General features: G+C 41.3%; 3 protein-coding genes across 7 annotated transcripts; 1 reads left to right on the forward strand and 2 right to left on the reverse strand.

The window, feature by feature from the left end:
- Positions 1 to 6,703: 6,703 nt before the first annotated feature.
- efhd2 (EF-hand domain family, member D2) lies at positions 6,704 to 25,358 on the reverse strand. Its single transcript, XM_035159158.2, has 4 exons — positions 24,893 to 25,358; positions 12,160 to 12,307; positions 11,932 to 12,066; positions 6,704 to 10,597 (listed from the first exon to the last, which is right to left on the reverse strand). Exons 1-4 carry the CDS (start codon positions 25,177 to 25,179, stop codon positions 10,466 to 10,468), a joined length of 702 nt encoding a protein of 233 aa, XP_035015049.1. The 5' UTR covers positions 25,180 to 25,358; the 3' UTR covers positions 6,704 to 10,465.
- Positions 25,359 to 27,727: 2,369 nt separating this feature from the next.
- Positions 27,728 to 55,104, forward strand: mthfr (methylenetetrahydrofolate reductase (NAD(P)H)). Of its 4 annotated transcripts, XM_035158236.2 has the most exons (13): positions 27,728 to 28,069; positions 29,662 to 29,678; positions 31,428 to 31,689; positions 32,047 to 32,285; positions 34,157 to 34,267; positions 34,355 to 34,548; positions 36,698 to 36,948; positions 39,249 to 39,383; positions 39,578 to 39,758; positions 49,571 to 49,753; positions 51,573 to 51,674; positions 51,757 to 51,876; positions 52,178 to 55,104. In XM_035158236.2, the coding sequence occupies exons 3-13, from the start codon at positions 31,442 to 31,444 to the stop codon at positions 52,391 to 52,393; spliced, it is 1,980 nt and encodes a 659-aa protein (XP_035014127.1). In that variant the 5' UTR covers positions 27,728 to 28,069; positions 29,662 to 29,678; positions 31,428 to 31,441; the 3' UTR covers positions 52,394 to 55,104. The 4 variants fall into 4 exon arrangements, with proteins under 4 accessions (XP_035014127.1, XP_035014125.1, XP_035014126.1 ...); XM_035158234.2 differs by lacking the exon at positions 29,662 to 29,678; XM_035158235.2 differs by lacking the exons at positions 27,728 to 28,069; positions 29,662 to 29,678 and adding an exon at positions 28,094 to 28,268.
- A 15,060-nt stretch (positions 55,105 to 70,164) lies between these two features.
- Positions 70,165 to 97,574, reverse strand: LOC118111052 (solute carrier family 2, facilitated glucose transporter member 1). Of its 2 annotated transcripts, XM_035159332.2 has the most exons (10): positions 97,344 to 97,574; positions 94,583 to 94,675; positions 80,379 to 80,539; positions 80,052 to 80,292; positions 74,069 to 74,231; positions 73,125 to 73,312; positions 71,028 to 71,132; positions 70,841 to 70,942; positions 70,551 to 70,754; positions 70,165 to 70,397 (listed from the first exon to the last, which is right to left on the reverse strand). In XM_035159332.2, exons 1-10 carry the CDS (start codon positions 97,359 to 97,361, stop codon positions 70,191 to 70,193), a joined length of 1,482 nt encoding a protein of 493 aa, XP_035015223.1. In that variant the 5' UTR covers positions 97,362 to 97,574; the 3' UTR covers positions 70,165 to 70,190. The 2 variants fall into 2 exon arrangements, with proteins under 2 accessions (XP_035015223.1, XP_035015224.1); XM_035159333.2 differs by lacking the exons at positions 94,583 to 94,675; positions 97,344 to 97,574 and having other exon boundaries at positions 80,052 to 80,288; positions 80,379 to 80,508.
- Positions 97,575 to 103,340: the final 5,766 nt, after the last annotated feature.

The following is a 103,340-nucleotide window of genomic DNA, read 5'->3' on the forward strand; positions in this document are numbered from 1 at the left end:
TAGGTTTGTTGATGGCTACTCTTTTTAATCTATATTTAGCTTTGATCAAGACTAGAAAAGCACTTTATAAATACAGACCACTTACCACACAGACCAGATAATCAGATCCTACATGTGGATAAGGTTAAGGTTAAGGTTACTTTATTTGTACCCGTAGGTAGATTTGTTTTGCAGCAATAAAAAGAGAAGGCATCCATCCAAAACAGTACAAAATTATAAACACACAGACAGAAGACGAGACCACAAAAACCATGACAAAAAGTGCTCAAATGCATTGCTATCAATAGAAAACTGGATAGGGGCAAATTTGGCTATAACCCATTCAAGTGAACAATTGCAGATGGAACAAAACTATTTCTGTAGCATTTTGTTTTACTCCTTGGGACTGTAAACCTTCGACCAGAGGGTAGAAGTTGAAATTCCCCATGTAGAGGATGCGTGTCATCATTGGTAATGGAGCTGACTATCCTCTGTAGCTGTCTGGTGTACAGGGACTATAGGCTTATCTGAGGCTCACCAATCAGCCGACTGGACCATTTCACTATCTGACTCAGTCTGTTTCTGTCCTTTAAAGACAGGGTATCAAACCATGACACCAAAGAAAAAGATTAAACCGACTCAATAAAAGCATGATAAAATAGTGTCAGCATGGTTTTGTCAATATTAAAATAGGACATTTTCCTTAAACAGTACAAACGCTGGTGACCCTTTTTGCACAAAGCTTCACTGTTTGCTTCAAAGGTCAGTTTGGAGTCAACAATAGTCCCAAGGTATTTATACGATTAAACACATTCCACAGTTTGACCTTTGATAAAAGTGTCTTTGTGTTTTCGAGCAAGTTTTCTGTCGATGACCATATCCTTGGTTTTTGAAATGTTAAGTTGGAGGAATGACTCCTCGCACCACTTAACAAAGTGCTCAACAACAAGTCCATGTCTGTTTTCATTTGCCTGAAGCAGGCTCACAATCACTGAGTCATCTGTGGACTTTAAAATGATCCTCTAAAAGAGCTCTGACACATATTTGTATAAAGGATAAAAGACAAAGGAGAGAGTACACACCCTTGTGGTGAGCCAGTGGAAAATCTAAAATCCAGGCCACAAGATTAAAACTGAGGTTAAAATCTTCTAAAAACCTACGGGTTAAAATGTGAGGTTGAATTGAGTTAAAAGCAGATGAGAAATCAATAAATAAAAGCTGAGCATCACAGCCCTTTCCTTCTAAGTGTTTAAAAAGCAAATTGAGCAGAGTGAGTGAGGCATCCTCCACTCCTCTGTGAGGCCTGTAGGCAAACTGCAGCGGGTCATGGGCGTGCTCAGTTTGTCTTAAAATTGACAGAACTATTGTTTCAAAAATTTTCATTAAAATAGAAGTTAAGGCCACAGGTCTGAAATCATTAAGGGTACTTGGAGTGTGTATTTTAGGTACAGGGACCATGACGGCATCTTTACAGACTGTGGGAACATTCTGTGTTTCTAAAGATTTATTAAAAATATATTTAAAAAGAATATGCAGAATCTGTAGGTGAGGACCAGACAAGACAAGATTTGGTTACTGATTCTAGTTCACGTTTGAGCAGGCTTTGGTTGCCTGCAGAGCCAAAGACTCGGAACACATTGAACGAATTGCTTTTTAATTTAATAGCTGTTAAAGTTTCAGTGTGTAATTGTTTGGTGAAGGGAATCTTGAATATAAAATAATCCAAGTAATGTTTTTACTGTGTGTTTCAACGAAATTGTTCGAATTGTTGTTTTGTTGACCCTAGAATGGGCCCTTTATATTTAAATACTTACAGGGAGCGGGTCCTCTCCATTAGCCCAGTCTGGAGAAACGAAACAAGTTTTTATGACAACTGAAGGCTACCACAGGTTCTCTTTCATGTTTAGAAGGGGAGGGTGAAGTGAGGGGCATTCAGCTGCAATATGCAACTTCACCACTAGATGTCACTAAATTCTACACACTGAACCTTTAATAAACAGTAGCCAAAACATCACCTGGACTTAAAACACCTTCAAAAAATGTCACTGTTTGTGTTTTGTGTGGAGAAATGTTCCCCTCATGTGGACTCATTGGACTGTAAACAGTGTACAGTGAATGGGAGACAGCTTATTGGGCCAGATATACCAAAAATATTGGTCGCTGCCCCCAGAGGCTAATTCAACATTCTGACATTGTTATGGTAAAGTAACAGTATAAATCAAATAATAATAGAAAAATTGACACTGGAACTATTAAAGTGAAAGGAAACTTGAACTGAAGAACTTTGTGTGAATGTGTGACTTCTGACTTTAGTCCTGAGTGGTGTGGCTGTACCCGACCAACTCTGTCATCTGGACCCAGTGCCTCTTCCACAGCCTCCAGTGTGTCCTTATCTCTGACACAGAAGTTGTGCTCAAAGGCGCAAGAAGCCACAACCTCCACTGAAAAGCAGGGAGCACATACAGAGCCTTGAAAAATATTGATCGCCAACATGTCTGCAGAATGCCCAACACCCTTTCATTTGCAGAACAGGCCTTTGCACATTGCCTATTGAACCTCACTGCACCTGCACTTCTCATTGGCTCCCTGTAAGGTGTGATGAGTGTGTTTGGTCTTGAAATACTGCAGTTTTCTATCATCCCCGAGACTATAAGAGCCTTCAGGTGGGTACAGTCGGTGGAACTATTTTTAAGAACTCTGGCATCATGAACTAATCCTATGTCTTTAACAAATGTCCAGAAACTACACTGATGGTAATAGGCTGCTTTCATCTGAACAGAATAAAAGTGAGCACTAAGCAGCTGCACTCAGGGTAATGACTCTTACATGAAAGCCATCTCTCCACCCTGGTCGATGTTGCAGATCCAGCTAGACTCTCAAAAAGCCTGCAAAAAGTCTTGTAGCTCAACAGGGGGTGGAAAGTAGAGGGCGCTGAATTAAGACTGATTGTTTGCGGCCCTGTGGACGATATAGTTCACTGTGGAATGTGGGATGTGAAACACTGAAGATGACACAGTAAGAAGATGCAAAAAAAGTAGAACCTCTCGGCCATGAACAAAACCATGGTCAAATGGAGAGGAGAGAATGTGAATGAGAATGGAAACTGTGGCACAGGAGAGGAGGAAGTCAGGTCATGGCCAAAACAGGAACTTGGTAAGTCAGTACACAAAACTGAGATGGTTGGTGTGGAGGTGAGGGGGCTGGGAGAGCACCTTCACCTGCACCACAGAGGATCAATCAGCACAGGTGAGAGCTGATTGATCCTCATGCTTAAAAGGCAGCGTCTGAGCTGCCTCAGGGGGCAGAACACTCAGGAACTCAGACACGCGGGACACTGGCAGACTCATGAAGAGACCAGAAAGGATGGACTGTGATCAAATAAAAGATGCTAAAACCTGAATGGTTTGTCTCTGGCTGTGTGTGGGAGAGTCCCGTGGCATGGTCTACTGCCACACTGGTGCCCAACGTCGGGCTCCACGCAGCCAGAGACGCAGACCGGCAGGCGGAACTGGCGCTGGTACAGATGGTGGAGGACCTTGTGGCCGCGTACCGGGAGCAGAGAGCGGAGAACAGACGGGGGCACTCCCTCGTCGGCGGAGAGGCCGACGCCTGCAGGCCCTGCCGCCCCTGTTCCTGGTCCCTCGTTGGCAGAGAGGTCGATACCTGCAGGCCCTGCAGCCCTTGTTCCTGGTCCCTCGGGACACCTTAGAGATACATTATCTGATGATATAGCTGCGCTAGACAATATTGCCCTTGTTTCCAATGAAACAGTCAGGAACTTGGGAGTGATCTTCGATCCCGATTTGTCCTTTAATTCTCACTTAAAACAAATCTCTTCTTTCACTTGCGTAACATCTAAAAAATCTGACATGTCCTTTCTCAAAAAGATGCAGAAAAACTAGTCCATGCCTTTGTTACATCCAGACTTGATTATTGTAATTCCTTATTATCAGGCTCCAGCAGTAGGTCGTTAAAGACTCTGCAGCTTGTCCAAAATGCTGCAGCACGTGTCCCGACAAGAACCAAGAAAAGAGACCACATTTCTCACATTAGCTTCACTACACTGGCTTCCAGTTCACTCTAGAATTTAAAATTCTCCTCCTCACCTTCAAGGCCTTTAATAATATGGCACCATTATACCTCAAAGAGCTGTTAGTACCTTATCAACCCACTAGAGCACTGCGCTCCCAGAATTCAGGCTTACTTGTCGTCCCTAAAGTCTCTAAAAGTAGAGTAGGAGCCAGAGCTTTCAGCTATCAAGCTCCTCTCCTGTGGAATCATCTCCCACTTTCAGTTAGGGAGGCAGACACCATCTGTACGTTTAAGAGTAGGATTAAAACCTTCCTTTACGATAAAGCTTATAGTTAGAGCCGGTCCAGGCTTGTCTTAGACCTGCTCTTAGTTAGGCTGCTATAGGTCTAGAAGGTCGGGGGACACATGACACACAGAGCTTCTCTTCCCAGCTTCTCCTTCCTCATCTCCCTCCTTATCACATCAAAGTGGCTGCTGGCTGCTGACCATGGACTATGATTACAACAAGACTGCTTGATATTTAATATGTGTCCTAAGATACTCGACCACCATACCATACCAAAATTCGAGCAGCGCCGGCTGGGAGGCTTCTTCTTCTTCTTCTTATTATTATTATTGTTATTGGCGATTGGCATCCAGCCTATGGTGCATTACTGGCACCTAGTGGCTGGGAAGTGTTAACATCAATCAAGCTAAATAATACAGGCTGCGTGACGGCAAAACCTTTGCCTGTGTGCCAATGATTATGGTGCCTTAGTTTGCTGACCCCTGAAGTAGAGCAGCCAAGCTTTTCAATTTCCATTGAATGAATGGCAAATGTCATTGTGCTACACCATTATTGCCATAGTACGGAGGGAAAGCAGGAAAACATCTCCTGAGCATTTACCTGGTCATTTGATTCACCTGCATTAGCATGGATGTTATTTGGATATTATAGGTTTGTCACTTTACTAACCGTAAGAAATAGCATTGGTTTATTTAAGATCTCAACAATGTCACAATGACTGACATCCCCTGCAAAACATTTTATTGCGTCTATTTACATTGACGACTACTGATGACGTCTCAGGTTCCCGCGACGACTACTGATGACGTAACATTTTCTCGCGAGGACTCCTGATGTCATAACGGCTTCTTGAAGTGCTGTCCCAATTCGTAGGGGAAGATTTCAACCAGCCCTAGAAAACATAGGGGTAGGGAGAAGGGGTGAAATTGGACTACGTTTCTTTACTGGTGGGAGTTACTGATATTAATGTTGTGGGTGTGTTACCAGGGGGATAACCAGACAGAGTTTTATACTTTTATCCTTCACTTTAAGTAGGTATATCCTATGGAATTAAATATTTATTTGGAATGGGGGATAGATGGGGTACAGATTTACCTTGTGACACCGCCCCTCCCTCCCTTCCTTCCCTCTCTCCCTCTGAGACTCGGAAGAGTCAGCTCACACCAAAGTGACACATTAAACGTTACGCGGTGCACACTCTCCTTGAAAGGAAGGATAAGGGAAGTTTAAAACTATGTCTGGTTGGTTAAGTTGATCCCTGCCACTAACACACCCAGTACATCTCAATCTCTCCGTTTCCAGATGCGCCATCCTGTCACCTAGATACCAAATGCACACAGTAAAATAGGTCCATATGTTTTTAACTGAAAAATTGCAGGATGTCAACAAACATCTAACGGCTCACCCAGACAGCATAATGATCGCAGCAGGGGACTTCATCTCAAACTGGTCAAATGCCCAAACGTCATAAAAATGAGTTTTCTAACCAGGGAAGATAACAGTAACAATCATACAGCAACGAAAAGATACATACCTCATCACTATGCATCCTACAAACAGCTGTGTCTTTTTTTCACTACTTCCAAAACAAATGCACATGCTGGCTTGACAGAGGACAGGAGACAGTGGGAACCCTACCACTATGTCCACAGAGGCGCCAAAATCAACTAAAATGAAAAGTTCCTTGTAGGTGCTTTAAACCTAAACCTATCTATGAAAGATAGATAGGTTTTATTTATCACGTACGTGATTATACATGGTAGTGTGCAGTGAAATGTGTTAGTGCCTGCATCCACTTTTGAAAATAGTAAAATTAAAATGACACAATATAAAAATAGCACACAATAGTATTACAAGGTAAAATATAAAAATACTATAATATATACATGTAAAGTGAGGAACTGTGGAAGTATGTATGTGTTCAGAGTCCGGTTTAACGCTCAGAGTTGAGAAAAAGCTACTATAAAGAAAAGGTTTGGAGCAGGTATGACAGCAGCCAACCTCACCAGCGCCATCTTTTTTAGTTACCAAGCTTTTCTAACTCTGAAGATTCACGGCCAAAGTTTAAGATCACCAACAAATTCAATAATAAATGGTCTGTATATAGCGTTTTTCTAGTCTTAATGACCACTCAGAGCACTTCACAGTACAGTTTTCACCCATCCACCTACTCAAACATTCATACAGTGCATCTATACGTAGCACTTTATCATAAATCAGACATACATTGCCTGCACAGCTGTCAGTTTTGGGTTCAGCATCTTGCCCAAAGACATGGCTCTGGGAGACAGGGATCGAGCCGCCAACCTTCAGGTTAGTGGACGACCAATTCTACTTTAAAAAACAAACAAACCGTTATGTGTGTCATGTTTTCTCTTTGATGCTGTTTACAATAACACACTGATAAAACACACTAGACATTTTATTGAAAGTAAAACATAAGCTGCATTAGAACATATTCTCTTTTGTTATTAGTAAACAAGACAGTACAACTTTACAAACTAACAAAAACAAGGAAGGAAAGTGGAAATTAAATCAAACCATAGCAGGGAAAGCGATTGTACATGTTTAAAAAAAAAGTATCCGTGATAATGTTATACAGCCCAGAGACTACTCAGACCTGCCAGCTCACTTTTGAAGTTGTCTTATTCAGCACAGTTCACAGTCGACTTTCCAGCAGTGAGCTGGGAGGGCACTGCAACAACATGAGTGTACATTTATAGTGAAGTCCTTAACTTTTATAGCAACTCTCAGACCAAGTGGAAACATGCAAGAACTGCAGCAGAAAATTGTATCCATGACATGAATGGTAGGATGGGATGTGTACCAACAGGATCACCACTAAATACTGCCAACAGCTTTCTAAACATAGAAAGATAAAATATTTCATCATTGTCATTTAATTTGATTTCCATTCACATTTTTGCTGCTGTAGTGTGAAAAGACCCATTACAGTAGTTTAAACATTTGGCACTTTCCTGGACATAACAGAATGAAAGGTTTGGAGAATTCAGTAGATGACACAGTGTGTGTACTCAACTCCAACTCATTGTTCTCTATCAGTAATAAGGGAATGTTCAGTGGAATGAAATAAAAAAAAAATAATGATTTTGTTCCCTCTGAAACCACCACTACTAATACAGTGTGGGCTGGACAATATCAATAAGGAAATGAATCAATAAAATATTTGCATATTTAAACATTGCTTTTCTTTTAACACCAAAAACAACAAAATGGAAATGATGATCTCTTTTGAAAATTTGGGAATATCACAACAAAAAACATCAATATAGTAACCCATCTATTACAGCTAACAATGTCTTGTTATAACAGGAGATAGCTTTGGGGACAGATAAAAAACAAAAACAATGAGCCTTACTATAGAAATAATAAAAACCAGGAGATACATATGACAGATCTGACAATACCCACAGTTACAACTACTCATTGACTGTCCTCCACTTTGTTGAGCAAAACAGCACCACATTTGAGTTTTCAAAGTATTTTTCATACAGTGGAGAAAAATCTGATATGCTTTTGATGTATTAAGAACATTTCAGCCACAATGTGCTGAGAAATCCTGCCATGCATCAACAGACTATCAATAACTACACTAAAGGCTCTTGCATATTATTTGATGTAGTACTAACCAAACATGTGTCCCCAATACATTTACGTGGCTCAAAAGCAAAAATAACGAATCTCTTCTATAAAAGATTTGAAATCCCTCTATGCCATCATACAAAAATTAGAGATCTCAGATTTAGATTATATTATGGGATAATCCTGAAGATCATGTAAAAAGTATCAACTACCCATTAAATACACTGTGCCTTTGTTTTATAAATCATTTGAAATACATGAAGGGATTGGTCATAACGGTTGGATACAGCATTCATAAGAATATATATTTCTGATACATAAGGTGCCACTGTGTAATAATATGGAAAGTGTATCACACTGAAGCTTTATATTTAGTCGCTTGGACTCACTGGTGGATACAACGTTTTGATCAGTTCATTACAATTCGTCACTAAAAATCAATACTATATGCTATAAATACAAAACTAGTGACAGGAAATGACCCTTGCATGTACAGTATGGGTGCACTGGTCCATTAACGTAACTAACAAGAAGCTAATTCAGTTAAAGCCACAAACAAAACACTGTTTATGTTTAAAATACTAAAAACATCATGAGTCTGATCTGTGTGACCTGTTCATTTGTTGATTTGTTCTCATAGTCTGTATACTTAAAATAGATTTTTTGAAAATGTGTACCAACTAGTGGCCAACAGGTGTAATTATACCATTTATTTGTTAAAGATGAGAGTATGTTAAAACATCCCATACTATTCCCTGATTATCTTACAAATAAATGGCAACGTATTATCTGACTATATAGAGTACCAGTTATTTTACTGATTAGCTCGGGGTTGCGGTCTGTGCATCTATGAGCCCTATCCGCCACACGATCTTCAGGATTAACACCATGTTTTAAAGACAGGGACATTTAATCTTGGATTAAATTTAACATTTACATCAAGTTTAATCCAAAATTCTTGATAAAGACACTTACATCAAATGATCAAGTAAGTGCAAAATGCGCAACTTTGTTTGATAAAATTATTTACCTGATTACAAAAAATACACTAGGGTTTCACATAGTAAGGGCAACAGAAAAGGGGCTGATTAGGAAAAGGCTGGTTTCAACTGACGGTCGAGGATTTCACATTAGTTATGATTTTACAATGAGAATGTAAAACAGTGTAAGTGGCACTAGTCTAACTGCTATAATGGCACATGTGATATTGTCTGTTAAACCTCCAGGTTAATTAGGTGAGAGAACGTAGAGTGGGAGCAGTTTTCAAAAAAATCAAACGCCTGGGACTTCTTTTCAAAGTTTGGATCATTCCTTTCAGTTATGGAAACATTTTACTCAAGCTGCTTTCAGGAATGCACTGAACTCGGTAGACCACCTCATGTGGTTGAAGTGAACTCCAAATTAAAGCAATACAGCGCAGTCAATACATCCCCTAATGTCAGCAATGAAGTTGGTGAATAAAATGACACAGCTGAAAGGAATAATGACCAAAACTAGGAGAGACAAGGAACCACGAAAAAGAACCGTATTATAAGCCGGCTGTACTTCGCAGGTTTCATGCAAATCTTGATGCTCAAGAATGTCCATCACCAACTACCATCCTCAAACCACAACAACAAAAATCGAATCAATACCCACCATCCGCATTGTACAAAAATACAGAGCTGACACTAAAACTGCAGAGCTCAGCTATTTCTTCAACATGTGACACTAATTCAATTGTGTGGCAAGCTGATTATGAGACTGTAAAGTGTCACTGTGGACTTAGTATGAAATTTTTAATGAGTAAAGTTAATCAAATATAGTTTAAGCAAGCTGACACTGTAGTCAAGACAGTGTATTAAGTGCATTCATCACCACTCTATGCAAATACTAGGAATGAGACACAGAGTCATTTCAACTACAGTTTAGGATTAATCTAAGAGCTATCTGTCCAAACACAGCAGGTAGTGGGAGCTGTGTTGGTGTGTGCTTGTCGTAACAGGTACAGTGGAGACTGTCAAACTAGTACAGGCTGATTTGAGCAACAGTTTGAAGGTTTATTAGATGCCAACGCACTGCACACCCGTTTACAACTCTATGAGACCAGATTTTAATACCCTGGAAAGTAATCATTTGTTTTGTTTTGCCGAAGCCCTCTTGGTCAGCAGCCCCAAAGTGCCAGCACAGTGCGCCACAGTAGATATTTGGGTAAAAATAGATTCTCTGAAATTGCGGACGCTATGCCTAATGACAAGATACTGTGAGAACCATTCATTTAGATCAGCAAAGACTACTCTACTGACAATCCTGCACTAAACTTTTATCAATATTAGAAGGCGTGACCGAGCTAGAGAGTTAAATATACAGATGAATCATTGCTTTTCTATATATTATCTGCATAAGCATAGACAGTGGTGATTTTTTCATTGTGTACCTAGTCCATTGGATTTGACTATTGATAAACATGTATGAGACTTTGAGCTGACTCAGGACTACCACTGTCTAACATACATGGGGCATTAAAAAACACTCATTGACTTTGTGCAGCACAGAGTGAAAGGTCCTGAGATGAGAGAAGGGTGATCAATTGAAGGCTGACTGTAGGTCTTTGAAAGCTGCTCGTCTTTGTTTCTGCTCCTCAGCCTGCTTCTTCTTATCCTCCTGCTCCTGGCGAATCTCTGCCTCAAACCGGCTGGACTCATTGATGGCCTGGACCTGTTCAACAGAAAGACACATAGTGGTCAAGTATAGAAGTGCAGCAAGGAGGGTGGAAGTAATGAGTTATATTTACTCTCGTAAACAAAGTACTTGTACATGGACTGGATTGGTGATATTTCGCAGTGATTCTATATACCAACTCACTCTTTATATACCACAGGACAAAGTTCATGCACACCTGACAATGGATGTTCATAAATAAATCATGTAACCATTAACTGACAATAAGATTTTTGACTGATTAATACTTTCGGTTAAACTGTTAATAAACATTTTTTCTATATTTTAAACAGACGCATCTCACAAAGCTGGCAGATCTAGAGAGGAACCATCTCTGCATTCGGTTATAGTTGTTATTCTCCACCACGGGTCTCACAGTTTATAGGCGGTGTACAGGACTAACTGAGGCAGGCCTGCTCTGTTTAAAAGGGTTGATTATTCTGATTGCCCACTGAACATGCACACAGTTTACTCGCGTGGACAACTACAGCAGATGTTATGCTGAGGTCGGCAAAGGACAGAAAGTACTTCATGGAGGCTTTGACCGACGCAACACAGATTTCTCAGGGCGTTGCTGATGGTCAGTCTGACTTTGAGAGACAACGTTCTCATATCATTTTAAAGCTCTTTGCATGATTAAAGCTCTTTACATGATGCTATCCCTAATATACACAAAATAACAGCATTATGACCATTATCACATCAAAAACTCATGACAAGGCACATGCAAAATACTAATGTACTTTATTGATGGGGACCCAATTATTACTATGAGCATTTCTGTTGATGCCACACAGAATTTCCATCCTGCACAAAATTTGACCAATACATCAGTCAAGATGTTTTTTTCTGATTGGAAAACATTGAAATGAAATGATGATAAAAATGTGTCACTCGTTCATCAGGGTCATTTATTCTCTCTTGTTTTTGACAGTCGTATTCCTCCTTTTGCCTTTAAAAGTAGTTTGAAAGAATTATTTTGAAACAACTGACCTTTCGTCCTTTATAATCATATTCAGTGTCTGTATAAAAGACAGCATGACCTGGGTTTGTCTACATTGTAGATCACTGGATTTGGAAATGGTTGTTATAGACTCACATCTGTGTCACTACAATTTGAAATGTGACTGTGCTGGTATTGTGGGTGGGTGGGTGGGTGGGTGGTGATGCTGCTGGAATGGTGGTGGGAATGTTCAACCCTCTCTCAAATTCCAGTGGCTGGCTTGTCTCAAAGTAACTGATTGTTTGTATGTGTAGTTTTGAATATTTTGTGTATTGACTGTAATGAAACTTTATCTGTGTTCATTTATAACATTTTGGAGTCAACTTACTTTAGCTTCAAAGAAGGTCTTGGCTCCTTTGACCCCCTCTGTAGAGACATCGATTTCAGAGAGGCGAGCAAGGACACAGAGGCCACTGTCCTCTGACAGCTCTCCTGCTGCTGCCTTCCTGAAAATCAGCAGGAACTAAAGACGACAGGAAAAGCAGAGGAACACGGTTGTAAGAAAGAAGGAATATCACATCATCTCACTAATTTGAATCTGGTTTTCTCTTTTCACCTCTCTGAAGCTGAGTTTGTTGTCCAGGTCCTCGTCCACCTCCTTGATCATATTCTTCAAGCCAATGTGTGTCTGTGGAGCACCAAGCTTCTCCATCATCAACTTCAGCTCCATGAGGTCAATGTAGTTGTCTTTCCCAGAATCATACCTTGACAGAATCAAATATGAAAAATGCTTTGTTACAGCTTGGCAACAGATCTGAAAGAAGATTCACATCCTATCAACACATACTGAGCCACTTCTGAGCCGTGCAGCTGGTCGATTTTAACAGGTTTGCTAGATGTGTGTAGTCCCAGTTTCCCAATTCTGTCCCACCTCAATATTTGTATTCTGAGACCCCACTAAAGCAGCTTTGCATGCCTCACAGTTTTAAAAAGTCCTTATTTATTTCTAACTGCCTATTGCAGCTGCTCAGTTGAGCCTCCCATTGAAATGGGCACTATAAGCTCAAGCCTAATTAAAAAGTAATTTCCTTCTGACTGAATAAACGTCCGGTAAACCTGCTGAGGGGCAGCATGCAATTGTCAAAAGAATAAAATCATGCAGTTATTGAGTTTCGGACATACTCTTGTCAACCTGTGCTCCCACAAACTAGATGAACTTCCACCTGAGTACAACAATGGTTACCTCTCGCCAGTCTGTGTGTTTACTATCTTATATATGTATTTTCCAAAGGGACTTCTGGGGCAAATAAAGCAAGACAAGGTCCAATTTCACATGAAGGCAGATGTTCAGAGTTGCTGACTGGGCTGGTACACAAAGATATGAAAACGGGTAGTGTTACGTGGTGCTCAGGCACGTACTGATTATATTATTTGCCCACCAGCCACACCGTCTGTATCATTTGTATAGACCTAAACAGAGTTTACGCTAAGTACTTCTTAACGCCTCTGTTTCAGGATCAGGACAGACACACATTAGGCCCAGCTGCCTTGTACCGTGCTGAAGTATCCTTTCAGTGTCCTCCCGCCACACTCCCCTGCACTCACATTGAACTTTATAAATAAACACCAACAGTAATTAAAGTTTACTTTGTGTTTATTTGATTGGGCGCCAAAACATATTTCCCATAAACACACAACACAAAAATAGGGTGCATGTGCGCAATTCACTTGCCACACACACACACAAACGATATACAAAAGCCAGGACATCAGGGTTAAAGTGACTGCAAATATCCGGATTCATGATACGACATCATCAATTACTAACTACATAAACGTGATTGCCAGTTTGTGTCTGAAGAGCAACAGAGATGCACAGGTGCCAAAAGAAAACCTTGGGGAAACACTGACAAAACTTGGTTGATCAGTGGTAGCACCCACATCAAATATTATCTACACTTAGTCTGTCGCTGCTGTAATTGAAGGCAAATTAAAGTGTCTGCTCTGAGCAGCAGCAGATTCACATCACAGAGTAACAGAGTCGTATCACATGCTGAGAGAGCTGATGAGGATTTGGTGTTAAAACATTATTAAAACTCGGGTTGGGCGATATGGAAAAAAAATCTTATCACGATCATTTTATCACATCAGTGGATATCGAGATATCAATCAATCAAATTTTATTTGTATAGCCCATATTCACAAATCACAATTTGTCTCATAGGGCTTTAACAAGGTGTGGCATCCTCTGCCCTTAACCTTCAACAAGAAACCTTTCAACAGGGTAAAAAGAACGTAGAAACCTCAGAGAGAGCCACATGTGAGGGATCCCTCTCCCAGGACGGACAGAAGTGCAATAGATGTCACGTGTAATGGAGAACATCAGCAAGATAAGGGTATTTGCAGCATTGATTAGAATAAATACTTTGTAGCATAATGGAAGGTAAATTAATTGATGGATTATTGTCAGTATCTGAGGATAGATATTGTATATCAAGCAGTCTTATTGTAGTCATAGTCCATGGTTACACGATACAGGATTCGCCATTATGATCACGATCTCTGTTACGCGATCCACCATCATAATCAACAATGTGGCCGCAGCCGCGGCCCTGGATCTGCGGACGATAAGGCAAAGGGACTCCGGGGAAGAAGTCAAGTCAGTAACATGTATTGATGAGATATTCATTTCTTTGATGTGATAAGGGGGAGAAGAGGAAGGAGAAGCTGGGAAGAGAACCTCCGTGTGTCATGTGTCCCCCGATATTCTAGACCTATAGCAGCATAACTAAGAGCAGGTCTAAGACAAGCCTGGACCGGCTCCAACTATAAGCTTTATCGTAAAGGAAGGTTTTAAGCCTACTCTTAAACGTACAGATGGTGTCTGCCTCCCGAACTGAAAGTGGGAGATGATTCCACAGGAGAGGAGCTTGATAGCTGAAAGCTCTGGCTCCTACTCTACTTTCAGAGACTTTAGGGACGACAAGTAAGCCTGAATTCTGGGAGCGCAGTGCTCTAGTGGGTTGATAAGGTAGTATCAGCTCTTTAAGGTATAAAGGTGCCATATTATTAAGGGCCTTGAAGGTGAGGAGGAGAATTTTAAATTCTATTCTAGATTGAACCGGAAGCCAGTGTAGTGAAGCTAATACTGGAGAAATGTGGTCTCTTTTCTTGGTTCTTGTCAGGACACGTGCTGCAGCATTTTGGACAAGCTGCAGAGTCTTTAACGACTTACTGCTGGAGCCTGATAATAATGAATTACAATAATCAAGTCTGGATGGAACAAAGGCGTGGACTAGTTTTTCTGCATCTTTTAGAGAAAGGACATGTCTGATTTTTTAGATGTAATGCAAATGAAAGAAATGTTTCATTGGAAGCAAGGGCAATGTCGTCTAGCGCAGCTATATCATTAGATAATTTATCTCTAAGGTGTTTAGGGCCAAGTATTAGAACCTCTGTTTTATCTGAGTTTAATAAGAGAAAATTGCGGGTCATCCAGGTTTTTATGTCCTTGAAACATGCTGGGAGTTTAGTTAATTGATTACATTGTTCAGGTTTTAAAGTATAACTGTGTGTCATCCGCATAGCAGTGGAAATTTACCAAGTGTGTCCTGATAATGTTTCCTAGTGGAAGCATATATAATGAGAATAAAATTGGGCCGAGCACAGAGCCCTGTGGAACACCGTGGTTAACTTTGGTGCGCACAGATGACTCATCATTAATTTGCACGAATTGGAATCTATCTGAAAAATAGGATTTAAACCAGTTTAGGGCGGTTCCTTTAATGCTAATTAACTGTTCTAGCCTCTGTAATAAAATTTGATGGTCTATTGCAGGGGTATTCAACTAAAATTTAAAGAGGTCCGGTTAGAGAAAATTTCTTGAAGCAAAGGTCCGGAAGATCATAATGTCTAACTATTTAGTGTGATATATATTTAAGTAGCCTAGTAGTTGTATCAACATCTGCATGTACTAAATACCTGACTGTCAAATCAAATGAATTCAGTACGTTCGCAAAAACGTTTTGACAATATTTATTGTCACGTAACATAGAACTGAACATATATGTATGATTGCAGATATGTATAATGTTCTCTCATTAACTAAATAAAAGTAGGGCTACATTTCAAAATAAGAGAAAATAAATAAAATGTGAAAATTGTGCATGTTCAAATAAAGGGCTTAACTTCAGAAAAATAAAAGGGAGCAAAAGCTTGAATTTCCCTTTTTCTGTTTCACATCTTGACTGAAAAGTCTCAACACATCTTAACAATTGAACAGTTTTAGAATCACTTTCTTCCCCTCTTATATCCCACTCCCCCACTTTGTTCGTCTGTTTCTCTCCCTTTCTCCGTCTCACTCCTCTGTTTCTCTCCCTTTCTCCGTCTCACTCCTGTTTCTCTCCCTTTCTCCGTCTCACTCCTCTGTTTCTCTCCCTTTCTCCGTCTCACTCCTGTTTCTCTCCCTTTCTCCGTCTCACTCCTCTGTATCTCTCCCTTTGTTTTCTCTACCAAAGAAAATGATCGCTATCTTTCTTTTTCTTTCTACCATCTTTTCATGTGTAACTTGCCTCTAACTCTCTCATCTGTCTGCACTGTAGAGTTGCAATGTTTGCCTGGAATGCACAGACTTGATTGGCTGAGTAGTATCACGTGGGATGGCTTAACTCGCATGCAATTGGTCTGTGCGTTTCCTCATCCGCTAAACCACTACCGTAAAGCCTACAAAAGCTGCGCCGGTTACAAATAGAAGCGCCCCGTCAGGTTTTAAATCATAACCTTCTGTTTTGGCTGTAGGTCAGGGTCCGTACGGGACGGCTTCTGGGTCCGGACCCGGACCGCGGTCCGCCTGTTAGTGACCTCTGGTCTATTGTGTCGAATGCTGCACTAAGATCTAACAGAACGAGGACAGACACAAACCCCTGATCTGAAGATATTAGAAGGTCATTAGTGACTTTTGCCAAGGCTGTCTCCGTGCTGTGATTAGCTCTAAACCAAGACTGAAAGTCTTCATATACAGTATATATTACTTGATTGTATAATCATCCTGTGCGAGTGCACTTTACTTATAACGTTTCATACAAACCACTACAGTGAAAAGGTGTATATAATGTACATACTCAGCATTTCTTTTTTTTTTTTAATTCTATTGCCTTTTTATATTTCTTTATTCTCTTGTCTACCTCATCCTGACGTGCCTGCTGCTGTGACAACTGAATTTCCCCGGTGTGTGGATCAATAAAGTTTTATCTTATCTAAAATCAGCACCACTGCACTGAGGCACATTACTCCGCTGGTCAACAAGTGACTCTGCTCCTGTGATGTTTTCTAATCATCACACGTAGAACTGATCTTTATAAAAAGTTTCCTAATAAATTGTGACTACAGGAGTAATGTTAGACATGGCCACTGGAAGGGCAAAGGCATTGACCCACCTATTAAAGCTGGTAAGGAGACAGAGCCACAGAAATTTGTCTCCATCCCTACCCAGGTGGGAGAATATATGTCTAAATAATGGTGTGTCCAATATGACACACAATGCAGATTAGATGCCCAGTAATAAAGTCGGAAATTTGGGAGGACGGGACGAGTTCTATCGACATGTCTTATATTTCTATCGAGGAAAAGTTATATTGCGATAATTATCGATATTGTTTAATCGCCCAGCCCTTATTAAAACATTGGAAATTTGAGTGAGAGAATGAGAGAGAGCAATAAAAAGAGACAGAGGGAGAAAGAGAGGTACAGAGCGCTGTAGATTTAATGATGTGTGATAGAGAAAGTGCTGCTCATAGATGCACTGTTTAAATATGTGAGTAAATGGGTGAATGGCGAAACTGTACTTTAAGTTGTGATTTGAGTGCTCATCAACACTAGAAAAGATATATATAAGTACAGACCATTTACTATTTACAATAAAGCAGTACAAACACTTCTTAATGATATTATTATTATGAGAAGCGGACTATCACAGTCTGGGTATTTAAACACTGTACACAACTTAAAGTGCAGCAGTAGAGTTAAGCTGCTCACACAGTGATATCTCACGTTACAGATCTCACTCAGTAAATGCTGTACAGACAAGGATTCAACATACCAGTTTTCTATGGTAAAATATCTGGGTAATCGGTTTATTACTCAGTGGAACATCTTGGCATCCGTAGTGTGCATCATCAAAAAGAGAAAAGTTTGACTGAACTAAAATCCGTTTTTTAATCTAGAATAAAGGTTTAAATTGTATTATTTATTCTGTCCATTAACTAATTTATAGTTAATTTAGTTAATTTCATGAGATCAAATCATATTGGTCTTTGTGACTGGCGAAGATTAAATGGGCATTACACTGCAGTCAACAGAAGCAGTCTAATTATCAATCCATTTATTGATTGGTTGCACAGCTCGTTCCTTGCCCACACTCTAAAAAGTGATTCAGGGGACCTGTTAGCACCACTTAATTAAATGCATGGCTGCAAAACAAAAATGTATTGATTTAAATAAACTCTCTAAGTTGCAAACATTATTTTGTTGAGTTATGATGCAATTATATTGTTGATAATTACATCAACTTAATATTGTTTGTAATTCCAGATCAAATTTCTGCATTAATTGATTAGAAATTAAATTTAAGTTGCAGTAACTTTATAAAATTGGCCAGACAACTTACATTTTCTCCAACTTAGTTTAGGATTTTAAGTCCCCTAAACATGCCAGGGCGGGGACTTCCAGTTTGCAATGGACTAGAGAAGATACATGGTAAACCGTGGTCCCGGACCTATCGCAATTTACCCACAGAATAACTCGAAACCTCAACATTTATCAGTGAAAAGGATAAATGCGTGGGAGAAGAAACACCAGGAGCCAAAAGAGAAGAAGAAATGCCAACACCTAAAGATAAAAGCGTTTTGAAGGAGAAAGCTAATAGCATTGTGGCAGATCAAGCTAGCAGTCAAAGCCAGAGCAGCCCCGGATTGAGCATGAACTCCGAGGACATTATTCGGGCTATACAGGAGGAAAATAAGATGAGAACATTCAAGGCAAGTATCATTTCATTTACAAGTAAATTCTAAAAAACTATGTATTTAGGCATTTGTATTAATTGTATTGGATTTATAACGTTGGAGAAAAAGAGAGCGAAACTCTTATGTGAAGTGACAAAAATGGGGAAAATCCCAAGTTGTTGCCAAGAAAATGGCCACAACGTTCTCTCTTTGTAGGAAAGAAATCATTTATGAGGCCCATGCAATCAAAGACTTTATGGAACGATGCCCTTTTTTTGTAATATAAGTCTATGTATTTTTAATTTAAAACAGTGATATTGGTTGTTTGTTAGCCAATTTATAATTTTTTTATTGATTTCCCGATATCTTTAGGCAGCCATTGGTTAAATGTTCTAATGGAAATCAGTGTGAAGTTACTTAAACATGCTTCAGATAGTTAATCCATCACAGTCCACATTAGGGTCACTATCTTTCAACTGTTGTGCATTCAAAGAGCAAAGAGAGAACACATTTAATGAAAGAATGTAAAATTCCTTCAACCAATAAAAATTTTACATTTTAAGTTATACTATTAAAAGGTATATTTCTAGTCTATTACAACTTGGGTTGAAGTCCATTTCTTTAAAGGGATAGGTCACACAGAAATTCAAATTCAGTCATTATCTACTCACCACTTTGCTGATGGAGGGGTGGGTGAAGTGTTTGAGTCCACCAAACATTTTTGTTTCAGGGGTAAACATTGTTGGAACCAAATCAAATACAATTGAAGTAAATGGTGATTCATTTTTCAGATGTAAAAAAAACATCAGAAAACAAAACATAAAATGCCTCCTTTCTGCTCCTGTGGTGTCATCCAAATGTCCGCAAGCCCCGACATTCATATACGACCTGAAACGGCGCCATTTACACCATGTTTTAGCCTAAATTTCCTGTGATATCCTCCTCTGGAGCCGCATTAACGTTCTCACGCACACACACTGCACACCAGCTCTCGTCCAAGGGCACGCATGGGGTCCGCGTTAGGATCGCTATATCCGCTAGCATCGCGTCTTCCAGTTGGGGACTTTTATTCTTAAAACATGGTGTAAATTATGCCATTTTGAGTCGAATATGAATGTCGGGGCTTGGAGCTTGGATGACACGAGCAGTATGGAGGCATGTTATTTTTTTTTCTGTTTTATTATGTTTGAAAATTTTCTTCAATTGTGTCGGATATGAATGCAACACTGTTTACCCCTGAGACTCCAAAAGTGTTTTGTGGACTCTTACACTTCACCGCCCCTCCATCGGCACAGTGGTGAGTAGATACTACCCCTTTAAGTGGGCCAATTTGGTCATATAACATGCTGTCTAAATTTGGTGATAACAGAAAAAAAATAAGCATCTGTTATCTTACCATGATACAATATTTTTTCTCAAGTTTATTGATGCAATCTATTTAGGCCATTTGAATTATTGGGTATGTGTGTTTGTAAAAGGGTTAAAATAGAATAAATAATGTCTCTATTGATCAACTGACTGAATTCACTAAGAGTGACAGTGTAAAAAGTCTGCAGTAATCATCCAGTTCATTATCTTGAAAATGCTAATGTTTCTTTTCATTTGCTTTCCAGTACACCAAAGAGTTTGTGGCAAGCCTTGGTAGGCATGTGATGAAGTTTGCCATCATCGATGATCAGCAGTACAGATCTCACCACAAGACAGCAACCGTCCTGGTTGAGGAAACCAAAGGAACTTAATCTATATTCTTTGTGTCTCAGAAACTGTTCCTTGATCTCGATGGACTGAAACCAGTGCCAAAGTACCAAATCTCAAAACACTATTTTGATATTTTGAGTTGACTTTTACATTTACATATGTTCAGAGTTTAGTACATAACTGCAGGTCAAAAAAGTTAATTGCAAAACAATTTCGTTGTGAATTAATTGATTTCTTCAAAGCTACAAGATCAAATACTGTTAAAAAGCTAAAAACTACTGAAGAAAGTCTAATTTGAGCAAATAGAATTTTTAAATGGTTGTTAACTTAAAAACTTGTGTTCATAACTATTAAAATTAAGAAAAAAAGACTTTAAAAATACTTTCAATAATGTGGAAAAAGTAGTTGGAACAACTTAATTTGAAGCAGTATTCAACTTAAACGTTTGTGTTTATTGTAACAATTCTTAAGTAGAAATTCAAAATACCTTTCATTGCAGAGGAAAAGCTAATCGACCTAACTCAATGTTGGCTGTTGGTTGGAGGTAATTTCTTAATAAGTTGCCATGACTCAAAAAACATCCACGCAAACTGTTGCGTTGATTTTCTTTGTTGAGACAAGGCATTAGTTTTTAGAGTGCATTGTACTCAAAAAAGATCCCATGGAGAAAAACTGTCTTTTCAATTGTGAAATACTTTAATTTACAAGTTAATTGCTCAAATCATACAAGTCTGTTTGGGATTTCTGTACAGAAAGTATGTGCAACTAAGCTGTGCATTTAAAATGCCTGGACAAGCCCGGACGTGAGAGGAACCTGAAAAATCTGGGCAGAGCATCTCAGAGAAACAGCCAAAATTCATGGACATAGAAAAACCAAACCTCAGAGTTAAGTTTCCTCTCATGAACACTAAAAGAAAGAACAGAATGAACAGAAGGCTCTGTCACAGAAAGATATTACCACGTGTAGTTTAGTTGCCGGAAATAACTTAAATATCTGTGCAGATATCGCAACATAACATTGAACGGCATGTCGAGGCATGCAGGAAAAACACTAGAGGCTCATCTGAGTTACAGCGCTATGACTGGGAGAGTTAAAGTTTAGCAAACATAAAAATCCATCCAACTTGTATGGTTGTTTGCCAAATGCAACTTTACTGTAATAGCTGCGGTGCCAGTGACTTAAAATGGGACCCCTATGTAATGTTTGATATTGTTTGAGTGCAGCTGTAGCTTATGGTTTAATTAGCTAGCTAAATCAAAAACTATAAATGCATAGATTGGCAGTAAATGATACATTTTACCATACAGGTTGGCTTGTTAAAATGTGCTTATCCATCGGGTCGGCTTGCTTAAAAGCTCAGGTATCTTTTTTTCTCTTCAAATTAGCCTCTGTCCCTGTTCACCCTGGTGTGAGGAGGTTAATGCCAATAAGTGTCAATGTATTCACACTGGCAGAAAAGGGAAAAATTCCAAAGGAAAAGCAAGATTATTTCCACAGGGCAATTTCAAACTTTGTTTAGGTTTGCTGCCTTTTGCCTGGAGGTTCCATGGTGGAGGCAAGTATGCTATAAAGGGTGTTGTTGCAACTTAAAGGTCGTGGACCATTATAGCATAGGTAATATTTGAGCCTTAATATCCTGAATGCAGATGTGAAGCAAAAAAATAAATGAAATTTAAAATCACAGAAGCAATCTATTCTGCAAACAGAGTTGCCATTACATGTGATGCCTGGACGTCGAGAGCAACCCAATCATATGAAACTCTCACATGCCACCATATTTATCCAGACTGGGAAATGGTCTCACGTGTCCTGCAGACCAGAGCTATGTTTAAAAGCCACACCGGGTGAAATATTGCAGATTTGCTACGGGACATGCTGGATGAATCGGAGCTTGTTGACAAGGATCCTGCGTTGGTGACAGATAATGCCTCCAATATGACAATCGTGGCACAGCTGGCGAAGTTAGTGCATGTGAAATGCTTTGCTCAGAGTTTGAATTTGGTCAAACAACATGCACTCAAGACCCCCACTGTTTACTCTACTGGGAAGAATTCACAGCATCGTGGCATATTTTAGGAAAAGCACAATTGCTAGCCATGCCCTGATTGAAAAGCAGAAGCCACTTAATCTTCCCGAGCACAAGCTCGTGACAGATGTAGCTACGAGATGGAACAGCGCCTGGGATATTTTGGAGCGCTTCTTATAGCAGCAGCCCGCAACTTGTACGCCACTTTCAGGCCCCGTTTTGTGCATACGCAACGGTTATAAATGATGCCCCTGGCCTGTGCTTAAGATGTGGCTAAAGCCCTGCAGCCGCTAAAAGTTGCAACACTCGTAATGTCAGAAGAAAAGACCCCTACGCTGTCTGTTATAGCACCGCTGCATGCCCAGTTGTGGCCAAGCAACAGACTCTGCAGTTACAAGGGACATTAAAAAACACCGTATCTGGGGGATCTTGGGAACAGTTATGTGACTGACAGATTCTTTCTGTGCATGGCCTCCGCACTATATCCAGCTTTAAAGTGATGCCCTTTTTGGAAGAAGACAAAAGACAGGACACCTATACCACCATGGAAGCTGAGGCAGCGCAGATTTCTCAGGTGAGGGTTATGCACCTGTACCGAACGAATACAGCGAGTCCATTTGCGGTACGTTTGTGTGCGTCTCAAATCACGAGGGACAACTTAAGCAAAGGACCAGATGTGCTGTCAGCTCATGGTCATAGTGACCGCAGACAAACAGGAGTGTTCCCTCATAATTTAAGTCAGCTGTGTGGGAACACTTCAGTAGTGCAGTCAACTATATTGATGACGGGCAAAGACAAGCGGATCGTACAAAAGCCATATGTCGACATCTATCGGATACGTAGATGGTAGCATATCGAACATGCCGACTCGTTTGAAACATCAGTGATGTCCTATTAGCATTAGTGGGACAAGGAAAAAACGAGTTCCGTGCAAACCGTGCAAAACCAGCTCCCCATGGCAAATAATTCAGACCTGTCAAATCAATAACAAACGTCCTTGGTGTTTTTTGGTTATTTTACCTTGTAAAAATTACTTGGGTAAGAAAGACACAGCCACAGTAAACTAGGGTTGAATAAAAGTAAATTAAAAAAATTAGTTTAATGTTTTCTGTTCCTTGTCTCTACTGTACTGAATACGTACCGAACCGTGACCTCAAAACCGAGGTACATACCAAACTGGGATTTTTGTGTAACGTTACAGCCCTACTTTTGAATGATACCCAGCCCTACTAACCTCATATATTGTAGAAGAAGAGTTAAAAGATGAAGTGGTTGGCAAAGGTTTAATCATCTTCATCTTTTACAGCACCTTCCAGCAACACAGCCTGATTTCTGCTACAAGGCTTTGTGCATTTCCGGTCATTCATTTTAGGCTTAAAACATGGTAAAAATGACCTCGTTTCGAGTCGAACTTGAATGTCGGAGTTTACTGACAATTGGATAACACCACACGAGCAGTTTGAGGCATGTTATGTTTTTTCTGTTGTTTTATTACGTCTGAAGCTTTGGTCACTAGTTTGGTCACAAGTGTTTTGTGGACTCAAACACTTCACCCACCCCTCCATCGGCATAGCGTTGAGTAGATAATGACCGCATTTTCATTTCTGGGTGAACTATCATTTTAATGTCCTTGTCTTCTATGTGTATGGCACAGCTTTTTAATCCAATGATATTTGTTATATTTTAGTTTATTTCATTTTAGCATCTTTTGCACGTACGAAGCGTCATCAACCCCACTTTCCAGCTTTCTAACTAAAACTTAGGTCCTACATATACAGCAATAGAGAAAATGAGACTCAGTATTACAACACAAATGTGGGGAATTCGATCTTCCCTTGACTTTACTCTATGTACATTCATCCTCGGTTAGAGAGGCCCCCAAAAAACTAAACATTATATATATTAAGTGAAAAAGAATAACACTAAATTAACAAAATAGACCTAAAACCATAAACATGTCCAAGTGAAGAACGTACTGTGTGTGCCACATGACTATCTTGGTCCAATCATGATCAAATGATCAGGCTTTTTGTAAAAAATGTGGCATTAATTCTCTCTCATTCATTTAAAAAGTGTTAAATGTAAAGTGTTATTACATTTTTGCATCACTTGTCATAAAAACTAGACTAACACTTAAACTGGAAATGTAATACATCACTCTTCCCTTTTTAATACAGAAAGAGGGTTACTGAAGAAGTCAATTCATCACATTTGTTAATCTATTTATCACATCAGTTCCTGGATTGAGAAATGTCATTTCCTCATCAGTGACTGCAGTGAGGTCCCCACCCTGCAAATACTCTACATTTTCAATTGGATCTATTACCTTAGATGACTCAACATATGATGAGTTAGTGAGCTCAGAGTACTGTCTTTATGTTAACTCACTGATCCTTATTTTCAGATGTGCACTTAGTGTTATTCTATTGTTGATATAAAGACAATATGAGTGTTTCATTCAGCTGTGACCTACATAAGCGATGTGCCAACTGGACTTCCTTATATGTGCAATCTCATCGTGACTTCCCTCACTGAATCATGTCATATCACATGGGACCAGTGGCCCGGAGGCATGGTTAACACATGTTAAACATATGTGACATGTTGAGAATTCCGTGACACTCACATTTTGAACATTTTCTCCATGTCCTTGATCTGCTTTCGGGAGAATTCCTTGAACTCGGTGTAGGGGTTGAAGACCTTCATGCTGGGCTGACAGTGCTCCCCCTGCCCCTCGTTCAGCTCTCCTCTCCGGGACAGTTTGGCGCCCAGCTCCGAATCTGCGTTGGCGGTGCTCGGCTTCTCCTCGGAGCCGTTCTGGTGTCCGGGCGGGTCCAGGGCCACAGGGTCCTCGGCTCCCTCTTCTATCTGAAGTCGTCGGCTGAGCTTCGACGACAGCTCGTCTGTGGCCATTTTCAGACTGCGGTGTGGCTCAGTGACTAGAGAGGGGGAAGAAAGCTGCGAGACTCTCTAACAGCTTTAAAATGGTGTTTGGGGAAAACGTCGCGCTGCTCTCAAACAGTGTGCGTGCTTCTGCTGCGTTCAGGGATCATCAACACAGCTCAGGCTCCAGGATGTTGTGTCACTGCTCATCAGCTACGTCGCTTTGCGTGGCCGTGTCACGCACACGCCACACCTTTTAAAGAGACACCGCACTGACTGAGGTTTCCCTCCAGTCAATCAAAAAGTCCTGAAAGTCTTCATGAAAACTCTTGTTAACAAGACAATGCAGCTTTATTTACGTATTAATGTACAGAGATATTAGTACAACACAGACTAAATTGAAAGAAAACTACTCTAAAACCAGAAAGCAAAGTTTAAACCGCACAATAAAATAAATACAAAATAAAATAAAAAGCAAAATAAATTGTTAAAAAGAGTAGAATAAAAGAGGTACATCTAAAAAAAGAAAAAAACAAGTTGAAGGAGAAAAAGAATACTATTAAAATAGATAGAACTGTGTAATGATAATACTTATAATAATCTTTATTTGTAAAGCACCTTTCATACAATAGAAATGCAGCTCAAATTGCTTTACATACAATATAGATGGAAATAAAAAACATGTTAAAATGTAGAAATATCATATAAAAACCTACTAAGAAACGCAGATTCACTATTTAGGCAAAGACATTCAAAACAATGCCCGCATCCCAGATTCAGCAGGAAATTCTCACGATGATGAGGTCAGCAAAATACTACCCCATAATTTTAGATTGTACTCCCGATTTGAGTTGAACAGAACAGATGGGCGTGATTGTACGCTTTGTTACATAACAGGGAGGAACTGTAGAGATCAGAGAGCATTTCCTGGAATTCACAGAGATAACTGAGGTTCTTATTAAGAAACTTAGGGAGCTGGATATTGACATTATGGATATGAGAGGTCAAGGTTATGACAAAAGATCAAATATGAGAGGCAAGCCTTTAAGTGACACTAGATGAGATAGTCGGTAGATGCGCTCAAACCCATCCGACAGCAGTTAGGGGATGTATATGATGCCCTGCTGTCAATGGCACAAGATGAAAGTCTAACTGGCGTTTGTGGAGCTAAAACTAGATGTGAAGCCAGAGGCATAGCAGCTCAAATTAAAAACTACCCATTCCTGTCATCCATCATAACGTGGTATGACATTTTAATTGAGACAAACATAACCAGCAAAACACTACAGACAAAGAGTCTTGACGTATCTCATGCAGTGGCACAGCTGAACGTGACGAAAAAATTCCTGCTGGACTATCGCACATCGCATACCGGTCTCCCAGCTGAGGGCCACAGCGCTGCTCACGTTCCCTTGTCAGCCTTGCAGAGATCTTCTACAGGGGGATGCCTGGCTCTTTACAGACACTGGAGTCCTTTTTCACAGCACATCTCAGTGTGTTCTCTGGGTGAATTGGATGATGACAAGCCTTGTTTAGTTTTTCTGTTTTGATGGTGCACAGAATCCACAATGTGGTTGATGTTTGGGGACCATGAGTGTGAGATTTTCACCGCAAGTTAGCAACCACTTAGGGTGTGTTTTCTTCCTCTACTTCTTTTATTACCCGGATCCTGATATTCCACCGACGTTTGTACATTCCAGGTCTAGGACCCGTTCCCTTAGCTCAGTGTTGTCTTTCATTAATGCCACCACTTCTCCCAATGTGATTAGACCTTCATGATGGACGACAGTAAAAGTGTCTGAATCTGAATCACGTGTTATTTGTTTAGGGTTAAAAGACCATTCCGCTGTATTGCATTGATAGCAAAATTAACGTTAGCTAGTTGAAGTATGAGTAGGTATCTTTGATAGTAAAGGCATTTGAAACAGTTTGTTATCTCTTAGTTTATGATAATCATTTGTGCACAAGTTTAATGAAACCGTAGCGCCATGCAAAGTCTAGGTATGTTTACTTGATGACCATGATGTTAAGTCTATTATTATTATATTACCTTTCCCGCAGATGATCAAAAATTAAGCTCTATCCAGGACAGAAGAATAAGTTATTTTTTTGGTGCTGTATTAGTATTAGAGGGAAAAGTTAAGTTTGTAAAAATGATCTCCAAATGTTCAGTTTGAACAATTATGCTCTGCTTTTTTAAAGATGCATATTGGATCGGAAACCAGTGTTGTATTTACCATTTTTTCTTCAATTCTTGTATTTTTGTATCTTTGTTCATGTGTGTTTGTTCTTGTTTACAATTTAATGTGAAAAATATATATAAATCTTGAATTTGCCCCCGGAGTTGTTCTTTTAACTTGCTTCTCTCCAATCTTTAAAATATCTGGTTGAGATCTAGTGACTGCAAAGGCAATAGGATATGATTCCATCTTTATTTTACTTAATGATGAACTTATTGATTTCACAAATGATCAACTTGCAACTCTCAGCGACAAAGACAGTGTTCATTTGGGTGAAATAAACCTTTAAAACGACATGTCATCCACCTCGCTAGGTGGCGGTGTTGTCAAAAACCAAGGGTCCTGGAACGGTGGTTCTGAAACTGCAGCCTCCGGTTCTGCAGGAATCTAATATTGATACTGTACTCATAATGCATTTAAAATTCGTTGTTTGTTTTCGGGGATCGTAGAGATGTCACATCCTGTCTGCAGGCAGGACAGTGATTCTGCAGCACGTGTCTTCAGACCATAGACTGTATCAGACAGTGACAGAAATGATCGATAAAGTCTGATCCGCTTCGACTTTTACCATAAAGGTGTGAATACGGGTGCACTCCAGGATTCGGGGGGGCTGGTTTGACTACGGGCATCCAAACAGCGCTGGCCGCAGTGGTAAACCACAACATCGTCGTCCGAAGGAGGTGGGAGAACCATTGTTTGCTTTATTTTGCTACGGGATGGACATGGGTTACATCCAGATATAGTGTGGTTCTGTCTCTGTGTTTTCATTGAGTCATCACTTGGCTAACATCGCTCGTGTAGCTAGCTGAGCTCAACATGAGGTAGCAGGCGCTAAACACACGTTTGCTGTCCGACTTTGAACGAACATGTGTGTACAAGGTAGATTTAACTCTTTAATTTTATGAGATCTATTTTTGAAGCTTTGCTGTAACAGGACGGACCACGTGGCTTCAACGGTATTCTGATGCATTGTGTACAGAAGCAGGTGTTCCAGTTTAACTGGTGATCATGGCAACTTGTGATATGTTGTCTTTATTTCAGATGTTGCTGGTCGGTTGCAGACTCGGTCGCAGATTCGTCATTTTCACAAAGCGCCTGTGTGAAGTGCGGTGATCTACTGAAGGTGTCGTTCGAATAAACATAAGACAAAAACCCTTGACGAGTTAATGTGTCCGTGTCAGCATCACGTTGAGACAATATAAATCATATGGGTGAAAAAAATGGTGTGAAAGGCTTGATCGGGATTCGAGACTACGAGCCGAAGACTTGTTAGCTTCTGACCGGATGACGATCAGACTACGCCACCGTGCCGCTGAGAGAATTGGTGCGCGTCACCAGAATGAATCATGTTTTTACTCTGTCAGCTGTATAACACCAGATGTGGTTTTGTGTGTGTGTGTGTTATCTGGTGAGAGTCCGAACACAGAATAAATGCTCTAGACTTAATAACAGGCTTCACAAACTGATGACCATTAATCACAGTAGACACAGGGAGTTATGAAGAATACACACGCGTGGCCAGCTCCACGCAAAGAGCTTTCGTTTGACGCTGGTGATCACTTCAATGCGTGCACACCAAACTGCCTGTATAGCTTGGTGTGTATTCTTCATAACTCCCTGTGTCTCCTATGAACGATGAGCATCACTTTGTAAAGCCTGTTATTAAGTCTGCAGCATTTATTCTGTGTTCGGACTCTCACCAGATAACACACACATAAAACCACATCTGGTGTTATACAGCTGACAGAGTAAACAACTCTTCATTCAAGGTGTAGCGTAACGTTCACCTTTTCGGTGGCGTACTCTGATCGTCATCCGTCCGGAAGCCAATACGGCATCGGCTCGTTTTCTCGAATCCCGAATAAGATTTTTACACTATTTTTTTTTCACCCATATGATTTATCTTGTTGTCTCAACGTGATGCTGACACGGACACATTACATTAACTCGTGATGGGTTTTTGTCTGATGTTTATTTGAACGACACCTTCAGTAGATCACCGCACTTCACACACAGGCGTTTTGTGAAAATGACGAATCTGCGACCGAGTCTGCAAGCGACCAGCAACATTTGGAATAAACATATCACAAGTTGCCATGATCACCAGTTAAACTGGAACACCGGTAAGGATCTCTAAAGCATACGTGTTCGTGCTGAGGGTTGTGGTCAACATGAGATGTAACCGTGTATTTGTTTTTATACCACTAATACCTCAAAGTATTCACTGAGCAGAGTCTGATTTATTTATTGTCTTCATCTCTTTCCTATGGAGGACGAAACATGACTTAAGTATCAATAATTTAATAAATCAATGTATAAATGCATAAGTAAATAAATAAATGTTGAAATAAATACAGAAATAAATGTCTTACATTTATTTCCACATTTATTTATTTCTGTATTTCTGTGTCCATATGTAAATGAGGTAAAAGGTCCAAACCGCAGTCTCGAGCAAGATTGTCAACTGAGCGATCCAGACAGATGCAATCTATTCCTAGCCAGTCATCAAAATGTGTGTGCGCGCTCCTAGACAGCGCGCGCACACACAGGCCCCAGGGCTCCGCCGTGATTCTGCGTGCTGGATGCATGCGAATGGAAGGATGAGGAGGAAACGAGGGTTCAGTGTTGTCTTATCAGCTAATATAGATCTATTGATCTGTGATCTTTGTGCTGAACTGAGTCCAGCATCACACAGATCGACCGACGGAACCGAACCATCCCAGTACAAACACGAGCATATAATAATAATTCTGTTAAATTCTATAGATTGAGGACATCACCGCTGTCTCTGAATTTAATAATCCTGCAGTTTTGGATGATTAAAATACAAACATGAGATACAACAAGTTCCCTCAAATTCTGAGAGGATTTTTATTTATTTTTTGCCTCCAACTTTGAATTGGATCTTTTTTTATTTCAGGCTCCATTCTTTCTATCTAACTCACTCTCACACATTATATTATCCGCAGCAGAGTATCAGTGTATTTTCTTTATTAGTGACATCACTGCTGTCCCATAAAATCGCTCTTCACCTCCACCTTGGCTCTGTCATGACTCACCGTGGAAACCCATTGGTCAGCAGCATAATTTAATATTCAAGAGGTGCTTTGCATTGACCATTTATGGTTGAAAGGGGGCGTGTATAGGGCGGAGTATGATGCAGATCCAAGTACGAACGTTTCCAGGTGGACTGTGATTTATAAAGCGCCTGGTTTTATAAATCTGAATTTTTATTTTTGCATAAGCCATTTCCGGCTTTTGTGCGCACATACACTTTTAGTATGAATCTCACGCACTGTTTTATAAATGAGACCCCTGAGCTCGTTCTCCTGAAGCAGCTGGTCAGTGACTTTGTAGAAGAACAGTGAAACACAGAGTTTCTCTGGTCTCAGCTGCTCAGTGATCAGAGCAGAAGCTGCAGTTGGTTTGTACCGAGCTCGAGTTTCTATGTCCTCCTCCACTCTGACCTGCTCTCACTATAACTAATAAATACTCATCACTAGTTATCAGGACCTGATCAGCACATGAAGTAACTTAGTGTTTGTTTGATTCACTCCAGAGTTTATGAAGCTGCATTTAAACATCATGAAAAATGACTCGTCAACATTTTGTGCTCAGTACAACATGAGACAAGACGCTCAGTCAGGACTTGTCACCTAAATCATCCCAACAAAAAATTAACTCTGATCGTGAACTAGTTAATTTTCATCTGCATGAACTGAACTTTGAACTAGTTCATTTTAGTGTGAACTGGCACAACACTGAAAACAGCTAGTGTACAACAGTCAGCATTGAAAGGCTGAAGTAGTAGAACTGGATCATCACACTCCTGTGACCAATCCTGCATGAGACTGAGGTTAGGACCACCCTCATTAGCATACGGACACAAATACAGAAATAAATAAATGTGGATATAAATTTAAGACCTTTATTCATTTATTTCAATATGTATTTCTTTCCTTATTTATTTATGCATTTATTTATTTATGCATTTATTTATTTATACTTAATTAATGTTTCATCCTCCATACTTTTCAGTATAATTTACCATCATGGTGAACAAGGATCAGCAAGTGGACGTTACTCTGCAGCCATGTAAGAGCGACTCTAGCGGAGCCAGCATCAGCAGCGGGGAGAGCTCCAAGGAGAGTTCCCGGTGCTCCACGCCGCTGCTGGACGCAGACCGGTCGGTCAGGCTGCGGGACAAGATGCGGAGGAGGATGGAGTCCGGAGACCACTGGTTCTCACTGGAATTCTTTCCTCCTCGCACAGCCAGTGGGGCCGTTAACCTCATCTCAAGGCATGTGAGATCAAGCTGGAATGAATATAGCATTTTATATAATAAAGATGAAGTGATTAGACTCATCAAAGCCCAAAAACAAAGACACAAATGTGTTCAAAGAATTTAGTGAAAAAATCTACTTGTTAGTAACTTGTTAATATCTGCTCTAACAGAACAAACTGTCAATTTCAGCTGTAGCCTACAAGAGGTTCTTTGTTATCAGTGCAGTAAAACAGCTCAATTTGCACATTTTGATTTAGCCAAAGTTCTCAAGCTCTATTGTTAATGATCACAACATTTTTACTAATCCTTCAGGAATTGAGTATTGTAACCAAATAGCTGGACCAAATCTTTAGTCATGTCACTGTATTTCAGATTTGACCGAATGGGTTCTGGTGGCCCCCTGTTCATCGACATTACCTGGCACCCAGCAGGGGATCCAGGCTCAGACAAGGAAACCTCATCCATGATGATTGCTAGCACAGCCGTCAACTACTGTGGCCTGGAGAGCATCCTCCACCTGACTTGCTGCAATCAGACCAAAGAGAAGATTACTGGTTACCTGGCCAAAGCTAAGCACTTGGGCCTCAAGAACATCATGGCACTCAGAGGAGGTAGGAGAGATGACATTTGTATACCTTTTTATATAAAAGGACTGTCTCCTTCTCTCTTTAGTGTTTCAAAGTGGTTAGGAAAATAGCATTTATTGGATGTAACTCTAGTTCTATGAGTATGTGCTTCTGTCCTGTGATGTTCAACCTCAGCACCTGAGGCAGACCTTTGCCGTCACTGACCAGTCAGAGGGTAGCAACGATAATGCAGTCCCCTTTAAAACACTGTGGCTGTATGCTTGTGATCCAAAACCATCTGAAATGCTCTCAGCACCAGCAAGTTTGATGAATGATGATTATTATAATGATGATGAATTGCTACTGACCACATACTGCCCGTCATTGCTGGGTAAGTTTTCAAATATACACTGCTCAAAAACATTAAGGGAACACTTAAATCACATCAGATCTTGATGAGCGAGTTATTCAAGTTGAAAATCTTTACTGATGTACATTGTATAATTTCTTGAGAATAAAATGACGTCACAACAGTCAATGGAAACCAAAATCATCAACCCATTTAGGGCTGCATTCAAAATCCGGTCCTACTGCTGGGTTGATGACCTTCTACGGCCCTGTCCAGCTCTCCCCCTGCCACGGCTGATCTTCTGGTATCTCCTCCATGCTTTTGAGATTGTGCTGGGAGACACAGTAAACCTTCTTGTCACCGCACATATGGATGTGCCTTCCTGGAGGAGCTGGACTACATGTGCAACCTGATTGGGCTGCAGGTACCGCCTCATGCTACCAGTAGTGACAAGGACACTAGCAGAACATAAAACTAGAGAAGAATCAGTCAGGAAGGATAAGGAGAGAGCAACTGTCTGTGGACACCACATGCAAAACCATTATCTTTTGGGGGGGTTGTCTGGCTTTTGCCTCTCCGTGCATGAAAGTTGTCACCTTCATTTGCACCAAAGCAGGTGAAATTGATTCACAATCACTTCTGCCTCCTAAATGAACAGATTGATATCTCGAGTTTAACTAGCTTGCTGTTATACTGTGACGATTAAGTGTTCCCTTCATTTTTTGGAGCAGTGTATACAATCATAGATACTGCACCTGTTGACTTGGTTGAAAAATACTCTGCAACAGAGTATTAAATACAATTTTAAATAAATTGATTGCAACAGAAAATCATCATGGCTTTCAAAGGCTGTCACTGTCAGAGTGGCTTGTGTTGGCCCTTAGGCAAGACCGTGAATGCTACCTGATTACCTTCATGAGTGAAAGGATGACTAGGAGAGTCATACCGGCTTTGACGTTAATAAGTTGGGTCAACAAGGTCTGCGTTAGTGGTCGTTAAGTAGCTTTTTCAAGCTAACTGAGAAACAACTACTAGCTCAGTGTTCTAATGTCTGCAAAAACAAGCTGCTATCATAGCTAGAGGTTGATGAGGTTCAACAAAGATTCTACAGCAAGGGGAGTTAGGACGACCGATCAGAGAGAAGATAACATCATAATCCCAACACCCTGAAATAGATGTCTAGCCCCAATTATTGCTGCTGTTTTATGTGCAATAATTAAATGTTCACCACTCAAGCACCTTATTGATATTACCAGTGTTTACTGTTACTCTGTGCAATAATCCAACCACTGTGAGATGAAGTGCAATTTTTCAGACTTTCAATAAAAAAAAAAAAATGTATACCTTAGTTTGTCTTTAGGTCTGTTTTTGTTGTATTAAGTTACTTGCCATTTATATTTTCACATGGAGCTGGGAGAAACGCAATTTCGTTCTGCTGTTCACTTATTGTTTCATGGTCTGAATGACAAAGTTCACTTTGACTTAGTATGTGGTGTGTGTGTATGCATGTATTTGTCTTTTGTTTTTTACTAATTTTAAGATTTTTACTTTCATGATATCTCCACAGACCCAGTGGGAGCAGACTGGGAAGAAGAGGAGGAAGGCTTCAACTATGCCATCGACCTTGTTAAACATATCCGTTCAGAGTTTGATGACTACTTTGACATTTGTGTTGCTGGTATGTTTTCAGCCTTGTGATTAATTGTAGATACTAAAAAGTGGTATTGTGCAGTGATTTTATATTTAAATATGCTGCTATGTCCAGGCTACCCCACAGGCCACCCTGAAGCAGAGAGCTATGAGGAGGATCTTAGACACCTTAAAGAGAAGGTGGATGCTGGAGCAGACTTTGTAATCACTCAGTTGTTCTTCAGGGCAGACACTTTCCTCAAGTTTCTGGATGACTGCAGAGCAATTGGTATCATGTGTCCCATCCTACCTGGAATCTTCCCCATTCAGGTATCTCACTGCTGCTTCCAGGAACCAGAATACTGTTATCATCATCATGTGAAACAGGTCTATCACAGTTAAATTGAGAAATTCAAGCATGTCCTGTTAAACTAAAGATACTTTAGCAATTTCTCTAACTCTAGTCCTTTTTATAGTTTTGGCCACAATAAGAGGTGGTCTGGGATGCATTGAGTCTGGTTCTAGAGGTTTCTTGCAGTTAATGAGGGAGTTTTTTTCTCTCCACAGTCACAAAGGGCTTGCTCATTGTGGAAACTGTTGGGTTTCTCTATAATTTTTAATGTCCCGACCTTACTTTCTAAAGATCCATGAAATAAGGTATACTATGATCTAGCACTATACAAATAGAATAGAAGTCTGAACTGAACTGAAGTCCTCTCATATGCTTCTGTTTCACAATGAAGGCATTTTTGCTCTTCTCAGTGCCCATTCATTGATTTGTTTGTGGCCACTGCCAAAAAGACTGACATTTTACCTCTGTTGTAATGACATGCATGGAACAAATTATGGTGAGCGGGCTGCAATCTTGGGTAGGCCCACGATTGACCCATGCCTATTTGCATATAGACACCACAAAGGCACTGATGCTGCAATTGATTCTTGTGATTGCCATGTGAAGATGCATTCAGCATGCTATCATGTGCACCAGGTTCACAGAGGGGAGAGATGTGCATGCTGGGATCTTTGCTTGTTACAGGAACGAATGAAGCAAATCTAATATTTACTGATACACCAAATTCTGCCAGCCTGCCGAGGAGTTCAAACTTGATCAATGTTTTGATGGGCCACTGGTCCATCCATGTGGCAGGACTTGTCGCACTGCTGATGGCCAGTTCGACTATGACACATTAGTCAATATGTTTAAAAGAGAGAGAGGGAGATGCAAACTGCTTTACAATCAAATAATGGGACAAAGTCTTTTATGTAAGATCAGGATTTTTGGGGCTGATTGCCGCTCTTTTTAAGTAGTATCAGCCATTGCTGATCATGGGGTCTATGGCCCTGTTTATGCCTGATTAACATGCGTCTTGGGTGATCTAAGTGACCACTTATAATCGGATATCTCATTTCCTTCTCATCTCAGTTGAAACACTACAAGGCTGAAACATACTCAGAATTTTGTCAGTAAATGTCCATTACTGTCAAGTTGTTACTTTTTTTCAATTGAGTGCCACATTAAACTCCTGTATCAGCCCGTGTCCCATTTTTCATCTGGGCTGTCAGCAGCTGCAGGAGTGACGCTGTGCAGGATGTTTTAACTGAACTAAATGAGCAGGACACACTTATTTTCTAACTTTCTCTGACTGGAAATCGGATGTTTTCACATCACAGATAGATGACAAAGAAAGGCATTAATATTGTTCACACCATGCAGCATCTGTCCTGCCTTTTTACACAAAGAAAGAAATAACTTCATGTATAACGTTTGCCGAATTTACAAGAAGGCTCAAATAATTAAGAATTAGTCGTAAACAGCATTTTCGAAAGTTTCTCTTCACTCAACAACTCTAAAAAGTGCACGATTGTAAAAAGAGTCTGGTGTTATTGTGGAACACATACTGCTGCTTAAACATGTCAGACACCTGGTGAAACTGCTAGACCAGCGGAGCCCATGATGCAGTTTTCATTGTCATGTTTAATAGATACTGCGCATGTGCAATTCTCAGAAAAGATGAGAAGAGAAGCAAGATGCCTCACTTGTTAGCTATTTCCACCATCAGCTCCAGTAAAAAACATAAAAGGAGTCATCAAATAAATACCTAAGTAAGAATACAAAATTATTTTCTGAAAAAAAGGATGAGTGAGCCATCTCAATTCCTTATCATCTCTGTTAAGGGTTGCGCTTACTACCAAAGTGGTATCAAACGGAGCATCCTTACTTTTATTTTATCATGAGAAATGTAAAAAATTCAGGATCATTATGAAACTGTAGTGTGACAAATTAGACTATACCTAACAATCAAGGTATTTAATGGAAAACCCTTTCCCTCCAGGGCTGCATTGATGGACTGAAGCCAAATCTTTATTTTCAGCCAACCTGTGTATCTCTGTGTCTCTCATTAAGCAATTTATTATCTCTATTATAAAATTCTATTGAACAGTTCAGGATAAAGATGGATTTTAACCTGCTTTTCCCTAGGGTTACCAGTCCCTGCGTCAGCTGGTCAAGCTGTCAAAACTTGAGGTACCAGAGGAGATCACCAAGGTCATCGAGCCCATCAAAGACAATGATGCTGCTATACGTAACTATGGAATCCAACAGGCCATTGAGATGTGCCGTGTGCTGCTGGACAGTGGCAAGGTACCAGGCCTTCATTTCTACACACTGAATCGAGAGGTCGCCACCATGGAGGTGCTCCGACAGCTGGGCCTGTGGATAGAAGACCCAAGGTCAGTTATCCCCGTGCCTGCTTACAGAATGTTGGTCATTTTATCCGAAGTCAGTAGTCATGGATTTTTAGGCAAGAAATAGTTACTTCTTTTACTTCAGTTAACAAGTTAGTCAACTAGTAATGCATTCAGAGAGATGCTACATCTGCGCATGCAGTCATAAATATTCAACATGTAAAAATAATTAAAATGCTGAAGAATCAATATTGTGTAATTGCTAGAATGACAAAATTATTAAAACTTGACAATTATGAGTGATGCAGGCCAGCAAAATAATACAATGATAATGCCACTGTAACGTGAGATTGCAATACCTGGTGTGTAGTCTATTTTATTAGGTGGGTTTATGTGGTGTAGCAATCAAAGCTTTCAAGCTTTTTATTTATTTTAATGGCTAATTATAGCTCCATTAGGCTGATCTTAAAATAGATCTTTAGTTGAATGATCTGATATTGATTAGTAAAATGAAGAGATAGAATATATACATGGGTGTCCTCAATGCTCACATAAGAATGACGCCGACATTTTAGTGAGTTGTGCTGCTTCTCTCATCTCCTCTGTGTCAGGGAGCAAGGCGGAGTTTACACTCACACACATATGCCAGCCCCATCCAAACACTCACACATAGAGAAACAGAGAGTGAACCAGCCGGAGATGAAGTGAAAACAATATGAGTTTAAGATAATAGAGAAGAGCCCATTATCGCAAATAAGGCGGTATGTTGAATTTGTTTAAAAATATTGGCAACAAAAAGTGGTAATTCATTGTTTCCACTACGGCGCACCGGTCCAAAATTATTACTGTTGCTGCTACAGAATCAGGATCAGCAGTTGGTTTGTACCATGCAGTAGGCTCCTGTCTGTGTGCGCTTCCTCCACACTCCTTCCTCCCTCTGGCCTGCGCTCACTTTTCACATTAACGATAAACACCAACACTGATCAGAAGTTATAAGGACCCGTACAGTTCTTAAGGTTTACTTTGTGTTCGTTTGATTCGCTCAAAAATTTATGAGGCACACTTTTAAACACATTGGGAAAAAAGTCCAACATTTTCTGTGCACTCAGCTCATCTGCCAGACACAACATGACACGCACACAGCCAGGAAATTGGGGTTAAAGTGACCAGAACTACCTGGAATCATATTTCGACACCATCGATTAGTAAATGTGATTATCATTTTTCTATCTTTGTACAGCAACAGAAACAAGCAGACACATACACACAATCTTAGAGGAAAACGCTGGAATCCTAACCTATTACAATACAAACCCTAAAGCTTATCTAAAGTAAAACCACCCCTATGTTTTGCCACATATATGCTGCAAAAAATATTTTTTATTCAAGACCAATTTTTGTAAACAGTCCATTTCATTCGTGTGTGTGTGTGTGTGTGTGTGTGTGTGTGTGTGTGTGTGTGTGTGTGTGTGTGTGTGTGTGTGTGTGTGTGTGTGTGTGTGTGTGTGTGTGTGTGTGTGTGTGTGTGTGTGTGTGTGTGTGTGTGTGTGTGTGTGGTTTATTTTATTTGTTTTTTAGGATTAGGAGTGAAAATTCATTGCTATTTGAAAGGGTGTACTTGCATTATTATGCTATTGTTATATCAGAGGTATAAAATGGTTTCAAAATTATGACAATATAATTTATAGCAGTCATTTCTGTGACAAAATATGAATAAGAAAAACATGTCATTGTGACAGGCTAATTTGTTGAAATGTTGTCAGGTGTAGCATCATTGAGTGTATTTCTTGTTAGTTTCCCATGATTATATACAAATGAAACATAAACACTTAAAAATACATTTTAGCAGCACTCCTCTGGACAGTATATCCGTTCCACACAATTTTTGTTAGAAGTTACATGGTATGTGATTATTCATTGTAATGGGTTTTCGTCTGAAAAAACAAGTATATTAGTAACATTACTTTCTAATTCAAGTCTACATAATTATATTTTATATTTGTAGAGATTTGTTACAACCTTTTTACTTTTGTTTTTCTTTTGTTACTGTATTTTAATTTTATTTAATTTGTTTGCACTTTTCTTTTATATCCTATTCTTGTTTTTAAGCGTTTGTATTTGCTATAGCTGCAATTAATTAACACCTAAGCGCAAATTCATAATTTTGCTGTATGCTGTTAAATATGCAAATTCAGTTACATTTGTAAGTTAACCAGGACCACCAGCATTAAGATTTGTGAAGCCACGCATCTTAAAAACAGTCAAAGGAGGTTGAGTTTGTTTTGTGGAAAGGGTCCCTGCTCACTGTTCGGCTGAAATTGTAAATCTGAATTTCTCCCCACCAGGCGGCCTCTTCCCTGGGCAGTAAGTGCCCATCCCAAACGGAAAGTAGAAGATGTTAGACCTATCTTCTGGGCCTCCAGACCCAAGAGCTACATCTACAGAACCCAGGACTGGGATGAGTTCCCCAACGGCAGATGGCAAGCTTGAATACCCATTAACTTAACAAATGACAAAACAATGGCATCTTCCTTACTTATGGATTTGAATTATTTGATAAATGTAGAATTAATTACAATTTTACCCTTCTGATTTTGAATAATAGAGTAATGTGAATTGGTGTTCAAGCATTTTTGTACAATGGTAAAGCAAATAACAGTGTTGATGTCTTTAGGGGAAACTCCTCATCTCCAGCTTTTGGCGAGTTAAATGACTACTACCTGTTCTACTTGAAGAGCAAGTCATCTAAAGATGCGCTGTTGCACATGTGGGGTGAGGAGCTGATGAATGAAGAGAGTGTCTATGAGGTCTTCACCTGCTACATCACAGCCCAGCCAAATCGCAGTGGACATAAGGTAGATGGGATGGAACAGTGAATACTTTTTCTACAATGTTGATCACAATTCTACAAAATTCCTAAGATAAGACTTTAGGTAGTGTGTTTCTCTTGTGTGTTATTCTCTTGTTCACAAACAGCCCTCAGTTTGGTTTAGCAATCACATCTCTTTTCTCTACTGCTCAACACAAGAGCACCTCAGGTCTGTGTGATCAGCCCAATCCTGGTCATGCAGTACATTAAGTTTTTTTTCACAGCTATTGTTCTTGTGTCTAGGTGTTATGTTGCATTAAGAAATAGGTATATAATAGTAGTGAGACATAATGTGGCTTGTGTCTTCATCACCCACTTTCCAAGACTGACGCATGCATGGGAGAGTCCGATATAACACTAACCAGCAGTTAGTGCTGTGCAGTGAGTAACTCCCTTGCACCCTAACAGACAACCTACAAATGCTAACACCCATGGTGAGAAGTATTCAGCTGCAACATGCAACTTCACCTCTGGATGTCACTAAATTCTACACACTGAACTTTTTAAGGTCGGCCCATCATGATAACAAATTTTGTAGGATGATATATTGTCCCAGAATGTTTTTTTGATAAATATTATTGTCGTCATTTTGAAACTATTTCATACCAATGAAATAATGATATATTAGAGCATAATCCTTTCAAAGTGCTGTTTTATTCAGGGTTGTCATGTCGTCCATGTAGGCCCTAATTCAACCCCCGACTTTTGTCGCTCACGACCTCCTACCTATTTTGAAGCTCTGATAATCACCTCCATCGAGGTGATTATCATGGTGAACACTAGTGGGGAGAAAATGGAGCCATCCATGATGCCCGCTTCGAGACACTATGACGCTGCCATATGGTTGTAAAATCTGGTGTGGTGAAGCAGAATTGCAGATCTTTGAAGTAGGCTTTAATCAAATTTGTGATGGGCTCTGGTACTTTGAAGAAGTCAAAAGCAGCCCAGAGGACACTATGTGGTACTGACCTAAATGCATTCCTGAGATTAAGGAAGATGACATGTAGATCTCTCTTCTCACTCGTGGCTGATTGGATTTGGTGCCAGATCATGCTAGTGTGTTCTAAACATCCAGAGAACCCTGGAATTCCTGCTTTTTGGACCGATGTATCCACCTGCTTGTTTTTTTACTAGATAGCTTGTCAGCCTTTGGGCTATGACGCTAAAGAAGATCTTGCCTTCTACATTGAGGAGACTGATGGGCCAAAATTTGCAAATTTTTGAGGATTCCTCTTTCTCCCAGAATAAAACTAACCAAAACAATAAATAAAATTGACTCTCTGGGTCTGTTAACAAAAATTTCTCTTGAATAAATATTAAACATTTGGCATAGGATATACACTCACCGGCCACTTTATTAGGCACACCTGTTCAATTGCTTGTTAACACAAATAGCTAATCAGCCAATCACATGGCAGCAACTCAATGCATTTAGGCATCTAGACGTGGTGAAGACGACTTGAAGTTCAAACCGAGGATCAGAATGGGGAAGAAAGGGGATTTAGGTGTATTTAGTTATTAATTGATGGTGTCGCATCATGTATCCAGTCACTCCGGTTGAAACTCCGTTGTGAAACTCCGTACTGTTACTCGGGACGTTACTCCTACATTGGCACTTTGTGAATGCGCCAGAATGAGACCGGTGATAGGCCTGGTCGCGTGTCACTCAAAGTGCAGTCAGCCAATCAGAGGAGGGGCTCAAGAGGCAGGCGAAAACAGCCTGTTCTGTGTCTGCAGCTCCAGAGAGAGGCAGAAGAGAGGACATGGAAATATACATTGCAACAGTTTTTTCGACTTTAAACCACTGTGATGGAAATCTGAAAATACAAGAGGCTGGAACAACAAATTTGTCTGTGTATTTTAATAGGGGCTTTCTGCAGAAAGGATCAACACAGAGTCACAGGGAACTCAGAGTGAAGATGCAGAACAGTCAAATGCAAGGATCTTATATAGGAGAACTAAGGCTGTTTGTCTGAGCCAGTTCAGACTGGTTCTGTAGGCGCAGTCTGAGACAGGAATCAAAACACAGAAAACTGATTTACATATGTTTCCTTTGGAGATAAAGCAGACATAAATTCAGTTCTTTGGAGAGTAAATAAGTGATAAAACGGTCATAAAGGTTTCAGGTCATAAAAGTTCAGATCATAAAAGTCTTTAGACAGGTCTGCAAATACAATACGTCAAATCACAAGGATTCTAAATGCATCATCACCAATACTGTAGGAGAAAGCAAACTGCTGTTGTTGTGGACACAGGCATTCTGACATGTAGATTTACAATCCTGTGTCACCCTCGCGTTGAATGGGGTCATAAAAGGTTGTAGAAGGAAGCAAGGAGTCACAAGGCCTGACTGAGGAGCCGGCCCAATATCCAGATGATTAGGAAAAGTTATTGATAGGAGGAAAAGTACAGTTCATGTGCAGCCAAATTTCCTCCAAAGTACACGCTCATCCGCTGTGGCTCTAAGTTGGAGTTCCTGTAAGTGAGCCATGGGGGTGGTTGAGTCGACCTGTAAGAGAATGTGTGAGCCAGGTAGTGGCTGCTTTTCCTGCTGCATCCGCTCTGGCATTACCTTGTGACACTGGGTCATTATTAGAAGTGTGAGAATCACATTTACATACTGCAACCTGTTTGGGGAGGAGGATAGGATCAAGCATCTGAGACACTAGAGCAGAGGTCACTAACAGGCGGACCGTGGTCCGGGTCCAGACCCAGAAGCCGTCCCGTACGGACCCGGACCTACAGCCAAAACAGAAGGTTATGATTTAAAACCTGACGGGGCGCTTCTATTTGTAACTGGCACAGCTTTTGTAGTCTTTACGGTAGTGGTTTAGCGGATGAGGAAACGCACAGACCAATTGCATGCGAGTTAAGCCATCCCACGTGATACCACTCAGCCAATCAAGTCTGTGCATTCCAGGCGGTAAACATTGCGACTCTACAGTGCAGACAGATGAGAGTTAGAGGCAAGTTACACATGAAAGGACGGTAGAAAGAAAAAGAAAGGTAGAGATACAGGTAGAGAAAACAAAGGGAGAGATACAGAGGAGTGAGACGGAGAAAGGGAGAGAAACAGAGGAGTGAGACGGAGAAAGGGAGAGAAACAGAGGAGTGAGACGGAGAAAGGGAGAGAAACAGAGGAGTGAGCCGGAGAAAGGAAGAGAAACAGAGGAGTGAGACGGAGAAAGGGAGAGAAACAGACGAACAAAGTGGGGGAGTGGGATATAAGAGGGGAAGAAAGTGATTCTAAAACTGTTCAATTGTTGAGATGTGTTGAGATTTATTATCTGTAAAATTGGTTGAGACTTTTGAGTCAAGATGTGAAACAGAAAAAGGGAAATTCAAGCTTTTGCTCCCTTTATTTGAACATGCACAATTTTCACATTTTATTTATTTTCTCTTATTTTGAAATGCAGCCCTACTTTTATTTAATTAATGAGAGAACATTATATATATCTGCAATCATACATATATGTTCAGTTCTTTGTTACGTGACAATAAATATTGTCAAAGTTTTTGAATCGTACTGAATTCATTTGATTTGACAGTCAGGTATTTAGTACATGCAGATGTTGATACAACTACTAGGCTACTTAAATATATATCACACTAAATAGATAGACATAATGATCTTCCGGACCTTTGCTTCAAGAATTTTTCTCTATCTGGACCTCTTTAAATTTTAGTTGAATACCCCTGCACTAGAGCATGATGTGCAATTGGTTTGCCTGATGATATAAGGAATTGTCTGTTTCCAAATCATGCCAAAATCATGTACTACACCAAATGCATGTCTACTGTCACTATATTCACCCTTTCCCTTTAGCCAATTTGCATGCTTCAATGAGAGCAGTGAGCTCGGCTGCTTGTGCAGACAGAGAAGCAGGGAGTGGTCGTGCAATCAATGTATCATGTGCTGTTACCACAGAGAAACCAACTTGATTTGCTCCCATGTCTGAATTGCGAGACGCTGATCCATCCACAAACAGTTCAAAGTCTGGATTCTGCAATGGTGTTTCCTGTAAGTCTGGTCTGGGGGAACAAACTTCAGCTATTGTTACTACACATTTGTGTTGTTCACCATCTCCTTCTGTTGGAAGAAGAGTAGCTGGGTTTAGAACATTACATCTTTTCACAGTGATGTTAGGCATTTCCAACAGAATAGCATGATAACGAAGCCAGCGTGCAGCAGACAGATGAGATGTCTTTTGTTCCAACAAAATCATAGACACAGCATTTGGTGAGTGGGGAGTACCCTACTAAATCCTTGGATGCCATTACAGCCTTCTCTGCAGCTGCTACAGCTCTAAGACAAGTTGGCAGGTCTGCAGCAACAGGTTTTATAAAGGGGACATTGTATGCCCATTTTACCACAAGTTGATATGGTTCCTTGGGGTCTTAATGAAATGTCTGTAACATACTTTGGTCAAAATACCACAAGGATCATTTAAAACAGCACCCTTTTCACCCTGTATAAAACAGCCCTCCACAGAGTGACCTGTTTTGAGTGCTTGTTCCTTTAAATGCTAATGAGCCAGCTCCCCCTCCCCTCTCCCCCCATGATTTTAAACGATATAAATTACATATTTTATGATATAAATTATCAAATATGCATCCCATACTTTGTATTCCCTTCTGTTGTCCTGGAGTTTTAATTTTCCCAATCACATAATTAAATGTCCCCTCTGCCCATCCACTACAAGCACACAAGCAGACAGACAGAGAGAGAAAGAGAGGGGGGGGGCTATGAAGACCATCATTTACCCCCGAACCCCGACATTCAACGGGTACAACAACAAGCGGAGAAAGCAGAATCGCGGGCTGACCTTATATATACAGTCTATGGGGCTGACCAGCGGAGAAATGCACGTCCCGTGTGAACAGCCAGGCGGCTGCGGCAGAGAGCAGGCGCTGCGCAGCCTGGCAGCGCTTCCGCGTCCGGTACCCGGCGTACCAGTGGGGGGCTCTGTTTGTGCCAGTGTTACAGTAGTGCTGAACACTGCGGAAGTCTTCCACACTGCTGGCTGTGTGGCGCTGACACAAATTCCAGCTCACGCATGGGAGAGCGAGCGGTCGCGCCCGAGCAACTGCTGCAGCCTCCCAGTCCCAACGATCCAGACAAATGCCACATGTGAGTGAATCGCGGGCTGACCAGCGGAGAAATGCTCGTCCCGTGTGATCAGCCAGGCGGCTGCGTGCTTGGGAACGGCGCTGCGCTGCCTCGCAGCCTCGCTGCGTCCGGTGTAAACCCGGCGTAACGAGTGTGGGAGTACGGGGGGGGGATGAGGTGGGGGGTGGGGCAAGGCCATGTAGGGAGACTTCCAGTGCCTTGTTACGACACAAAACCCAGGAAGCTCAATCGAGTCACTCAAGCATGACGTTTCTGACTTAGAGGAACCATAACAAAACGCGCGAGTGTTTTTTTCCCAGAGTTTTTGGGTTGGTAGACATGCCAGATACCCACATTAACCTGTAGAAGCACTAACAAAGTGGAATTTGCATGCTATGTCCCCTTTAAGAAACAAGTTTTGCTAAGAAAAATGACACAGGTCTCTGTTTGCCACCATGTTCTTGGAGTAGCACCGATGTCATGTAGCACCCCTTCTCCTCAACTACCTGTGTGAAAGGTCGGTCAGGGTTCGGTAGTCCTAAAGTCGGGGTTGTTTGTAAGGTCAGTTTCAAGTCAGTGAAAGCTTTCTCTGCGTCATCAGTCCATGTGACTTTACTATCTGCTTGTAGGCCTTGCCCGTGTGCGATTGCGCTGAGGAGCTCCTCGAGGACAGCATAGTTAGGAATAAATGATCTTCAATACGAGCACATTCCCAGGAATGACATCACTTGTTTCTTTGTAACAGGTTTAGGAATATTTTAAATTGCTGTTACTCTCTTAGGGCGGAGGGATTTGCCCTATTCTGTGATCACATGCCCTAAAATAAAACTTGTTCTTTTACAAACTGCAGTTTTTCAGGCTTCCCTTATGACCTTCTGCAGCTGGATGTTTTAAGAGAGCCACAGAATCCTTTTCACATTATTCTTTAGTTGGAGCACAAATCATTACATTGTCAACATATTGTAAAAGTGCACTTCCTGGTGTTATCTCTAATGAGCTTAAGCTTTCTTTTAGTGCCTGGTTGTAAATGGTCGGTGATTCACAATAGCCCTGACACAGGCGTGTGAATGTATAACTGTCTCTGTTAAACTCAAACGCAAACCAATAATGTCTGTCTTTATCAATTTGAACGCTGAAAAATGCATTTGCCAGATCAACAACAGAACAATTTACTATCCTGCAGAACTTGCTAAAGGATTGTTTAAGGATTTGGAACAGACGGAGCGTGTTGTACTGCGGCGTTGACAACTTACAAATCTTGGATGAATCGGCAATCATCAGGTTGTGATTTATCAAAAATATTCTTGACTGGAAAAATCAGTGTGCACTAGTGAATCCTTGCAAGGAACAATTACACCTGCCTTCAATAGAGAGTTGAAAACTGGTGTAATACCATCGATGGCTTTCTGTTTCAGTGGATATTGTCAGATTTTGGTGTGATAACCACAGGTTCCATGTTTTAAATTAAACCCACATCATGATTACCTCTGAGCCCTTAAAATGTTGTTTGTATAATGTAAATATGCATGTGCATATTGGGCATCTGTATGTGTGTCTGGTACCAGTTGAACAGTCCTGAATCTGTGAACAACAGATGTAAATCGTTTTTCTATACACATTCAAAAATGGATTATACTGAACTACAGGATCTGATGTCTTTTCCCAAATGTCAGCATTGACACCTTTTTTTTTTTTTGCCATTCATCATTTTTGTGCTTGACAGTGAGACATGTGGGTGTGAACCAGGAACGTCAAAAAAGGAAGCAGCCTCTGAACATCTGTGAAGGAACTGAGAGGGTGACTTATTTTCTGGTTTGAGTAAAATTACAGAAACAGCACATCTATGTTCATTCCAGAACATGCAACTTAGCATTTACTTCTCTCTCACACAACTTTCTTTACAACTTTCTCTAAACCATCTTTTTTCAAAATCTGCATCTTTCCCTTCGTGTATGTGTGCAGTACAGTGTAAATCTTCTGGATGCATATACGTGGTGTCTGCTCTTAGTGTGACTGAATGTGCCTTATCCACTAGATCAGTGTTGATGGATGTGACAACAGATGAACAGAGCTTCCATTCATACACATATAACAGTGAAGCAGCATTACACTGAATGCACGTGTAAATCTGTGGTGGATCAAGATCAGCCGTTCGGACCACTATGACTCCTGATGGGGTGGAAATGAGAGAAATGCCCACAAGACAAATTACATCCCATCAAATTAATTGGACAACATGAGGATAGCAAAAATGCAAACACTTGAATTTTTCTGTGATGCTATCACTACATACAGTGTTAAGGGGGTCGTGAATGTTTCAACCACGGTGCTTCCTGAAGCACCCACAGATCTAACAACTCATTCGCTCATTTTAGGATGTGTGTCAAACATGTCACTCTTGATGATGGGATCACTCGTGTTGCTCCTGAATCTACAAGGAATGTAATCTCTTTCCCTAACACTGTGAGTGAGTGCGTTGGCATATTAGCATATGCATCTGATTGATACTCAACATATGTTCCTATCATTAGTTTGTCTTTCTTCTCTAAAAAATCTTTTACTTCTGTGTTAAGTGTTTGTGCTGGTGTGGTGCATTCACCCTCTTGATGTGTGAGGTGTTCCTCACGGTCTCGTTCTCTGTTCAAAGTTGCTGGTTCCTCCCTCTCCTCCATCCCCGCCTCGGTTCAATCAGCCTTGTAAGGTTGCTGTTTCTTCGGACAATTTTTTGCCCAATGCCCAAAGGTGAAGAGAGGAGTTGCGGGTCTGGAACGTTTTAGGTGGAGGAGGTGGTTGAGCCTGGGCTCCTGCCTGTGGAACAAGCGCTTGTGGTGGAGCTTGGTGTTGTTCAGGTTGTCGTCTTCTCGGCGGGGCAGAGTCGAGGTCGGAATCCTGCATTTTGAGACACTGAGACATTTTTGAGGTGTTATCTGTCCCTGCCAGTGTTTGTTTTCTGCCCCTTTTGATGCAATTCTTCTAACCACATTCCACATACCTTCCTATCTGCCTGAAATGTAAGATTTACTTTTCTGGCCTGACTTACTTTTTCTTTCTCCTCTAGCTTCAGTCACAGCTGTTTTAGCTGCCTTATACTAAAACTTCCCCCAGTTGGAAACCCACATTCTTTCATTCACACTTGTATCAGACTTAGTGCTGTGTCACCATAGTTCCTCCACATGAAGTTCATGTTAGGACTACTCAGATCAGTCCCATTATCCAAATCTTCCCATTTTTCTTTTACCTATTTAATTTTTTTTTAAGTATTAGTTACCTTAAGTCTTCAATCAATCTCCAAAACACTTTCGTAAGGAGCAATAGGAAACTTAGTAATATAAACATCCTCAAAATAATGTAATACCCCCTACATAATATAATATAGTCAATAGTAATTTCCTCTTGTAATTACTTGGTCACTGATAATTTCTCATTTTTAATTTTTTATACACTTTCAAATATCCTGCCTGACCAACATGAATCCTAATGCCTTAGAGAAATTTTCTACGTAGCGCTTTTGGAGTCTTGCTTCACACAATCCAAATACTACCCAGTATTATATCATTCCGTGGTTGTGGTCTTATCAAACTCTAAGGTACCTCGTCAGTCTACCTTCCAGGTTTCTTGTAAACTTTGGTTAAAAATTTACGGGGCTTTCACCAGTCGGAGGATCCAACCCCCTTAGACCAACTTCTCCGCAACACTATGTTTGCTGGTATAAAATACACTTGAACTTTCAGATTCTCACCAGATAGATCGCAGCGCTGAGACGATCCGGGCTCGGGTCTCTGTCCTTGCGTCTCACCCATCCTTTAGGGGAGGTTAAGGTTGGAAACTACTTTCCCAAGAAGGCCACTCAACCGTAGACACCGAGTCCAGATGCGCCCAGTCGTGCAATGCCACTTCTGACACCAAATTGTGATGGAAATCTGAAAATACAAGAGGCTGGAACACCAAATTTGTCTTTGTGTATTTTAATAGGGGCTTTCTGCAGAAAGCATCAACACAGAGAGTCACAGGGATCTCAGAGTGAAGATGAAGAACAGTCAAATGCAAGGATCTTATATAGGAGAACTAAGGCTGTTTGTCTGAGCCAGTTCAGACTGGTTCTGTAGGCGCAGTTTGAGAGAGGAATCAAAACACAAAAAACTGATTTACATATGTTTCCTTTGGAGATAGAGCAGACATAAATTCAGTTCTTTGGAGAGTAAATAAGTGATAAGGTCATAAAGGTTTCAGGTCATAAACAGTTCAGGTCATAAAAGTATTTAGACAGGTCATAAAAGTCTTTAGACAGGTACTTTTCAACTACAAAATAGGTTTCAACCACACTTAGTTATTTTTCCACTACACCACTGATATATCATCTTAGGGGTACCAACACCTCAAATTAAATCCCAGAAAGGTGTAAAATATCGGCCCTTTTTAAAAAAAAAAAAAAAAAAATTAAATTAAAATGTGGTGCATATTTGGAAGACTCTATGGTGTGCCTAGTAATTAAAAAATTTAGTCACACTGTCTCCAAAAACAATCACAAAATGCATGTTTATAATTAATTGGTTGAGGTATTTCCTTGTTAAAAAGCTGTACAATTTAAACAATAACATAATGGTTATAAGGTTATATACTTTAAACTTTTTGGGAAAGTGCTGTACAAATATTGGTTGTTATTTTTTTTATTATTATTATTATTACAGGTGATGTGTTTGCCATGGAATGATGAGCCTCTGGCTCCAGAGACAAACCTGTTGAAGGATGAGCTGGAGAAAGTGAACAGAAGAGGAGTCCTAACAATCAACTCCCAACCCAACATCAACGGCAAACCCTCCACAGACCCTATAGTGGGCTGGGGACCTGCAGGAGGCTATGTCTTTCAGAAGGTAGGAAGACGTTTTGTCTTGTATGTGCGTTTGGCAGCAGTGAGTAGCATATGTTTGTCTCATGTTAGTACAAAAACTAAAATGTGTGTTTTTTTTCTTGAACAGAGGCCACATCGAAAAAAATAAATTAGGGACAGCAAATGATTTGGTTATGAGTTGGCTTTGATTGTACTTGAGCAGTCTATATCAAGGATCATGTTACTATTTTCCGCAACTGACAAAACTAGAATAAAAAAAAATTAAAATGTTTTGATTTGGTTTAGTCCAATCTGTCATTGACCAATCTGAGCAAATGGACAGAGCAGAGCTTTTCCTCATAATGTGAAGGTTTCTGAATTAATTGACAAATGTTCAATGATGGAAAGTGACCTATGTAAACTGACTTTTGTATTATTTCCACTTTTATATATAGTTATATAGTTTTAGTAATATTCTGTCCTTTCATTCAGTTACTCTGTGCTGGGCTTCCATTATTGTGATTATTCTCTAATGTTCTCATACAGGGTAAATATGAGGCCCAAGTTTACTCCAGGACTGGTTTCACAGTGAGGCCCAGATCTTGACTAAAATTGCCCTTTCAAAGCTACTTCTACAATGTTTAAGTTTTAAAATGCATCATTGTTACTACATTTATCCGTAGCGTTTACATCACTATGGAGTTTTTAAGTGCCTAAGATGGAGAACTTGAGAAATTCTGCTGACCCCATATTAGTTTGTAAACTCCGGGGCTACTTTTTAGAATTGACCATATACTGTAGATAAAGATGGATGACGCATCTTCACTTCCTCCTACTATGTAAAAATAAAGCCAAAGAAAACAAACACTGGAAAAATTTGCTTGGACATGAAAGTGTGAAAATAACTACCTTAAATGTATTTTTACGTGTACTTTGACTTTTTACTTTGGTCAGTGTCCCATCCATTTACAGGAAGGAGGTGGGATTTATGACCTATAGTGTAGCCAGTTACCTGGTGGCAATGAAGATGCTTTGGCTTTACTTCTGGGGAGCAGTGATGTCGTCTATCTTTTTATACAGTCTATGGTATGGACAGGCAGAAACCAAGATGTTGAGAGATGAGCAAACAACGGCAGACTAAATGATCTACTACCTATCCCAGTAAGCATAAGCCCAGCTTACAGGAATAGTCATTTGATAATGCATTTTAATATGCATCGTGCATGGATGCATAGTTTGGATGATGATTTTTACTGATAAGGACCCACGCTTAGGTGGTTATTTTAGGAAATCTATCCACTAATTTAAAAAAATCTGTCTGTTCGTCCGTCCGTCCATTAATCTGCCTAACTGTTGCATATCTCTGAACCATTCATCTTATGGGCTTTGCATTTGGCATGTGTATTGTTAGGAGGTACAAGAAAGTCCAGTGTTAAATTTGATGTGATTTATTTTTTAGTTCAATATTAATTAAATTTGAATGAACAGGGAAACAGCGCCTTGCAATCAGTGGGGGTGGGGCACTGTTCCTTCTGCTACGTCCTTGAATAACGTACGGCAGTGATGGGGAAACTATCGGCCGGTGGGTCATAACTGGCCCACCGGTGGGGGTGGCCAGCATAAAATAACAATCGTTAATTAATCGTAATCAGGGTAAAAGTTTGAAATAATTGTGATTTGGATTTGAACTCATATCGCCCAGCACTAGTACTAGTTCACTTAATGAATGTGCATACTTCCTCAATTTTGAATGGATATTACCAATTTAGAAATACTGTGAAATGGATATTTTTTTAGACTGCTGAGACCATTGCAACCCTTATGTTGATATCTTGCCTTAATCCTCTTGGTATAAATCCCAGGCCTATCTGGAGTTCTTCACGTCCAGTGAAAATGTGACTGCTCTCCTCAAAGTACTGAAGAAGTATGAGCCCCGTGTCAACTACCACATTGTTAATGTTCACGTAAGTTTGAACAAAAAGCACATTCCATGTTTATGTATGAGTTTAAGTTATTAATATGTTGCAATGAAAAAATTGTGTGCAGGGGCGTAACCTGACGAATGCCCCTGACTTGCAACCTAACGCTGTGACCTGGGGGATCTTCCCTGGAAGGGAGATTGTTCAACCTACTGTAGTGGACCCAGTCAGCTTTATGTCTTGGAAGGTAAGATCAAGATTGTCCTGCTATTGTGTGGGAATGACAATTATACACCATATTTATTGGCAGATTATTTGTTGACAGCTAAGTGAAGTTGGTAAATTGCCAAGTTTATTAATGTAACAATATGTTAAAAGCTTTAATTAACATTAAATTACCCACAATGTGTGAAATATTGCTTTAATATGTAATGTCCTTTGATAGTGTCCAATTGACACCTCCACCCAAAACCCTTGTTTAGACTGAATGCTAGTCAATGATCTCTGTGACTGGTGTAGTTCACCAAACTTGTTCATGTTTTCCTTAGGATGAGGCTTTTGCCCTGTGGATTGAGCAGTGGGCCAAACTCTATGAAGAAGAGTCTCCTTCACGGATGATCATCAAGTATATTCACAACAACTACTTCCTGGTCACTCTCGTGGACAATGATTTTCCTCTAGAGAACTGTCTGTGGCAGGTCATCGAAGATATGTTCGAAATGCTTGATGCTCCTCCAGATCCACTCAATGACAGAACATTCTGAAAAAAAAATATTTTAAACCACTTTTAAGGAAAGTAGGAGCACTATGGAACTGTCAATTGTTTATGCATTGTCTGAAAGTTGCTATTTACAGTGTAGAGCATAGAGTAAGTGTACTTAACAGTATTTTTAAAGACTTTTTCTAAATATTTTTTAACATTTGAGTGAATGGAAATATGATAAATTAAATTCTTCTTTCTTTCCTAAACGAGACTGGAAACCAGGGACAGGAACAGGTGTTGGCCAGACTGTTGACCGGAAACCAGGAACGGGTGTCAACCAGACCGCCCATGGGGAACCGGAAACGGAAACAATTGTTGGCTGGACTGCTGACTGGGGATTACTCTATAGTTTGACAAATATTCAGATGTGGGAGTTGCTGAATAATATTCTAATATAGATGTATATAGAACTTGGTAGTATGGAGATTTTCCACCCATTAAGTAACTCAACAAATGTACATTTATAATTCATCACCATTCAGGGAAATGGTGATAGGCGGTAAGTAGAATAAGAGAAGTCCAACCACTACACACACCAGAAGCCTTACTTTGAAATAATATAGATCACCTAGATAGCTTTGCCAAATATAACTACACAATCCACCTAGCAGTTTTGACACACAAAAATTAATTGCTGAAAACTTACTGCCTTTGAGCAAAGTTTGTTATTAGTGAAAGATTTGGCAACCATGTGATGTGATGCATCCCCCTCATCTTCAGTCAGCGGTGTGGCCATTTTTTGCACCTCGTCCCCAGTCGGCAGTCTTGCCGACACCTGCCACTCGTCTCCAGTCAGCCGTCCGGCCTGGTTCCCCATTGACAGTCCGGTCGACACCTGTCCCTGGTTTCCCATCAGCATTCTGGTCGACAACTGTTCCTGTCCCTGGTGTCCTGTGGCAGTCCTGCACAATACTCTGATCAAAACAAATTAAGGGAGGGGGGGTTTTCTTGCTCTTGCCTCTCCATTGCCCCTGTTGTCACTTTCATTTGCACCAAAGCAGGTGAAACTGATTCACAATCACTTGAGCTTCCTAAATGAACAGATTGATATCCCTGAAATTTAACTGACGGTGTTACACTTTGACGATACAGTTTTCCCTTAATTTTTTTTAGCAGTCTGTATAGCTATATATATGAACTTAACACTTTTCCTCCCGCCTTCCCCAAAAATACCCTTTGTGAAGCTTGAGTTCAGTGCCTAATAAAGGTCTTGCTTTAAGATTAACTGCACATTTTAGAGTGGCCTTTTTTGAGACCAGTCCAAGGCACATCTGTGCAATAATCATGCTTTATTATCAGCATCATTTGATGTCACACCTGTTAGGTGGACGAATTACATTTAAGTTTTTGTGTAGAAATAAGCTTTTTGTTTGCATAGAGGAAATCTTACATTTCACACTTAAATTCATGAAAAATGGGAGTGAAAACAATAGCGATGATTTTCTATTTTTGTTATGTATAATTTCACAGTGGTATACTAAATAGTGCATTATATGTAGTGTAACTATATAAAGATGCATCAATATATTGGTATAAATTCACAATAGTATACAATATGATCTGAACATAAAATACCATGCAAATTCCTTCTGCTCTTACAATGTTTCCCAACTCTGAAGAGGTATAATATTAGCTAACAGCAATGTGAAAGACTAGAGGAGAGCATTCCAAGATGTTTGAAAGAGAGAATTGAAAATTTGGGTTATTTCACTGAATATCGATTTCTGAAATTTGGCAAAAGATGTATGTGTACTATTGTACTTTACTGAAATATGTTCTTGTTTTAATGCATTGCTGTACACCGATTTATTTTAAAAAAAAATCACCTTCATGATTTCATTGATTGGGGTGTAGCCAGAGAGGCAAGATGTTAAAATCAATGTACTTGCAGAGAGCAGTACCAGCACATTTGTTCATTGTGACACTGGTTCACTCTTCACAATTGACTCATTCACCAATATCTTCTTAAAATTATCTCAAATTTGTTCTTAAGAATGTTTCTATGAAAACTCGACGTCAGACTTGTGTGTTCTTAAACTGCAGAAGTGGTCTTATATTGATGAATCCCATATCTTCCTAAATTGAAAGTGCTTGCCAGTAATACCCAATTAGCATGGCTTATGGTCACTTAAGGGCATGAGACTGCTCTGGCCTGTTTAAATCCTGGAAACCACAATTTACATCAATTGTATTGGATTTGGCTGCAAAACTGTTTACCCCTGAAACTCCAAAAGTGTTTTGTGGACTCAAACACTTCACCCACCCCTCCATCGGCATAGTGGCAAGTAGATAATGAGGGAATTTTTACATTCTAGCCACAGAAACTGCACTCAGGTTGGAGCACGCCGCAGCTTTGTCCGACGAGGTCGGGTTCTACGCGATTGTATATAAAAATTGTCTCTTCAAAACGTTTTACATAGAAAATACCTAAAAGTAGTTGATGGGTGTTGGACCAATGGATACCCAGAATCTGGTCAAGATTACACCTTATATAGACAAACACCTATAGCTCAAGCCTGTGTTGAGCTATAGGTGTTGAAAATAGCACCCAACCTCAGGAATTTAAAAATAAACAAATTAAGTTTTCAATATGAACTATTTTATTAAACAAAATGGAGGCCTCAGAAAACACACACAAAGACAAAATCCCCATAATGGTATCTTTTTGGTGCCTACTAACTGAACATTTCAATAAACATGTTTTATATCCAGCATCAAAGTCTTTTTATTCCACACTTTATTTTTCAAGGACCCCACCTGCCCTCATCTTTCTTCCTCCTTTGCCTTTCCTTTTTTTTTTAGGGCTCTACCTGGACCTTTGCTTTTTCCATTTCTTCTTCACTGCTCATCATCTCTAAAGGCTCCTCTTGTATCTTCAGTCCATGTATCTAATCTAGCTGTATTTTCAGAATTGTTAAACTGATGTGCTTACACCAGAAGGGACTTTCGCTGGAACCTTGTCCTTCTGTGAGAAAGTCGAAGAATTCTTTTTGCATTCTAGAGATCACTTGGTTTGACAGAAACTAAATATTAACGAAAGGTTTGCAGATGGAATTCACTAACAACATTATCATTTGGATTTTTTGACATGAACCTCTTTTATCCCTTACACAATGGCAAAGGTCGAATTTCTAAACATAAATCCCTTTACTGTAATATAAATTGTTCAACTACATATCAGTTAGTTTTACTTATTTGTTTACATGTGTTGTCAATTATACTTACTATGGGTGTCCTGAGAGTGATAAGATTCAGTGGAACAATGGCTGGAGATGGTCTCATCAATGCTTGCTTAACCTGTAAATTAAAATAAATGCAAGAATAAAGAAATGATAAATAAACCAGCTTTGTTTTGACATTTATTGTTTAAAAACATATCGGACTGACAAGAAGGTTCTCTTTTACTAAGAATTAGACAATTTAAATTAAAAAATGACGTGTTCATGAATTTATTATTGCCTGTGGCGATTTATTAGCAACATATTTCGGGTACCCCGACTTACCTATTGTCGAACAAAAAAACTCCCACCACAAACCTTACAAGTACTCTCAATACCAAACAGCAAAACAGCATGTGTAGCAGCAGATCTGAGGCCGAGTAAAAAAAAAAGGGCTTAACTCTCAGGGCTTGCAGCCTTTATTCTGGAGCCCTGGGTTGCGATAGGCTAATGGGGGGAACCAATGAGCTGAACCAATTCAGCAGCTACCCAGGTGGCAGCCGCCATCATCATCATTACCATCATCCTCAGCAGCAGCAGCACCTGGGAGAGAGAGACAGGCAGGAGGGAAACAAATATACAGGCCCTTTGACCCTGCCTGACCTTGCTGCACGTAACAATGGCCATGAAAAAGACAAAGTGAGAGTACCATCAGTATGGTCAATGTAGAGTAATTCTTCTAAATCCAGGTCTTCAGGGCACACAGCCAGGGGCGTAGCACAAGATTCTGGGCCCTATACACAAGCAGTCTCTGTGGGCCCCCTTCCTCTCCCAGTCAACTGTACGAATGAATCTGTAGTGTTTGTTGGGGTAGTCACTAATGAACAATACATACTAAATTTAGTATAAGTAAATATGAAATCTGTGGATTATTTTACACTCTCTTTGGTCACATTGGCTGCGGTTGCGCCGCAGAATGGTTGTGGAACAACTTGTTTTTCATTTCTGCGCCCATGTTAACAAATTAGAGAGGCCACACTGAATCAGCTCCAGTGTTTCTGTTGACTGAATCCATTCATTTGTTTTTTAAATGTTTTTATTGTGAAATATTTGCACGAGTGGAAAATGCATGGCTTCATAAGGTATAGTACCGTATAGTAATGGTATTTATTTGAGTGCATAGGAATACTTTTATACAAGGAAATACAGTGATCACATCAGAAACCTCAGAAAGGCTGTAGGTATATTAATGTTGCAGTGTGTAGAATTTAGTGACATAAAGTGTCGAAGGTGCATGTTGCAGCTCAATACCCCTCACCTCACCCTCTCCTTCCAAACATGAAGGAGAACCTGTGGTAGCCTTCAGTTTTCATAAAAACTCAAAGGGTGTTTAGTTTGTCCAGTCTGGGCTACTACAAGAAACATGGTGGCCTCCATAGAGAGACCCCCCCTGATGTAAATATAAATAATTTCAATATAAATATTCTAGGGTAAATAAAACAACAATTTGTATAATTTAGATGAAACACACTGGTGAAAACATCACTACGATTATTTTATATAAAATTTCTGTCAATAGATCCCTTTCACCTACTTCAGGTGAAGGGCAATAGGCTCTCTCTCACCCTGTCTCTCTCTCTCTCTCTTGCTCGGCCTGTCTCTCTCTCTCTCTCTTGCCTGCTCTCTCTTGCTCAACCTGTCTCTCTCTCTCTTGCTCGCCCTGTCTCTCTCTCACACACACATTTATGTCCATCTTCAATATAAACCCTCTGTATAAACTCAGCTGTAGCTCCGCAGTGGATCATCACCCAGTGTGAAAGCAAGTAAGCTATTTTATTTAGTTGCCTTATTGTGAAAGGTTGGTCAGTGAATTTGTGTTTCCTGTAATCATAAGCAGTGTATCTGTATGGGACTTTTATTTTGAAGGGTCACTCTCGAAAGTGGAGGTTGTTTTTGAATGGGATTTGACTATAAGCGGACATGTCCAGGTTCAAGTCTGCATTCTTATTTTACTATGAGCTATCAGTAACTCTCAGTAAGCAAATTAAACCCTCTGCGACAACATCAGACAACTGAGAATCTGCGACACAGAAACGCGGCGCAGCCAGTGTGACCCGGTCATAATAAACTGTGTCGTTACTAGTTGGGCTCACTCACCTTTCTGTGAAAAGAAATCTATTAAGAGTTGTCTGCCCTCCGTTTCCTTTCTTTTTCTTTTTTCTTTTCAGACTGATTGAACTTGCACTTTTCTGACCGACATTTAAAAAAACACTTCTCCAGCAGTCACTCACTCACTTCGATCTTGTGCATAGACTATATATAGATTGCGATTCAAAATAGCCCCAGTGTGTGTTGCTGGTTGTTAATCAATGCTGAAGTGAACTCCACTGCCTATTCTGTTCTGTTTATAGTCCTCTGGGTTGGGTTAGGGTTAGACTTGTAGGCATTGCTGTCGTAGTTGGGGGAAAAGTGGAACCGACTTCCTGTGGCCCCAAAAGGGGAAGGGGGCCCTTGAAAAGCCAGAATAATTTTTTTTTATAATAATAGCTTATGTTATTAATTAACATTTCTAAGTATTTAATAAAAATGGCTGAAACTGGCTGAATAAATCGATTGATTGATTGAAATTTGTATCCAAAAATGGTTTAGTCCTTGCAGCACGCAATCGAAATGACTGACTGCTGGAAAAGTGATGTTCAATATCTTCGGAAAGCAAACGTAAAGTCAGGGAATCAGAAAAGAAAAGAAAAAAAGGAAAGCGAAAGAAAGCAAACAGAGGGCAGACAACTGTTGACAGATTTATTTCCAGAGAAAGGTGAGTCCAACCATCACTAACCCAGTTTATAACACCGGGATACACTGGCTGCGGCTGCAACACGTTTGTGTGTCACAGATTTACAGTTGTCTGATGTTCATGTAACCGACGGTTTAATTCGCCTTTACTGAGAGCTAGACTACTGCAAATCCCTCCTGGCTGGTCTGCCTGCTAGTGCCATCCGACGTCTGCAGCTCATCCAGAATGCAGCAGATTGACTGGTCTTCAACCTACTTAAGTTCACTCACATTACTCCGCTCCTCCGCTCCCTTGGTTACCATTGGCTGCCCGTATCCGCTTCAAGACATTAGTACTTGCGTACCGTGCTGCGAATGGTTCGGGCCCAGTCTACATCCAGGACATGGTTAATCCTTACAACCCAGAGAGTCCACTCCGCTCTGCATCGACCAATCGGCTTGCTGCTCCCTCACTGCAAGGGACAACTTGACAAAATCAGGACTGTTTGCCGTCCTGGCTCCTAAATGGTGGAATGAGCTCCCCATTGACATCAGAACAGCAGAAAGTCTACACATCTTCCGCTGCAGGCTAAAGACACATCTCTTCCGACTACACCTTGGCTAAGAAGATGATGGTCTAATAACCATCGTCAACTCTGGTGTTTATATTTATAGTTTTAAAAAAATTAAGTTTAGTTGCACTTATATGGCACTTACATGGAGCACGTTGTGGTTTGGCTTTTTTTAAGCAAATTGTACTTCCATGCTGTTCTTGGTTTGAACCCTCACAGTTGAATGCACTTTGTAAGTCGCTTTGGATAAAAGTGTCGGCTAAATGATATAATGTAAATTTGGTATGTACTGTTCATTAGTGACTACCCTAACAAACACTACAGATTAATTTGTACCGTTGACTCTGTTATTTGTAGAAATCTTTTTTTAAATATGCATTAGGGACATCATGAAGTGAGAGAAGGAAGGGTGCCCACAGGGACTGCTTCTTTATCGGACCCAGAATCTTGTGTTACGCCCCTGCTTGTAGGTCTATAAGACTTTCCATAGTAGTGTTCTCGCTGTCGAGTTCACTTAATAATGCGCGTGAGACAGACTGTGTACTAACGTTGACATGTTTATTTGGAACCTCCCTTCCTTGTCTCACCCCGCACCCCACATTCACTGCCTCATCCTATTGGTCCACATCCTACCAACATAGGGGCTTCCAATTGGCTAAACCTATATGTCAATCAACTGTTGTGAGTAACATTGAACAATACCACATCTTCCCTTTTAAGATAACAAAGAGTAAACTGTTGTTTCCATTAGACCATTCGAACCCTGTAAGGAAAACAATGTTAGGCACTTTAGTGAGCATTGGAACTTGTATGAAACAAGTGCATTAATTAAACAACTGCTGTTCCCTGAATTCTCACATTGTAACATAAAGTGTTTTAACTACACCTATTAGCTTCAACTAAGCTTTCACATAACCATGACACCATAACACAACAATAACTCAACATATATTTCAGAGATTTCTTTCACTTCATTTCAGTTCACAAGTTAAGCCTAGCGGGCTCAATGACGGCTCTCCCAGACCTAGTTCTGAGAGTGGGAGTCTCTGCAGGTGAGACTGGAGGTGTCACGGCAGGTGACATGGGAGCCTGCTCTGACATGTGCTGCTGTGGTGGAGTCCTCTCTTGTGTAGGCGTCTGTAGAGGTATCGGTTACGTCTCACCACCCCCTGAGGTAAATCCACCAAATAAGACCTCGAAGTAGAGTGGTTCTGGATCACAGTTCCAGACGTCTTAGCGTCGGTGACCCATACACGTTCTCCTGGTGACAAGTCACTGAGCATTTTTGCACGGTGACGCCTGTTATAGTGTGCAGCATCTGACATCCTCTTCTCCTTTTCCTTCTGAGCCAGTGCGCTGCTGTCAGGCAGTGTAGGGTCCAGATGACAGGGGCTGTATCCACTCTGAAGAGGAGTGGCTCTATAAGCGAGTAGAGCCAGGTAGGGGTCATCTGCCTTTTTTAGAAGGTTTTTCACCGTCTGGACCGCCCATTATGCTTCGCCGTTACTTTGCGGGAACCTCGGGCTGCTGCTGACATGTCTGAATCCATATACAGCTGCAAACAAGGCGAAGGCCTGTCCAGAAAACCTCCGGGATGCCATGGCGAGCGAAGATCGATTTTAGATGAGTGATGATGTCGGTGGACCTGGTGTGAGATAAGAGTGCAATCTCAATATATCTCGAGAAGTAGTCGACGACAAGTAAGTACGTCTTACCTCCCAGTTCAAAGAGGTCCGCCCCCAACCTTTGCCATGGTCGGTCAGGGCGCTCTGAGGGCATGAGCGGCTCATTGCGATTGTGTCTCTCTTGTATGCATGTTTTGCATTTGAGTACCATGTCGTTTATCTGCTGACCGAGTCCCGGCCACCATACAGACTGGCGTGCGCGTGCTTTACATTTCACGACACCTTGGTGTCCTTCATGAAGCTTGGCTAGCACATCGTTCTGCAGTGTTGCAGGTATTACCAGCCGTGAATCTTTCAGTAGCAAGCCGTCTTCCACTGTGAGTGTGGCTCGCTCTAGCCAGTAGTTTTTTAGCACTGATTCCTGTTTTACATGCGCTGGCCATCCTTCTCTGCACAGTGTCATGACCCGTGATCAGACACTGTCAGCTTTGAGCTGCTCTTTCAGATTTTCTATGTATGAGGGACTGGCAGGCAGATTTTCAATGATACAGTCCACATATATGTTTGTGCTCTCCATCAGTTCGTTTTCATCTGGGGACATGCTCGCTTTCACAGGCGAGCGTGACAGTGTGTCCGCTGTCCAGAGTGACTTCCCTGGCACATGTACGATTGTGTATGAGTAGCGCATGAGCCTCATTCTGAAGCGCTGAATTATTGGCGGCAGAAGATCGAGTGCTTGGGCTCCAAGTAGGCTGAGAAGGGGTTTATGGTCGGTCTCCAGGATGAAATGCTTTCCCAGGAGGTAATCCCGGAACCGTTCACAGGCCCATGTGAGGCCCAGAGCCTCCTTTTCAACTTGTGCATAGCGTTGTTCAGTTGGAGAGAGTGACCGCGATGCATAAGCCACAGGACGCCATTCACCATCCACCTTCTGGAGAATAATGCCTCCCAAGCCATATGATGCATCGGCTGATACTTTAGTGTCTCTGTTTGGGTCATACATGGCCAGCACTGGAGGAGAAGCAAGTGCCTCCTTCAGCTCCTTAAACGCCATTACTTGGTCCGTGTCCCACACCCAGCAGTTCTTTTTCGAGAGGAGGTCACGGAGTGCTTTGTCTTTTTACGCCAGCTAAGGAATGAATTTTCCCAGCTGGTTGACCATGCCAAGAAAACTCCTCATCTCACTCACATTTGTGGGCTCCTTCATCTCCGTGACAGCCTCAGTCTTCTTCGGATCGGGCCGGATGCCCGTGGCTGTGATGATGTGGCCCAAAAAGGCCATCTCGCTCTTGGAGAGTTCACACTTTTCCACATTCAGGGTGATGCCTGCTTTCTCCACTCTTTGCAGCACAGCATGGAGTCGGGTGTCATGCTCATCTTGGTCCCGCCCCCACACTAGTAAGTCCTCGATGTGGCAGACCACACCCTCCAACCCCTCTATGACTTCCGCCATCATGTTCGGGTGCTGAGTTGATGCCGAAGGGAAGACGGGTAAAGTGGAACCGCCCGAAGGGTGTCATGAATGTGGTGTACTTGACTGACTCTTTGGCTAAGGGGATCTGCCAGAACCCCATGTTAGCATTCAATTTACTGAAGACTTTTGCTCCGGCAAGCATTCCGAGGGACTGATCCACAGACGGCAGAATGTACTTTTCACGGCACACATACTCATTCAAGCCAGTATAGTCCACACACAGTCTCAGGCGTGGACTGTTTTTCTTTGGTACGACCACCATACCGGCACACCAGTCTGTTGGCTCCTCCACACGGCTGATGACGCCCAGCTCTTCCATTCGCTGCAGCTCTTCCTTGACTTTCTCCACCAGCGGCAGGGGAATTCTCCTAGGGGTTTTCAGTGAGAAAGGCACAGCATTTGGTTTAAGTTTTATGTGATATGCCCGTTTCACCTCACCTAGCCCGCTGCACAGTCTAGGGTAAGTCGACTTGAGAGTGTCCAAATCTATGCTGTCAACACGTTTGAGCAGGCCAAGGGCTGTAATGGCTGGAAATCCAAGCAAGGGCGTGCTCAGATTTTTGACCACATAAACCTTCTGCATGGTCTGCTTGACTCCACTCCTCAGCTGCGATCTGGCGAACCCTGACACATCCAGCGGGATCCGTCCCGGACCCAGCAAAGGTCTCTCTGCTTTCTGGAGAACAGGCTGCTGTGCACCGGGAAAATATGCTGTTCATATCAGTCTGTGACACAGCAGTGACATCCTCTCCGGTGTCGAGTTTGAACCTGATTGTGGTGTTCATTATTCCTATGTTAGCGGTCCATGCAGCTTTGTCGGACGTCACATAACCCAGTGTAGCCAGATGTGCGCTCCCTCCCTGCCACTGTGGGGCGTTTTACCTGTTCTAATGGCGCGCTGGTCGCTAGGCTACGTCAGGCGCCCCGTATTTAAGGAGGCAGCCATGCTTGGCTCGCCCTCCTTCCGTTTCCGCTCCTCTCCGGTGGGTCTTGGATAGCGTGGAAGAGCTATTTCTGTAGCCGCGGCGGAGTTTGGTGTGTTTGTGCAACAGCCACCGCCTCCCTTAAATTGACCCCTCATACGCAGTGTGACTGACCGCTGCCGTGGGATCGCTCCGCCGGGGACTTTCGGGGTGCAGTCTGTTGGTAAGTAACGTTGTCTGCCGTCTCTTGCTTATCTTACCCCAGCTGACCGGTTATGTTGTGCTACAGCTGGATTCAGCTACGGCTGGGGGGACTCCCACCCTCCGGGTTGCTGTGACTGTGCCTTGGCTTGACGGGGTGGTGCGTATGGTCCCATTATTCATCAAATTCTGTTATGTTGTCATATTAATTACTAAATTTGTTCATTCGCCTTCCTAGAGACCCTGCTCCTTCGTCGGCCGTCATTGGCCACCACGCCTCAGACGGACCTGCTGTTTTGGCTTTTACTGGAAATTGCACTGTCCTAAACCACACTTTTATGAACTGTTGCGGCTGATAAGAGCACGGCTCCACAGTTAAAGACTGCCTGGCTCAGGACCAAGGAAGTGTGTCGTTCTTAAAAAGTATTGTCTCATGCACTGTGGTTCTCCACGCTACACCTTCACGGCGCGTGGAGTGATCACCACAGAGGGACGCCTAGTTTTTAGCAACCTTTAATCCCATTTACATTGTGTTCATATTGGTTGGTATTTGGCTTATTTTGTTGTTTTGTTGTTCTGTTTTGTTTTGTTGTTTTCAATTCTGACATGTTTTAATTATCCTTTTATTGTTGGTCAGGTGCTGTGGGCCTGAGGCGGTGACCCAATTCCTGGTGGCGGGGTTTTCTTCACAACCCGTTTTGTTGGTTTGCTGTGTCACGGGTGGCGAGTTTATTAATCCTTCCCCTTTTTCTTCTGGTTGTCGTCGCCGTGGTAAATCCCAGCCCTGTCCCTGGTTGCTCATGTCAAAAGTGTTTTATTTCTTATGTTAAATTGTTATTCTGTTTGTTTGTTTCATTGTGTTTTTGTTTGTATTTATTCCTGTTATATTAAAGTTCTTTCTTGTTAGTACAACACGTCTCCTGCCCTGTGATTCAAACGAAACCTGTGCTGTTGCACTCACCATATTTTAGTATTTCCTGGAGGTGGAACTCCCCAGGTGACGTTGTGGCAACCTTTCACTATCCCCACTTTCCCACCACGCTACACCAGGAAGAAACTTTCATCCTCCTCCTCCGTCTCAATACCGTCCACGTTTTTGCCTGCACGACAGACACGCTGAAAGTGACCTTTTTTTCCACATGAATGACACTTTGCATCGTTGGCAGGGCACTCATGTCTAGGGTGAGGTGGGCCACCACATTTGTAGCACTGGGAGCTATGTGGATTTCTACTTTGGCTGCTGAAGTGTGGCTTTGCTCCATCACTTTTGTATTTGTTGAACTTGGGCTTTTCTCTTTGCTTTCTGCCTTCAAACACTCTGTCCACAGTGGCGGCATCCATCTGCACTACACTACTGGCATCACTCCTCAGTGTGTTTTGTTGCTTTTTTATCTCCTCTGATTGTCTTGCCATGTTAATGGCTTTTTCCAGGTTTAAATCCTTCTCCATTTGCATGCGTTCGGAGAGACTTGCATCAGCCAGTCCCACTACTATCCTATCTCTGATTAGCTCGTCATGCAATGTCCCATAATTGCAGTGCTCTGCTAATGCATGTAGGGCAGTTACAAAAACGTTGACTGTTTCATTTGCCTCCTGTTTGCGCATGTTAAAACGTGCGCGCTCATATACAATGTTCTTTCTAACAATGAAGAAAGACTCAAATCCTTCTCTCACTTTTGTGTATTCATGCTGGTCTGTAGCACTTAGTTTTAAGCCTCTCAAGACGTCATCTGCTTCGTCTCCCATGCAGTATATCAAGGTATTCACCTGGTTGTCTTCGGAGCTTGTGTAGCCAGATGCACGCTCCCTCCCTGCCGCTGCGGGCGCTTTACCTGTTATAATGGCGCGCAGGTCGTTAGGCGACGTCATGTGCCCCGTATTTAAGGAGGCGGCCGTGCTTGGCTCGCCCTCCTTCCGTTTACGCTCCTCTCCGGTGGGTCTTTACGTTAGCATGGAAGAAGTACTTTTGTTGCCGTGGCGGAGTTTGGCGTTTTGGTGCAACAGCCAGCGCCTCCCTTAAATATCCCCCTCATACGCAGTGCGACTGACCGCTGGTGTGGGATCGCTCCTCCGGGGACCTTCGGGGTGCAGTTGCAGGTCTGCTTGGTAAGTAACGTTGTCTGCCTATCTCTTGCTTATCTTACCCCAGCTGACTGTTTATGTTATGCTACAGCTGGATTCAGCTACGGCTGGGGAGACTCCCACCCTCCGGGTTGCTGTGGCTGTACCTTGGCTTGACAGGGTGGTGCGTATGGTCCCATTAATCATCAAATTCTGTTTTTGTCCTTTTAAGTACTAAATTTGTTCATTCGCCTTCCTAGAGGCCCTGCTCCTTCGTCGGCTGTCATTGGCCACCACGCCTCAGACGGACCTGCTGTTTTGGCTTTTCTGAAACTGTGTTTTGGCTGTACTGGAAATTGCACTGGCTTAAACAACACATTTATGAACTGTTGCGGCTGGTAAAGGCACGGTTCAAACAGTTAAAGACTGCCTGGCTCGGACCAAGGAAGTGTGTCATTTTTAAAAGTATTGTCTCGTTCACTGTGGCTCTCCACGCTACACCTCCACGGCGCGTGGAGTGACCACCTCGGAGGAACGCCTAGCTTTTAGTAACATTTAATCTCATTTACCTTGTTTATATTGGTTTGTATTTTGTTGTATTGTATGTGTGGTTTGTTTATTCGTATGGAGTTACTAACTGACATGTTTTAATTATCTTTTCATTGTTGGTCAGGTGCTGTGGGCCTGAGATGACGACCCAATCCCTGGTGGTGGCGTTTCTTCACAAACCGTTTTGTTGGTTTGCTGTGTCACGGGTGTGTTTATTAATCTTTCCCCTTTTTCTTTGGTTCTCGTCGCCGTGGTAAGTCCCAGCCCTGTCCCTGTGTGATCTTGTCAGAAGTGTTTTATTTCATATGTTAATTGGTATTCTGTTTGTTTGTTTCATTGTGCTTTTGTTTGCATTTATTTGAGTTATATTAAAGTTCTTTTGTACTAGTTAAACACTTCTCTTGCCCCGTGATTCAAACGAACCTGTGCTGTTGCACTTACAATACTTTAGTATTTCCTGGAGGTGAAATTCCCCAGGTGGCGTTGTGACAACCTTTCACTATCCCCGCTTTCCCTCACGCTACATTCGCAAACAGATTACTTGCCTAACAGAATCTCTCAAATCTCCGAATCCATTTTGTCCAGTCGTTCGGCTTGGAAAAATCGAAGGGCTCCGGCAGCTGGATGTTAAACGTAGCACTGGGAGCGTTAGCAGCCATGCTAAGGTTAGCTGCTTCCCGGTCCTGCTCGTTATTACATTACATTACATTTCATTTAGCTGACACTTTTATCCAAAGCGAATTACAATAAGTGCATTCAACCCTGAGGGTACAAACCCAGAACACGAAGAATCAAGAAAGTACAATTTCTTCAAAAAAGCAAAACTACAAAGTGCTATAAGTAAGTGCCATTTAAGTGCTACTAAATTGTTAGTTTAAAAATGTTATTCAAGGTATAGTCGGAAGAGGTGTGTTTTTACTTTGCGGCGGAAGATGTGTAAACTTTCTGATGTCCGGATGTCAATGGGGAGCTCATTCCACCATTTAGGAGCCAGGACAGCAAACAGTCGTGATTTTGATGAGTGTTTAGCTCGCAGTGAGGGAGCAACAAGCCGATTGGCCGAAGCAGAGCGGAGTGAACGGGCTGGGGTGTAACGTTTGACCATGTCCTGGATGTAGACTGGACCCGATCCGTTCGCAGCATGGTACGCAAGTACTAATGTTTTGAAACGGATGCGGGCAGCCACTGGTAACCAGTGAAGGGAGCGGAGGAGCAGAGTAGTGTGAGTGAATTTAGGTTAAAAACCAGTCGAGCTGCTGCATTCTGGATGAGCTGCAGAGGTCGGATGGCACTAGCAGGTAGACCTGCCAGGAGGGAGTTACAATAGTCTAGGCGTGAGACGACCAGAGCCTGGACCAGAACCTGCACCGCCTTCTGAGTGAGAAGGGGACATATTCTCCTGATGTTGTGCAGCATGAATCTATTACTGATCTAACTTCACCGAACACTTCTTCCGAACTTTTACCTACGGCCCTACAGTAGTAGACCTTTTACATGTCCTGCTTTAGCTACACAGCACTTCTGACACCATGTCGAGTTCACTTAATAATGCGCGTGAGACAGACTGTGTACTAACGTTGACATGTTTATTTGGAACCTCCCTTCCTTGTCTCACCCCGCACCCCACATTCACTGCTTCATCCTATTGTTCCACATCCTACCAACATAGGGGCTTCCTATTGGCTAAACCTACATGTCAATCAACTGTTGTGAGTAACATTGAACAATACCACACTCGCTATGTGTGTTTATTAGCTGCCTGGAAACCTACGATAGCTCACTCCTGCCAGTAATTTCCTCTTCAGCTCCTAATAACAGGGAGCGATGGACGTAGAAACCATTGAAACCAAAAATGTTGGTTTAACAAGATCTTAAACTATGAACTTCTTACTCCTACAAGCGGTCTTCAGACCCTGGCTCTTCCACAAGCATTTGTAAACATACAAAAAGATGAGGTCAACTATCTAATAGGAGAAAGGCCCGGAAGCAACGTTCTGTGGAAAAGGGAATTTCACAGCACCCTTTCTCTGTTTTCTCCAGTCATGCTGCAGCAATTACATTTTTTTCCCACATTTCTGCTGCATAGAGACACAAGTTTAATTAGAAGGCCATCCTCCCAGAAGTGAATTACTTCTTTAAATCCTATAATATTATACAGCTGTAGAATTGAAGATTTTTTTTTTTTGTGATTGTCAATAGTCAAGTATGTATTAAGAGATATATAAGAGTGCTCTTGAGTGTGCGTAGATTCTGTTCTTGTATAAGAACAAATTCCAGATAAGAAGACATTGGTGGATGTCAGTGTTCCTTAAAACTGGGTGAGTGGATTTAGGAAGAAATGTCTCCTTGGTGACAACTACAACAACCACAAAGGAAACAGAGTATGTTCATATCAATTAAAACAGTACACCTAATGTTTCCAAATGGATTTTTATTTAACTTAAAATAAAAAAAGGAAATTACTATCAGATACTAGTAAACAATTGAACTTCAAATAATTTACTGAAGATTCACATTTTCAATTTTAAAGAATTTGTCTATATAACTTGTATTATGTGTTTAAATATGTACAGTCTAATTCCACCCTGCTGTTTCTGCTGCAGTACATCACAGCCTCTCATTTGCTTCATTTAGCCGCTTGTTTCATTTTAAAAACCTATGGGATACAATTTGAATTAAAAAAGGGAAGTGCATATCAGAAATGGAAAAAACAATTACATTTCAAATTTTTTACTGAAAGTTAGCATTTTCCATTTTGAATAAGAATATTTCCATATAGTACAACTTGCAAAATGTATATAAATATTTTGATTTACTTTAATCCTATGCGATACCATTTTCAGCGATGCAAGTAACCTAACCAATCAGCAAGTCCATGATTATTCACTCTTGCAGATGGATCTCTCCTCCTTCTTGAAGACAGATTTCCATCTGTCCTTAGTCAAGTCCGGTCATCACAACCATTTATCTTAAATGAGTCAGACCCTGCTGAAGGATTTTTGTTAAACAAGATGGCTGTGCGCTGATGTGAAGAGGTGTTAAATTAACTGTTAGTAAATCTGTTAGTACATTTTTATAGGAAAGACAAACAAGGGCACTTACACCATTTGTTGATATGTCACACATTTCATTGCTTTCATTAATTTGTTGGTTGGTCTATACCAGGGGTCGGCAACCTTTACTATCAAAAGAGCCATTTGGCCCCCTCTTCCACCAAATACAATTTGTCTCGAGCCGCAAAACATATTTGATAACACAGCTTATAAAATGTTATATATAGTTATACTCAGTGTTGTGCCAGTTCACACTTAAAATTAACTAGTTCAGAGTTAAGTTCATGCAGATTAAAATGAACTAGTTCACGTTCATAGTTACATTTTTCAAATTTTGAACTAAGTTCACGGTTCCTAAAATGAACTAGTTCACGTTCATTTGTTCCATTTTTTATTGGGATGATTTAGGTGACAAACGTACGGTCATGTGTTTGGTTATGAATCGATGGTGTCGGATCATGTCTGTGTGTCGCTCCGCTCATTTTAACACTGAGTCCTGACTGTGAGCGTCACTTCTCGTGTTGTACTGAGCACAAAATGTTGACGAGTCATTTTTCATGATGTTTAAATGCAGCCTCATAAACTCTAGAGCGAATCAAACAAACACTAAGTTACTTCATGTACTGATCAGGTCCTGATAACTAGTGATGAGTATTTATTAGTTCAAGTGAGAGCAGGTCAGAGTGGAGGAGGACACAGAAACTCGAGCTCGGTACAAACCAACTGCAGCTTCTGCTCTGATCACTGAGCAGCTGAGACCAGAGAAACTCTGTGTTTCACTGTTCTTCTACAAAGTCACTGACCAGCTGCTTCACGAGAACGAGCTCTGATCTCACTGCGTGTGTCGCTCTGAGCCAGTGAGTGGGGGCGGAGCCCCGGGGCCTCTGTGTGTGTGTGCGTTCGCTGTCTGGGAACACATACAGACACATTTTCTGTCTCGTTGGAGTGAACGTCATTCATGTTCATCATATGAAAACTGATTTGTTCAGTTCATTGCTCGCGAAAAATATAATTCATGCACAACACTTTACAGTGAGCCACTGCAGAGGGTTGCCGACTCCTGGTCTATCCAATTGTGTTGAGGGGCATTTTGAGCTACAATCTTGGACACTCAAAATGAACAGAGAGGTTTCAGACAAATTAGCAAATTTGAATTTGTCTGGTGATGCCAGGCTACAAGGAAAATGTCAAAAACAGACTTCCTTGGCTACAGACTGGGCCCAAAATAACTAACAGTGGCCTCAGTCAAGCTATCCATCTATATATTACTGTATTTTCCAAGTCTAAACCCTTTTATGTAAAAATATCCCAAAGATTAGTGTTGTGGAAATTTTACATTAACATTGCTCTGACAGTGTACCACAAGTGTAACAGTTAACATTGCTGCATGTGAGTCATTTATTACAGCTTTCAAAGGTCAGGGTCATCCCCCCTGAGGGTGTTGAACTCTTCAGGGGCCGAGTATTTGTCAGCACCCTGACCAGCTGACTGTCGAAATCCTGCAGCAATCTCATCAAAGCTGCGGCCCTTGGTCTCTGGCACCTTATAGTAGGTGAAGACGAAGAAGCCGAGCAAAAATACAGTGAAGATGATGAAGACATATGGACCACAGAGTTGCTGCATCAAAGACAAAATTTCGTTTAGATTATGAGCACAAGCATCAGTGTGTATATGCAGTGCGACAGGCTACAGTTAGAAATATTAATGGCATTTGTCGATTGTAATATATGTATAATGCTGACAGGATTTTACATTTTGAAATTATCTTACCTCAATATACTGGAAGCTCATTCCCACTAAGAAGTTGGAAGTCCAATTTGAGAAACCAGCAACCGCAATGGCAGCAGGCCGGGGCCCCTGGTTGAAGAGCTCGGCAACAATGAACCAGGGGATGGGGCCAGGGCCAATTTCAAAAAATGCCACAAAGCTGAATATGGCAGCTATGCTGACATAGGACATCCATCTGAACTGGTCCTGAGGAACAGAGCACACCACAGATGTATTCAGTGTCTTTATTTGAAAAAATAACAGATTAGGTAAATATAATATCTAAAACGTACCAACAATGCCATGGCAACAGTTAAGAAAATAGCTGAAATTGCCATTCCCATCAATCCAACAAGCTGAAGCGGTCTCCTACCAACTCGCTCAACTATAAACAACTGCAAGAGAGAAAGTATATTAGTACAGAATCGTGGAGGGAGACACTTGGATGGATATTTATCATAAAGTTCTTTTGTGACTTACGGAAACCAAAGTGAAGGCAGTGTTGACCACGCCTGCACCAATGGTTGCGTAGACAGGCTGGGAAACACCTGCTCGTTCAAAGATCCCAGTTGAGTAATAAAACACCTAAAGAGAAAAGATTTGTTTATTTCGATTTATTTTGAGTTTGTGTTGTGTGTGTACGACTTTCTCTGTGGACTAAACACCTGAACAAGGAAGTGGATTTCCCAGAACTACAAAGAGAGCTGCCTATTGACTTGTCTGCTATAAGAATGAATTACTTGATACTTGATTGTCTTAAGACTCAGTTTGTAATGTGATAGAAAATCAATGAATGTAATGATTTGGTAAAATAATCAATCCATCTATCCACATTATATAGTACTTTTCAAGTCTTGATGACCATTGAGCACGTCATGTTAAAGTTTTTTGCCCTTCTCCCATTCAAACACATTCAAATGTGGATGGTCCAGGGCCTACTTTTCCCGATGGCTTGCTACTCCATGTCCTTGTGGAAATCTATGCTTCTTATACACAGTCCATGGGCGGGACAAGCTAGTGAAAGAGTGGAACTCACTATGCAAGAGTCCCGATCACACAACAGCAAGTCATGTACTGTGAACTGCACAGCAATCCAACTAACAAAAAATATGTTATCTGAACTTGGTACACCGGTACAACAGTTATTAGAGGAGAACAGAATCTTGTGCGTCACCCAAAGCCAAAATAACACATATTTAAGCTGGCGCACTTACCTCATACATGCTCCTGCCCCAAACTTAACACACACATGACCTCAGCCAGCACATGGTCTGACTGTATTTCATCTTTGTAGGAGCCACAGCAGCCGTTTTGAACCACACACATATACACACACCTGTACAAAGTGAGTACATTTTTAGTAACATTTAGTTTTTTTGTTTGTTGCTATTATTCTTTTTATACTTAATGCTTTACTTTAACCTACATGCTGTGAGTTTATTGTTAAATATGGTGATTTTGTTATAGTTATTATCTTAATTATTAATCATGTGAAGCAATTTTTTACCATCCTCACACATCTTATCAGCTATTCGTTTACCATTAGAATAACAGCACATCTCATTCCACACATACTCTCTTCTCTCCTAGCAATACCCAAGGCCAGGTCATAGATAAAGGGCAGACCAGTGGCTAATTGTGATGTATATGCTCAGGGACACAACGTGATTTAGGTATGCATGCTTTAGGTTCTACATTCCAATTAGATGCAAACATGTAAATGTAAGATATAGAATGACAGCATCTCTAGCCTTTCATGGACGTGTTGTTGGAATGGGTGATATGAGGTGGGGAGGGAAGGAGATAAGTTGGTGTGCTGGGTGAGACATCTTCGGACTTGGGGGTGACAATTGCTCATGTTACTCTGTTAACGTTGATATGGTTCCACATTCTAGTCTCCTTGATGCAGCAAGTCTACATTAAACTCTTCTGCCTAAGACATCAGCTGCTGCCTGAGTTCTTCATACTCCTTGTCCATTATCATCAAAACGAATGAGAAAAAACATTACCCTGTATTTACAAAATACTTGGTGTCATTTATTTCTCCTCCTAAAATGTGCAGTTCCCCATCATCCTGTTATCTTCAACTGTACCGACATTGAGGTACCAATAGGACCCAAAAGGAATGAGTATTTTAAAGGTATCTATTAAATACAATGAAATCACATTGTAAATCACATACTGTATTATAAACTGTTGGCAAATACCAAAATGCAAAACAAGCAACTTCTTATATCATAGTTGTGGGTAGAGAAAGAGCAGCTCTTCCACTACTAACCTCTGACTTTTACTGCTTGACGCCTAATAACATGTTATTTTATTAGTGGGTAGTTTAACTGACCCATCTACTTCATCTACATATTGTGGGAAAAAAGGATCCCATGAAGAAGGATGGAATCCTCACCCTGCAGCGTTGGCAGTGAAATCGTATCACTGGGTTAAAGAGAATAAAAGAAGAGAAATCTATTATTGGAGTGACCAAAACAATAAATGACCGTAGATTGTATTGTGTGGCAGACCTCATCCATCTGACACTGATTTGGTACACAACAGTTCTCTCTTCGCCCGTGGACTTACAGCATTGATTCCAGATAGCTGCTGCGACAAATGCAGCATGATAGCAACAAAGATGGGTTGGCGGTAATTGGGGGAGCGGAACAGCTCTAGGATGGTCACCCTCTTCTCCCTCTTCATCTGCTGGCTCTCTTCCCTCATCTCCTCCATGTCGTCACCCACGTCGTCAGTGCCCCGCAGCTTGATCAAGACTGGAAGACAGTAGTTTGAGTCAGCATGGAAAATTATATATAAATATGTGGTCAAAAGACAAGGGATTAATCAAACTTTCTGGCAGCTACTTTGCCCAGTTCAGCTCACCACAGTTACTTTGAGACAACATTAAGGAAATTAGTGTATCTGGGTAGAAAATGTTTCTAGCTCTGGATGCAATTGGATAGACCAACAAACAAACCAATCAGAGCAATGAAACCTGTGGCAGCAGCAACTGCTGACAGCAATGCTGTGTAGAAGGGGAACAGATCTGTCTGCGAGTGTGAATAATCATTAGCTTTCTGATTGGTCTGGTTTCCAGGATACTTGCATTGCTGAAAAATTTGGATCCCCAAGGATTTTATGAATTAAGTAATGGGTTTAATGAAAGGCTGTGATGTACTGCAACAGAAAAAGCAGGATTGGTTTAGATTGTAAATATTTATATACATTATACAGAATAAATCTTACTCAAAATGTAAAATGTGAAACTTTAAAAAAAAATTTTTTTTATCTGGTCTTAAACATTAGCTGTAGTTTTCAATTGATATGATCTTTCTCTATTGCCAGTAAGGTGATTGTAAAAAAGTGGGCCACAGTATCACAATGCTCTCTGCAAGCACATTTATTTGAAACATCTTTTTTAGTTTTTAAAAAACATCAGGTCTGCGTAGAACAATGAGGAAAGAGAACCTTTTGACTATTTGACTCACAGTGTGTTTGTGTGTGTGTGTGTGTTTGTGTGTGCGTCTCACTGCTGCGGGCTTTGCTCTCCTCATTGCAGTCAATGAGGAGGTATCGGGGGCTCTCAGGACAGAGGGGCAGCAGGACACACTGCACCACTGCTGGCAGCAGAGTAAAACCCAACAGCAAGGGCCACAGGGAGGCATTCCCCATGATAGATTCAATTCCAAAGATCTACACAAAACACAACACATTGCTTACACATTTTATATACAACATACATGTAATTGAGCTGTCAGTGGTGCCCCCGGGCCTTCTGCTGTTTCAATTATGAGGCTGAAATATGCACCACTGTAATTAGTAATAGGCTAATTATGTGCCAATCGGCATGTGTCAATAGCCTGATGTGGTTAATGGGTTCTATTAACAATATCAAAGCCACATTCTGACATCAAAGAGTTGTTGTACCATGGTAGCAGAAGTTCTTTTTAAAACAAATTGAGGGTTGAGTTTAGGGTTGGGGTCTCAATAATTTCTTATTAAGCCCTTGGCTCTGAAGAAAACCACCAAGTTTATAGTCAAGCAGTTGAATGGTTGTAAAAGGAAATTAAGAGCCGAGAGACAGATAGACAGATAGACAGAATAACTGAGATTTCTCCATTTATTAGTAGGATTTTCATTTTCTGCATCTTCACACCAACATTCAGATATTCAAATTATGTGGCAGCCAAGAGCCCCCCACATGAGAAAATTAAAAAGTATTTTTCTCTTGGATTTATAACCTAATGTTTTTTAACAATGCCTTTATATTCCTACGTTTTAAGTGTAATGTGCTCATATTTTACTTGGATGATTTATTTTCTATTTGGGGTATTTTTATATTTGCATGGATAAATTGTTGCAGTACAATGGCCATGAGAGTCAAAACAAACAATCTGCTGTCTACTTCTTCTCCTCTCTTCTTGTAGTATCTACTACCTTCTCCAGTGTAAAGACTATGGCTCTCACTCACTCCCAGATGGTTCAGCTATTCACCGTGGTTGTAGACTCTCTGCCAACTCTCAAGATAGAACGCAGTTTCTGTTATCTTGAACCTGCACTGCTTTGCCGTTTTCTGTGACCAGTATCCAGTTGCCTGCCTACTCACTCCTCTGACTCTATGCTGCCTCACCTTCTCACCAACCAGCCACACACTCACCAGCCTGCTCACAAGCCATGCTGTCTACACCATTACACTGAGCCAAACCCACTTAAATGGTAAATGGTCTGTATATAGTCTAGCATATAGTATATGGTCTATATAGCACTATTCTTGTCTTGATGACCACTCAAAGCGCTTTACACAACAGTTATGCCGTCCACCCATTCCCACACACATTCATACAGTGCTTCTATGTGCAGCACTTTATCTATCACACATCATTCATACACTGCCGGCAGGGGCAATTTAGGGCTCAGTATCTTTCCCAAGGACACTTCGGCATGCGGAATGGGGGAGACAGGGATTGAACCGCCAACCTTCTGGACAGAGGACCACCTTTACCTCCTGAGCCCCTGCCATTACTATTCATCTGTGACAATAAACCCCTTGAGTTATTCACCACAACTCTGTCTATGCCTGGGTCCAATCATGAAACAAGCCATAAAACAAGAGGCTTTTCCCTTTCTGTCTAGAAACCACCATAACTAAATCCTACTGCTAAGATCCCTTCCCACTGGAAAGTGAAACACACAAAGGATGTCTGCTGAGCCCTCTCTTGCTTACATTGGCTATTAAGCCGCAAGCAGAGCTCATCAGATCCAAAACAATGATTAGAAGCTTTGATTTTGTATACACTACACATAAAATCTCTCTTTCTATGGACAATGTCTTGCCCAATATTAGCTATTTAGACACATTTCAGGTTCTGGAAACTCCTCAAGTCAATGGAGGGCCGCATTATTGCTAAACTTTCTGTCCAACTCCCCGCTGACTGAGCAACTAGACGGGCACGATCAGAAAATTAATCAAATGGAAACATCCCTCAACAGCATGGAGTCAAGACTGGCAACTCTCAAGTCCACCTGCACAGCCCTGTCCAAAGAAAACAAAGCTTTCAAACTTAGGAAAATAGATTCAGGCGCAGCAACATCCGCATAACCGGTATACCTGAAAAAGCTGAGGGCATGCAGAGGCAGACAGAGCTTTTCCAACCCCTCCAACTGTCGACAGGGCACACAGGGTCGCCATCCCCTGTAGGAGACCAGAGGACCCCCAACGCCTGTTCATTGCACCAATCCACTGCCAGACCAAGGAGCGCATCCTGAAGCTGGTGAGGGAGGCTGGCTCCCTCTAATTCCGCAGGTCAGAAATACACATCTACCCCAATTACAGCGATGAGGTCTCAAAGAAAAGAGCAGCATCCTCCACTGTTGAAACACAGCTGAGAAATGACGGACTCGGGTATAGAATGCTTTTTCCTGCTAAACTCCCAGTCACTGACAAAAAACGGACAGACACTGGTTTTCCTCTCGTTCGGAGAAGTTTTCCTCCTTTCTCCAAGACAACCGGCGAAGCACATCTCCACACCGTCTGTTTCATAAAATAATGGTTGTGTGAAAACCCAATGGGTGTAACCACGTTCAAGGTATTTACTAAAGGTCGTTACGCTTCTTGGTTATCTGTATATCTCTCTCGCCCTGCATATTTTATACATAGAATTGTCTGACAAACACTCAATGTATAAAACTAAACCCAAAACACAGTTTTGTCAACACCGTTGCAAGACTATGAATATAATGTTGCCGTTTCTTTGTTCTGTATTGGATATGTGGCTGCGCTTCCTGTTACACACTCACAGACAAACACTTGGTCAAACATACACACATGCGCCCACACACACACACACACACACACACACACACACACACACACACACACACACACACACACACACACACACACACACACACACACACACACACACAAGCGAATACACAAAATATACTGAAAGATGAAAATAAAGGAATTTAAAAGCTGACTGTATTATAATTTCATTTCTCATTGTAGTGTAATGGTACAATTTTATTGAAGTGCTGGGCAGAATGATCTTGTGTGTGATATGGTCTGGGTGTGTGGTCTGCAAACGGCACTTGGTCAGTCTCTGTATTCAGGGTTATGCTAGAGTTAGCTAATAAAAGTTAGCCAAAGAAACGACACATACCACTACACTTATCACACGTAGACACATATACGCACAGGCATGCTCAAACACAAAAACACACATGAGTACACAGACACAAGCACATGCAACACACTGACAGACGGAAATATAGGATGTTTAATGTCCCTAAGCATAACTCTTCAATCCTATAGGTGCCACTGTTTTGTTTTCAATATGTACTTATGATGTTGGTATTGTTCCATTGTTGATATTGCTCCAATTGCTAATACCAGCCCCCACAGTGTTTTGCACAGATCTTCATACTAAAATTTGTAATTGTTACCTATTGACTGTAAAAACCGAGTACTAGTGCAAGTCTGGCGTTCTTTAAACTGTAAGTGAAGAGCACTGTTCAACCCCCTCCCCCATCCCCAGCCAGATTCCTTTCTTTACCTGATGACTTTTAATTTTTATTTATTTAATTTTTATTTATTTTCTCCCACCTCTCTATTCCCTGCTCTACCATAGTCTACGTTTCCTACATCGCTCAACCCCATAGAGGACATGACTACTACATCTAACTACATTCCAAATTGGCACGTCCTTTTTGTATCTCTAAATGCAATGATGATTCCATGATGATTCTAATTTCGTTAACAAGCTGTTCTCCACAATCCCCAGTGGTAACAATTAAAACTTGATAATAGGGGCAATTTATATTGTGTACCCAATGATATATTAGACAGATCCTCTAGCCATTGCTCTCAGACAATCTGAAAATTCCATGTATGTCTCAGACCCATTAAAACTCTTTCCCTCTATCCTCAACACCCTAACTCAATTTGGGAAAATCTCAGGACATAAAATAAACTTTGAAAAAAGTTAAATGTTTCATTTTATTCAAACTAATCCCTGCATCACACTTTCCATTTAGATCTGTCAGTAAGGGCTTCAAGTATCTTGGAGTTGAGATCACACCTGCTTTTTCCTCCATCTTCACTACGAATAAAAAAAACATTCTTTAATTAACACATTCAGAGTTGCATATCTTCATTCATCTGAAATGGTAGACCACAAAGTGCCCTTCAAAAACACCCTACCCAATTTAATTTCAGTATTGGGATTGTGATATAAAGTCTATATTACACTGGATTTAAAGAGAACAACCTGACAAACAAGAGGATTTGGTTCACATAGAAAATGCCAGCAGCTAGCTTAATCTAGGCTCTGTGGTATGTACCTCATCACTCCCCCCTCAAAGCCAATTTTGCTCCAACCCAGAATTTCGATGCAATTTAGAAGGCATTTCAAGTTGCAGACTAGCTACCTTCTGTGCTCTCTCTCCCACCAAGAATAATAATAACTTTCCACCTTCTCTAGCTTATTCCACCTTTAGAGCCTGGTGCTCAAAGGGCATCAAAAGATTTATAGATAGATGGCAATTTTAGATCAGATCAATTTTTAACAGCTCGCTCAATTATTCAACTTACTTTTTTATATATCTCCAACTTAGAAACTTAGTCTATAATATCGCTTCCTTTCCAGACCCTCCAATGAACAATACAATTGATCGTATTCTTTCTTTATCTCCATTTCACAGAGGTCTGATTTCTGCTCTGTACAACAGAATATGTGTAGCCGAGGGTTTTAATTTGCCTATCTGACAGGATATAGTAAAATAATATAACGGAAAATGTGTACTTGAACCAGGGCGGCATGCCCGGTTATTTTTCCATTACAATTCAAATCTCACTCAAGCAGAAGAACCACATTCATTGGTGATCCTACACATTAAAAGTCCCATATAGATACACTGCTTTTGATGACAGGAAATACAAATTCACTCAGGGGCAGGTTTGTGGTGCAGGGTGAGGGAGAACAGACGGAGATGGTGAGTGGGAAGTCAGAGCTATGAGGATCGACAAGCGAAAGGAAGGCATTGTAGGATCTGTGGAATGCCTTCTAACTAAGTACTTCTTATCCACACATTTCCAGAACTTATTCTTGCTTATCACCTGCAATACAACAACAAAGGGGCGGTTACACAGCCATTCAAATTAAAAGCTAGGGTCAATTTGTTTTACTTTATTAACTTGATTTGGATGTGCCATGAGATTTATTTGTTTTGGTTTCTCTTTTGTTTGATTTGCATTATTCAGAAACTGATCCCCAGCAATTTAGGAGAATACTCCAGCTGTTTGCGCCCCGTGGTAAACTGTTTTGAAGCTATAATCACTGGGCATTTTTCATAACAAAAAAAAACTGCAACAGACATAACCAACATTTAAGTAGCTATGGATAGCTATGGTTCTCCTACCTTTGGAAGTTCGAACTTCTCACCCTATCTCTAAGGTTGAGTAGCCACCCGATTGATAAAACTAATTTTAATTCCTTGTATTCAGTATATTTCAGTCACTACCTAGAAATCATGACAATAGGTGAGGGTCAGAACACAGATCGACTGATAAATTGAAAGCTTTGCCTTGACGCTCAACTCTGTCTTCCCCAAAACAGTCTTCTGCATGTCGCACTGACCTGCCTGTTTTTCTCCTGCTCCTTCTTACACACATTTGCCAACAATAACCCTAAATATTTAAACTCGATCTTACTATTTAAAAATGTTTACATGTTTTCCCAAATGTTTGTGCTTTTACCCTCAAGGCCACCGTAATTATTGGTTATGGTTTATTTTTGGAGTAATCTGTACTCTTCCTTTATCTTTGCAGTTTCATTTTGCTCAAAATGTGGCCATTATTTGAAAACATCTTTATCTGGAGCAGCCATAAATGGATTTGAGTACTTGTGTACCTGTAAATTACATCATTTTATTTGGAGATCTATTTTCTCATTCTACAGCTGTCTACAAAAAAAATGAAGAATGTGATTATGGTTAAAAGTTTTAAGATCTCACCTGTGCCATGAGAATGCCGATCACTACACCGAGCTGATGCAGAGTGCCTAATGCTCCGCGGAGAGATGTGGGAGAGATTTCTTCTACATACATGGGCACAAAGCCAGTGGAAAGACCAGAGTAGAGACCCACTATGAAACGGCCAATGATGAGCATCTCGTAGGATGCAGCCAGCTTGGAGAATCCCATAAACACAGCCGCAATAAAGGTGAGTACATTGGCCATAAGCATGGAGTTCTTCCTTTAAAGAAAACAATAGTATTCATTCATATGTCAATAATATGAGTAAAACATTTAAAATGATTCTGGTGATAGGAAGAGTCATACCTGCCAAAGCGATTTACGAAGACGCCAACAGAGAAGGAGCCGAACATTCCCCCCACAGAGAAGATGGCCACAGAGAGCGACCAAAGAGCTGTTAAAGTGTTCTGGGAGATGGGCTCTGAAAACCGGCTGCTCCACGTCTCATTGTAGAAGCTTTCAATAATCTAGAACACAAACAAACAAAGCAAACTCAATATGTGAGATTAATAAAACAGATTCAACTTTGTTTTGTCAAGTTTCAAGCTTGTCAGTCACTACTTGGGCGGCTGTGGCTGAGGGCTAGAGCAGTCGTCCTCCAACCTGAAGGTCGGCAGTTCGATCCCCAGTCTTCCCCATGCCTTCCTGCATGCCGAAGTGTCCTTGGGCAAGATGCTGAACCCCGAATTGCCCCTCATAGAACAACAAAGTGCTGCTAATAGATGCACTGTATGAATGTGTGTGTGAATCGGTGAATGTAAAAAACTGTACTGTAAAGAACTTTGAGTGGTCATTAAGACTAGAAAAGTGCTATATAAATACAAAACCATTTACTTTAGATCAGACTGATCCTATCTTATCCTGATTAAGCTCAAAGCACAGCTGCATCAAAGTACAACTTCACAGAGCTGCAAGCATGTCTGTAGATTGTTTGACTCCAAATAAATATGTTGATTAACATTCTGTGTCATCCCCTACATCAGTGGTTCTCAACTGGTCTGGCTTCGGGACCCACCATCACCCCTTAATGACAAGCCGCGACCCAATTGGAGGAACATTTTCAACTTCTCAAATTTATTTAAAGGGGACATATCATGAAAATTCCACTTTGTTAGTGCTTCTACACGTTAATGTGGGTATCTGGCATGTCTACCAACCCAAAAACTCTGGAAAAAAACCACTCGCGCGTTTTGTTATGGTTCCTCTAAGTCAGAAACGTCATGCTTGAGTGACTGGAATGAGCTTCCTGTGTATTGTGTCGTCACAATACACTGGAAGTCTCCCTACATGGCCTTGGCCCACCCCCCACCTCATCCCCCCGCCCCCCCACACTCGTTACGCCGGGTTTACACCGGACGCGCGTTCTCAAGCGCGCAGCCGCCTGGCTGTTCACACGGGACGCGCATTTCTCCGCGCTGGTCAGCCCGCGATTCTGCTTTCTCCGCTTGTTGTTGTACCCGTTGAATGTCGGGGTTCGGGGGTAAATGATGGTCTTCATAGCCCCCACCCCCCACCTCTCTTTCTCTCTGTCTGTCTGCTTGTGTGCTTGTAGTGGATGGGCAGAGGGGGACATTTAATTATGTGATTGGGAAAATTAAAACAGAAAGAAGGGGAATACAAAGTATGGGATGCATATTTGATAATTTATATCATATAAAATATGTAATTTATATCGTTTAAAATCATGGGGGAGAGGGGGAGGGAAGCGGCTCATTAGCATTTAAAGGAACAGGCACTCAAAACAGGTCACTCTGTGGAGGGCTGTTTTATACAGGGTAAAAAGGGTGCTGTTTTAAATGATCCTTGTGGTATTTTGACCAAAGTATGTTACAGACATTTCATTAAGACCCCAAGGAACCATATCAACTTGTGGTAAAATGGACATGCTATGTCCCCTTTAATAAAAAGATGGTTCAGTTTGAACCTGAGATAGTACAGAATATCACAGTATGCCTTTTACACTCAATTAGCTGCATTTTAATTAAAAGCCAAAAAGTGCATGTTAAGGACACAAGGTAAAACAACATACATAACAATTCAGTAACTTCAGCCTTTTTTAACGGACCCAACAGTGCTTTCATGCACAAACTTGAAATAAAAAAGTCCAACTACTGAGAAGTAGTTTCAAAAAGACTCAAATTATTTAGCTTTAGCTGAGAATACTCACTCACTGAATCTATGACAACCAACAAAACTGATCCTATTCACACTCCTTAACAAATACTGTTAAGGAGTGTGAATAGGGCACTCCGCTGCATAAAAAAATCCCCTTCAAAATAAAAGCACAGGATTTGTTTCTTAACATTTTTTTTTGCCCAAGCAAAGGCCTGCGACACACTGAAAATGGGTCCGCGACCCACTTCTTGGTCGCAACCCACCAGTTGAGAATCACTGCCCTACATCACACTCTTATCCCTCTACATGTGGGCTGGATATGGATCACTCCAGATTTTCTTTCATGTATCCATTTATTTTAGGTATTTAGCAATTTATTTAACTAACCTATTAACTCTTACTTAAAAATTGTGATAAAACAGGTGAGCAAATATTAACATATATTAAACCAAAAGCACAGTTCCTGTTTTCATTGTGAAATAAAATGTTCTGCCCTGATCTTCTGTCAGATTATAATTGTTGCCTGTGTGTGGATGCATTTTTGCATTTTTCCTCATGAGCACAAGAATGGCCAACAGCCATGTGGTAAAGATAACCCCTTATTTGTACTTTAAACTCCTGTGAGAGAGGCTGCAAATGGGTTTATTGGCACTGAGGCAATTGAGTGACGGACAAAGCCATTCACTTTTGGACACCTTTTGGCATGGTTTATCTTAGGACATTAAAATCCTCTTGCACCATTGGACTTTAACAGTAGCCTTTTCTATTGAGATTGATATTTTCCAGTATACAATGTCAGATTTTATATTTGCCAGTATAATAGAACGAGGGAGAAAGGCCACATTCAGAGGTGACCACCGTGGGCAGTCTCAGTTCCTGGGCACAAACAGCTGACCAGAAGTGGAATGAACCCCAGTAGTTCCACTGCAACCCCATTTGAGGGCTGAGATAACCAATGGAGATGGGACAAGGTCAACTTGATCTTAAGGAGCTGCAGTGCCAGACAGAGGAAGGGTGATGCATCTACATTTTCTGGCTAATTGTCCAGTAAGAAGCAAGGTTCTTTTAAGAGAGGATTACTGGTGAGCCGAACCACTTCCTCCCCTATTCCTCTCTACTGTCTGTCACATGCTCAGAATCTTACCCAGAGCTGGCTGTATTTCTGGACTCCAGAGATGATGATAATTTTATGGACCAGCTCTAGCTGATGAGCTGAATGGCAAAAACTGTACTGTAAATCATTTGAATGCTCTTCTTTAGTGTCATTGGGTCTGAAAGGCGCTATATAAATTCAAGTTATTATTATTATTATTTCTGGATTTTTCCAAAAACAAAGGAGGGTTATTGAACTATCCATCGATCCTCCACCTTTTCACACGTGGGTGTGAAGTCTGCCCATGAACCCAACTAGCTATCATTGGTCCCTGTGTTCAATATAACCCCAGCCAAGTAATCACTCTGAGACCATTGTTTTATTTTTATAATTAACTCACATCATCCTTGGTTACCCTTGGTTATTCAAGAACAACCCACAAATCCAGTGGTACACTGGGAACATTATAAGCAGGAATGTGTTGTCGCTCCTCTCCAGAGGTTTTATTAATATTAATCTCACCGTCTCAATTTGTGTTGTTTACATTGATAATACTTGGAATGATTTGTTGAAATCAAATGAAATCATAAAAAAGATCACATATAAAACTATAAAAACAAATTCAACTTTTTATTTAATATTTTGCATTTGTATAAACCTTACTAACTTTCACAACTTTATTCATACAACTCATGCCATATATCCCTTAGTTATTGCTCTCTTATTATAGTTATTTTAGCACTGATCCACAGGCCTCCAATTTACCCTCATGCCACCAGAGAATGCAAACCAACAATCCTAATTCAATTAATCAATCAATCAAATTGTATTTGAATAGCCCATATTCACAAACAACAATTTGTCTCATAGGGCCTAACAAGATGCAACATCCTCTGTCCTTAACCCTCAACAAGAGTGAAGAAAAACAACCAAAAAAACCTATTTAACCGGGGAAGAAAAACATGGAAACCTCAGAGAGCCACATGTGCCACGAAAGCTTTATCAAAATGTTTTAAGCCTACTCTTACACTTATAGAGGATATCGGATTCCCGAACAGAAACTGGGAAATAGGAGAGGATAGCTGAAAGCTCTGGCTCCTACTCTACTTTTAGAGACTTAAGGGACAAAAAGTAAGCCTGGTATGATGAGATATGGTACGATGAGCTCTTTAAGGTATGATATGATGATGATCTTAGTTATGCTGCTAGGCTGAGATTGTCGGGGGACACATGACACATGGAGATTCTCCTTGCTCCTCTCTGTCTTCATCACATAAATGTCTCATCAACATGTATCATTGACTTGACTTCTTCCCAGAGTCCTCGTTCTGTATCGTTTACAAATCCCGGATCACTCCTCTGGCCACATCATGGATCGTGATCATGTATCGTGATTGTGATGGTGGATCTTGATCATGATGGATTGTGGAACATGAACATGGATGGTGATCATGGTAGCAGCTGATCCTGGATCATGATGGTAGATCATCATCCTGATGGTGGATCGTGATTGTAATCATGGTGGCAGCTGCTTGTGCACTATGACTACAACTAGATTGCTTAGATATACAATATGCCTACTCACGTATACTACTTACTTTTTATTTTATATGTTTTATCTTTTATTACTTGCAATACCTCTATCATAACAATGGTCATTACTGCTCGCTCCATGTCTGTCAGATTTATTTTTTTGTGTAAATACTTTAAACATTGACTCTATTTATGTTAGACACTGTCTTTTCAAAAGAATGTTTTAAATATTGTTTATTTTGTTGATGTGCTCTCCAAGGCATTAACTGCACTTCTGTCCATCCAGGGAGAGAGATCTCTCACATGTGGCTCTGTCTGTGGTTTCTTTCCTTTTTGTCCCCTGTTAATAGGCTTTTTCTTGGTAGTTTTTCTGATGGATGGATTGATTGATGAAATTCCCTCAAGGTGTTCTGGAGATGTTTCGTTCACACGACCAAAATTGTGTATTGTGAGGTCGACCACCTTGACCATGTGAGCAAAATTTGAACAGATTCTCTTTCATGACATTCTTAAGTATAATTAACAATAGAATAGCACAGATACAGAAAAGGCGGAAGATGGCGCCGAGGAAGGCTGCCGTGTCTCAAGCTCCCCCACAGCTCTGCTCTTTTTTCAGTTTTTTTGTTATTTATTCTGCTTTATTCTGCATTGTGCACACTGACCAAGCGAGCCCTATCATACAATATGATAGAGAACAACTTCTGCACATCAGGTTGACGTGAAAAACACTTTTTCACCACCACCAGCAAACAAAGGGGAATACCCATGGCGATGTTTACCTGTTGTACCTGGAGCACAGAGGCGACGAAGGAAACGAGGGTCGCAGGCCAGCTTCCTAGTCCGGCTGAGGAAACATGAGAACCGGCCTCCACTACAAAGTATTCTTCTGGCTAATGTTCAGGCTCTGGATAATAAGCTGAACGAACTTCGGAGCGGGATGGTTTTTCAACGGGACATTAAGTTTTGTAACGTTAGGGTTTTCACGGAGACTTGGCTCAACCCCTCGATCCCGGACTCCGCACTTGTTCCAGAGGAGGTCTCCATTCACCGCCAGGACCGGACAAAAAACTCGGGGAAGAGCAAGGGAGGGGGTGTCTGCTGCATGGTGAACAATCTGTGGTGCTCGGATGTGGAGATTCTTTCTTCGGGCTGTTCTCCGGACCTGGAGCACCTCATGATCAGATGCCAACCTTATCATATCCCGAGGGAGTTTACATCGGTCGTTATAACAGCGGTGTATATTCCGCCACATGCCGACACAAATCAGGCCCTGGACGAGCTGCATGCGGTTATCGACAGGACAAAGACCTCACGGCCGGAGGCTGCGTTTATTTTGGCTGGTGAGTTTAACAACGCCAAGATGAGGAAAGTCCTGCCGAGATACCATCAACACATCAGCTGTCCTACGCGTGGTGAGAACACACTCAACCATGTTTACACTCCCTTCCGGGATGCATATAAGGCCCTCCCTCGGCAAATCAGATCACGTCTCAGTTCTGCTACTGCCTTCCTATAGGCAGAAACTCAAACGTGACAGGCCGGTGACTCGGACCATTCAGCGGTGGACCGACCAATCAGACTCGGCTCTACGGGACTGCTTCAGCACTACGTAGTGGTGTGTATTCCAGGACAACAACATCAACACATACACGGACGCGGTCATCTGCTACATCAGCAAATGCATCGATGACGTCGTACAGGAGTACAGGAAGTCCAGGTACGCGCTCCAGAGTGCTATTAGCAGTGCCAAGAGACTCTACAGGGACAAAGTGGAGTCTCACTACCGGGGCTCCAACACAAGGAACATGTGGGCTGGACTAAAAACCATCACAGATTGCAATAGAAAGACCAGCAGTGCTGAGGTAGTGTGTGCATCTCTCCCAGAGGAACTGAACACCTTTTATGCTCGCTTGAGAGCAACTCCCCGGCTGTGGAGATACAAGAGGCCCAGGAGGACCGCTGCCCCCCTGTAATATCCAGGGCAGATGTGTGGAGATCACTTAACTGGATTAACACACGCAAGGCACCTGGACCTGATGGCATCCCTGAGCTCTAAAGGTGTGTGCAGATCAGCTGGCAGATGTGTTCACAGACATTTTCAACCTGTAACTGCTCCAGTCTGTAGTCCCTGCATGCTTCAAGGAGACCATCATTGTCCCTGTTCCGAAGAAAAAGAAAACCCTCTGCCTGAACGACTACTGCCCAGTAGCACTCACCTCCACCATCATGAAGTGTTTTGAGCGGTTAGTCAAATCCGTCATCACCTCCCTCCCTGACTCACTGGACCCGCTTCAGTTTGCCTACAGGCCAAATAGGTCAACTGCAGATACCATCTCCCTCACCCTTCACACTGCCCTCTCCCACCTGGACCAGAGGGACACATATTTGAGAATGCTGTTCATTGGCTACAGTTCAGCATTCAACACCATCGTGCCCCTGAAGCTCGTCACCAAGCTCAGAGACCTTGGGCTCAACATCGCCCTCTGTGATTGGATCTGGAACTTCCTGACGGGCAGACCACAGGCTGTGCAGATAGGTATCACCACATCCTCCACCCTGACTCTCAACACCGGTGCCCCCCAGGGCTGCAAACTCAGTCCTCTCCTGTACTCCCTGTTCACGCATGACTGCGTGGCCACCCACAGCTCCAACACCATCATCAAATTTAATGATGACACGACCGTCATAGAGGAGGTCAGAGCCCTGACATCTTGGTGCTAGGACAACAACCTCCATCTCAACGTCGGCAAAACGAAGGAGCTGATCGTGGACTACAGGAAGAGACAAGGAGTAGAACACGCCCCCCTCTCCATCGACGGGACTACGGTGGAGAGAGTCAGCAGCTTCAGGTTCCTTGGGGTCCACATCAGTGATGACCTGACCTGGACCCACCAAACAGACTTCATCAGGAAGACAGCCAGACAGCAACTCTTCTTCCTCCGCAGGCTGCGGAGGCTCAACATTTTTTCTTTAGGTGTATATATATATTTATATATATATATATATATATATATTTTTTTTTTTTTATTATATTTAAATTTTTTGATATTCTATTCTATATTTATTTGTATTCATATTTTTTGCCTGTGTAATATTTTGAGCATTTCTAGAAGAGAGCCTGTGACCCAGGCATTTCATTTCCACCGACTGATAAATGTAATTGTTGTGCACATGACAATAAATTCTTGAATCTTGAATCTTGAGATACATCGTGTAGTACTTTCTCAGCTGACTTCACTAGTCTTTTACACTAAACCAGGGGTCGGCAACCCGCAGACCCTCTGAAGTGGCTCCCTGTACAGCGTTGTGCATGAATTTTTTTAATCATCATCGTATCAGGCCATCATGTGAAATACCAGGAGCGGACTAATGTGTGTGTGTCTGTGTGCTCCCAGACAGCTCACACACACACAGGACCCGGGGCTCCGCCCCCCCGCCCCACTCACAAATTTTATTTGGTGGAAGGGGGCAAAATAGCTCTTTTGATGGTAAAGGTTGCCGACCCCTGCACTAAAACATCAACTACGTTCTGTAAGAGTAGAATTAGAGGTAGAGCCTTCAGCTACCAGGCTCCTCTCCTGTGGAACCAGCTCCCACTCAGGGTTCAGGAGGCAGACACCATCTCTACATTTAAGGTTAGACTTAAAACCTTCCTTTTTGATAAAGCCTATAGTGGGTTCTGGATCAGGTGAGTCCTGAACCATCCCTTAGTTATGCTGCTATAGGCCTAAACTGCTGGAGGAACTCCCATCATGCACTGAGCACTGCCCACTCAGCTGACGTTCTCTGACTTGCTATTGTTTAAAAAGAACCCAAAATATTTAGACTTCCATTTAGATTTATCCAAAGGAATCCTTTCAGCCCCTCCTTGCAACTCTCTCTGTCTATATTTGCTTTACACACACACACACACATATTGATGTATTGACAAAAGACACTACTGTATAGTCCAACTGGCTAAAGCAACATCATTTGGTGTTAGCAAACAGAAATGACACTTGGATCTCTCAGGACAGATGTTGATACCAGGTCTGAACAAGGCCTTAGTCTCCTACAACAAGATAAAAGGTGACATAATATGAAAATGTGTTTGGGTCTTTTGTGTCATTGTTATGACTATTCAGTGTTTTCAGTTTGATTATTACCTCCTTGTGTTTCATGTATATCCCTGTGTTTATGTTTGTATTTGAGCTGTTCCTGTGTTTCATGATTTCCCACTCTGTTTCTTTCTGTGTTTCATTCTGTGTTTAGATTAATGTTTTTTGCCTGTGTTCTGTTTCCTGTTTTATTATTATGGTCCGACATGGACCCAGCCGACTCTGATCCATGGCGCAACACAATTAAAGCGCATGGAGACCGGATCATGATACAAGCCGAGGAATTACGGAGCCTGAAGGAAAACCTTGCCGATACCAGTAACCAGCATACCCAGATGCTAACGTTGTTTGGTGAGTGTGGCAGTTGACCATGCCACGTGGCTCTCCCACACACAGCCAGAGACAGAACTGTTGCTTTTAAGCATGTTTTATTCAATCACCACACACACGTGAACAAGCATAAACAGACTAACTTAAGGGGACTAGTTTCACAGCTCAGTCCTTTCTGGTCTCATCGTCGTGACTCTGCCAGTGTCCCGTGTGTCCGAGTTCCTGAGTGTCCTGAGAGTCTCGAGGCAGCTCCACTGCTGCCTTTTAAATGTGAGGATCAATCAGCTATCAGCTCTCACCTGTGCTGATTGATCCTCTGTGGTGCAGGTGAAGGTGCTCTCCCAGCCCCCCCACCTCCACAGTGAGCAACTTAACTTCCTCACCAAGCATGTTCGCCGATTCCATGAAACTCATGTTCCTGGCGAAGCAGTGAGTAGACAGACGTCTTACGTGGCTGCCTCCCACTCCACAGCTGCCGAGGCTTCATGTGCTTCCGTTTCGTCATCCACCATGGCTTCCAGCGGTCCCATGATGGTGACTCAGGTGACTGCCGTTCCTTTTTAACCCAGTGTGAACTCCACTTTGAACTGCAGGCTGCAGTCTTTCCCACCGACCGTACCCGTATCGCCTTCATCATCTCCCATCTCAGCGGACGGGCGGAGACGTGGGCCACGGCAGAATGGAGCCACAGATCACCGGTGTGTGAAAACCTATTGACTTTTACTAAGACTGTCACTAGTATTTTCCAACTTGTATCTCCGGGCAGAGAGGAGGCAAGAGCATTGGTTAACCTCCGTCAGGGTAAACAGAATGCCACAGACTTCGCCATTGATTTCTGTACGTTAGCGGTAGATAGCGCCTTGAACCAGTTAGCACTTTTCGATGCTTTTCTTCATGGTCTGGCTCCTCAATTAAAAGACCAGCTAGCTCCTCTTGATCTGCCCGAAGACTGAGATTAATTGATTGCTCTCGCCATTTGTATCAATAAGAGACTGTTGGACCGGGAGAGAGAGAGATCTAGAACTGCATTGTTTCCTCCTGCTCTATGTCGACCTACGCCAGATCCTGCGTCTTCTCCTGTGACAACAGCCACCCGCTCTGCTAGCCATACACCTATCCCGGAGGAGACCGTAGAACCTATGCAACTAGGACGCACATGTCTGTCGGTGGAGGAACGCCGACGTCGCCTCCAGGAAGGCAGATGCTTCTACAGTTCTGCCAGCCCGGACATCTTCTCGCCTTGTGTCCGCTAAAAGGATCGGGCTCATCATTGACAAGGGCTTTGGTGAGCCAAACCCACATTAACTTTAATCCCTCACATCCCAAGGTAACTGTTTCCGCTCCCTCTTTTTCTCTGCAGTTGCCGGTGTTGGTGGATTCAGGTTCCGACGCTAACCTCATGGACCATGGACTGGCTGAGAAACTCGGACTCCAGATGGAACTGCTTCCTCACTCACTGTCTGCCAGCGCCCTGGGTGGACGCTTACTATGGCAAATCAAGCACCAATCTCAGCCAGTCAAGGTAGCGTTCCCTGATCACCACACCGAGCAGGTTAGTTTTTTGATTTTTAAATCCCCACAATACCCGTTAGTTTTGGGATATCCCTGGCTCAAGATCCACAACCCCTGCATAGACTGGGAGACAGGTCGGGTGGTGCAGTGGGGAACTAAGTGTGTCAAGGATTGTTTTGCTACTCATGCCAAGCCTGAATCCATTCTGTGTGCCATGTCTATGACTAATCATGTTAATGACTCTGTGTATCCGAACATTACCCAAGTCCCTAAGAACTACCTAGACCTTAAGGAGGTATGTAACAAGGCCCGAGCCACCTCTCTTCCTCCTCACAGACCCTACGACTGCTCCATTGACCTTCTGCCGGAGACGAGTCCACCCAGAGGCCGTGTCTATTCCCTGTCTTCCCTTGAGCAGGTAACCATGGACCAGTATGTTAGCGAGTCTCTGGCGGCAGGAATCATCAGACCCTCCTTGTCTCCGGCTGGAGCTGGAGTCTTCTTTGTAGGCAAGAAGGATGGTTCGCTTTGCCCGTGCATCGACTACAGAGGACTCAACGACATCACGGTTAAGAACAGATACCCTCTTACCCTAATGGCATCTGCCTTTGAACTGTTGAAGGGCGCCAAGGTTTTCACCAAACTCGATTTAGGAACACTTATCACCTGGTTAGAATCAGAGAAGGTGATGAGTGGAAAACAGCTTTCAACACTTCCAGTGGTCACTATGAGTATTTGGTGATGCCTTTTGGCCTTACTAATGCACCTGCAGTTTTCCAAGCTTTGGTCAATGACGTTCTGAGAGATATGCTTAACCGATTTGTTTTTGTATATCTGGATGACATTCTCCTATTTTCCCCTGATGAAAAGACTCACGTTCACCATGTCGGCCAAGTGCTACAGAGACTCCTTGAGAACCAACTTTATGTTAAGTTAATTTCATGTCTCCACCACATCATTCTTAGGTTTTGCTATCGCTGAGGGTGAAGTAAAAATGGATCCCAGTAAGATCCAGGCGGTTGCTGATTGGCCAGTGCCAAGCAATCGCAAACACGTACAACGGTTTTTGGGCTTTGCTAATTTCTACAGACATTTCATAAGAAATCTTAGCACAGTAGCCGCTCCTCTCCATGCTCTTACCTCTACCAGGGTCTCCTTCAGCTGGAACCCCCAAGTGGATCAGGCCTTCAAGGAGCTGAAGAAACACTTCACTCAAGCCCCCATTCTCATACTCCCGGACACCACATCTCCGTTCATTGTAGAGGCGGATGCCTCGGACGTAGTCCTATCACAGAGGTCAGTGTCTGATAATAAGTAGGTTCTGTCATGGTTACGACTCTGAACTATTTATTCTTTTATGAAGAGCATTTTCAGTTTTACCTCCTTGTGTTTCATGTCTATCCCTGTGTTTATGTTTGTATTTGACCTGTTCCTGTGTTTCATGATTTCCCACTCTGTGTTTCATTCTATGTTTAGATTTATGTTTCCTGTTTTATTTTGTAGTTTCTGCTCCTTGTGTGTTTTCCATCTTGACTTCCTGTCTTTGTCCTGTTTCCCGCCCTTGTGATTGTCTGCACCAGTCCTCATGTGTTCCACCTGTGTTCAATTGCCCTTGCCTCCTCTGTGTATACAAGTCTCTGTGCTTCCCCTTGTCCAGGGCCAGTTCGTCTCGTACTGCACGCAGCGTTCCAGTGATCTCACCAAGTCACGTTTTCTCGTGATCATTTTGACTCCCTGTGTACTGAACCCTGCCTGGTAATAAAGACAACTTCTTTTTGAAAACTGAACTCTGTCTGCAAGTTGTGCTATTGGGTCTCAGTTCTAGTAAGAAACCTTACATTTGGGGTGGATGCCAATGCAGAAAGGCCAAAATATCACAAGCAGCTAGTTTGTTTAGCTGCGTTGGTCTGAAAATGTGAATCAGAGAGCCGTTCAGAATTAGAGACGCAGATTATATCAAGTGGGGGAGCTTATTGAAGTAGTCTTCCCCTCCAACCTAAGAATCTGCCCACAAATTCAGATCTATGATAATTAACGTTCACATTATTCCCACAAGTGCTGGACCTGGAGGGATATGTTGAAGCAAGCCAAGCACGCAACATGCTCTGTTTCATCTTTACACCAACCCCCAGCCTCAGAGGACAGAATAGTTAAGTGGATTAAGTGTACTTATCATGGGAAGTTAATGTCCCAGCTACAGTCAGGAAAATTCTGATGGTGTGTGTGCAGTGATCTGCAGTAGAGTGTTATCATCTGGCTGCACAGCAGACAAAGGCACTCCTAAATCCCAGCTATCACTATCTCAGCCCTGCCTCACACAGGAATCTCACCCTAAAAACGTGCAGCCTAGGATCGCCACCAGCAGCCCTACATGGCAAGCTCCTGTAAATTAGTGCAAATATTGATCTCTCAGGTGGGATTCTTTACCACAACAATCAAAGAGCTCTGCTCCTCAGAGACACATGTGCCCATTCACACTGCTCTCCATTACTTCTCAGTTATAACCCTCTATACCCTCTATATCTCTAATCTTCTCTACCTTCCTCTCCGACAGACAGACAGACAGACAGACAGACAGACACACACACAGACACACACACACACAGTGAAAGTGTTGTTTTTTTTGCATAAACTTAAATACCAGGCTCTTTTCCCCTCCCACCGTCACAACCCAACCGGCATCTGACTTAGTCCTTACTCTGAATCAACTCTAAGGAGCAGTAGAGATAGACTGTATATTATTGTCTTAGCAGTGTTAGACCTGTTTCAACATGCACCATGAAGCCATTTTGAGAGTTAATGTGCCCACTGTGTAAAAAAAGAAAACTGAAGTTGAGCTGGCCTTTTCTGTAAGAAACATGGGTGACAAAATTTATGTTTTGGAGGAAATTATCTGGTTGAGAAATGCCAATCAAATACTTATCGTTAATATTAAGAATGCTTAAGGGCAGGTAAAAAACATATTCATGTAACATCTCCATTTATCCAAATTTTCTTTTAATCAATAATTTAATGAACACAAATACAATAAACAAATTTAATACTAGAATATATCTGATTTGCTTTGAGACAAAGGCCCTAGCTGACATTTTTAAGTGCACCTGGTCCTGGAAAGAATTCTGCAGAGTCATCGAGACCACCTTCAGCCTCACGTCTGTTTTACACCCTTATTCCAATGGACACACTGAGTTCTAAAGTGATGCCCTGCCGTTTCTGCTGCCAAACTGTTTCCTTTTCAGTGTGTCTTCATGTTCTTGTAGCACTATACACATCATCATTCTAATCTACACCCAGTGGTGGAATGCAATAAAATATATTTACTTCAATACTGAACTACAAAAACTTTTAATGTGTCTGTACTTCACTAAATTACATTCATTTTCGGGTACTTTTCACTTCTTCTCCACAACATATATCAGCATCTGTATTTCATACTCCACTTCATTTTAATAATGCATTGTGTAACATGTTCACATTGTTTTTGTATATATATATTTTTTAAGTAATCAATAACAAGAGGGGAATTGGTCCACTGATCCATTCAAAGCGAACAGGTTACATTAGACGCTGCCTCCTTCAATGAGAAAAAAACCCACCTGCAGCAGCGGGAGCAGCAGCACTCACTGCTGAAGAACCTTACATGGATTTAAAAGAGGCTACTACCAAGAGTAATACTTTCATTTTACTTTGCATTCTCACTCACTTTAATAATGTATCGTTAAAATTGGAAATTGTAATACATTTTTTGTCAAACATATAATATAAAAGTTTGTTTCTGTTGTTGCTGAAGAACATCTGGCATCACAATGACCACACAACAAAGTACTCACATTCTGAGGAGCATTGATGACACCTGTGTTGTAGCCAAACTGGAGAGAGCCAATCACAGCTGTCCCTACAGCCATCATCAGATGAGGTGTCACCTGTTATTAGAGAAGAGAAAGGCAGATAAAAGCCTACATTTAACAAGCTCAATGATCCATTCATGTGATTAAGGTCCCAAGGTTTGAAATCATTTAAACAAGAGCATTTCTTTTTATCCTGTTGAATCAACAACACAAAAAATCCATATGAAAACAGGTCAAAATAGAGTTGTATATGAAATGTATCACCACTCCTTAAGGTAGTGGGTTCTTCAATTCAGACACTGACAAACACTGGGATAAAAGGATGAATCACCTCATAGATTTACTTTTGGCACAAAATTTGATTCCATTAGTGGTTGAGTATAAAGCTGAAGTTAGGCCTGGTTAGCCAAATGAGACATCAACATGACCCCTTTTCTCTTTTATACTTGAGGTGCATCTTCTCTTAAATGATAGGTATTACAGAAAAATACAACAACCACAACAAAAAAGGCAAAAAAGAACAACAGTTTTGACACCGGCTTGCTTCCTCCAGGAGCACTGTTTCAGGCTTGTGTATGCGTCTTTGCTTTGACAAACAGTCGCAGTGTTTTTTCCTGTAGAATGCCTTATCTTTACCAACATTCTCTGCAATTTCCTCCAGGAGCCATCTGGTAATCTCTGTGGCAGAGAGTTAATGACATTAATGAGGGGTCACAGAGATGTCTGTAGAGAGAAACCTGATGTTCTCAGACTCTTGCCTCCAGCCCAATCCATGGACAAGGACGGGGACTGCAAACATATACAGGGCTTAAACCAGAGGCAGCAGTTGGCTAACATTACTGACATTAGGTGACAAGTGCCAGGCCCCCAAGCCAGAGTTTCTAATTGTTGTTACCATGTTTCTCTGGAAGGTCAAAGGGCTCCAGACATTTTGATCCTGATCGAAGTCATTTTTATAACAAGTATCTGATTCAACCTAACATTTGGTTTGGATGAGGAAAAGAAGTACACAGTTTGAACAATATGAATACTATATGAATCATTTTTCTGGTGCAGTTTGTAACAAACAAAAGCACTTTCTTCAGGTTTTTTCAACCTCTCAGTGTCTAAAGCACCAGAGACAGTTGTTAGGGTAGACTATAGAAGTGTTCTATGCTTACTTACATTAGATTTGGGTTCTTTACTAATTTGTCGCTATCCAGTGATTCATCATGTAATCGTGTTTGCTTGTTTAAACCAGACTTGTTCTCCTGGAGTGAATGAGAGCTCAGTGGTGCAAATTAATGGCTCCAAGCAATTCTCGAGAGATCACTCTCTCCACTTGAGTTCTTGCCTTTGTTAAATCTGAGTTAATCAGTCTCATACTGGAATTTAATGTCATCAAGATGATAATGAAAGTAGTGCTCAAGCTTTTTTCCTCGTTTGAATATTTCTAGATTTTCGAGAAAACTCTTTGAGACAAAGTCAGACTAACTTGTTTTAATTAAACTGAAAGAACCACTTACTTCCATTTTCTATTTTAAAGCTGGAACAACGTGACTAAATTAAGTTAATACAACTCAGTTTTAAGTGAAATTGACAAGTACATATAAAGTAAACAGAAGTTGAGACTAATAATTTAATTTAATATTTAATATTTAATATAATATTTTTTTCAGTAAGATCAACTTGTGAAATTTTACAGTGTAGTTTGGAACCCATTCAAGCAAGGATTTGCAGTAAATCTTCTTATTTGCCTTGAACAATCAAAAACAAACAGGCTTAGCAGATTAGCCATGTTGTTGATTGAGAATGAAGGAGCCCAGAGGTTGAAAGTAGTTGAGTGCTACACATATAGCTGTGTACCTATAATTAGCAATGAAGTGTTCAGTGTTCTGGCAACTGGGCCTCCAGTTTTGTGTAGTGCTTCAGTTAAACTAATGTGGATAAAATAATATAATACATACAACAAATTCCATTTAACAGGTTTGGACATTTAAATACACTTAGAGAAGGTGATGAAATTCAACAAAGTACATTTACTCAAGTACTAATGCACAATTTTGAGGTAATTAACTCTTGGTACGTGGGGATATTTTACTTTACTGCACTCCACTACATTAATTTGAGTGATCTATTGTATTTATATTGTATTATTTATATTTATCTGTAATGGGTTAAACAGACAAAGCACTTCAAATCAACTGTCTTGTATTAATGTAGAATATTTTGTTTAATATATTGATACTTTCATGAACTAAAGGGGTTGATTTTTTTCAGTCACCACAGCAACAATAAAATGTCCGATTTGTTAGTGTGCTGTTGATTGACACTCAACCCACAATCCTCAAAGGCAAAGAAGCTGCTCAGACATGCAAAAAATAAATAAAAGACATCCTACTGTTGGTGAGACACAACCAGAAATTTGTGAAATATGTTTGGAAAACTATATGTGATCACAACATTTTTAAAAATACATTCAAAGACTTTCTTTTTGTAATTGGCAGTGGTTGTCTCTGCTTTATTGATGTCATGCGAAACAGGTATCATTTCCTTCTAAACAGGAAACTTGACTTCTTGTTGATTTCTTACACAGAGCTAGCCTACAAAACACTATTAAATGAAATAACAACATTAGTATAAAATACTGTAGAATTGAAAACATTCAAATAGAGTATGCGCTATGAGACACAAAACAGTTACTTGTGCCTATTTTAAATTGGTTTATTAAACATGACATATGTATTGATCATAAAGCAGTTACCTTGTCGTGACACTCCATGCTGGCTGCAAAGAAAACTCAGAAACTCCAGACTTCACTTCTTCACACTGTCAAAATCCGGATCATTAGTAATCTGTCAAGTAAATATGTCTACTTTCAACATGTAGTCATGATGCTGTATGGAGTATCCTTTAGTCCAACATCAGTGTAAACAAATCTTTCTCAGTTGTCCCCTGTTGCTTCCTCCATTCACCTGCTGCAGTAAGCAGCTTACTGACGTCACCACTAAGTGGATCATTATGGGCTGCAGCCTCAGGGGGAGAAGGACAATCATTGTGTAGATAAGCTGAGAGAAAAACACAACTTGTATCTTCAGAGTATCAATCAAATTCAATCAAATTTGATTTGTATAGCCCATATTCACAAATCACAATTTGTCTCATAGGGCTTTAACAAGGTGTGACATCCTCTGCCCGTAACCCTCAAAAAGAGTAAGGAAAAACTACAAAAAAAACCTTTTAACAGGGTAAAAAGAAGGTAGAAACCTCAGAGTGAGCCACATGTGAGGGATCCCTCTCCCAGGACGGACAGAAGTGCAAAAGATGCCACGTGTAAAGGAGAACATCAGAAAGATAAAGGTATTTACAGCATTGATTAGAATAAACACTTTGTAGCATAGTGGAAGGTCAATGAATTGATGGATTATTGTCAGTAATGGTCGCGTATCTGAGTAGAAATATTATATATCAAGCAGTCTTGTTGTAATCATAGTCCATGGTCAGCAGCCACCACGATCATGATCCACCATTACAATCGGATGCCACCATAGTCCACAGTCATTGTCCACTGCCGCCATCAGGATCCACCATCAGCTGCCACCTCGTTCGTGGTCCACCCCCATTATCAGATGCCAGCACGATACAGGATCCGCCATTACGATCACGATCTCTGATACGCGATCCACCATCATAATCGCAGTTTTGGCCACAGCCGTGGCCCTGGATCTGCGGACGATAAGGCAAAGGGACTCCGGGGAAGAAGTCAAGTCAGTAACATGTATTGATGAGATATTCATTTCTTTGATGTGATAAGGAGGGAGAAGAGGAAGGAGAAGCTGGGAAGAGAAGCTCTGTGTGTCATGTGTCCCCCGACATTCTAGATCTATAGCAGCATAACTAAGAGCAGGTCTAAGACAAGCCTGGACCGGCTCTAACTATAAGCTTTATCGTAAAGGAAGGTTTTAATCCTACTCTTAAACGTACAGATGGTGTCTGCCTCCTGAACTGAAAGTGGGAGATGATTCCACAGGAGAGGAGCTTGATAGCTGAAAGCTCTGGGTCCTACTCTACTTTTAGAGACTTTAGGGACGACAAGTAAGCCTGAATTCTGGGAGCGCAGTGCTCTAGTGGGTTGATAAGGTACTATCAGCTCTTTAAGGTATAATGGTGCCATATTATTAAGGGCCTTGAAGGTGAGGAGGAGAATTTTAAATTCTATTCTAGATTTAACCGGAAGCCAGTGTAGTGAAGCTAATACAGGAGAAATGTGGTCTCTTTTCTTGGTTCTTGTCAGGACACGTGCTGCAGCATTTTGGACAAGCTGCAGAGTCTTTAACGACTTACTGCTGGAGCCTGATAATAAGGAATTACAATAATCCAGTCTGGTTGTAACAAAGGCGTGGACTAGTTTTTCTGCATCTTTTTGAGAAAGGACATGTCAGATTTTTGAGATGTTATGTAAGTGAAAGAAGGCGGTCCTAGAAAATAGTTTTAAGTGAGAATTAAAGGACAAATCGGGATCAAAGATGACTCCAAAATTCCTGACTGTTTCATTGGATGCAAGGGCAATGTCATCTAGCGCAGCTATATCATTAGATAATGTATCTCTAAGGTGTTTAGGGCCAAGTATTAAGACCTCTGTTTTACCTGAGTTGAATATGAGAAAATTGCGGGTCATCCAGGTTCTATGTCCTTGAGACATGCTTGGAGTTTAGTTAATTGATAAAACTGTTCAGGTTTTATTGACAAGTATAACTGGGTGTCATCCGCATAGCAGTGGAAATTAACAGAGTGTGTCCTGATAATGTAAACCTAGTGAAAGCATATATAATGAGAATAAAATTGGGCCGAGCACAGAGCCCTGTCGAACACCGTGGTTAACTTTGGTGCGCACAAATGACCCATCATTAATTTGCACGAATTGGAATCGATCTGAAAAATATGATTTTAAACCAATTTAGGGCGGTTCCTTTATTGTGTTGAATGCTGCACTATGATCTAACAGAACGAGGACAGACACAAACCCCTGATCTGAAGCTATGAGAAGGTCATTAGTGACTTTTGCCAAGGCTGTCTCCGTGCTGTGATTAGCTCTAAACTAAGACTGAAAGTCTTCATATACATTACTTTCCTGGAGAAACTCACACAGCTATTGAGTCTAATGATAATCGTAATGACTTTACAGAGCTATCGACAAGATGGTCAATCTCAATTTTGACACCGTATGATAATACAAGGTCAAGTGTGTGGTTACAACAATGAGTAGGTTTGTGTACACACTGACTGAAACCAATTGAGTCTAGTACTGAAATAAATGCTACGCTAAGGCTTATCATTATTATTGTCAACATGAATATTAAAGTCACCGACAATAATAATTTTATCGTTTTTTAGGTCTAGGTTTGATAACAAAATTCAGAATAAGCCCCCGGAGCACGGTAAACTACAGCAAATATGATTGGCTGTTGGTGTTTCTTGGATGGGTGTGGAAGACTAAGAACAAGACTTTCAAATGAGTTTAGGTTTAGGATTAATTGATAGACTGGAGTTAAAAATGACTCATCATTAATTTGCACGAATTGGAATCGATCTGAAAAATATGATTTAAACCAGTTTAGGGCGGTTCCTTTAATGCTAATTAACTGTTCTAGTCTCTGTAATACAATTGGATGGTCTATTGCAGGGGTATTCAACTAAAATTTAGATAGAGGGCTTAACTTCAGAAAAATAAAATAAAGGGAGCAAAAGCTTGAATTTCCCTTTTTCTGTTACACATCTTGACTCAAAAGTCTCAACCAATTTTACAGATAATAAATCTCAACACATCTTAACAATTGTACAGTTTTAGAATCACTTTCTTCCCCTCTTATATCCCACTCCCCCACTTTGTTCATCTGTTTCTCTCCCTTTCTCCGTCTCACTCCTGTTTCTCAACTTTCTCCGTCTCACTCCTGTTTCTCAACTTTCTCCGTCTCACTCCTGTTTCTCAACTTTCTTCGTCTCACTCCTGTTTCTCTCCCTTTCTCCGTCTCACTCCTCTGTTTCTCTCCCTTTCTCCATCTCACTCCTGTTTCTCTCCTTTCTCCGTCTCACTCCTGTTTCTCTCCCTTTCTCCGTCTCACTCCTGTTTCTCTCCCTTTCTCCGTCTCACTCCTCTGTTTCTCTCCCTTTCTCCGTCTTGATTTGATTTGACCACAACCTCTCCCGGTTACTCCAGACGATCCAGCCGCTCAAAGGGAGCAACCAATCCAAACGTTTGTATTTTGATTTTTACCTTAAGTTCATTCTCCGAGTTCCACCGACTTTTTTCCCAGATCCAAATCCACAGTTGCTCCTCAGCTGTTCATCCTTGCAGAAGGGCAAGAACCATTCGCCACGAAGGGCAAGAACCATTCGCCACGAAGGGCAAGAAACATTCGCCAAGGAGAACGAGACGAATTCTCTCCTATCCGGCCCAGCTCAATCCCCGCTGCCACCGCGCGAATCAGCTGTTCTAGAGGCCACGAACACAATTCACTTGTCTTCCCGGAACGTGCCGCTCGCGCATCAACGAACCGTTGACCAGCAACAAGTAAGAGGCTTATGTCTGGGCAGAGACTAGTTTAAACATTAGCGTGTTATTATTTGAGTGTACATTTGTTTGGGACCGCTGTGTCCGCATTGTTCCTGTGTCAGCGCGTCTGCATTTCCGGCCACGCTGCCGTACGGTGTGATCGTCAGACCTATTTTGCGGAGATTTTAACCCATTAAAAGATCGGTACACAGCTGGACGGATCCCAGTTCGTCCGCTTGGGTACCGAGTGGTATAGTCCCCGCAAAACTGTCTCTGGCGGTGTTTGAGATCTCCTCTGATCATTCTTTGCATGTTTCCTTTTCTCTCTCTCTCTCTTTTCTCCTAAACCCGCCTGCACACACGTTCCGACCTGCATCCACATAATTCACGTGTTATACCCGTTCGGAGACTTAGATAGTGCGATCGCATCTCGACGCCATTCAGCGCTTTGAACCACGAGATAGACCAAAGCATCCCTTTGTTCTCCATTTCCTGTTGGTCAAACCAAGAGTTTATACCGCCATCTTGAATTTGATCCTACGTCAAATCACGTGGTTAGACCGCCATCTTGAATTCAGTAACACAACACCACGCGGTTAGACCGCCATCTTGAATTCAGTAACACGACACCACGCGGTTAGACTGCCATCTTGAATTCATCCCCCCTGACTTCGTACGCCATCTTGACTCCCACTCCTCTCTCACACACACACACACACACACACACACACACACACACACACACACACACACACACACACACACACACACATAGGTATTGCATGTGTGTTATAAATCGTGATAGGTGTTTGTGGTTTTATCTTTGATATAGTGGTTCTTGTTAGGATAGTAGTCGTAGTAGTTAATTAACATTGATGTTATTATCTTAAATAAATTCTATTGTATTTAAAGTACCGGTATTTTTGTGATTATTTGTGCATATGTATGTGAATACAGCTGGATTATGATAGCCAGTGTTTGAACTTAAAACCTTCACTGTTCATTATATAATCATTAATAGTAAATATTGAGATTACTAATTGAACTTTTCCAGATTATGAGAATGATCTTTACAGATTGATTGTTGGTCCCTGATACCAGGGTGGTGCCCCGTCTTTGATAAATTATAGTTACAAATTTTATTATTCTTAATTGATAATTTTATTGTTTCTCATTAATTATTTCATTCTTAATTGATAACTTTATTTTTTTTAATTAATAATTTTATTATTTTAATAATCACATTTTATGATTATTAATAATTAGCCAACATCAAGTCTACCTATTATTGCACAACATAATTGGTGCCCCGTGTGAGGGTATCTTATTCCAGCTGTGTCATACTATTTGTGTACAATAATCCAATTTAATTTTCAAGAAAGAAAAAATTTGGGAAATTTATTTTTGTTGAAAATTTTATTTTTATTCCCTTGCACCATTGCCAAGCAGGTATACTAGTGTGTCTGTGTAACCATGGTTGGCTGTTTATTGCTTATCAGTGGTTGTGTCATCTTGATGCACAATAATAATAATTAATTTTTAGAGAGAGAAATAATTTTAGAAATTAATTTCTCTTAGAAATTTTTTATTTTTAATTCCCCTTGCTAAGCAGACGTTTTGTGTAACTGTGGTTGGTTGCTGACTGCGTTTCAGTAGTTGCGTCCACTCCGGCCAACGTAACATCAAGGGGGGAGCAAAAGGCAACCCCTGGGAGTGCAGTGACCTGGGACTACCAGGCAACTCCAGCACATCCTGCACAGAGCCACCCTGCTCCAGACCATGACGACGGAAGAACTCCGCCCTGGAGGGCTGGAGGATATTCCCGGTGTAGTGGAAAATTCAACTGACCAGTGTCTAAGGTATTGGAAATCCCCCTGACTGGGTGTCTAACTGCTGTGATACTGTCTACCTGACAGGATGGAACCCTTATTTGGCGTTGTCTCACTGCTATAACCTTGATAAACAGGGTGCATGCCCTTATTTGGTGATGTTTTTCTTCCGACTGCTACAGCGGACGGACAGACACAGATGATGATCTCATGTCTTTCATGTCTTTTTTCATATTATGTTTTATGAAACGCCTCTTTGTATAAATTCTGGCTTTTGTGAACTTGCGGCCAGTTCCATTTTGAGCACCCATGCTTGTTGTGTAAACTCTGCAGAGCTTACTATTATAAAGACTCAAAGGCAACTCCAGTCTGAGAATTT

The sequence above is a fragment of the Hippoglossus stenolepis genome, chromosome 6, assembly GCF_022539355.2.
Source record: "Hippoglossus stenolepis isolate QCI-W04-F060 chromosome 6, HSTE1.2, whole genome shotgun sequence".
In the NCBI taxonomy this organism is placed as follows: domain Eukaryota; kingdom Metazoa; phylum Chordata; class Actinopteri; order Pleuronectiformes; family Pleuronectidae; genus Hippoglossus; species Hippoglossus stenolepis.

Excerpts from the sequence above, each read along its gene's own strand:
- mthfr (XM_035158236.2), top strand. The coding sequence starts at position 31,442 with ATGGTGAACAAGGATCAGCAAGTGGACGTTACTCTGCAGCCATGTAAG. Across the intron at positions 32,286-34,156 it reads CATCATGGCACTCAGAGGAG|ACCCAGTGGGAGCAGACTGG; the intron begins GTAGGAGAGATG and ends ATATCTCCACAG. Across the intron at positions 51,675-51,756 it reads ACCACATTGTTAATGTTCAC|GGGCGTAACCTGACGAATGC; the intron begins GTAAGTTTGAAC and ends AATTGTGTGCAG.
- efhd2 (XM_035159158.2), bottom strand. The coding sequence starts at position 25,179 with ATGGCCACAGACGAGCTGTCGTCGAAGCTCAGCCGACGACTTCAGATA. Across the intron at positions 12,067-12,159 it reads ACAAACTCAGCTTCAGAGAG|TTCCTGCTGATTTTCAGGAA; the intron begins GTGAAAAGAGAA and ends TGTCGTCTTTAG. Across the intron at positions 10,598-11,931 it reads AGACCTTCTTTGAAGCTAAA|GTCCAGGCCATCAATGAGTC; the intron begins GTAAGTTGACTC and ends TCTGTTGAACAG.
- LOC118111052 (XM_035159332.2), bottom strand. Across the intron at positions 80,540-94,582 it reads TCATCAATGCTCCTCAGAAT|ATTATTGAAAGCTTCTACAA; the intron begins GTGAGTACTTTG and ends TTTGTGTTCTAG. Across the intron at positions 70,398-70,550 it reads TGAGCTTCCAGTATATTGAG|CAACTCTGTGGTCCATATGT; the intron begins GTAAGATAATTT and ends TCTTTGATGCAG.